General features: G+C 40.7%; 2 protein-coding genes across 5 annotated transcripts in view; one reads left to right on the top strand and one right to left on the bottom strand.

The window, feature by feature from the left end:
- The window catches only part of CNIH4 (cornichon family member 4), a 12869-nt gene extending 9273 nt beyond the window's left edge, over positions 1-3596 (bottom strand). Inside the window, exon 1 of one of the 2 annotated variants that reach the window (XM_004439545.3) lies at positions 3442-3596. In XM_004439545.3, coding sequence (XP_004439602.1) covers positions 3442-3510 — 69 coding nt within the window. In that variant the 5' untranslated portion in view covers positions 3511-3596. The remainder of the gene's footprint in view (positions 1-3441) is intronic. The other variant, XM_004439544.3, reaches the window with a different exon arrangement.
- A 28258-nt stretch (positions 3597-31854) lies between these two features.
- Positions 31855-139873, top strand: NVL (nuclear VCP like). 3 transcript variants are annotated; one of them, XR_015550023.1, is made up of 24 exons: positions 31856-32110; positions 36856-36929; positions 38903-38955; positions 39042-39141; positions 44460-44517; positions 45508-45780; positions 48432-48564; positions 48785-48861; positions 49928-50062; positions 52006-52107; positions 56284-56401; positions 62927-63071; positions 72175-72424; positions 74071-74289; positions 75001-75105; positions 80729-80791; positions 86855-86974; positions 90184-90283; positions 105629-105735; positions 116468-116544; positions 118873-118961; positions 122791-122861; positions 125382-125469; positions 132412-132712. XR_015550023.1 is itself a non-coding variant. In XM_087424398.1 (23 exons), the coding sequence occupies exons 1-23, from the start codon at positions 32054-32056 to the stop codon at positions 139071-139073; spliced, it is 2625 nt and encodes an 874-aa protein (XP_087280524.1). In that variant the 5' UTR covers positions 31855-32053; the 3' UTR covers positions 139074-139873. The 3 variants fall into 3 exon arrangements, 2 of the variants coding, with proteins under 2 accessions (XP_087280524.1, XP_004439653.1); XM_087424398.1 differs by lacking the exons at positions 125382-125469; positions 132412-132712 and adding an exon at positions 138975-139873 and having other exon boundaries at positions 31855-32110; XM_004439596.3 differs by lacking the exon at positions 125382-125469 and having other exon boundaries at positions 31857-32110.
- The last annotated feature ends 4306 nt before the right edge of the window (positions 139874-144179 follow it).

The following is a 144179-nucleotide window of genomic DNA, read 5'->3' as shown; positions in this document are numbered from 1 at the left end:
CTTTCTCATTTATGTTCCTTCAACAAATGATTTGCACAAAATAATGCTCTTATTACGCTCAATTCTAATGTGATGCACACCAGAACATTCAATCTGAATTCCTCAAATGTCAACCAGTGGCTATAAGAAACGGAAAATAAGACCTATAAAAGCAGTTTAAATGTTAAAAATCTGAATCCCCAATAGTAGAAAAATAGTGTTTATTTATGATATATCCATAAAATGTGTTTGAAGACTTAAGATATGAATAAAGAAAACAGCATACGAAACTATAAATACAGCATGGTCATATGTTAGCAGTGGTTATATCTCAAAAGTTGGATTACAGATGATTTGTTTTCCTAATCCTTTCTCTATTTCCCAAACTTTCCACAGTAAACATATATTATACTGGAATTAAGCAAAAAATGGTTTTTAGTACAAAATATAAACTCACGAATAAAAATCTGAGGGACAGATAGCCATAATTAGAAAAGTCCTCAACTGAATGACACAGTGCCTGGGATTTACTTTAAAATGCTCTACGACCCCCCACAATAGTTGGGAAGGAGATAAAAAGAAAGGCAATATGTTGAAAACCACTGAAGGTGAGTGAAAGAAACATAGGGTTTATCACACTACCTCTCTACTTTTATGTTTGAAAATGTGCAATAAAACAAATAAAAAGAAATGTTCTCAACTAAATTCTAAACATTTTCATATGGATACTCCCCCTGTCACCTCAACATAGCTCAAGTCAAACTCACCACTCTCTCCACAGATTGTTTCACCTCCCATTTGTTTTTTCTTTCTGTCAGTGACACAAGCATCATTTACCAAGGCTCAAAATATGGAAAGTTATTTCTGCTTTCTGCTCAAATCCCATAATCATTCATTACCAGATCCTATCAATCATTTCTTCCTAATATCACTCACATTAATCTCTCCTTTCACCCTAGCACTATATTTCAAACCCAGATGAACCTATTCCCTAATGCTTTCTTACTTTCCAATCTTTCCTGTTTCCAACCCACTCTGCAGATTCATCTTCCTAACATATCACTTTCTTGATGCCAAAAATGTTCTTTTTGGGGGCCCGTCTGGTGGTGTAATGGTTAAGTTCTCACGCTCCGCTTTGGCAGCCTGGGGTTGGGATCCTGGGCGCTGACCTACACCACTCATCAAGCCATGCTGTGGTGGCGTCCCACATACAAAATAGAGGAAGACTGGCACAGATGTTAGCTCAGGCCCAATCTTCCACAACCAAAAAGAGGAAGATTGGCAGCGGATGTTAGCTCAGGGCCAAATCTTTTTTTTTCTATGAGGAAGATTTGGCCCTGAGCTAACATCCGCTGCCAATCTTCCTCTTTCTTGTATGTGAGCCGCCACTACAGCATGGCCACTGACAGACGAGCGGTGTAGGTCCATGCCGGGAACCAAAGCAGGGCGCGCTGAACTTAACCACTAAGCCACTGGGGCTGGCCCTATGTCAAAAACTTTCGACGGCTCCCTATTGCTTAGGATAAAAGTGAGAGCCCTCCCCCTCACTTAACATTCAAACTCTCCAAAATCTGATCTAATCCAGCCTTTTCAACCTGACCTTCCAATACCCCCCAAATCAACCATGTGCTCCAGAGGATCTATTCCTCAACCTCATCACCTAGAAATGCTGTGAACATACCCAACTCTGCACCTTTGCTCTTGTCTGTGTCTGATTTTGAATATCCACCCCTTTCCTTCTCTGCAGGTTTTCCTCACAGTTCAAAGTCCAGGAAAACTCCTATTTCTACAGAACGTCTACCCCGACCATTTTCCATCTTTTGACTCAAGCTAGTGCAACTATCCAAAAACACAGTAACACAATACACCCAACCTCATCAAAACACATCCTGAATGTACCTTCAGGTCTACCTACGTCAAATATTGCACCTAACATTTTTCTATGCACATAAATTGGTTTATATAAACCAGGCTATTTCAAATTATCCAGCCTAGTTTTCCAAACTGCAAAAAGAGAAATCCAAGTTTCATTTCTCTAAGCATAAACCCCAGTTCCTTACACCACAAGAGGGACACAGGTCACCAAAACTTAGTGATGCTACCCTTGCAGTCAGTTCACCAAACCTAATAAAACTCAGAGTTCTCCTCATTAGAAACCATCAGTTAGGTAAAAACTGCTGCTCAATGCGGGGGTAGGGGGCAGAGCAATATTTACTTAACATTTGCCATGGGGCAGGCTCTGTGCTAGCCACTTAATATGCCTTCTCACTGTACACACACACATCTGGGAAGTAAACATTTTCCCCCCATTTTAAAAAATAAGAAAACTGAGGCTTAGAAAGGTGATGTAAAGTGCATACCAAAAAGCAAAGCAAGGAATCCTGATTCCAGATTCTGTCCCCTTCCACGATAACAGGCTGCCCGCCCATAATAAAGTAAGAAGGCACACTGAAGACATACTCTGTACAACCATCCTAAAGCCAGGATGCTCTGGCAACCAAAAAGTTTAATTCGGTCAGACACTGGCACATGTTATTTCCAAGGAAAGACGAAAAAAGGCAGTGCTTCTCATGCGTTTTTTCCCAGCTTCTGTTTAACTACTTAAAACTGCATTGTGTATTACAACACCGGCGACACTAAAACTGGACGCTCCCTCAAATGTTGGGGAAATTCTAGTTTCAACAACCACTGATGGGCCTGGAAAATACCGTTGCATACCGTAACATGAACAGCTCTATAAAGTACTGACATTTCAAACGTGCACCGACCCAGGAAAGAAAGTTTTGAAACGACTGAGAACTAAATCACGTGGAGAGTTCCTGCATGCACGGATCCGCGACCGCCAGAAGCAACCCCAATAAGCACTTGCAGATGGTTTTGAAAATACAGCCCTCCCGACGCTCCCTCCAAAGCGGCCTCGTGAAGGAAGCTCTTCCCCCGTTTGTGCAATGAGTCAACTCCGGGAGGCAAAAGGTCCCCCCAAGTTCCAACACCCGCGAGAACAAAGGGGCGGCGGGGTTGTCGCCCGGGGAATGACAAGAGGCGGCAAGTCGCCTCCGCTCGTCCCAGCGCCCGACTGTCCGCCCCCGGACCCCCGACCCCCGCGGGAGCGCCTAGAAAAACGGCCACCCTTGTCTCCCGAGGGCAAAGGGGGGGGAATCGGCGACCCCTGGCCACAAGGGAGGCCGAGAGCCTGCGCGCTCGGGGCAGGGCTGGCCGGGCCGGGCGCGCCAGGGGAAAGGCCCGCTCGGCCCCCGGTAAGGGGCGGCCAGCAGCCCGGGCGGGGCAGCGGGCTCTCCTCCCGCCCCTCGCCGACCCGACCAGCGCCCGGGGACCGCGCCGGCCCCCCGCCGCCTCCCTCGCTCCCCCGCACCTGCCCTGGGCCCCACCCGGGCCCACCCTCAGCCCCGGCCCTCGGGCGGCGGGCCCCAGGCCGGCCTCCGCCCGCCTCAGCAAGGATACGAAGTACACCGAGAGGAAGATGAGCGCGCAACAGTCGAGGAGCGAGAAGACGAACACCACCACCTCCATCCTTCTCCGCCTCCTCCTCCTCCTTCCCCGCCGCCGCTCCTTCCGTCAAACCGGCTCCGCGGCCACGACCCGCCCCTGATAGGCCCTTGCCCCCGCTTGCTGGGGCGCCTTGTCCACTCCGCCCGCGCGCGGCATGCCGGGAGTTGTAGTCCACTTTTAAAAACAAAAATCTACTGCCGTAATTCTGATGCATGCTGGGAAATGTAGTTCATTAGTACGAATACCTATGAAAGAGGTGGACGGGGCCTCTAACCTAAATCGGACTGATTATTTCCAGAAATTGTGACCAGCAGTTAGTCAATGAGTATTTACTGAACTCTTGTAATCTGTAGGAAAAAAGTAAAATCTTTGCCATGTGCGAAATTTTTAGATTCCGCAGTGGAGCCACTGGATCCCCTGACTTAGGAATGGTAAGAGGTTTTCATCTCAAAACACAAATGTAACCTCAACATACCTGGCTTGACAGTTGAGACTTGCCCTTCCTACTCTCAGTTTCTCCAGAGATTTCACAATCTCTTGCTTATCCTCTGTTACAGCAGTGTTTCTCTCCACTCTAGATTTTGAGATCTTTGAAAAATTGAATACGTTGTCTTACTCATCCGTTAATTTAACAAATATTTACTGACTCCACCCCCACTATGTGCCAAGAACTGCTCTAGAGTCCAGAGATACAGAAGTGAACAAGGCAGACAAAATGCTGTTCTCGTCGGGTGGGGAGGAACAGGAAAAAAAGAAGCAACTCAACACAAGAAAAAGATGATTTCAGAGGGTTATAAGCTCTATGAGCAAATTATGTCAAAGCCATACATTCATTCAACCAATATTTTCTGAACACCTAGTATATGCCAGGTACTGGACCTTAGAGATACATGATGAACAAGAGAGAAAAGGTCCCCACATTCTAGTAGCTTACATTACAGTAGAGGAGACAGACACCAAAAAAAATCTATGCAGGACAGGCAGTTAGAAGTACCTTAAAGAGGTTAGGGGAGGGGAGGACACTTGAAGACTGCGTGATCAGAGAAGGCCAGGCTGACTGACAGTTAAGTTGAAATCTGAACAAAAGCTACCAGAAGATCTGCAGGCAGAGTGTTTCAGACAGTGGGAACAGTGATTGCAAAGGCCCAACTGCGCATAGCAACTTGGTGTGTTTAAGGAACAGAAAAACAGGCCAATTGGCTGAAGCACAATGAGTAAGGGTGAGAGACTTTTGAGAGGAGGTCAGAAGTGGGCAGGGCAAGGTCATGTGGGCCTTGCGGACCCTTGGCAAGTAGTTTAACTTTTACTCTAATATTATGAAAAAACCACTGGAGAGTTTTAAGTATGAAAGCACCTTGATCTGATATACACTTTTAAAATATTTACATTTTAAAATAGAATGAAACTGGACCACTATTTTACACTATACACAAAAAGTAACTCGAAATGGATTAAAAACTTGAACATAAGACATGAAACCATAAAACTCCTAGAAGAAAATATAGGCAGTAAGCTCCCTGACATAGGTCTTGGTCATGATTTTTCAAATCTGACACCAAAAGCAAAAGCAAAAATAAACAAGTGGGACTACATCAAACTAAAAAGCTTCTGCACAGCAAAGGAAACCATCAACAGAATGAAAAGACAACCTAACTGCAAAATAAGCAAATAATTGCAAATCATATATCTGATAAGGGGCTAATATCCAAAATATATAAAGAAATCATATAACTCAGTAGCAAAAAACAAACAATCTAATTAAAAAATGGGCAGAAGATCTGAATAGATATTTTTCCAAAGAAGACATACAGATGGCCAACAGGTACATGAAAATATGCTCAACATAATTATTCATCAGGGAGATGCAAACCAAAACCACAATGAGATATCACTTCAGACCTATTAGAATGGCTATCATCAAAAAAACAAGTGTTGGAGAGGATATGGAGAAAAGGAAACCCCTGTGCACCGTTGGTGGGAATGTAAATTGGTGCAGCCACTATGGAAAACAGTGCAGAGATTCCTCAAAAAATTAAAAATAGAACTACCATATGATCAAGTCCACTTCTGGGTATTTATCTGAAGAAAACGAAAACATTAACTCAAAAAGATATATGCACCCCCATGTTCATTGCAGCATTATTTACAATAGCCAAGATATGGAAACAACCTAAGTGTCCATTGATGGGTGAATGGATAAAGAAATTGTGGTATATACAGTCAGCCTTCCATATCTGTGGTTTCCACATCCATGGATTCAACCGACCACATATCGAAAGGCCTATGATGGTTGTGCCTGTACTGAACATGTGCAGACTTCTTTTTCTTATCATTATTCCCTAAACAATATAGTATAACAACTATTTACATAGCATTTACATTGTACTAGATATTATAAGTAATCTAGAGATGATTTAAAGTACACGGGAGGATGTTTGTAGGTTATATGCAAATATTACACCATTTTATATAAGGGACATGAGCATTCGCAGATTTTGGTATCCACAGGGGACCCTGGAACCAATCCCTCTTGGATACCAAGGGATGACTGTACATGCATTGCTTAATGAGGTTATGTTCTGAGAAATGCATCTTAGGGGATTTCATTGTTGTGCAAACATCATAGAGTGTACTTACACAAACTTAGATAATATAGCCTACACACACATAGGTTATATGGTACTAATCTTATGGAACCACTCTCGTATATGTGGTCCATCATTGACTGAAACGTCATTATGTGTGCATGACTGTATATACGATAGAATATTATTCAGCCATAAAAAAGAATGAAATCTTGCCATTTGCGACAACATGGATGGATCCTGAGGGCATTATGCTAAGTGAAATGTCAGACAGAGAAAGATAAATACCAGATGATCTCTCTCATATGTTGAATCTTAAAAAAAACCCAAGCTCAGGGCCGGCACCATGGCTTAGCGCTTAAGTGCGCACGCTCCGCTACTGGCGGCCTGGGTTCGCATCCCCGGCACACACTGATGCACCGCTTCTCCCGCCATGCTGAGGCCATGTCCCACATACAGCAACTAGAAGGCTGTGCAACTATGACATACAACTACCTACTGGGGCTTTTGGGGGAGAAAAAAAAAAGGAGGAGGATTGGCAATAGATGTTAGCTCAGGGCCAGTCCTCCTCAGCAAAAAGAGGAGGATTAGCATGGATGTTAGCTCAGGGCTGATCTTCCTCAAAAAAATAAATAAATAAATAAATAAAATGGCTCCACTGTAGTGGAAAAAAAAAAAAAAACCCAAGCTCATAGATTCAGAAAACAGATTGGTGGTTGTAAGAGGTAGGGACTGGGGATGGGAGAAATGGGTGAACTGTTTTTGTTTTTTGTTTTTTGTTTTGGTTTAAATAAATTGAATTAAAAAATAAATAAACCCAGAAAAGAAATAAAAATGAAAATATCCTTCTGTTTGGTACACTGAATGTATGAGGGGGGAAGAGTTTGTCTTCATGGAGACCACTTAGGAGAGGAGAGGATGAACAGGGGAATTAGTATGAAGGCGAAACCAACTGGGTTTGCCTCACATGGCGTAGGTTCACAGGATCGTAAAGGGTTCATAGGTTAAAGCTAGAGAGTTAACAGATTATTTATAAACCAGCCATCATTACACTCCCTCTGCACCTTGTACATACCTCTATCGGAGCTCTCATAACATCAACTGTCCTTCCTTACAGGCCTAGCCAGCCACACCTTAGATTATAATAAAAGTAACAGATTTTATTAGTTTTCTATCCCCAGTATCTTCTATTCTGTAAATCACAGGAGTTTAATGTTTGCCAAATGAATGACCCATGCTGAATACAAGGAGAGATTTTATTAAAATTAGTCCAGATTTTATTAACAACATAAACCTCGGGGCCAGCCCGGTGGTGTAGTGGTTAAATTCGTGCACTCTGGGCCGGCCCCATGGCTTAGCGGTTGGGTGCGCGCGCTCCGCTGCTGGCGGCCCGGGTTCGGATCCTGGGCGCGCACCAACGCACCGCTTCTCCGGCCATGCTGGGGCCGCGTCCCACATGCAGCGACTGGAAGGATGTGCACCTATGGCATACAGCTATCTACTGGGGCTTTGGGGGAAAAATAAATAAATAAATAAAATCTTAAAAAAAAAAAATGCATGCACTCTGCTTTGGTGGCCTTGGGTTCACAGGTTCAGATCCCAGGTGTGGACCTACGCACCACTTATCAAGCCATGCTGTGGCAGGCGTCCCAAATATAAAGTAGAGGAAGATGGGCACGGATGTTTGCGCAGGGCTAGTCTTCCTCAGCAAAAAGAGGAGGATTGGCATGGATGTTAGCTCAGGGCTGATCTTCCTCACCAAAAAAAAAAAAAAAATCCTCTGGTTCTTCCAGTAGAGAGAGGAGAAAAACAGCCATCTGAAAAATGCCAGAGCATTCTGTTCTTCTTAACAAGGCCTGCCCTCAGGAGAAACTATTTTATCAGAGCTTGAGGTTTGTCAGAGTCCAAATGACAAGGGAAGGGAAATACTCAACTCTAGCCCTCTCCAGTCATCTGTCCCACTGTAGTGGGGGGGGGGGTGGATTCAGAGGTACTTGTGAAGTTTATAGTCAGGTACAGCCTTGCTAAAAGTCTAAGACTTAATCATAAGACTATAGAACGCTATCCTTCTCTTCACATCTTACCACCACATCACTAAAAGCCTATTTACTGGAGTTCCTTTCACCCAGTACATAATGTTTGGCTTTCAAAAGAATCACAGGGCTGGCCCGGTGGCGTAGCAGTTGAGCTCACGCTCTGTGCTTCAGGGCTCGGGGTTCACTGGTTCGGCTCTTGGGCGTGGACCTAAGCACTGCTCATCAAGCCATGCTGTGGCAGCATCCCATATATAAAATAGAGGAAGATTGGCAACAGATGTTAGCTCAGGGTCAATCTTCCTCACCAAAAAAATAATAAATAAAAAAAAAAAAAGAATTACAGGGCATACTTAAGGGCAGAAACACACAGTTTGAAGAGACAGAGCAAGCACCAGATTCAGACTCAGATATGGCAGGGATGTTAGAATTATCAGATCATGAATTTAAAACAAACTATGATTAATATGCTAAGGGCTCTACTGGAAAAAGTAGGCAACATGCAAGAACAGATGAATAATGTAAGCAAAGAGATGGAAATTCTAAGAAACAATCAAAAAGAAATGCTAGGGGCCGGCCCCATGGCCTAGCGGTTAAGTGCGTGTGCTCTGCTGCTGGTGGCCCGGGTTCGGATCCCGGGCGTGCACCGACGTACCGCTTCTCCAGCCATGCTGAGGCCGCATCCCACATACAGCAACTAGAAGGATGTGCAACTATGACATACAACTATCTACTGGGGCTTTGGGGGAAAAAATAAAAAAATAAAAAAGCTTTAAAAAAAAAGAAAAAGAAATTCTAGAGATCAAAAACACTGCAAGAGAAATGAAGAATGCCTTTCAGGCTCATTAGTAGATTGGACATAGCTGAGGAAAGAATCTCTGAGCTTAAGAATATGTCAATAGAATCTTCCAACACAAAAACAAAGAGAAAAAAGACTGAAAAACCAATGGAACAGAATATTCAAGAATTGTGGGGGGCCAGCCCCGTGGCTTAGCAGTTAAGTGCGCGCGCTCCACTGCTGGCGGCCCGGGTTCGGATCTCGAGCACGCATCGACGCACCACTTCTCTGGCCATGCTGAGGCCGCGTCCCACATACAGCAACTAGAAGGACGTGCAGCTATAACATACAACTATCTACTGGGGCTTTGGGGGGGAAAATAAATAAATAAAATCTTTTTAAAAATTAAAAAAAAAAAAGAATTGTGGGACAACTACAAAAGGTGTAACATATGCATAATGGGAATAGCAGAAGGGGAAGAAAGAGAGAAAAAGACAAGACATATTTAAAGCAATAATGACTGAGAATTTCCCCCAAATTAATATCAGACATCAAACCCCAAATCCAGGAAGCTCAGAGAACACCAGGTAGGATAAATGCCAAAAAACTACACGTAGGTATAACATATTCAAACTTCATAAAATCAAACGTAAAAAACAAAATTACTGAAAGAAGCCAGAGGAAAACAATACCTTATCTACAAAGGAAAAAAGATAAGAATTACATCTGACTTCTCCTCAGAAACCACGCAAACAAGAAGAGAGTGGAACGAAATAGTTAAAGTCTTGAGAGGAAAAAAAAAAAACCACCAACCTAGAATTCTGTGTCCTCCAAAATTATCCTTCAAAAGTGAAGGAGAAATAAGTACAAAGAAAAACAGAGACTTTGTTGCCAGTAGACCTGCTTTGCAAGAAATGTTAAAAGAAATGCTTCAGAGAGAAGGAAATTGATAGAAGTCAGAAACTTGGATCTATATCAAAAAGAAAAAGCTTTAGAGAAGGAATAAGTGAAGGTAAATCAAAACTTTTATTTTTCTTATTCTTAATTGATCTAACAGATCAATTTATACACACACACACACACACACACGCTTATGTATAAGCGAAATGAATGACAGCAATGTTACAAAGGATAGGAAGGAGGAATTAGGAATATTTTGTTATTATAAGGTACTTGCCTTAGCCACAAAGTGGTATAGTGTTATTTGAAAGTGGATTTGGATTAATTGTAAATGTATATTGCAAACTCTAGGGCAATTGCTAAAAAAAAAAGTAAAGAAAAGAAATATAATTGATATGCTAAGAAAGAAGAGAAAATGGAATCATATGAAATGCTCAATTAAAACCCCAAATGGTAGAAAAAGAGTGGAAGACAAAACTAGGAACAAAGAATAAGGCAACAAATAGGAAACAGTACAAATATGATAGATGTTAATACAACTATATCAATAATTACTTTAAGTGTCAATGATCTAAATACATAAATTAAAAGACAGGGACTATCATATCAGATTAAAAAATAAGACCCAACTATATGTTGTCTACAAGAAACCCACTTTAAATATAAAGACATATATAGATTAAAAGTAAAGAGATGGTTGCTATGAGAGTAGAACTTTAATGTTCTCACCATAATAACAACAACAAAATGGTAATGATGTAAGGTAAAGGATGTGTTAACTAACTGTATTGTGGTAAACATTTTGCATCAAATCATCACATTGTACACTGTAAACTTACACAGTGTTCTATGTCAATTATATCTCAATAAAGCTAGAGGAAAAAAAGTTAAGAGATAGAGATGAAGAAAGATATAGCATGCTAATACTAATCAAAAAAAAGCAGGAGAAGCTATATTAATTTCAGACAGATCAGACTTCAGAGCAAGAAAAATTATCAGAGTTAAGGAGGAGCATTGCATAACGATAAAAAGTCAATTCTCCAAGAAGACACAACAATCCTTAATGTGTATCTGCCTAACAACAGAGCATCAAAATACATAAGGCAAAAATTGACAGAACAGCAAGGAGAAATAAATGAATCCACTATTATAGTTGGAGACCTCAACAACTCTCTAACAGAAATGGACAGATACAGCAGGCAGAAAAGCAGTAAGGACATAGCTGAACTAAACAACACCATCAGTCAACTGGATATGATTGACATCGATAGACTACTTCATCCAACAGCAGAATACACATTCTTCTCAAATTGAACTGTTTCCTCACTTGCTGGGTGACTTCCTTTAGTAGATTCCAGAGAAGGGATACATGGATGTAAATTTTTGAGACCTAGAATGTCTGAGATTAGCTTTGTTCTACTCCTACCTTGATTGATAGTTTGAATTGGTATAGAATTATAGGTTGAAAGTTATTTTCCAGAATAATTTTGACAGCATTGCACCACTCTCTTCTAGCTTGTATTAGTGCACAAGTTGAAAATGTTGTGCCATTCTGAAATTCTTGATCCTATGGATGTATCCTGTTTGTTTTCCCTGGAAGATTTAGGATCTTCCCTTACCCTGACATTCTGAAATTTCATGACATGTCTTCATTGTGCTAGGCACCCAGTGGTCTCCTTCAATATGGAAACTCATGCCTTCCAGTTCTGATAAATTTTCAAGGGTTGCTTCTTTGATTACTTGTTTATTTCTGTTTTCTCCCTTCTTCCTTCATAATATTTCTTTTAGTTGTACATTAGGACCTCTAGATTGAGACTATTTCCTCTCCTGTTGTGATCCCTGTGTATTTTTTTTTTACCTTCTATGGGAATTTCTCAACTTTACCTTACAAACCTTCTAAAGAAGATTATTTACTATTAACTTTTTAATTTATGAGATCCTTTTTGTCCTCTGATTGTTCTTTTATAGCATCTTCTTGTTTCAGGGATATAGTATCTTCTCATTTCTATGAGGATATAAATTTTGGTATACTTGAAATATTCTTCTGCTCTGTGCATTGTCTCTGTTTCTGCTAATTTCATTTTCTCCCTTTTCTTTGTTTTGGTCTGTATTTCATGTTGGAGATTACCTGCAAACAAACTATGATCCTTGATAGTCTGTTCATATGTTAAATAAAATAACACTGAAAAGGTAGTTGGGAGCTCGGTATAAACAGGCAGGGAAGGTTGATTAGTGGGTTTCATTATGTGTTGATCAGTAGTGACCTAGTTGATCAGTCATTGACCTTCGCCTCCTCAAATGTGGATCTTTTCTCTGGGACCCTTCGGTTACTCCAGAAAAGAACCCAAGCTCTTATCTGGAAGAGTATAAACCAGGCTGCTAGTGTTCTGAGAGACAAAAGGGGAAGTGGAACTGGGGTTTCATGTTTGAAGACTTTCACTTAATCTTCCTGTTTTCAGCATTGTGCCTCCTTTCTGTTCTCTGCTATGTTTTTTTTTTTTTTTTTAAAGATTTTATTTATTCAGTTTTTCCCCCCAAAGCCCCAGTAGATAGTTGTACGTCATAGGTTCACATCCTTCTAGTTGCTGTACGTGGGACTCGGCCCCGCGTTGGACGGAGAGGTGGTGCCTCGGGGCGCTCCCGGGATCCGAACCCGGGCCGCCAGCATCAGAGCGCGCGCACTTAACCGCTAAGCCACGGGGCCGGCCCTGTTCTCTGCTATGTTTAGTCGGTAAAATAAGACAAGAAAAAACATACAGACTGGAAAGGAGAAGATAAATTTTGTCTATGTAGTTTCTCTTAATTAAAAAGTTGGAGGACACGAAGTCAATACACAAAAATCAATTACATTTTTATATACTACCAATTAACAGTTAAAAATCAAAATGTTAAAACAACAGTACCACTTACAATATCATCAAAAAGCATAAAATATTTAGAGATAAATCTAATACACTATTTCTAGGATCTGTACGTGATAACTAAAAAACACTGATGAAATAAATCAAAGAAGACCTAAATTATAGAGAGATATACCATGTTCATGGATTAGAAGACTCAATATCGTTAAAATGTCACTTCTTCCTAGGTTCAATACAATCGCAATCAAAATCATAGCAGGATTTATTCTATAGAAATATCAAGCTTATTCTAAAATTTATATGAAAAGGCAAAGGAATTATAATAGCCAAGATAATCTTGAAAAAGAAAAACAAAGTTGAAGGACTCATACTACCTGATTTCAAGATATACTAAAAGTTACAGCAATCAAGACACTGTGATATTAGTTAAAGTAGAGACACGTAGATAAATGGAACAAAATAGAAAGTCCAGAAATAGGGCCGGCCCCGTGGCTTGGTGGTTAAGTGAGCGCGCTCCACTGCTGGCGACCCAGGTTCGGATCCCGGGCTCGCACCGACGCGCTGCTTCTCTGGCCATGCTGAGGCCGCGTCCCACATACAGCAACTAGAAGGATGTGCAGCTATGACACACAACTATCTTCTGGGGCTTTGGGGGGAAAAAATAAATAAATAAAATCTTTAAAAAAAAAAAAAAAAAAGAAAGTCCAGAAATAGACCCACACATATATGGTCAATTTATTTTTTTTTATAAAATTGCAAAGGCAATTCAATAATCTTTTATTTTTGGAGGGAGATTGGTCCTGCACTAATGTCTGTTGCCAGTCTCCCTCTTTTTCTTTTTTTTCTCCCCAAAGCCCCAGCACATAGTTGTGTATTATAGTTGTAAAGTTGTGGCTCTTCTATATGTGATGCCACCTCAGCATGGCTTGATGAGTGGTGAGTAAGTCCATGCCCAGGATCTGAACTGATGAACCCTGGGCCGCCAAAGCAGAACACGCAAACTTAACTGCTATGCCACTCTGCCAGCCCCTCAATAATCTTTCCCAGAACAAATTATTCTGTAACTATTGGACATCCCTATGTAAATAAATGAACCATGACCCACAATCCTAACCTTATTCACAAATTAACTCAAAACAGAATCATATCTAAATGTAAAACCTAAAAGTACACAAGGAAAAGACTGTGATCAAACTTTTCATTGGTGACTGTATATGCAGTAAAGCAGGAAAGCAATATCCTCAATATTCTAAGGGAGAAATTCAATCAATATTGATTGAATATTGTGTAAATGAACCAAACAGACACGTAAATTACCTGTCCTCTATCTAGTGCCAAACACAAAGATATGCCACATAAAATGTAGCATTAAAAAATAAACACTAAGCTCATTAATTAAAAGGTGGGGTTACCTTAGTTTCATAAACCCAAATCAGAGTAGGACAGTGAAACAGGGCAAAAAATCTCGTGAGGGAATTGTAACTATGGATGGATCTCAACCATTGCAAGCTGCGACCTTATTGTCCAAGTAGCAATGTGAACCCATGACCACAACTTCATATGCAGGAGTGGTATGGCATAAATTACAGGAATTCTATGGAGCCTCTCAAATTTACATCAGAGTTTAAGATTAGTAGAGAGATATAATAAGCACATGGAAGTATCAAGGAAGCTTAACTTTGGGTAGAAAAAGAGTCACTCAAAGGAAATCAGAATCCCAAGTCAGAGCCATGCTTACATACATGATCTCACTCACACTCACATTTACACGACACATGTGGAATGGGCTTCTAAGGTCTGAAATTAATGGGAAAAAAACATGTTCTTGAGCAAGGGAAACACTTACGGAAGCAAACTATCAATTGAACAAAATAAAGCATAAAGAAAAGAGACTCAGATATCTAAGGTAACATGAAAAAAGGTGCACTTAAAAATAACGGAGGACTGGCCCCATGGCTTAGTGGTTAAGTGCACGAGCTCTGCCACTGGTGGCCTGGGTTCAGATCCCGGGCGCGCACCGACACACCGCTTGTCCGGCCATGCTGAGGCCATGTCCCACATACAGCAACTAGAAGGATGTGCAACTATGACATACAACTATCTCCTGGGGCTTTGGGGAAAAAAAAGGAGGAGGACTGGCAATAGATGTTAGCTCAGAGCCGGTCTTCCTCAGCAAAAAGAGGAGGATTAGCATGGATGTTAGCTCAGGGCTGATCTTCCTCACAAAAAAAAAAAAAATAAATAAAATAATGGAGAGAGCCCAAAACTAGAAATCACTCAACAATTCTGAATAGGCAAATGGGTAAAAAACAGTGTGGTATAACCATTCAATGGAATATGACACAGCAATAAAAACAATGAACTAGTGGTATATGCAAAACATGGATAAATTTCAAAGACATTACATTGAACAAAAGTCAGAAACAAAAGAGTACATAGTATATGATTCTATTATATAAAACTTGACTAATTAAAATCTAATATATAGTAGCAAAAAGCATATCAGTGGTGGCCCTTATCTAAGGAATGGTGGATTTACTGGAAAGTGGCATAAGACAATATTTCAGGCTTGATGGGAATTATCTTTACCTTCGTATTGCTGACATGAGTCCATGTATTATCAAAAACAATTGAATTGGAGTGACATCAGTGAAGCTGTTGGAGTAGAAACTCCAAAAGTCTCTCCCTCCACAAAAGTGGCAAATAAACTGGCAAAAACTGTCAGAATCAACTTTATCAGAACTTCGGAAACTAATCAAAAGTTTACAGCTCCCAGACATAGGATTAATCAAGAAAAAAAACAGCTGAATCTTGACATTTAAGGAAATCTCTGTTGAATCACTAGCTGATGACTAGGTAAAGGAACAGAGACTTCAGTGGCCACACACAACAAAGAATACAGACTTTATAAAATTAGTTTAGAAAAGTACTAAACAAGCAAATGACCACACAATAAGCAGCAACAATAAAACCAGTGAGGGAGTTGTCATATTACAACATTCAAAATGTCCAGTTTTCAACAAGAACAACAGCAAAAATGAGGCATGCAAAGAAACAAGAAAGTATGGCCCATGCACAGGACGAAAAGAAATTAATAGAAACTGTCTCTGAGGAAGCCCAGACATTGGATTTACTAAACAAAGACTTTAAATCAACTGTTTAAAATATGCTCAAAAACTATGTATAAAGAACTAAAGAGGGGCCGACCTGGTGGCACAAGTGGTTAAGTGCACACACTCCACTGCAGCAGCCCGGGGTTCGCTGGTTTGGATCCCGGGCGCACAATGACGCACCACTTGGCAAGCCATACTGTGGTGGCATCCCATATAAGGCGAGGGCCAGTCTTCCTCAGCATAAAAAGAGGAGGATTGGCAGATTTTAGCACAGAGCTGATCTTCCTCACACACACAAAAAAGAACTAAAGAACACTGTGAGAATGATGTCTCACCAAATAGAGAAATTAACAAAGAGATAGAAATTATGAAAAGGAACCAAATAGAAATTAAGGCATTGAAAAGTAAAATCACTGAAATCAAAAAATCACTAGAAGGTTTCAACAGCAGATTTGAGCAGACAGAAAAAGAATCAGCAAACTTGAAGAAAGGTCAATCGAAATTACCTAGTCTGAGAAGCAGAAAGAAAAAAGAATGAAGAAAAATGGTCAGACTACATGAAACCTGTGAGACACTATCAAAGGTAGCAACATATGTATAATGGGAGTTCCAGAAGAGGAGCAAGAGAAAGGAACAGGAAGAATATTTGCAAAAATAATGACGAATAACTTTCCAAATTTGATGAAGACGTGAATCTACACATCCAACAGGCTCAACGAATCCCAAGTAGAATAAACTCAAAGAGATCTACACCAAAACATATTATAATCAAACCATTTGAAGCCAAAGATGGAATTCTGAAAGCAGCAAGAGAGAAGTGACTGGTCATGTACGGGGATCCTCAATAAGACTAACAGCTGATTTCTTATTAGAAACTCTGGAGGGCCGGCCCTGTGGCTTAGCGGTTAAGTGCGCGCGCTCTGCTGCTGGCGGCCCGGGTTCGGATCCCGGGTGTGCACCGACGCACTGCTTCTCCAGGCATGCTGAGGCAGCGTCCCACATACAGCAACTAGAAGGATGTGCAGCTATGACATAAAACTATCTACTGGGGCTTTGGGGGGAAAATAAATAAATAAATAAATAAAATCTTTAAAAAAAAAAAAAAAGAAACTCTGGAGACCAGAAGACACTGGGATAACATAATCAAAGTGCTGAGAGAAGAAAAAAAAAACAAAACAAAACTCTAAACTAAGAATTCTATATCCAGCAAAACTATTCTTTAAAAGTAAAGGAAAACATAAGACCTAAAATTATAAAACTCCTAGAAGAAAACACACAGGAAATTTTCATGACACTGGATTCAGCGATGATTTCTTGGATATGACACCAAAAGCACAGGCAACAAAAGCAAAAATAGACAAATGGAACTACATCACACTTAAAAACTTTTGTGCCTCAAAGGAAACAATCAACAGAGTGAAAAGGCAACCTATGGAATAGGAGAAAATATTTGAAATTATATATCTGATAAGGGATTAACACCAAGAATATATAAAGAACTACTACAACTCAACAACAACAAAAAATCCAATTACAAAATTGGCAAGGACCGAATAGACATTTCTCCAAAGAAGATATACAAATAGCCAACAAGCATATGAAAGGATGCTCAACATCATTAATCATCAGAGAAAGGCAAATCAAAACCATAATGAGATATTGCCTCACACCCATTGGGTTGCCAACTATCAAAAGAATAGAAAATAATAAGTGTTGGTGAGGATGTGGAGAAACTGAAACTCTTGTGCACTGTTGGTGGGAACGTAAAATGGTGCAGCCACTATGGAAGACGGCATAGAGGTTCCTCAAAAAATTAAAAATAGAGGGGCCGGCCCTGTGGCGTAGCAGTTAAGGGCCCGTGCTCTGCTTCAGCGGCCCGGGGTTCACAGGTTCGGATCCCAGGCGTGTACTGACGCACCACTTGTCAAGCCATGCTGTGGCGGCGTCCCACATAACGTAGAGGAAGATGGGCATGGATGTTAGCCCAATCTTCCTTGGCAAAAAGAGGAGGATGGGCATCAGGTGTTAGCTCAGGACTGATCTTCCTCACACAGACACAAAAATAAAAATAAAAAAATAGAATTATCATATGATCCAACAATCCCACTCCTGGATATATAACCAAAAGAATTGAAAGCAAGATCTCAAAGAGATTTTGTACACCTATGTTCACTGCAGTCTTATTTACAGTAGCAAAGCGGTGGTAGCAACCCAAATGTCCAATGATGGATAAATGGACAAAGAAAATGTGGTGTATAAATACAATGGAGATTCTGGAAATCAAGATGGCGGAGTAGGCAGACTCTGAACTCACCTCCTCCCGTGGACACAGCCAATTTACAACTACTCGTAGAAAAATTACCCCTGAGACAGAACTGAAAACTGGATAAGAGGAACTTCTGCAACAACGGACAATCATAACTGAGGTAGAAGAGGCAGAAACTCCCTTCTGAAGAGGAAAAACGCTGCCTTCACAAGCTGCAGTGCCTCACGGCCCCCCAGGAGCAGCCCACAGGTACGCAGCCCTCCCTGGAGGCGCAGGGCCCTGAGCCGGGGAGCACCCCCGCTGTGGGCACTTTGTGGACCCAGCACAATCGAGACTAGTGGCTTAATATCTGACTTTGCCTGCTACTAAAACATTGGGGAGTACCCCCAGAAAATCTGGTTCACAAAGACATTAAAACCGGCTCTTAAAGGGCCCACACGCAAACTCACCCATTTCAGAAAGCAACCTAAAATCACCAGAAAGAAAGGTGCACAGTGCTTTGGTGAAAAGAGACTCACCTAATAGGCCCTGTGTGCATCTCGGTGAGAGGTGAGACCTCTCCAGGGACTAGGACATTGGCGGCGGCCATTGTTGTGGCCTGGTGTGGGCGTGCTGACACAGACACCATTGGAGTTCTCCCTGGGGCCTGCTAGCCCAGGTCTGCCCCACCCACTAGAGCACCCATTTAATCCAGCTCGGCCAGGGCCAGCAGCCCACCCTAGAGACTGGCCCCACCCAACAACAAGCCCTCAGGCAATGTGTGGGCCTGCATAGATTGGTGACTGGATTCTCTGCAGCCTGGCAACTGAGCCGACTTCACTGGGGCAGGGCGTGCACAAGGAGCAGGTGGAGAGTGTGGGGCGGTGGTGGAGTGTGTGGGGCTCCCGCCATGGAGAGACTGGGTCCGCTTCAGGAGGTTGGGGCATGCACACAGGGCAGGACTGTGTTGACTGTGTGTGTGGACCTGTGGGCGGCAGGGCTTGTCAGCTGCAGAAGACTTGTGCTTCTCAAAGACCCACATAAGGGGTTTGCCCCACCTTCCAAAGCCTGAAACAATTGGGTGCTCCTGTGCCTGAGGCCAGCCCCACCCAGCTGCAGTCCTCAGAGAGCTGACAAGAGACTTAAAGTCTGGAGGCTTATAGCAATTGTAAGGCCCTGAGCCTAACAACCTGCCATGCTGGGAGCCTACTAACTTAAAAGAAATACTGCAACACAAATGTGGTATTAGAACTTGCAGCCAACTGTGCTGGGGCTCCCCACACTTGATAAAGAGACTGAAGGGCCCACAACAACTACAAGCAGCTGAGCATTACAACAGCTGGCCAGGAGCATAACTAGGCCTCCCTGGGCGCCTGCAGGGAGAGCAAACAGGCCACAACAGAAGGACACACATAGCCCACATAGGGGTCACCCCTGGAACATTGAGAACAGAGGGAAGCACACGGCAGGTCTCCTAAGCCACCACTTACTTAAGGTCACCTATCCAAGAGCAGGAGACATAGCTGACCTACCTAATACGTAGTCAGAAGCACTGGGTAAGAGGCAAAATGAGGAGGCAAAGGAATATATTCCAAGTAAGAGAACAGGACAAAACCCCAGAAAAGGAACTAAGTGAAACAGAAATGAGCAACCTACTCCACAGGGAGTTCAAAGAGTGTTAAGGATGCTCACTGATGTGGGGAGAAGAATAGATGAACTCAGTGAGAATGTCAACAAAGAATGGAAGATATAAAAAAGAACCAATCAGAAATGAAGAATACAATACTGGAAATGAAAAATTCACTAGAGGGACTCAAAAGCAGAGTAGAGGATACAGAAGAACGGATCTGTGAGCTGGAAGAAAGACTAGAAGAAATTACACAAGCTGAACAGGTAAAAGAGAAAAGAATTAAAAAGAGTGAGGACAGTCTAAGGGACCTCTGGGACAACATCAAGCGCACTAACATCCATGTTATAGGTGTCCCGGAAGGAGAAGAGCAAGACAAAGGGGCAAAGAATCTATTTCAAGAAATAATAGATGAAAACTTCCCTAACCTAAGGAAGGAAACAGACATCCAGGTACAGGAAGCACAGAGACCCCAAACAAGATAAACCCAAAGAGGCCCACACCAAGACACATCATAATCAAAATGTCCAGAATTAAAGATAAAGAGAGAATCCTAAAAGCCGCAAGAGAAAGTCAAGTTACATACAAAGGAAACCCCATAAGGCTATCAGCTGACTTCTCAGCAGAAACCTTATAGGCTAGAAGAGAATGGCATGATATATTTAAAGTGCTAAAAGGAAAAAACTTACAGCCAAGAATACTCTACCCAGCAAGGTTATCATTCAAAATGGAAGGAGAGATCAAAAATTTCTCAGACAAGCAAAAATTAAAGGAGTTTGTCACCAAGAAACCAGTGCTACAAGAAATGTTAAAGGGACTGATTTAAGGGGAAAAGAGAACACCACAAATAGGAAAAATTACCTATTTCCATGATAAGAGGGTAATGGATACAAATGCACAAAAAAGAGGTTAGATATGATATCAAAAACATAAAAGGAGGGAGGAGGGGAGTTAAAGAGTGGAGCTTTCAGACAGAGGTCAAACTAAAGAGACCATCAATTTTGTACAGAAGAATAAAGGAACAGAGAAGGACTACTAAAACACTGAGGAAAAAAAAGTTTAAAAATGGCAATAAGTACATACTTATCAATAGCTACTTTAAACGTCAATGGACTAAATGCTCCAATTAAAAGGCATAGGGTGGCTGATTGGATTAAAAAACAAGACCTATATATATGCTGCATACAAGAGACACACTTCAGACCTAAAGACACTCACAAACTGAAAGTGAAGGGATGGAAAAAGATACTCCATGCAAATGGCAATGAAAAGAAAGCTGGGGTAGCAGTACTCATATCAGATGAAATAGACTTTAAAACAAAAACTGTAAAAAGAGACAAAGAAGGGCATTACATAATGATCAAGGGAACAATCCAACAAGAGGATATAACACTTGTAAATATCTATGTACCCAATGTAGGTGCACCTAAATATATAAAGCAATTATTAACAGACATAAAAACGGAGATAGACAGTAACACAATAATAGTAGGGGACTTTAACACTCCACTTACACCAACGGATAGATCATCCAAACAGAAGATCAATAAGGAAACATTGGCCTTAAATGATACACTAGAACAGATGGACCTAGTAGATATATACAGAGCATTCCATTCAAAAACCGAAGAATACACGTTCTTTTCAAATACACATGGAACATTCTCCAGGATTGATCACATATTAGGCCACAAAACAAGTCTCCATAAATTTAAGAAGATTGAAATAATACCAAGCATCTTTTCTGACCACAACGGTATGAAACTAGAAATCAACTATAGGAAGAAAATCAGAAAAGCCACAAATACGTGGAGATTAAACATAATGCTACTGAACAACGACTGGGTCAACGAAGAAATCAAAGAAGAAATCAAAAAATATCTGGAGACAAATGAAAATGAAAATACGACGTGCCAGAGTTTATGGGATACAGCAAAAGCGGTTCTAAGAGGGAAGTTTATAGCAATACAGGCCTATCTCAACAAACAAGAAAAATCTCAAATAAACAATCTAACAATGCACCTAAAGGAACTGGAAAAAGAAGAACAAATCAAGCCCAAAATCAGTAGAAGAAGGGAAATAATAAAAATCAGAGCAGAAATAAATGAAATAGAGACCAAAAAACAATAGAAAAAATTAATAAAACCAAGAGCTGGTTCTTTGAAAAGATAAAATTGACAAACCTTTAGCTAGACTCACCAAGAAAAAAAGAGAGAAGGCACAAATAAGTAAAATCAGAAATGGAAGAGGAGAAATTACAACAGACACCTCAGAAATACAAAAGATTATAAGAGAATACTATGAAAAGCTATATGCCAACCAATTCGACAATCTGGAAGAAATGGATAAATTCTTAGAAACATACAACCTTCCGAAACTGGATCAAGAAGAAGTACAGAATTTGAATAGACGAATCACCAGTAAGGAGATTGAAACAGTAATCACAAACCTCCCCAAAAATAAAAGTCCAGGACCAGACGGCTTCCCTGGTGAATTCTACCAAACATTCAAAGAAGACTTAATACCTATCCTTCTCAAACTCTTCCAAAAAATTGAGGAGGGGGGGAAGCTCCCTAACTCATTCTTTGAAGCAGACATTACCCTGATACCAAAACCAGACAAGGACAACACAAAAAAAGAAAACTACAGGCCAATATCACTGATGAACATCGATGCAAAAATCCTCAACAAAATACTAGCAAATCGCATACAACAATACGTTAAAAAGATTATAAACCGTGATCAAGTGGGATTTATTCCAGGTATGCAGGGATGGTTTAACATTCACAAATCAATCAATGTGATACACCACATTAATAAAATGAAGGATAAAAATCACATGATCATCTCAAAAGATGCAGAGAAAGCATTTGACAAGATACAGCATCCATTTATGATAAAAACTCTGAATGAAATGGGTATAGAAGGAAAGTACCTCAACATAATAAAGACCATATATGAGAAACCCACAGCTAATATCATCCTCAATGGTGAAAAACTGAAAGCTATCCCTCTAAGAACAGGAACCAGACAAGGATGCCCACTGTCACCACTCCTATTTAACATAGTACTGGAAGTCCTAGCCAGAGCAATCAGGCAAGAGAAAGAAATAAAAGGGATCCAAATTGGAAAGGAAGAAGTGAAATTGTCACTATTTGCAGATGACATGATTTTATATATAGAAAACCCTAAAGAATCCACCAGAAAACTTTTAGAAGTAATAAACGAATATGATAAAGTTGCAGGATACAAAATCAACATACAAAAATCAGTTGCATTTCTATACACTAACAACGACGTAGCAGAAAGAGAAATTAAGAATATCATCCCATTTACAATTGCAACAAAAAGAATAAAATATCTAGGAATAAACTTAACCAAAGAGGTGAAATATCTGTACAGCGAAAACTATAAAACATTGCTGAAAGAAATTGAAGAAGACACAAAGAAATGGAAAGATATTCCGTGCTCTTGGATTGGAAGAATTAACATAGTTAAGATGTCCATACTTCCTAAAGCCATCTATAGATTCAATGCAATCCCTATCAAAGTTCCAACAACACTTTTCACAGAATAGAACAAAGAATCCTAAAATTTATATGGAAAAGCAAAAGACCCCGAATAGCTAAAGGAATCCTGAGAAAAAAGAACAAAGCTGGAGATATCGCACTCCCTGATCAAGAAGAAGTACAGAATTTGAATAGACGAATCACCAGTAAGGAGATTGAAACAGTAATCCAAAAAAAACAAACAAAAAAACAAATGGTGTTGGGAAAACTGGAAAGCCACATGCAAAAAAATGAACGTAGACCCTTACCTTACACCATACACAAAAATTAACTCCAAATGGATTAAAGACTTGAATGTAAGACCTGAAACTATGAAACTTCTAGAAGAAAACATAGGCAGTACGCTCTTCGACATCGGTCTTAGCAACATATTTTCAAGCACCATGTCTGACCAGGCAAGAGAAACAATAGAAAAAATAAACAAATGGGACTACATCAAACTAAAAAGCTTCTGCAGAGCAAAGGAAACCATCAACAAAACGAAAAGACAACCTAACAATTGGGAGAAGACATTTGCAAACCATACATCTGATAAGGGCTTAATCTCCAAAATATACAAAGAACTGATGCATCTCAACAACAAAAAAACTAACAACCCAATTAAAAAATGGGCAAAAGACCTGAACAGACATGTCTCCAAAGAAGATATACAGATGGCCAACAGGCACATGAAAAGATGTTCAAAATCATTAACTATCAGGGAAATGCAAATCAAAACTACAATGAGATATCACCTCACGCCCGTCAGAATGGCTATAATTAACAAGACAGGAAACAACATGTGTTGGAGAGGATGTGGAGAGAAGGGAACTCTCACACACTGCTGGTGGGAGTGCAAACTGGTGCAGCCACTATGGAAAACAGTATGGAGATTCCTCAAAAAATCAAGGATAGAACTACCATGTGATCCAGCTATCCCACTGCTGGGTATTTATCCAAAGAACTTGAAAACACCAATGCGTAAAGATACATGCACCCCTGTGTTCATTGCAGCGTTATTCACAATAGCCAAGACTTGGAAGCAACCTAAGTGCCCATCAGGGGACGAATGGATAAAGAAGATGTGGTATATATACACAATGGAATACTACTCTGCCATAAGAAACGACGAAATCCAGCCATTTGTGACAACATGGATGGACATTGAGGGTATTATGCAAAGTGAAATAAGTCAGAGGGAGAATGTCAAATACCGTATGATTTCCTTCATTAAGTAGTAGATAATAACAACAATAAACAAACACATAGAGACAGAGATTGGATTGGTGGTTACCAGAGGGAAAGGGGGGAGGGAGGAGGACGAAAGGGATAATTTGGCACATGTGTGTGGTGATGGGTTGTAATTAGTATTTGGGTGGTGAACATGATGTAATCTATGCAGAAATAGAAGTATAATGATGTACACCTGAAGTTTATACAATGTTATAAACCAATGTTACTGCAATAAACAAAAAATTAAAAAAAAATACAATGAAATATTATTAAGCCTTTAAAAAGGCTGTTTTGTCACATGCTACAACATAGACGAACCTTGAAGACATTATGCTAAATTGAAATAAGCCAGCCACAGGAGGCCAGCCCGGTGGCATAGCAGTTAAGGGTGCGCGCTCTGCTTCAGCAGCCGAGGGTTCACAGGTTCGGGTCCTGGGTGTGCACCGACGCACCACTTGTCAAGCCATGCTGTGGTAGTGTCCCATATAAATTAGAGGAAGATGGGCACAGGTGTTAGCCCAGGGCCAATCTTCCTCAGCAAAAAGAGGATTGGCAACAGTTGTTAGCTCAGGGCTAATCTTCCTCACACACACACAAAAAAAGAAGCCAGCCACAAAAAGACAAATACTGTATGATTCCACTTATATGAGGTATCTAGAGTAGTCAAATTCACAGAAACAGAAAGTAGAATGGTGGTTTCCAGGGGTTGAAGGGAGGGGGAACTGGGGACTTTTTCTTCAAAGGGTACAGGGTTTCAGTTTTGCAAGATGAAAAAGTTCTAGAGATCTGTTGCCCAACAGTGTTAACATGGTTAACACCCCTGAACTGTACACTTAGAAATGGTTAAGATGGTAAACTCTGTTACACGTTTTTTTACCACAATTAAAACAATTTTTTAATGAAGACGTTCATACATAAAGAAAAATTGAGAGATTTCTTTGCCAGTAGACCTGCCCTACAAGAAAAGGTAAAGAGTGTCAGTCCTTTAGGCAGAAATGAAGGACATTAACTTGAAACCAAATGAGGAAATAAAGAATTCCAGTAAAAGTAACTACATAAGTAATATAAAAGTTAGCATTAATGTAATCTTGGTTTGTAATTCTTCTTTCTTTCCTATATGATTTAAAACACAATTACCTAAAACTATAATTATAAATCTGATGATGGGCACACAATATATAAAGATGTAATATGTGCCAATAACAATATAGGGATGGAACAAAGCTATATATATAGTAGCAAAGTTTGTATACTATTGAGACTAAGTTGATATTAATTCAAACTAGATCGTTATAAATTAAGATGTTAATTGTACTTCCCAGGGAAACCATTAAGAAATTAACTTTAGGGAAATACAACTCAAAATCAGGAGATACCACTTCACATCCATTAGGATGGCTGTAATTACAAAACAAAAAGACAGAAAATAAGTCTTGGGGAGGATATGGAGAAATCTGAAACTTCATACATTGCTGGTGGGAATGTAAAACAGTGCAGCTGCTGTGGAATACAGTTTGGTTGTTCTTCAAAAAGTAAACACTGAGGGCCGGGCCCGTGGCTTAGCTGTTAAGTGCGCGCGCTCTGCTGCCGGTGGCTCGGGTTCGGATCCCGAGCGTGCACCGACGCACCGCTTCTCCGGCCATGCTGAGGCCGCATCCCACGTACAGCAACTAGAAGGATGTGCAGCTATGACATACAACTATCTACTGGGACTTTGGGGGAAAAATAAATAAATAAAATTATTTAAAAAAAAAAAGTAAACACTGAATTACCATAGGACCCAGCAAGCTTGCTCATAGGTGTATACTCAAAAGAACTGAAATCAAGTATTCATAGAAAAACGTGTACACAGATGTTCATAGCAGTGTTATTCTTAAGAGCTAAAAAGAGGAAATAATCCTAATGTCAATCAACTGATGAACTGATAAATAAAAGGTGATATATCTATACAATGGAATATTGTTCAACCATAAAAAGGAATGAAGTACCAATACTTGCTACAACCTGGATAAACCTTGGAAACTATGCTAAGTGAGAGAAGCCAGAAACAAAAGGTTACATATCGGATGATTCCACTTATATGAGATACCCATAATAGGCAAATCGAAAGAAACAAAAAGGTAGCTTAGAGGTTTCCAGAGGCTGGCGAGAGGGAGGAATTGGGAGTGATTGCTTGATGGGTGTGAGGTTTCGTTTTGGGTTGATGAAAATGTTCTCGAACTATATAGTGGTGATACTTGCACAACACAGTAAATGTACTAAAAGCCACTGAATTTTATACTGCTAAATAGTTAAAATGGTGAATTTTATGTTATGTGAATTTTGCCTCAATTTAAAAAAATAATTGAATTGTACTCTTAAAATGGATGCATTTTATTACAGATAAAAATGATACCTCAATAGATTTTTTTAAAAAAAGAATAATGATACTGAGTTCTTATTCACTAATCTTTTGGCTTTTCTTGACCATTTGCTCTATCTCATTTATCTTAGACTCAACATCTGAAATTCCTCCAAATAACCTATATTCACTCAAGTTAATGTTGGATGTGAATGACAGAATACTCAAATAATGGTGATTTAAACAAGAAACAAGTTATTCTTCTCTCTTTCTGTCCCTAGAACAGGTCAACTTTTCTGCTTTGGAACCTTTGCATACTCTTTCTACCTGAAACTCTTTTCCTTAGGATCCTTATAGGTCACATTCTCAGAAAGTCTTCCCCTGATCGCTCAGACTGAGGTAGGCTCCCTTTGTTATTCTCCATCATAGTATCCTGATTATTTTCTTCACAATTTTCATTCATTTACTAACAATTATTCACTGAAAACCTTCTATATGAAAGGTACTGTTCCAAGGACTATGAAATCTGCATTATTTCTCATTATTGTAATTATATGTTTATGGTTTTGCCAGTCCCTCTCACTAGAACATAAGTTCCAAGACCACATCTGTTTGATCATCACTGTATCCTCTGACTTCAGCATAGTAACTAGCATATAGTCAACAACAAACATTTGTAGACTGAATGCAGAAAATGCTAGCTCAAAATAGTATATTCATTCTCTTCAAGATAAGGGACATGAATGAGGCGATCATTTCTAAGGAGGACAAACTTGATTAGAAAACTGAATTATTAGCCTTCACCAAATTAAACAAATATATCAAAGAGTTTTTTAATTTTTCCTTTTTTTTTTTTTGTGAGGAAGTTTAGCCCTGAGCTAACATCCGTGCCCATCTTCCTCTGCTGTATATGGGATGCCGCCACAGCATGGCTTGACAAGCAGTGCGTCAGTGTGTGCCGAGAATCTGAACCTGGGAACCCTGGGCCGCACAGCGGAGCGTGCACACTTAACCGCTACGCATGGGGCCAGCCCCAAAGAGTTTTTTTCCTTAACCTCAGAAAACATGGATACAGACTCAGTCTGCAGCTCCCAGCAAGCAGACAACCTCCCTTTTGAACCTCCTTGGTAAGGAACCTCTGCCATGCACACTCTCACCTTTTTCTCCATGTTCCTACTATACATAGGGTGACCATACAATTTATTGTGCAAACTAAAACCCCTTTGAGAGAAAAAGGTGAGAAATTGACCATATGAAGGAACAACGGCCAGACCATATATAAAAACAGAACTTTGGCTACCATCTGCAGCAACCAGCTCAGAAAGCCAGCCTACCATCTGCAGCCACCAACCCAGGAAGCCAGCCTGATATCTAGAAGTCCGACTTGTACAAAGTTAGATCACTGTCTCTAGCAAACAATCCAGGAAGCCAAACAATAAATCCTGTAACAACTGGCCCCAAGTGGCCAAGACTCCATTAATAACTGACAGCTTCTCTGATTTTTGTCACGGTTTCCAACTTAGGACCAACTAGAGAAAGACAAATATGCTCCCTTAACTAGTCACAAAGGATGCCCTGTTTCTAGTTAGCCCACCTACAGCTTCCCCATGCTCATAGTCTTCAGTCAGGGCACATTTGAAGGCTTCCCTTTTTCAGCTATAAACTTTCCCATTCCTCTGCCTGCCTTTGAGTCTCTGCCAAAATGCCAGTGATGGTGACTGACTCCCTTTCTATTAGAAGTTCTGAATAGTCTTTGCCTGCTCTCATTTGGGTGATTTTCACTTATTTCCACAAAGGGAATACTATTAATAATTATGCTGGATCAACAGGCAAAAATCAGGGCTGTTCTGAGTAAATCAGGACATAGGTCACCTGATTATAAAGCACAATTAGACAAGGGGCTGTTTGCTAATGAGATACAAAGTTTGGGAGGGTGAAGGTGTGAACAATAGAAGGTGAAATGTGCCACTACCGCTAGGGGGGGTTGCACCACTAAAGAACGGAGGACGGTTCAATTACCGCAGGAAGTTCTTGAGATGTTTATGCACTGAAGTTACTAGTATTCAGTAATCTTTTTGGTTTAGATGTATGCTACTGTGAAATTGTCTTCAGGGCAATAATTGTCGGATATAATCCCGAGGGAAAAGGTTCAAGCACACCATTATTGGTATCTATATTAACTGACTTTCATTTATTGACTACTGCACCTGATGCAGTAAAGAGGTAAAAAACACACTCCTTGCCTTTAAGAAGCTAGCATTCTAGAGTTCTTCAGGTCCATATGGGTCACCTAATTTGCAGGGCCCAGTGCAAAATTAAAATAAGGGGCCACTTGTTCAATAAGTATTAACAATTTCAAGATGGCAGCAGCAAGAGCATTAAACCATGTGTGGGGCCCTCCTGAGCACAAAGCCCTTCGTGACTGCACAGGTCACACATCCATGAAGCCAACCCTAAACGCAGAATACTACTCTGTGACAAATTATAGACCAATAAACTATGCTGCTTGGTATGTGTTGTGATGCTGCTGAGCCCTTCAGCCTGTTTTTATTCTCTGTGGTACATTTGGCACGCACAGAATTAAATTACTTTAAAAAGTTACTGGGCATTGACTATATTTGTCCTATTTGCTGTAGGGAATCTTTGCTAAAGTTTAATATAATCAAGCACATATTTTATATTTTTTTCTTTTTATTTTTTGTGAGGAAATCAGCCTTGTGCTAACATCTGCCAATCCTCCTCTTTTTTTGCTGAGGAAGACTGGCCCTGGGCTAACATCTGTGCCCATCTTCCTCCACTTTATATGGGATGCTGCCACAGCATGGCTTGCCAAGTAGTGCATCGGTGCATGCCCAGGATCCGAACTGGCAAACCCTGGGCCGCCACAGCGGAACGTGGGCACTTAACCACCTGCGCCACCAGGCCGGCCCCTAATCAAGCACATAAATACTTGATCTAATAAAAAGAGATGTTATAAAAAGTTACAATTAGCGGCCAGCCCAGTGGTGCAGTGGTTAAGTTCGGCACACTCCACTTCAGCAGCCCAGGATTTACAGGTTCAGATCTCAGGTGTGGACCTACACCACTCAATAAGCCATGCTGTGGTGGCATCCCACATATCAAATAGAGGAAGATAGGCACAGATGTTAGCTCAAGGCCACTCTTCCTCACCAAATAAAAAACAAAGTTAAAATTATAATTCTTTTGCTTTTCCCCACAAGAACTCAAGGGCAGGGCAGGGACTGAAACTGGTAGGCACTCAATAAACACTTGTTGAATGAATGAGAGGAAGGTTCAACGGGTGGAGCTTTTAACAAAGGGAAATATCAGGAAAGGTTGAAAGGGAGATTGTTACCTAGGATTCTGAAGGTCACAGGCTGGCCAGGAAGAGGGCATTGCAGACAGGAAAAAATGTCAAATAAGCAAAGTGCTATGTATAATTTATTAATTTGTTTATTATCATTATCTTCCAATAGAACTGTAAGCCCCACAGAAGCAGGAATCTTTTGTTTCTTCACAGCTGTACCCAGTGCCTTTGACATAGTAGGCCTTCAACAAACATTCACTGACAATAAATATAGGCAATGGTACTTAGCTAAAAGCAGAGAACATATACAGTGAAAAACTGAAATGAAGTTGCAGCCAAGTGGACCAATGTATTGAACATCAGAGCGAGAATCTATATTTTATTCAGTGTACAGAAAAGAACCATTGAAAAGAGCAGTGATATGATCTGAACTCTTAACGGAAAATAAGTCAGCGGTATCCTGAGTAAGAAGATAAACGGAAAAGTCAGCGGTATCCTGAATAAGAAGAGAAAGTTATCTGTCAACATCTCACCATCTTATCTTAATTCCATCTCCTCTCCTCGCCTCTCCACACCTTCACACACTACTTAGGCTGCACTTAATATTGTCATAAACCAAATAAGACCTCAAATAAGAATACTGAAAACATTAAAACAAGCAAGCAAACAGAAACTAAAGCTGGCAACTTTCTTCTTTTTCGTCTTCTTTTTGGATTAATAATAATTGTCCCTTGATTTGTGTTTCCTTAACTGCACGATCAACTTCTTGGGGCAAATACATACATTTAATAAAATCCCGGGCAGTTTCCAGACCAAGATGAAGTCTTACACTGGATGTGCTCAACAAATTTTCTGGCGAAAATGGCATAAGATCAAAGGATTCCCAAATGGAGCTGATGGTTTAGTTATAGGGGTAAACCAGTCCTTCCTCTTCTGACACCCAGCCCCTTTCTCCCGCCTGATAATGTGGGTAATTAGGTGGAAAACCAAGTATCAGGGTGGCAGTGTGTTTTTATCCTGATTTAATCGTCCTGAAGTGGGGCCGCTGAGTCGCGAGCAGAATAAGAATTTTCAGACACAAGCCGCTCATTCGTTTGTGCACTTTTATTTTGTGTTCAGCATGGGGACAGGACCCGTGGGCAGTAAGGAGCTGCAGCAAGTGTTCCAGCATGGGGACGGGACCCACGGGCAGTAAGGAGCTGCAGTGCAAGACTCTGTGCAGGGCCTTTATATACCATTTTTACCTATTTTACTATTGTGGAGAAATGTCAAAAGAGAAAGTATTAGGTGGTCTGGTTAGCCTCAAAGATTAGGGCATGGGGACGGATGAATAAGATGTGTCCTCGCATTCCAAAGTAAAGTTTGCCTCAAGGGGCACGTAGGCAGGTGATTAAAGTCACTGATCACCTCCTAAAGGAAATTTCTTCGCTCCTAGCCAGAGGCGATTCAGTAATGCAAGACTGAATGAAGTCTCAGGGAAAGAACTGGAAAGTGTAAAACGAGTCATAAACAAGGTTTCCACAACGTCAGTCCCAAATATCTAGCTTTTAGTTTTGTTAGGATTCCAGGCCAAGACTAACTTTGTAACCCAACAGGGTGTGGCTATTACAGCTGGAACACGACGAAGGAAACAAGTTTACCAACTGACACCGGCGACAGAGCCCAGGCGGGAACCTCCCGGCGGCCACCGCGCGCACGTGTCCGCACAGCCGGGAACAATAAAGTTGAGCTTGTTCACACGGGGCCTTGTCATCCAGGGCCTGTCGGACAAGCCTGCAAAATAAGACTCCTAGAAACTCCCTGATGTTTTCAAGACTTCTCCTCCTTCTCGGGTTTTTTTTTTCCTCACTCGCGGGACAAAAGTCCTGAGGGGAGCGGCGTGGGCTAGGCCGGGCGGGGCGCGTTTCGGGTGCAGCGGGCCCGGCGATCGCCGCGGGCAGCCCCGGGAAGGTCCCCGGTTCACGTGGAGCCGGCCGCGGGGACAGTGTCCGCGATGAAGCCCAGACCTGCAAGGTTCGTGGATAATAAGCTGAAGCAGCGAGTCATCCAGGTGGGTATTCTGCACGGCCGGGGCTCACAGTGCTCCCTCTTCGTGCCCAAGGGCACCGCTGGCCCTTTCCCGGGCTGCTCCCAGGCCGAACTCCGCTAGCCCCTTGCCCCAGTCTGGGCTCGGGCGTGGGTCTGTTGACAATTCCACTCCTCCGTCAGGCCTGCGCTCTTCACCGTGGGGCGGGGTTGCAAGGAGGAGCCCCGGACCGTGGGAGGGTGCAGCCTGGTGGGCTTGCTCGGCTCTGATCGATCTCAGCCCAGATCCGTAAGGAGGGTGGAGCTAGCCTTGGAGTTAAAATCTTCCTGTCTTGTGAAGTTAGGTCAGAAACGTTTTTCAGACGCCCACATTGTACGAGGCGCTTTGGGGGCCACAAAGAATACATTAATTTCTGTTTTCAGGAAACTTGGGGTCAGGTTGCGACACAGTAAAAGTAACATGGATCTGACGTTATAATAGGCACTTTACCTGTGGCTTTTTCGTTTTCTTAATTATCAGTAGAAAGCAATGTGTGTTAAATGTTTTGGAATGCTACAGTCAGCAGGCAGGCTTAGAGGGAGGGTGCGATTTTTCTTCACAATAGACTTTGGGAGCTATATACTCTCCTCCTTTTTTTTTTTTTTTCCCCACCTCACTATACAATCTCCTTTTTGCATCCGTCTCTTCCTGCCAGTCTCTAAATGTTGGAAGTGCACGGAGCCCCTGTGCTCTTACCTCCTCTTTCTTCATCCTCATAGCTCTCTCTTATCTATCCACACTTCCAGGTGATCTCATCCAGTCTAATACTTTTAAATACTATCTATATATTCATGACTCCTAAATTTATATCTCCAGTGCAGATTTTATCTTGAATTCCAGATTGATATATCCAAGTGCCTTCTCAACATCTCCTCTTCAATGTCTGACAGATAATCTTCAACATAACCTATCAAAAGTGAACTTGTGATATTTTCCTCCAAACCTGTCCTTTTGCAGTGTTTTCTATTTCAGTAAATGAGACTACCATCCATCCAGTTGTTAAGGCCAAAAATCTTAAGAATCGTTCTGACTCCTTTCTTTTGCTTCCTATAACCAATTAATCAACAGTTATTTGGCTTTACCTTCAAAATATACTCCAAACCCAACCACTTTTTACCATCTCCTCCTCCAACCATCCTACTTCAAACTACCGTCTCTTTTTTTTGTTTGTTTTTTGTGAGGAAGATTAGCCCTGAGCTAACATCCACGCTAATCCTCCCCTTTTTGCTGAGAAAGACCGGCTCTGAGCTAACATCTATTGCCAATCCTCCTCCTTTTTTTTCCCCAAAGCCCCAGTAGATAGTTCTGTGTCATAGTTGCACATCCTCCTAGTTGCTGTATGTGGGATGTGGCCTCAGCATGGCCGCACAAGCGGTGCGTTGGTGCGTCCCCGGGATCCGAACCCAGGCCGCCAGTAGCAGAGCGCGCGCACTTAACCCGCTAAGCCACGGGGCCGGCCCACTACCATCTCTTTATTAGACTATTGCACTAACCTCCTAGCTGAGCTCTCTGGTTCTAGTTTTACCTAAAGTCTGTTCCCCAGAAAGTAGCCAGGGAGATCCTTTTATTTATTTATATATTTATTTATTTTAGAGCTGTAGAAAATATTTTTATTTATTTTTGTTAAATTGTTTTTTTATTGAGGTCATATTGGCTTTGAATGTTGTGTATTTTTCAGTGTACATTATTATATTTCAGTTTCTGTATAGAGTGCATCATGTTCACCACCCATAGTCTAGTTTTTGTCTGTCACCATACACATGTGCCCCTTTATGCCGTTTGCCCTCCCCCCACCCCCTTTTCCTCTGGTGACCACTAATCTTCTCCTTATCTATGTGTGTCTGTTTATCTTCCACATATGAGTGAAATCATACAGTATTTGTCTTTCTCTGTCTGACTTATTTCACTTGTTGCAAATGGCACAATTTTGTCTTTTTATGGCTGAGTAGTATTCCATTGTATGTATATACCACATCTTTATCCATTCATCTGTTGATGGGTACTTGGATTGCTACCTCATCTTGGCCATTGTGAATAATGCTGCAGTGAACATAGGGGTACATATATCTTTTTGAATTGTTGATTTCATGTTCTTTGGGTAAATACCCAGTAGTGGAATAGCTGGATCATGTGGTGTTTCTATTTTAAGTTTTTTGAGAAATCTCCATACTGTTTTCCATAGTGGCTGCACCAGTTTGCATTCCCACCAGCAGTGTATGAGAGTTCCCTTCTCTCCACATCCTCTCCAACACTTGTTATTTCTTGTCTTGGTAATTATAGCCTTTCTGATGGGTGTGAGATGATATCTCATTGTAGTTTTGATTTGCATTTCCCTAATAATTAGCGATGTTGAACATCTTTTCATGTGTCTGTTGGCCATCTGTGTATCTTCTTTGGAAAAATGTCTGTTCATATCCTCTGCCCATTTTTTGATCAGGTTGTTCATCTTTTTGTTGTTGAGTTGTATGATTTCTTTATATATTTTGGAAATAAACCCCTTGTTGGATGTATGATTGGCAGATATTTCAGGAAGATGCTTTTAAAGGGAAAATTGGAGTTTGCCAGGGCCCTGCTCAGCACCCTTCAGTGGACTCGCAGACATCTGGAGTAAAACCCACCCTACAAAGCCCTACATATTCTGGCCCTGTCTACTTTTTTGTCCTTTTGCTCTCTCACTTGCTTACGCTGTCCCAACCACGTGGACCTTCTGAAACATGCCAAGCGCAGGGCTTGTGCTCTTGCATTTCCCTCACTGAATTACTCTTCCTCTGGATGTTCCCACAGCTTGCTGCTTCACTTTATTCAGGTGTCTGAGCAGTGACTCCTCGTGGCTGAATCCAGCGGCCTCTTCTCAGTCCTGTCCGCACTTGACGGCACTTCAGTGTTTGAGATTATCAGTTTCCCTCTATTGCTTTTACTCTGGGTCATTATAAAAGCAGTAGTGCTTATGGTTTAAAATAAAAGGGACAGAAGGGCATAAAATGAAAAGAAAGATTTCCTTTCATCTTTACTACACTTCTCCAGAGGTAACCGAGGGGTTTCTCTTGTATCTTTTTAAAAATTTTGTATGCATATAGGCACTTACCTATGTAATCATTTTTTAAAAAATCACACAGATGGCTCCTCTGCGTCTGTTCTACTGCTTGCTTTTTTCACTTAGCTGTACACTTTAGACATCTTCCCACAGTAGTACATTTGCCTACTTTTAACTAGCATATTAGCTATCTGTTGCTGCACAACAAATTACCCCAAAACTTAGCAGATTAAAGAGGTTTTATTTCTCTTGCCGTCAAGGAGGTTTTTGACTTGTAGTGGGTATGAGATGTACACACCATGTGTAATTCCAGATTAACTGTAGTAAACGACAGCATGCTCTGGGAGTCCAGAGAAGGGGAGATTAACTAGAACAGTCCAGCTTTGCATACCTAGTCTCTTCTCATTGCAGGCGCTTATGCAGAGACTGTTATCATGTGTTAGGGAGTCTTGAGAAGAATTGCTGTATAAGTGGGGGACCTGGACTGGATAACTAGCAAGTATTGAAACATGGAAGTTAATAGTCCAGGTTTGAAATCTGGCCCTGTAACTTAATGTGTTGCCCAGTAAGTATAGTCATGCACTGCGTAACGATGTTTCGGTCAATAACGGACTGCATATATGACAGCGGTCCCATAAGATTAGTACCATATAGTCTAGGTGTATAGTGGGCTATCACATCTAGGTTTGTGTAAGTACACTCTACAACGTTCACACAACAACGAAATCGCCTAACAACGCCTTTCTCAGATGTATCCCCATCGTCAAGCAATGCATGACTGTAATTAACCTTTTAAAGCCTCATTTAAACTTCCTTCTTATAAAATGGGGAAGACTAACATCTCCCTCATAGGATTGTGAGAACCAAAGGAGATAATGCATAAAAGTCCCCTAGAACAGGTGCATAGGGCCCTAGTTTCTGAATAGTGTTTTCATGGTGATCCTAGGCCAAAAGTAATATTTAATAGGTCTGCTTATTAAGTAGTTAGTTTCAAACAACTTAATAACTATTTAGTCCAAATAACTTAGTAGCTTTTTGAAAAAAATAATATATAAAATTGAAGGAAAATTAATATATTTGTATTTCATTCTTAAATAACCACAATCACTTAAAAGCCACAGTCACTGAGTGGTGGGGTTTGTGTGTCTGTTGGTCATGGTGCACCTTCTCACACCTTGCAGTCAGATTGACACTGCCGCTGTTGCTTCCTGTTCCACCTTGATGTTTGCATGGTGTTTGTTTTTTATTACAGCAGCTGCTGAAAACCCAGTTTTGCAAAGATATGACGTCATCAGAAAGTGATTTAATATTGAAACCATGAATTGTCTCAGGCTAGTGGTTCCCGCAGTATGGGACACGTATCAAATATGGCTGTGTTCCCTCAAATTTAAAATAGCCTCGGTGCCCTTTTGAGTTTAATGCTTTGTTCTGGGGTGTTTGGGAACCTAGGATATAGGAAGCCTTCACTTACTACCTTAGTTATTGTTATTGCATTGTCTTAGTGATTAATAATGTCAATTAAATTCTCCGATTCCAGATTTGACTGTTATTTTGTGATTTTTATTTATGTTTCTGATATGCTTTATTAATGAAGCGTTTACATTATAGTATGTTTGAATAGCTCAATCTCTTATTCATCGATTAAAATCACTGAGTTTGAAACATTGTTTCATATTTATCCTATTTTCTGTTTTAGTACCTCACCAGTAACAGATGTGGCAAATATGTGGACACTGGCGTCTTAGCATCTGATTTACAAAGAATGTACAGGTAAAGAAATGTAGTCTTCAGATGCGTGCTTTTCTTTTCTGCCGCTTTTTAAAGTTTCCACCCTGCCTAAATTTCCAATTGATGTTAATAACTGGCCTTAGTTCACCAGCCCATAAGCTTGGAATTCAATTCAGTTATACAACCATTTATCAATCACCTGTGATATGCAGGGAGCTATTCTTGTTACCAAGGGGAAGTACTGCTTCTTATCTTTCAGCACTTGACAGTCTGGTCAGGAGACAGAGATGTTATTATATTACTTCCTTTACTGTTATATTAAAAAATTAAACCCAGGGGGCTGGCCCCATGGCCGAGTGGTTTAAAGTTCCACGCACTCCACTTTGGTGGTCTGGGTTTGCGGGTTCGGATCCCAGGCACAGACCTACTTCACTCATCAGTTATGTTGTGGAGGCATCCCACGTGCAAAACAGAGGAAGATCGGCAAAATTGCTTCCTCAAGCAAAAAAAAGAGGAGGATTGGCAATGGATGTTAGCTCAGGGCGAATCTTCCTCACCAAAAAAAAACCAACAACATTAAAACCATCAAGCATGATCTCTCTCAGCTTCCTGACTCTATCTAGAAATGTGTCCCTCATTTAGTCTTCCCACTAAACATTAAGTCCTTCTCTTGTGTCTCTAATCCCACCTCTTCTGGTGTCTTGTTCGTTAATTATCCCTGCTTTGTATGTTTCAGCGTCTCTCTTTTCTTCTCCTTGGTCTGTGTATTAGTTTGCTGGGGCTGCCATAATCACAGACTGAGTGGCTTAACCAACAAAAATTTAATTCCTCACAGTTGTGGAGTCTAGAAGTCCAAGATCAAGGCATTGGCAGGGTTAGTTTCTGGTGAGGTCTGTCTCCTTGGCTTTCAGATGGCTGTCTTCTTCCTGTGTCTGCATGTAGTCTTTCCTCTGTGGGTATGTCTGTATCCTAATCTGTTCCATAAAGACACCAGTCATACTGGATTAGGGCCCACCTATATCACCTTATTTACCTTAGTTACCTGTTTAAAGGCCCTATCTTCAAATGCACTCACATTCTGAGGTACTGAGAGTTAGGGCTTCAGCCTATGAATTTTGGAGGAAGACAGTTCAGCTTATAATACTCTGCCCTCTTAACCCTCCAAAATTCAGATCTTTCTCACTTGAAAATACAAATACAGTCATTCCATCCCAGCAGCCCCAGGAGTCTTAACCCGTTTCAGTATCAACTCTAAATCCAAAATCGCATCTAAATGTCATCTAAGTCAGGTATGGGTGTGACTGGAGGCATGATTGATCTCGAAGCAAAATTCCTCTCCAGCGGTGAGCCTGTGAAACCAGACAACAAGCTGTCTGCTTCCAAAATACAGTGGTAGGACAGGCATGGGGGATAGACAGTCTCATTCCAAAAGGGAGAAATAGAGAAGAAGAAAGGGATCATGGTCTCAAGAAGTCCGAAACCTAGCAGGGCAAATTCTACTCGATCTTAAGGATAATCCTCTTTGGCTCAGTTCTCCGTCCTGTGGGCTCATTAGGATGGCTCCCTGCCTTTGGAACCGAAGAGGAGACAGTGCTGCTCCCCAGGCCTGTGTCACCTGGGCCGGCTGAGGCAGTGACAGCCCTGCCAACCTCAAGGCCTCCTTCAGAGTCATTCTTTGCCTTTCTTGAAGGATAACGCATATTCACAGCTGGATAGCTCCTTTGGCCTGTCCTGTAGATTCCCAGAAGTCCAACAGCCTTCCTTCATTTCGTCCCTTCTCTGTCCTTTTCAGTATAAGTTGGCAGTATTCCTGATGCTATACACCATCTCTAATCAAGAAAAATTATAGTAGTAAAAATATAAACTAGAAGTTCTTTGAAAATAGGTTTATGACCAGTGTGAGTACAGTGACATAATTATATATTAGTGCAAATTTAGGTGATTGATTTAGATTGGGCTTAATGGAATAATACTGATAGAGAACACTGCACTAAACAACTTCTTATGTTTTTCAGTATAGACTATGGTCGAAGAAAAAGAAATGCTTTTAGGATACAGGTAGAAAAAGGTGAGTCTTTTAGTGTTAGAGCTGAATTATTAATAAAGTTATAGAAAGAAGTGTTTTAGCTCATGACATTTTTCTTTTTGTTTCAGTGTTTAGCATAATTAGTAGTGAGAAAGAACTTAAGGATATAACAGAATTAGAAGATGAACATCTGGCAAAAAGAGCAAGACAAGGGGAAGACGATAATGAGTAAGGATTGCAAAACGAAGAGTTTTTTCCTAAAACACGGACTTGATTACATTACATTGCTACTTGTAAAACTTTCCATAGCTATTCATTGCCAGTGAGGCAATGCATAATACTTACCTAACCTCTCCAGGCCTTTACCTCAGACGTACTGAGTGCTCACCATTCCCCAAAGAGGTCAAATTCTTTCTTTGACCGTGCCTTTGTATGGGTGGTTTTCTGTAACTGGAATGTTCGTCTCTCCTTCACGAACTCCCACTCAGCCTTCAGGAGTCAGCCTTCACAAGCCTATGTTACTGCCTTTGTCCGGCCTTCTTAGATTCCTTTCTTAGTGTTTCCTTAACTCCTCCTTGTAGATATTTGTTATGACACTTTGAGCATATAGCGTTGAGATTATTTGTTTACTTGTTTGCATTACCAGCAGAACTGTCTCATTAGCTTTGTTTTTCTCTGCCCTAATACAATGCCAGATACATCAAAAGGTGCACATTAATTTTGTTAAGAAATAATATTACTGAGGTTTTTTTTATAGCTTATTACAGTATAATTGATATACAATAAGCTGTACATTTTTAAAGTGTACATTTTATTGTTTTGACATGAATTTAGTCATTAAACCATCACCATAGGGGCTGGCCCTGGGGCGTAGTGTTTAAGTTTGGTGTGCTCCGCTTCAGTGGCCCAGGTTCATGGGTTCGGATCCCGGGCATGGACATACACCACTCCTCAAGCCATGCTGTGGTGGCGACCCACATAGAAAACATAGAGGAAGATTGGCACAGATGTTAGCTCAGGGCCAATCTTCCTCAAGCAAAAAGAGAGGAAGATTGGCAATGGATGTTAGCTTAAGACCAATCTTCCTCACAAAAAAACAAACAAACAAACAAACAAAAACCCTGACAAAACAAATGAACTTTTAAAAAAAACCATCACCATAAGCAAGATACTGAACATTTGCGTCAACCCCGCAAGTTTTCTTGTGCGTCTTGGCAATTTATTTCTCCCTCCATCCCCATTCCCAGACAGCCATTGATTTGCTTTCTGTCACTACCTGCATTTTCTAGAATTTTATTTTATTTTATTTTTTTTATAATTTTATTTATTTATTTTTTCCCCCAAAGCCCCAGCAGATAGTTGTAGGTCATAGCTGCACATCCTTCTAGTTGCTGTATGTGGGACGCGGCCTCAGCATGGCCGGAGAAGCGGTGCGGCGGTGCCCGCCCAGGATCGAACCCGGGCCGCCAGCAGCGGAGCGCACGCACTTAACCGCTAAGCCACGGGGCCGGCCCTAGAATTTTATATAAATGGAATCATACAGTATATACTTTGTAAATCTGGATTCTTTCACTCAGCATAATGATTTTGAGATTTATCAGTGCTGTGTGTGTCAATAGTTCATTGCTTTTTATTGCTGAGTACGTAGGATATGCCAGGATTTTTTTATCTATCTATTGATGGACAGTTGGGTTGTTCCCCCTTTTTGGCTATTGAAAATAAAGCTCTATGAACACTTATGTCGAAGACTCTACGTGGAGAGTGTTTTCATTTCCCTTGGTAAATGCCGAGGAGTGGCATAGCTGAGTCAGATGGTAGCTGCATATTTACCTTGATAAGAAACTGCCAGACTGTTTGTATCGTTTTACCTTTGCATTAGCAGTATGTGAGAGTTCCACCCTTTCCATATTACCAACGCTTGGTATAGTCAGTCTTGAATTTTAAATAATCTCTTACCATAAGTGTGGTGTTAGCTATAGGTTTTTTTATAGATGCCCTTTATCAGATTGAGGAAGTTTCCTAATGTTCCTAGTTTGCTGAGAGTTTTTATCATGAATAGGTATTACATTTGTCAAATGCTTTTTATGCCCTTATTGGAAGATTTTATTATGGCTTTCTCCTTTATTCTATTAATTTGGTGAATTACATTGATTTTTGAGTGTTAAGCCAGTCTTGCATTCCTGGGATAAACCCCATTTGGTCCTGATATATTACCCTTTTTATGTATTGTTGAATCTTTTTCTATAGATATTTGCATCTATATTCATATTGGTCTGAATTTTAATATTAGTTGGAAGTTGTTTTTTTGTGTCTATTTTATGAAAAAGTTTGTGTAATGTTACTATTATTTCTTTCTTGAATATTAATTAGAATTCACCCAGAATTCATCTAGGCCTCGAATATTCTTTTTGGAAGGATTTTGGTAACATTTAATTTTGCCAGATATAGGGATCTTCCCATTTTCTTTTTCTTCTTATGTCAGTGTTGGTAAATTGTACTTTTAAAGAAATTTGTAAATTTCATCTAAGGTGTGGAATTTGTTGGCATAAAGTTTCAAAATATTCTGTTTTCCTTCTAATGTTTATAGGATCTGTAGTGATAGTTCCTTTTCATTCATTATAGCTGCTGCTTTTTCATTTGGATTTACCATAATTTTCTTAACTAGTTACATATTTGTAGACGTTTGGTTGTTTCCAGTTTTACACTATTTTGTGTGTAATAAATAATCCTTTAGTGCATATCTCTGTACTTATTACTTTGGGGTATTTTTTATGTTAAATTCCTGAAGTGGTATTTCTGGGGTCAAAGAGATTTATATTTTTAAGATTTCTGGTACATTTGGAGTTTCCATCCAAAAAAAGTTGCCTCAGTTTATACTCCCAACAGCTTTGTGTGAAGAGTGCATTTCTCTGCACCCTTGCAATCCTAGTTATACTGTTATTTAATCTTTGCCAGTTTTATAGGAAAAAAGTGATCATATTGCTTTTACTTATAATTTTTTTAATAACCAATGAGGTTAAATGTTTTTTTGACTGTTTCTTTTTTTTTTTTTTGCTGAGCAAGACCAGCCCTGAGCTAACAGCTATTGCCAATCCTCCTCCTTTTTTTTTCCCCCTTTCTCCCCAAAGCCCCAGTAGATAGTTATATGTCATAGTTGCACATCCTTCTAGTTGCTGTATGTGGGATGCTGCCTCAGCATGGCCGGATAAGCAGTGCGTTGGTGCGCGCCCGGGATCTGAACCCCGGCCGCCAGTAGTGGAGTGCGCGCACTTAACCACTAAGCCACAGGGCTGGCCCCTTTTTTGTTTCTTTTTTTTTGTGAGGAGATCAGCCCTCTGCTAACATCTGCCAATCCCCCTTTTTTTTTTTTGCTGAGGAAGACTGGCCCTGGGCTAACATCCGTGCCCATCTTCCTCCACTTTATGTGGGACGCCGCCACAGCATGGCTTGCCAAGCAGTGCGTCGGTGCGCGCCCGGGATCCAAACTGGCCAGCCCTGTGCTGCTGCAGCGGAGCGTGCGCACTTAACCGCTTGCACTACTGGGCCGGCCCCTTTTTGACTGTTCCGCGTTTCCTTTGTGATTTGCTTGCTTATGGGTTTTGTCTTTCATTTGAGAGGTATTTGAACTTTCCTTAATAGTTGTCAGAGCTCTTTGTATAAAATAGCACTTCTTTTTATATGTTTTACAAATGCTTATCCCGTTTTGCCATTTGCCTTTTTATTTTTGTTTATCGTGTCTTTTGATTAGAGAAGTTCAACATCTTTACCTAGTCAGATCTATTAGTCTTTTCCTTTATGGTTTATGCTGATATGCTTAGAAAGACCTCTATCACAAAAGCATATAGAATAATTACCTATACTTCTTACTTGTTCCTTTATGGCATCACACTTAACTCTTTAATCCATTTGTAAGTAATTTTGTTTGTAGGGCATGAATTGTAGGGCAAAACAGTATTTTTCCAGATAGTTAAAATAATCCACCTTCTTCACATTGATTAGAAACGTCCTGCTATAATTAACAAGACAAGAAATAGCATGTGTTGGAGAGGATGTGGAGAGAAGGGAACTCTCATACACTGCTGGTGGGAATGCAAACTGGTGCAGCCGCTATGGAAAACAGTATGGAGATTCCTCAAAAAATTAAGGATAGAACTACCATATGATCCAGCTATTATTGCACTTCTGGGTATTTATCCAAAGAACATGAAAACACGAATGTGAAAAGATTTGTGCACCCCTGTGTTCACTGGAGCATTATTCACAACAGCCAAGACTTGGAAACAACCTAAATGCCCATCAATGGATAAATGGATAAAGAAGATGTGGTATATACACAGAATGGAATACTACTCAGCCATAAAAAAGGTGAAATCTTGCCATTTGCAACAACATGGATGAACCTTGAGGGTATTAGGCTAAGCGAAATAAGTCAGACAGAGAAAGTCAAATACTGTATGATCTCACTCATAAATGGAAGATAAAAACAACAATAACAACAACAACAAACAAACAGATAAAGAGACTTGTGGTTACCAGAGGGGAAGGCTGGGGGGAAGGAGGAGGGCAAAAGGAGTGATAGGGCACATGTGTATGGTGACGGATGGTAATTAGTCTTTGGGTGGTAAACGTGATGTAATCCACACGGAAATCAAAACACAATGATGTAGACTTGAAATTTGTGTAATATTATAAACCAGTATTACCTCAAGATAAAAAAAAATTTCTAAAAAGAAATGCCCCAAATTCTATTAATTGAATTTAATGAATAACAAAGGAATTCATGTCTTAATTATGAAGGCCGGTTATAGTATTCATGTAAACCTTTTTACTTAGGAACAGTCCTTTTCTCATCTAATTATTTTCTAAAGAAATTATATTATATAGTAGCAGAGTCCTGTAGTTACTTGATGCTATTAGGTATCAACTCAGTTATAATGAACTGAGACTACATTTTCAGTTTGTCCTTGTTAGGATTTATGCTTGTTTTTTTCTGTATTGTATGAAAAGTTCTTTTTACCTTCATTCCTCATGAACAGACTTGGAAAAGTTACATTTGGTCTCATGGCTTGGTCATATTAAATTTGTGAATTTGTTACTCGAAGTGCTTAATTATGGCTTGCTGGAATATTTCTTCTACTGGCATCTGATGTTCCTAAGTGAGACTCTTGGATCTGATGGAAATTTTGTCACTTTTTATTTATTGTCACTTTTATTTATTGCTAGGATAAAGATAACCACAATTTATTAAGCATTTACTGTGTGCTAAGGACTTTGCAGGCTTTCATTTAATCTTCTAATAACCTGGTGAGGTAGACATTATTTGTTATCTCCATTTTATAGATAAGAAAGATGAGGCTCAGAGAGGTTAAGTGAACTGGTAACTGGTAAAGCTGGGTTTTAAATCCAGATTTCTCTGATTCCAAAGCCTGGGCTCTTAATTAACCACCGTAATATTTTGCCTCACTATATTTTTTTGTTTTGCGTATAGTTTTTTTATGTTGTGGGATAAAAGCCTTTAAAATATTTCTTTTCCTCTTTTCCCTGAGATATACTGAAAGCTATTCTGATGATGATTCAAATATGGAAGATTACCCAGATCTACAGGTAAGCCACATGTTTATTGGACCCGCTTTGATTTTTTTTTTAAATCATTATGAACACTTCTTAGAAAAAAATAAAGAATAGAGTAAGAGACTTTGAACATCTTCATCAATAAATAATTGAATAATTCCTGTCTTAATGAACTCTTGGATTAACCATCTGCCCAGTATTTGTCTGTATAGCCTGTTATACAGGCAAAAGGAAGGGGAGAGAATAGCCAGAAATAAGGGCAGACAGGATTAGAAAGGGGAATTAATAGTAAAAGTGGAGAAAAGGATACATTTTCTTCCAGAGAGCTGGCATTGCCAATAAATAGGCTTGGATTAAAGGGAAGTGTGGGACTAATATGTCAAATTATTTATACATTACTCTCTATTTTTTTTCCCATCAGTAATTCAGTTCTTGAATTTAATAACAAAGTCATGATGATACTCAGTTATGTTTGACCCGGTTTTGAATTAATGGGATGGTAATGACTCTCATTGACTACCAGCTAATTTTCATAATTACTTCTGTTATATGTTTTTATTTAAAGATTTTTATTTATTTATTTTTTTCCCCCAAAGCCCCAATAGATAGTTGTATGTCATAGTTGCACATCCTTCTAGTTGCTGTATGTGGGACGCGGCCTCAGCATGGCCGGAGAAGCGGTGCGTTGATGTGCGCCCAGGATCCGAACTCTGCCAGCAGCAGAGGGCGTGCACTTAACCGCTAAGCCACAGGGCGGGCCCTGTTATATGTTTTTAAAGTGACCATACTCATTTGGTTTTATTTGACTGCCAATTATGAATTAGTCCGTTAAGTTGGAGTGGAGGGGGGATACATCGTTTTGAATAGTAAATGTTTGTGAGTCATCTTAGAGTGGATGCCTATATTTTCTGACTGTAAATGTGAGAGAAGTTGTTGAAAGGAGAATATAGAAAATGCATGACTATAGGTAATCAAACTTCCGTGAGTACCTATTAATTTATGCTAAAATCATGTTTCTGCCAGTCAGCAAATCATATGAACAGTTCCCTGCTCTCCTTATATCGGAAAGGAAATCCTGCTTCTGTTTCAAGTGCTCCTGAGGTGGAGCAAAGAGAAACCACTGTTTCAACACCACGGATAACTTCCAAAACAGGCTCCGTTCCTTCGAAGACCCCTGCCAGTGGTTCTGAAGGAGAATGGTTTATCGACAAAACCCCAAGTGGAGAGAAAGACAGTTTTTTCCTGGACCTGTCAGATGAGAAAAGTAATCGTAAGAAGCCAATATTTGAGATAGAGGTATTTTTATAGTGAGATTTTAGTCCCATGTCGTTGGAGTACATTACAACCTTGTCGTATATCATATCATTTATAATATACCTTGAATATAATATCAAGCAGATTCTTGTGTTTTATGAAAGACAGGAACTTGGAAATACGTCTGGAATTTGATCACTTCCCACTGTTGCCATCATTTCTGTCCTAGTCCAAGCCTCTGCTCTTTCTTGCCTTATCTATTGAAAGAACCTTCCAACTGGAGTCTGCTTCCATTCTTGTTCCCCTAGTTTATTCTTCACACAGAGTTGTCTTTTTCACAAGTCAAGTCAGATCATTGTCATTCTTGTATTAAAAACCCTAAAATGGTCCAAAATCAAAGATCTTGGCAATGGCGGATAAAGCCCCATATGATGTGGCTGTCCTGCTGCGTCTTTCATCTCACTTGCTCCTACCCTCGTCCCCCGTCTGCCGGCTTTGCTTCAGCCAATGCTGAGTTTCTTGCTGTCTCTAGAACACACAAAGCCCTCTCTCACTCGAGGCATTTGCACTTGGACTTTCTCTGGAACACTCTTTCCCCAGGTTTCTGTGGTTCACTCTGTCGTCTCTCTTCACATCTCTTTTCACATGTAATCCTCGCAGAGAGGCCCTTCCTGACGTGTGACACAGTACATCGTTGGTAGCTCTGTTTTCTAACCCTGCTTTATTTCTTTAAGTACTTACAATCACCTGACTTGTGTAATTGTTGAGTTGGGTTTTTTCTTTGTCTCCATCCACTAGAATGTCAGCTCCAGGAGAGCACGGACTTTGTTTTATTTAACAGTGTGTCCCTGGCTACAATATATCTAGCACGAGGTAGTCAGTTTGTTGAGTTAGTGCTTAATGAACTTCCGGAGATGCACTTACTAGTGAGCATTAAAGAATATCTGCTTTGGGTATGTGTTATAGAAAGTTGGTACTTGTGGGAAGAAGGGAGGAGAGTTGCTAGAACAGCAGTGTGGTTTATTTTCAGTTTGGGATAATACCTTGAAGGATCTTACATAAGTGGATACACTATGAAAATGGATAGAATGAGTAGACACCCCCTTCTTTTTTCACCTTTTTAAAATGAAGCATACCATACATAAAGGAAAGTAAAGCTTGATGAATTATCACAAAGTGAACATATTGGGCATCATTTTTAGCTGATTCTTTTAATGCCTGCCAGAGGGGAGTTTAAAGTAATTTATCCCATGAACGAGTGGCTGAATGCGCTCCAGGGCTGTCCAGTGTGGTAAGTGCTAGCCACCCGGGGCTGTTGAGCACTTGAAATGTGGCTAGTGCGAATGAGGAACTGAATTTTTAATGTTTTTTTTGTTGTTTTTTTGTTATGAGGAAGATCAGCCCTGAGCTAACATCCATGCCAATCCTCTTCTTTTTTTTTTTTTTTTTTTGTGCTGAGGAAGACTGGCCCTGGGCTAACATCTGTGCCTATCTTCTTCCACTTTATATGGAACACCACCACAGCGTGGCCTGACAAGTGGTGCATCAGTGCGCGCCCGGGATCCGAACCCAGGCTACCAGCAGCGGAGCGCGTGCACTTAACTGCTACGCCACGGGGCTGGCCCCTGAATTTTTAATTTAAATTTATGTTTAAAAACTAATAGTCAATTCATTTATTAGAAAATTTCTAAGTATGTTTGGAACAACTTGGGTATGTGAATCTCCTTTTTCAACTGTAAATTTTATGAAATCTAAATACAAATCAAATATTTCCCATGAGAATTTAGTGTTCAAATTGAGATGTGCTGTAAGCATAAAGTACATGTTGGACTTTGAAGACTTACTACAAAACAATATAAAACATCTCAATAATAATTTTTTATACTGACTATATGTTGAAATGATAATGTTTTGAATATATCTGGTTAAATAAAATAGATTATTAAATTAATTTCACTTGTTTCTTTTTTCCTTTTTTAAACGCGGCTACTAGAAAAATAAAATAAGTGGCTCACATTACATTTTTCTTGGACATTGCTGCCCTAAGTGGTTTCCAAGAACTAAGCCTTTCTATTTGGCAAAACCCTTCCCCTTTTGAATTGTTAATGGGTCTTTTCTAAATCTCTTTAGTTTAATCATTTGTCATTAGAAAACATTATTATGGTTGGCAAGGAAGGAAAGAACTTGACTCTTGTGTTGAAGTATACTTTTTTGTGGCTGTCAGAGCAGCTCTGTAGTCATAGTTAATTTAGTGATTCATCAGACATCAAATGAACACCAACTAGGAGGCTCAGTGAGAAATAGAAGACGAACGTTAGTGTCCTAACTCTAGAAGTTCACAATTCAGTGAGAGAGACATTGACAAATAAATCATTCAAATACAAGGCAGACTATGGTAGGCTATAATCCAGTTGCAAATTCAGTATTCTGGGAATGTGAGGAAGAGATTAATTCTAACTAGAAGAATCTGAGGAGGAAGTTTTCAAATGTTAGGCTATAAACTGAGCCTTAAGGCTATGGGGAAGAAGGACATGCCCAGCAGAGGCCATCCTTGAGCAGAGAGGTTGGGAATAGCTAACAGGGCTGAAAGTGCTAGGGCAGGAGTGGATTTTTTTAATAGTGCCCATCTTTAGAAAAACATTAATGGCATTATAATTTCAAGCATGGCATATTTAAATTGCCTTTCTTTCCAGGATTCAAAAGATTCTTCTCTTCTGGAGAGTAATAAAAAAAAGAAAGGCAGGCTAAAGAGCAAAGGAAGCAAAAGGAAGCAGGAAGATCTTCAGGAAGTAGATGGACAAATAGAAGCTGTCCTGCAAAAGAAAGGTGAGACTCGAGTCTCGTGGGGGGCGCTGGTTGTGTTTGTGTTGAGAGAGGCTTCACTGTTCCAGGCTGTTAGGCTTGGGGGACCTTCCGTGTGCAGAGATGTTTATGAGAAAATATTCCAGTATCTAATGGACCTTTGTTTACTTAAAGATTATTAAGTATAATTCTGAGTTACTACTAAGTCACTAATCTTTTCATCTCCTCCTTTTTTGTTTACCAGCTAATACCAGGGGGCTAGACTTGCAGATCTCCAGCGTGAAGTTTGAAGATGTTGGAGGCAATGATACAACATTAAAAGTTAGTTCAAATTCAGAATTTGACCTCAAATGGGTATATTGCTGATCAGTTATACAAGCAAAGCCCACCTATTTGTTTCCACTAGGAACTGGGTGTAGAAAAGGAGACTGGGAAGGTGAGACGGGCAGACCTGACTTGTACCCTTCAGGGTATTGAGGAATAAAAGATGCACCCTCTCTTCAGCTTTGTCGCTGTTTTAATTATAGTGTACATGTGTAAGATACATGCTTGATAGGTAATTTTTTTTTTTTTCAGGTGAGGAGTATTGGCACTGAGCTAACATCTGTTGCCAATCTTCCTCTTTTCGCTTGAGGAAGATTGGCCCTGGGCTAACATCCGTGCCCATCTTCCTCTACTTTATATGTGGGAGGCCACAGCATGGCTTGATGAGCCGGGCGTAGGTCCACACCTGGGATCCGAACCCATGAACCCTGGGCTGCGGAAGTGGAGCACATGAACTTAACCACTACGCCACTGGGCCAGCCCCTATAAGTAATCATTTTTGTTTTTTTTGTGAGGAAGATCGGCTCTGAGCTAACATCTGCCAGTCCTCCTCTTTTTTTTGCTGAGGAAGACCGGCCGTGGGCTAACATCCATTCCCATCTTCCTCCACTTTATATGGGACGCCGCCACAGCATGACTTAACAAGTGGTGTGTCGGTGTGCGCCAGGGATCCGAACCGGCGAACCCCGGACCGCCGCAGCGGAGTGCGCGCACTTAACCGCTTTCGCCACCAGGCCGGTCCCATAAGTAATATTTTAACTGTAGTAATAATAATGGTTACTATTTATTTTTTAGTATCTGCTCAGTTCCAGTTACCACACTAGTTACTTGTTGTTATATCTGCAGGGTAGATGTTATTGCAGCTTAGGAAATGGAAGCTCAGAGAGATTATTCTGAAGTCACACAATAGATACCTGAGCTGGGATTCAAACTCAGGTGTAACTCTAAAGCCTGTACTCTATCTACTGTATTTTGCTGCTCCAAAGAATAGGATGTTTCATTCCACATTGATTCTTTCTCTCTTGGGCTATGAAAGACGTCTTTCCTGTTTATTCTCTGCCAGGAAGTCTGCAAGATGCTCATACACATGCGTCACCCGGAGGTGTACCACCACCTGGGCGTTGTACCCCCCCGTGGAGTTCTCCTTCACGGACCGCCAGGCTGTGGGAAGACATTGCTGGCACAGGCAATTGCTGGGGTGAGGTTTGCTGACATTGTTTTTGCTTTTGTTATTTTTATTTGTTTGTTTTTGTTTTTTCTCTTTGGTCAACTTGAACCAGACTTGGCATATTCTCAGGAGGACTGATCCCTTCTTCATTGTTTACCTTTTTCATGCTGCTGTTTTATTTTTAATGTATCCAATTATTTACATGGCGAGGACTGGGTGGGAAGCAAAATAATGTAGCTGGAAACAACCCTTTTTTTAGCATGTGGTTTATAATTTAGTTACTTCTCTTTCCCTTTAAGCCAGTGGTTCTCAAGAGCAGTATAATAAGAAAACTAAGGATTGTGTTGTTTTTCATAGAGCTAAATTTATTCAAAATTTCCATTTCGTCATGTTCTTCTACTTTTTAGTGTTAAAATATGCTTTCTAAAGTCATGGAGATGTAATGTACAGCATGGTGACCACAGTTAACGCTGTACTGCGTATTTGAAAGTTGCTGAGAGGGCCGGCCCCATGGCTTAGCAGTTAAGTGTGCGTGCTCCGCTGCTGGCGGCCCGGGTTCGGATCCCGGGCACGCACCGATGCACCTCTTCTCTGGCCATGCTGAGGCCGCGTCCCACATACAGCAACTAGCATGATGTGCAACTATGACATACAACTATCTACTGGGGCTTTGGGGGAAAAATAAATAAATTAAAAAATAATAATAAAAAAAAGAAAGTTGCTGAGAGAGTAAATCTTAAAAGTTCTCATCACAAGTAAAAAAAATTCTGTAACTGTACGGCGACAGTTGTTAATTAGACTTAACTGTGTTGATCATTTTGCAATATATATAAATATCAAATCATTATGTAGTACACTTGAAACTAATACAGTGTTGTGTGTTGATTATAGTTCAATAAAAAAATAAATTAAAACAAACAAGCAAAAAATATATCCTTTCTAAAATTGTGATAATAGATACTTGGCAAAATAAAAAGTTAGCAATCTTATTTTAGTCCCATCAGATTTTTCAGAAACTGTAAAGTATTGGGAGGTAAAATGCAAAATGTCTGAGTAACTTTACTTTGAAGAATAGCATACTATACCAGTCACTAACAGATTAGTGCTCTATGAAAGAAAATCATTCTTATTGGAGAACTTGATTGATTTGCCTCATTTATTCATTTGTTGACTAAATCTGTTGTGTGACTGCCATATGATAGACATTGAAATATAGTGATAAATACAGCAAACCCAGTGTTTGTGTTTAAGGAGTTTTACATTCTAATATGAGAGACAGACAGTAAACAGTCATTCATACAAATAAATGTTGTACATAGTTTCAATTGTAATAAGTGGGAGACAGAAGAAGTACAAAATACTGTGTGGTATGTTGTTGGGATACCCAAGTTAAGAGCTGGAGTCAAAGAAAATGTGGTTGAGGAAGTGAACTTTCAAGATAGCTGGAAGAGTGAGTAGGACCTAGGCAGGCTTGTTGCCATTCGCATCGGTGGGACGGCCGTGGTTTCTTTTCCTGGCCTTAAAGAGCCTGCCTCCTCTGATAGTAACTGGCTACTTCTCTGGGTTTAGGGGTGGAGAAGTGCTAGTGGGGTGTGTGGGAGACAACTAACTATTTCACAACCCCTGCTATTTTCTTTCCCACAGATAAATAACAGATAAAATGGTTTTGGCTCAGCTCTAAGTGGGGGGAAACATATCTCTTGAGATTCAAGACCCTTTATCACAAGAGATAATAACAGAGTCTTATAGTGATATCCGTAAAGTAAAAACAAGTAGAAGGTATCCAGTCGATGTGTTTGAATAAAAGCGTAGATTTTTAAAAAATCTTTTTCATTGGACCAACACAAAAAGATGACGTTCCTCAGAAAATGAGTCGTTTAAAAAATGTAATTTTGAGAGAGGGACTGAATAAGGAAAAAGTAGGGAAGTTAGAATGTGAAAATTTGGTCATTCTTTTATGTATTTGTGCATAGGAACTCGAGATGCCGATTCTGAAAGTAGCTGCTACGGAGATTGTATCGGGAGTATCTGGAGAATCTGAACAGAAGCTGAGAGAACTATTCGATCAAGCTGTGGTGGGTTGGCTAATAACTAATGTCAGGTGGTCAGATTGTATAAGGCTGTTTTGAAGATCCTATTTTCTCTAATGCTAGTATTTGTGTAACCGAGCGAAAAGGGGCTCATTCTGCTCACCGCAGTCTGGTGCCAATCAATTGCAAAGAAGCCAGTGGTTGAGAAAGGAAAGTTTATATGATTAGCTAGCATAATCAGAAGATGGCGGACTAGTGTCCTAAAGAACCGTCTTAAAAACATACAGAATCTTGAGGCAGTTATATAGGGAAGGAGGGGGTTTAGTAATGTCAGCCATCTGGTGTGATAGACTACAAGGCTCCTCATTTTCTTTTTCTTCTGTCATTTGTGATGGATACCAACGCAGAGTTTTTCTTTCTGGAGGTCATCATGTTCCTGGGGGACTCAGAGAACAAAGATATCATCTTATCACAGCTGGGAGATATATGTAAGCAAGAGTCATAGAACTAGCAGATCATGTATTTTGCAAAAGTGATAAGTGCCTAATCATCTAGGCTAGGTGCAGGCTAGAGTGCATTCTCAGAGACTAGTGAGTCAGGACCACAGTTACAGTATTGCCTCCTTTCCCAAAGATGGCTTCCCTCAGGCTAACCTAAGATCTAGCTGTTACATTTGTCAGCCCATTCACTGGACATTCTGTTGTAAACTTGGTAATTTGCTGCCCTTGATGGCTAAATATTTAAAGTAGATTTACTGATGTGGACTGTTGGCTGAAATAATCTGTTTAATCTGAAATCAAACATAAATATAATTGGTGAGAAGTTCTGGGCTGTCATCCCCAGTAGTCATATGTTGAAAATAGATTATCCTTGTGATATTTTCTTTGACTTTTACTTTCCTCCTTTTAGGTTTGACCAAGCAACTTGTAGGCAGTGTGAAAATTTTTAGCATTTAGGATTATCACATTATAAAAACAACCATAGGAATGCCAGGATAAACTCTTCCCTATTTGCATAATTGAAGCTGTGCAAAGAAAATTCTGCCACCAGAGAAATTACAGATTGGATTTTATCCTAATTGTAATTCATGTTGTTAAAATTTGGGTGTTTAAGAACTGAGGAAGATGACATCTGTGTCCAATTAAATTTTTATCTTCATTATAGTGTAATGGTTAAATGCCTGTACTTTCAAGTCAGAAACACAGGTTCAAATCCCTGAACCACCACGTACTGATTATTACTAATTGTTACTAATTGTGTAATCTTGGACAAGAAATTTAACCACTCTAACCCTTAGTTTCCTTACTAGTAAACTGGGTTAATACTACTACTCAAATCTCATGGGGTTGTTGAAAGTATTACATGAGAGGATTCTTTTTTTTTCTGGTGAGGAGATCAGCCCTGTGCTAACATCTGCCAATCCTCCTCTTTTTTTGCTGAGGAAGACTGGCCCTGGGCTAACATCCGTGCCCGTCTTCCTCCACTTTGTATGGGACGCTGCCACAGCATGGCCTGCCAAGCAGTGGATCAGTGTGCGCCTGGGATCTGAACCGGCAAACCCCAGGCCGCCTCCGTGGAGTGCGCACACTTAACTGCTTGCGCCACCGGGCCAGCCCCGAGGATTCTTATAAAACCTTTAATGCGGTGCCCAGCGCACAGCAAAAGCCCTGTAAATATTAGCTGTGACATTATGCACATTTGAGCAGTTGCTAGTCATCACTGTGGTTGAAAACTAAAAAGTGGTGAAAAGTTTAATTTTATGTTATTATTTGCACCCAGAATATATTGGGACTGGTGAACATGGCCAATGCCACTGCTAGAAGCCGATGTGAAATTAGAAGAGAAATTGTATTTTAGCAGTAATTGAGACAATATTCTTAAAAATAGCAAGAATGTAGAAGGCATCTACTTGATTTGATGTATAGACTGACATTGAAAAAGGTGTGGATGGTACAGGCAGATGCAGAGAAAGGATGCGAAGGGTACTGTGCAGAGCGAAGCTGAACTGTTTCGGGTGTTACCCGTCTTCCAAAATGAGCTCGAGTTAATTGTTAAATTGGCATGCACAGCCAGAGGACAAGTCGTAAATTTTGTGTTTATGGGAAGCACAATGATGAATGAGGGTAAAAGAGATGAAGGGCATCTTCAGATTGTTACTTCTGTGTTTCTGTCTCTCTCTGGACCAGTTCTGAGCTGGTACGATGCCCGACAGCAGATGCTCAATGAATATATGGTCCAGCACCCCTCTTTCCCAGACCTCCTGTTCCCTAATGAAATTGAGTACAATAAGTATATGGATCAGAGAACAAAAAGGTCAAACCAAGTCAAGTGGTTCTTTGTTGAAAACTGTATGCTTTCTTTAGGCCGAATTCTGATGACCACCACTTAATCTTTCTTCCCTCCCTTGTTTTTGTGAGGAAGGTTAGCCCTGAGCTAACATCTGCCAACCCTCCTCTTTTTTGCTGAGGAAGACTGGCCCTGGGCTAACATCCGTGCCCATCTTCCTCTATTTTTTTATGTGGGACGCCGCCACAGCATGCCTCGACAAGCGGTGCATCTGTGCGCACCCGGGATCCGAACCTGCAAACCCCGAGCCGCCAAAGCAGAGCACGCGCACTTAACCGCTACGCCACCGGGCCGCCCCCCACCTTTTTCTTACTCAGTTTTCTGGGTCAGTGACAAATACTGTTGTGCTTGCTTTCTGAGACCTTCGCTCTCTGTGACTTGACTCTTTTGTAACTGGGTGATGTGTCCAGCAGTCACAGGTGCTCCTTTGTGAACATTGTCATGAGAAGGATTGAGAAGAGAGCCAGCTAGTGATGGGCCAATTTTCTTTGCCTTCAAAATGCAATGGTCCCCATGGTTTTGAGATGTCTTGGCCAGGCTCAGAGTCTCTTAGCATAATCAGTGTCACTCCTAACCGCTGAATAATTAAGAATGAGCTGTGCTTTAGATTGTATATTTAGATGTTTTTATTTAAATTTTTCATTTTAACTGATCCGTATCTCATTTTGTTTGTTTTTATTGTGATGTTTAACTTAAGTTTACTATTTTAAACATTTTTAAGTGTACAGTTCTGTGGCATTAAGTACGCTCATATTGTTCTGTAACCATCACCCCCATCCATCTCCAAAATTGTTCATCTTCCCAAACTGAAGCTCTGTACCCATTAACAACTAACTCCCCTTTTTCCCCTCCCTCCAGCCCCTACCAACCACTATTCTGCTGTCTGCCTCTGTGAATTTGACTATTCCAGGTAGTTGATGCTTATATTATATCTTAATTTATTCTGTCTTAACTCTGATCTAGTTTATGTTTAAAAACAGACTGAAGATGATCATTATCCACACTGATGTAGTCGAACTTTACCATCTTCCCTTATTCAGTGTAGTCTTCAAAATAAGCCTCTGGTTGTTTCACTATGGGCTGATGAAAAAGTTCTGGAGATGGATAGTGGTGATGGTTGCACAACAATGTGAACATACTTAATACCGCCAAACTGTCCACTTAAAATGGTTAAAATGGTAAATTTTATATATATTTTATCACAATAAAAAAAGCAAAGCCTCTGGTGCTGTTGCTTTTTTTTTTGGTGAGGAAGATTGGCCCTGAGCTGACATCTGTTGCCAGTCTTCCTCTTTTTGCTTGAGGAAGATTGACCCTGAGCTAACATCTGTGCCAGTCTTCCTCTATTTTGTATGTGGGACGCTGCCACAGCATGGCTTGATGAGTGGTGCGTAGGTCTGTGCCCACGAACCTCGAGCTGCTAAAGTGGAGCGTGCGAACTTAACCACTACGCCACTGGGCCTGCCCCTCTGGTGCTTCTTCAGTTCCTCTTATAGCAGATTCTAGGGAAAAGCTTAGATGTTTTTATGTCACTAGGAAAACTAGTACAACATTTGTAGTAAACTTAGGTTTTCTAGTTTAATATGCCTAATTTACAAAAGAATTTCACTAGATGTATCATCACAAAACATGGATGGATGAGAAGACTGTGAATGTGTTATCCTCTGTGCAGTCTCTTACTGTCCTCTTAAGCATCTGGCTTCTCTTAAGTCAAGTAAAAATCAGAAGTAGTCCGCTGTGAACTGCTTTCTTTAGGGTTATTCTTTTGGTGAATGATCCTTGAACTTTAAGATTTTTAAAAATGTATATGCTTAACTATGCTGCGATATAGGGAATATCTTTATGATTGTCTTTTTGTGTTATTCTTATTTCTAGTCAAATGCACCCTGTATCCTTTTTATTGATGAAATAGATGCTATTACCCCCAAAAGAGAAGTTGCTTCAAAAGATATGGAACGAAGAATTGTAGCCCAGCTCCTAACCTGCATGGATGGTCAGTTTAAAATAATGAATTCACTTTAAGATAATAAATTGTTTTTTTTTTAATAGTATAAGTAATATGTGAAGATATGAAACATTCAAATAAAATAAAACTCAGAGTAAAAAAACAAATATTTTTCATTTCATAAAAGATTACATCATTAATTTTTTTGAGTATATCTTACAGTTATCTTTAATGCCTTTGCACACGCGAACATATATATATGTACACATTGTTCTGTGACTTGCTGTTTCTTTTTTTTTTTTTTTAATTTTATTAATTTATTTTTTCCCCCAAAGCCCCAGTAGATAGTTGTATGTCATAGCTACACATCCTTCTAGTTGCTGTATGTGGGACGCGGCCTCAGCATGGCCGGAGAAGCGGTGCGTCGGTGCGCACCCGGTATCCGAACCCGGGCCGCCAGCAGCGGAGCGCACACACCTAACCGCTAAGCCACGGGGCCGGCCCAGACTTGCTGTTTCTATCTTAACAATATGTCTTGGAAATGTTGCCATTTTAATCTGTTTATATTTACCTCTTTATAACTGCTACATAGTATTCTTTAGGATAGATTTATCATATTGTACTTAAGCATTCCCATTTTGATGGATATTTAAGTTTTGTTTTTTGCTTTACAACAAGCTGTAGAGAATATCCTTGAATGAGCCTTTTTGGTGCACACGTATTTTTCTAGGATAAATACTAAAAATTGAAGTGATGTTTGTTAAAGATCATACATTTTAAATTTTCATAGGAAATGGCAAATTGCCTTCCAGGAAGACTTTGCAGTTTACATTTCCACCAATACTATATGAGTCACCCTTTTTCCAGATCCTTCACTACACTGAATGTTATCAGTTATTTTAATTTTTGCCAGTCTGATGGGTGAAAATTGATATCTCAGTTTGTTTTATTTATTTATTTTTTGTGTGAGGAAGATCAACCCTGAGCGAACATCCATGCCAACCCTCATCTTTTGGCTGAGGAAGACTGGCCCTGAGCTAACATTCGTGCCGATCCGATCTTCCTCCACTTTACGTGGGCCGCGGCCACACCATGGCCTGACAAGCGGTGTATCAGTGCGTGCCTGGCGTCTGGGCCCGGGCCGCCAGCACTGGAGCTCACACACTGAACCGCTACGCCATGGGGCTGCCCTCTCTCGGTTTGTTTTTTTTTTTTTTTTTTTTTAAAGATTTTATTTATTCATTTTTTTCCCCCCAAAGCCCCAGTAGACAGTTGTATGTCATAGGTTCACATCCTTCCAGTTGCCATACGTGGGACTCGGCCCCAGGGTGGACGGAGAAGTGGTGCCTTGGGGCGTGCCCGGGATCCGAACCCGGGCCGCCAGCACCAGAGCGCACGCACTTAACCGTCAAGCCACGGAGCCGGCCCTCTCGGTTTGTTTTAATTTGCATTTCCCTGCTTACCATTGAGAATGATCTTCTTTCCATATGTTTTTGGCTATTTGTATCATTTCCAAAGTCCCTTTTCTCATCCTTTGCCCATTGTTCTATTGGTTTATTTTTCAAGAATTGATTTGAAGGAATAATATACTTGAATATATTATGGAAACAAACTCTGTGTTAAATATATTGCAGTTATTTCCTCCTGATCTGTAACTTGTTTTTCCATTTTGTTTAATGGTCTTTAGATACAAATTTGGAGGGAAGGATCAGCACAAGTAGAACTTTTGGAATTGGATCTACTTAATGTGAAATAGCATGTATTTTGTGTTCCTTGTGGTGCTAGGTTGTAGGTTGCTTATTCTGCTGTTTTATTTTATTGTTTTTGTGTGAGGAAGATCAGCCCTGAGCTAATATCCTTGCCAATCCTCCTCTTTTCGCTGAGGAAGACCGGCTCTGAGCTAACATCTATTGCCAATCCTCCTTTTTTTTTCCCCAAAGCCCCAGTAGATCGTTGTATGTCATAGTTGCACATCCTTCTAGTTGCTGTATGTGGGACGCAGCCTCAGCATGGCCCGAGAAGCAGTGCATTGGTGCGCGCCCGGGATCCAAACCCGGCCAGCCAGTAGTGGAGCGCGCGCACTTAACCGCTAAGCCACGGGGCCGGGCCCTGCTGTTTTATTTTTATGTAAAATTTTCTTGCTGTGTTTTGAGGCCTATGTTCTGAATTAACATATTTTATTGAACCTAAATTGTTATCAGTTATAAGACACCATTATTTTATGTACCGCTAAGAAGGAAAATGACACCAGCAATCAAACTATGACACAGTGCTTTCTGATCACACTGATAGTAGAAGCATTCTGATTTCAGAGGTATTAAAATATGGAAAAAATGAACAAGCACAAGGATTAAGCAGATTACCCATTCATAGAACGTTACTGAAAGCCCTATTAGTTGGGGTTTTTGATATGTATCTCTGTGTTGTGGTTTAAGGTTCCCCTTTATAAACCAGACTAGGGAAAACAGTCCCACTTGCACAGTTATCCTGCCAAATAGTCTGTGCCGTGTGGTTGTTTTTCCCCACAGTTTGAGAATTTTGTAAAACCTTATTAATTCAGAGTTTACAGATTTGAAATTTTAATAATATGAGACTTTTTAAGTAAATGAATATGAACAAGATAATGAGATCACTTAACAGAACTGATTGTACCTAATTTTCCTAATTTCAAAAACTTAAACTCAGATATAATTCTAATTATTAAGAGCTGGAAAGTATCTTAAAATATCATCATCTTGTATATGAGGAAACTGATACGCAGAGAGCTAAGGGCCAAGTTCATTAGGTGAGTCATTGGCAGAGCGTAGGCTGGACTGCAGATGTTTATTTACATGTACACAATTAATGAGCTATCCACAAATGCGTTCATTCTTTATGAGAGCTTTATGCCAGAAACACGTTAACTGTTTCCTTTTACTCTGTGTAGAAAGAAATAAAACTCATTCCTTTTATGATGTTCTGAGATTGAAATGTTGGCTAACGTAACTTCAATTTAACATGATCAAATCATACTCTAGAAGAGGGAGAGAAAGAGTGGCATTTGTCTTTTTTTTAAATAATTTTATTTATGTATTTATTTTCCCCCCAAAGCCCCAGTAAATAGTTGTATGTCATAGCTGCACATCCTTCTAGTTGCTGTATGTGGGATGCGGCCTCAGCATGGCCCGAGAAGCAGTGCGTCGGTGCGCGCCCGGGATCCGAACCCGGGCCGCCAGCAGCGGAGCGCATGCACTTAACCGCTAAGCCACAGGGCTGGCCCGAGTGGTATTTGTCTTGAAGTTACTGGTAGTAGTGAGTGGGTTGCCAATCCTAGCCGAGGTCTGATTTTTATCTTTCAAATGACTCCGTTTAGAACAAAGAAGGAAAAAAACAGCATTTGAAATGGCACCCATGTTGCTAGGTATTGATTTCCTGTGGAAGGATTTTTTCGTTACTGAAGATCTAACAGATTTCTATGATAGTTCTTGTTCAGTTCTGCGTATCAACCCTTGATATGCTCAGAGCATATCGCCAAGACTGTAGTGTCTGAGCGACACGAACTAGAAAAAAGAAGCAATCCCTACCCTTGGTCATTCTTTTAGCTGTGGAAATTAAAACATACATGAATCAGCAGTAGAACAACTTGGGCTCTACACCAGCTTTAGTGCAGAGAGGATTCAGAGGAAGAACATCTTCATGTGAATGCAAGTTTGTAGTTCATCATGCTCCCTAAATTATGAGATGTGACCTCGTTTCTTTTTTTTTATTATTTTATTTTATTTATTTTATTTTCTATTATATTTAATTTAATTTTGATTTAATTTAATTTAATGTAATTTAGTTTAATTTTTTGAGGAAGATCAGCCCTGAGCTACCATCCATTGTCAATCCTCCTCTTTTTGCTGAGGAAGGTTGACCCTGGGCTAATATCCGTGCCCATCTTTCCCTACTTTATATGTGGGATGCCTGCCACAGCATGGCTTGACAAGTGGTGCATAGGTCTGCACCCTGGATCTGAACCTGCGAACCTCAGGCCACCAAAGCGGAGTGTGCGAACCCAACCACCACGCCACTGGGCGGGCCCCAGGTGTCACCTCATTTCCTGTAGTTTCTTTTGCTTATTCAGTGATCTCCTCGTAGAGTAAGTCTCTTCCTTGGGCTGATTTCTTTTATTCAGTTTTCAAAAAGTATTAAAGAGCTTTCCTGTCTCCCTCAAACCTGCCACCTTACGCCTCTCTTCAGTCCAAAGTTTATCAGAAGAATAGTTGCTGTCAACTAAGGATGTTTCTATTTCCATTCTGTTCTGTACCCTCACCCCCTTAGTTGTATACCTGCCTCTACCATTTTACTGAAAATGGCCACAGAAAAGTCGTTGATGATCATCTGTTTGCCACCTCTTTTGGCGCGCTTTTGCCCCTCGTCCCTCTGAACCTCTGTTCTTCAGTGTCTCATCTCAAAACCCGTTTGTCACAGTTGCTGTGAGGGCTGACTGAGGTAGAGGCTGTGACCCAGCGCGGGTGGAGCCTGGCACGTAGTGAGCACTCCCTGCTGGTTGTTGTTGAGGGCCTTCCATAACGTTGACCCCTTGTCCTTGTCCTCGTCAGCACTTTTGTGGAGTCACACGCCCTCTTTCTGTCCTTCTCCTGGGTCTTGGGCAGCTCTTCACCAAGGTCCTTCACTTACTTGCCACCTTTTACCCATCCCTTAAGGCTTTGCACTGGGTCTGCTTTTCTTCTTGCCTCTTACCCATTTCCCAGCCATTCCTGTTCAACTCCTCATTGAACACTCTCCAGTTACATCTCTAACCTGGACCTCTGATGAGCTTCAAACCCACATTCCCAACTGCCTGTCACATACTTGCGTGTGACCGTCACACAGACGCCTCACACTCTGTGTCCAGAGCTAACCTTGCTTTCCCGTTCAGCCTTCTCTGCCTCTGTCGAACCTCCCTCCTGTATTCCTTATTTGAATTAAAAACATCACCTCCCACCTTATCAGGCAAACCTAAGTCGTCTTTGTCTCTTCCTTTTTCCTCACCCTTTACATGGAATCACTTGTTTAGTGCTTTTGATTCTATCTACAACATTGTACTTAAATTGGGCTTTTCCTTTTGTTCTTTTTTTGGAGGAAGATTGGCCCTGTGCTGACATCTGTTGCCAGTCTTCAGGTTATTTGTTCCTTTTTTCTCCCCAGAGCCCCAGTACATAGTTGTGTATCATAGTTGTAGAGTTGTAGCTCTTCTATATGGGACGCCACCTCAGCATGGCTTGATGAGCAGTGAGCACGTCCCCACCTAGGATCCGAACCAGCGAACCAAGGGGCCCCAAAGCAAAATGTACGAACTTACCCACTGTGCCACTGGGCCGGCCCCAGGCTTTTCCTTTTTATTTAGTATGTTCCTGCCTTATTTCACCCATCTCTCACCTGCTTATTGTAATCAAATCACCACAAACTCTTTTCACTTTTATTCCTCTTTACTCTCTTCAAAATTATTATTAGAATTCCCTTTCCAAAACACAAATCTCGTCAGAAAAACCTTTCATGGCTTTCCGTTGGCTAAAGAACATATTATAAATTCCTCATGACTTGGCTGTCAGAGTACTTCATTAGCATCTTACTCTCTTCTTATTCCCTGTGAGGGAGTGTAACTCAGATTTGCTGTTTGTTCAACCCTGGTTTTGGTGAGAGAAATTGTACTTATGAGAGATATGCTTTAGGCCCTGCCTTCCATCCATTCCTAAAAATCTGTCTCTAGATGAAGCCAGAGCAACTGAAGACTGTATTGTATCCCCCATCTCACATTAATGCCGTGAGTCTGTTTCAACACATACGTACTCTGTCTTGCCCAGGCTCCCTGCTGTTGGACTGCTCGCCTTGTCTAAACATGTCACACTATTTGTACCTGTCTGCTCTCACTCATACCATTTCTTCCCTGTAGAATTTCATGAACCTATATCTCTGCTTATTAACGTCCTCTTCACAGGGCTTTCCCGGAATGTTACGTCCTCCCTGAACTCTCCCTCATTCCTCAATCGGAGTTCATAATACCTTCCATTGTATTGCTGTGGTGCTTTCTTTACACTTATTATTATGCTGCACGAAATTTGTCTTATTTGTTTCTTGGGGCCAGCTCAGTGGCGTTGTGGTTAAGTTCGCACGCTCCGCTTTGGCGGCCTGGGGTTCACAGGTTCGGATCCTGGGCTCGAACCTACGTATCACTTATCAAGCCATGCTGTGGCAGGAAGTCACATACAGTGGAGGAAGATGGGCGCGGATGTTAGCCCAGGGCCAGTCCTCCTCAGCAAAAAGAGGAGGATTGGCAATGGATGTTAGCTCAGGGCTGATCTTCCTCACACACAAAAAATTGTCTTATCTGTTTCTCAATAGGTTGCAGGCTGCCTGAGGACAAAGTTTGTATTTATCTTCCTGACATCTTTCATATATTAGACATTTAGTAATTGTAGTTTTATATATATATTGCTGTCAAAATGTGTAATACTTTCCCTCTAACCACTGAAATGACTTGTGTAAGCATTATTGTCCTCGATGTCACATGTCTTGTTCACCACTCATCCTGTGTCTGGTTCTTACTAGATCTGAATAATGTGGCAGCTACAGCTCGGGTCCTAGTCATTGGAGCTACTAACCGACCAGACTCGTTAGACCCTGCTCTGAGACGTGCAGGAAGGTTCGACCGAGAAATATGCTTGGGTATCCCAGATGAAGCATCCAGAGAAAGGTATCCTCTTATAGAATGAAATTTATGTGCCACCGCGTCATCTGAACTGAGTGCTTTGGAAATGAGGGGTGAGAGTACGTGTAGCCTTTTCTTTCTCTCGTTCGTTCTTCTTCAGCTGTTGTATTCATAGTGATCTATAGTATGCTAATTGCAATTCCACATATATAGTCTTTATTTTATTTCTTTATTTTTTTATTTTTTGTGAGGACGATTAGCCCTGAGCTAACACCTGTTCCCAATCCTCCTCTTTTTGCTGAGGAAGACTGGCCCTGAGCTAACATCCATGCCCATCTTCCTCTACTTTATATGTGGGACGCCTGTTACAGCATGGCTTGATTAGTGGTGTGTAGGTCCTCGCATCTGGAATCCAAGCCTGTGAACCCGGGGCTGCCAAAGCAGAGTGCGAAAACTTAACCACTGTGCCACTGGGCCGGCCCTTGCATTTCCACATGTGTAGTCTTTAAGTAGTTACTCAGCCATTCAGGTTTGTTTACTAACGTGTTTATGCCTGCAGCAAAATAATATTATTTAATATTTAAGTTGTTTGTGTTTATTCAGCAAATATGTATTGAGCATATAGTATGTGTCTATACCACTGTGGTAGGTAATATGAGGAATACAAAGAATTATAAGTCCTTGCTTTGAAGATGCTTGCAATATAGGTAAAGAGAAATAAGGCATGTATCCTTTATCAAGCCTTGTTTTGATTAAGTGCCAAAGCTGATGGTAGAGACATGGACACAGTAGAGCCCATCATCCCTACTGGATGAAATCCTGCGTCCATACATCCAGTATTCCATCATCAACAAAGTCCTTAAAGGGCTTTGTAGGTGGCCATATGTTTTTTTTTTTTTTTCTTTTTTTTTGTGAGGTAGATCAGCCCTGAGCTAACATCCATGCCAAGCCTCCTCTTTTTGCTGAGGAAGACTAGCCCTGAGCTAACATCTATTGCCAATCCTCCTCCTTTTTTTCCGTTTTTTCTCCCCAAAGCCCCAGGAGATAGTTGTATGTCGTAGTTGCACATCATGCTAGTTGCTGTATGTGGGACGCGGCCTCAGCATGGCCGGACAAGTGGTGCGTCGGTGCGCGCCTGGGATCCGAACCCAGGCCGCCAGTAGCGGAGTGTGTGCACTCAACCGCTAAGCCACCGGGCCGGCCCCTGTAGTTGGCCATATTTTGAAAAATTTCATGCCTGCAGAAAAGTTGAAAGAATAGCACAATAAATACCTGTATTTAGCCCTGCAGTTAAATTTACCACTTGTTAACATTTTGCCATGTTTACTTTCTTTTTTTTTTTATAATTTTTTTTTTTTAAACTCATTTATTTATTTTTTTTTTTGTGAGCAAGATCAGCCCTGAGCTAACATCCATGCTAATCCTCCTCTTTTTGCTGAGGAAGACCGGCTCTGAGCTAACATCTATTGCCAATCCTCCTCTTTTTTTTTCCCCCCAAAGCCCCAGTAGATAGTTGTATATCATAGTTGCACATCCTTCTAGTTGCTGTATGGGGGATGTGGCCTCAGCATGGCCTGACAAGCGGTGCGTCGGTGCGCGCCAGGGATCCAAACCCAGGCTGCCAGTAGTGGAGCACACGCACTTAACCACTAAGCCATGGGGCCAGCCCGACATGGACATTTTTGAAGTGTCTGGGTAAGTCTTTTGTAGAATACTGCACAATTTAAATTTATCTGATTGTTTCCTCATGATTAGGTTCAGGTTAAACATTTTGGGCAAGAATACTACATAGGTGGTGAGGCGTCCTTCTCAGAACATCATTTCAAGAGGTTCGTAGTGTCAGTGTGTATCATTATTGGTGATGTTAAGTTTGATCACTTGGTTAAGAAATTTGTCCGAGTTCTCTCCTTTCAAGGTACCCTTCTGGGCCTGGCCCAGTGGTGCAGCGGTTAAGTGCACACGCTCTGCTTTGGCAGCCCGGGATTCACAGGTTTGGATCCCGGGCACGCACCAACGCACCGCTTGTCAAGCCATGCTGTGGCGGCATCCCATATAAAGTGGAGGAAGATGGGCACAGATGTTAGCCCCAGGCCGATCTTCCTCGGCAGAAAGAGGAGGATTGGCGTTGGATGTTAGCTCAGGGCTGATCTTCCTGATTAAAAAAAAAAAAAAAAAAAGGCACCTTTCTCTTTTGTACTTAATAAATACAATCTAGATATTTCTGTGTCTACAGTTATTTATGACTGCTTTTTGTCAGTTTGTTCAAACTCTATTTTAGATTCAGAGAGTAAGTTCTATAGGCATTCACGTTGGTGTTTTTATGTAGGCCGTGATGGTTAGCTAAGCCAAGGATAGCTAGGGCCAGAATTCCGTCTGAGGCTAAAGAGGGGTATTAAATGTTAACTGTGTTAGGGCCGGCCCCGTGGCTTAGTGGTTAAGTGCTTGCACTCCGCTACTGGCGGCCCCGGTTCAGATCCCGGGCGCACACCGACGCACCGCTTCTCCGGCCATGCTGAGGCCGCATCCCACATACAACAACTAGAAGGATGTGTAACTATGACATACAGCTATCTACTGGGGCTTTGGGGGAAAAAAAGGAGGAGGATTGGCAATAGATGTTAGCTAGAGCTGGTCTTCCTCAGCAAAAAGAGGAGGATTAGCATGGATGTTAGCTCAGGGCTGATCTTCCTCACAAAAAAAAATAAATAAAATAAATTATAAAAAAGAAAAATGTTAACTATGTTTAAGGCCAGTTGAGAATAGCAGAATCAAAGCCTGAAAGAAGATAGTTCTTGAAGATAATTGAGTGAGAATTTTTTAAGGAAGAGTATTTGTGTTTTTTTTAATCATGGTAAAAAACACGTATAAAATTTACCATCTTAACCATTTTTAAGAGCACAGTTCAGTAGTGTTAAGTATGTTCACATTGCAGCAAATCTCTAGAACGTTTTCATCTTACAAAACTGAAACTCTATACCTATTAAACACTAATTCCCCCTCCTGAGGAAGAGTGTTTGTGATCAAGTCTATGACAAAGGCAGGACGCAGTTTTCTTATTTTTATACTTTTGTCTAGCTCTGAATGCAGAAGCAAAATAGTTATATTATTGTATGCAAATGTTAATGAGTTAAATTCTAAGATGGGGAAATTATATAAATAGATTTAAGGTACATTGATGTTTGTTCCAGATCAGTAATTCTTAGAAAGTCATGCATTAACTGAGGAAACACTTATATAAGCAGCTGTTGTACACCAAGGAGACACAGTGACTGGCACTTCAGTCACTACCTTGAGTCATCAGAAGTGCGATGAGTAGACCGAGATGGAGTCTTAGGGAGGATATATCAGCTATGGGGGTTCTTAAAAGCCTCTCTGAGAAAGCTGAGACTTGAAGAATAAATAGCAATTAACTGATCACATGATGGTGAGAGTATTCCAGGTAGGAATGGCGTGTGTGAGGGCCCTGAGGTGAGTGAGCGCTCAGTGTGTCCAGGGAATCTGGAAGAACAGCGTGGTTATTGAAGAAGAGATGGGACGTGGAAAGGCTGGGGAGGTGTGAGAAGCCAGTTCATATCCACCTTGTTAAGGATTTTGGACTTCTTGTGTGAGTGGTGGGAAGGAATTAAAGCAATTAAGTTCAGCAGGACGGTGATGGAAACCTTTTTTGAAAAGATCAGTGTAGCTGCCCTTGAAGAGTGAATGACAGGAGAGCAGGGAAGGGTTCTGTTATCCCGGTGAGGGGGCTCTGTGATGGGCAGAGGTGATGGCAGCTGGGTTGAAGGAGGTGGGAGTGTGGATAGAAATAACTGGAGTAGCTGGAGACATTTAGGAAGTAGAATCAATAAGCTGTGCTTATCCGTAGAATGTGTGTGTGGAGAGGTGGGGGCTGTGAGCAAGAAGCAACTATTCCCAGGTTTCTGACGTCAGCATCTGTGCAGATGGTTTTCTGTTGAGGGGATGGGAAATACTGGAGGATAAGCAGATGTTTAGAGGAGGACTTGGGGATAGATGGGAAGATAAGGTCAGTGGAGTTAGGGGGACTTGCAGGAGGTCCAGGTGGAGAGGTCACGTTGGTTATTGGACAAGTGAGTCTGGAGCTCTGAGGAAGTAAAAATTTGAGAATCATCAATCTATTGATGGCAGTTGAAGTTATGAAGATAGATGCGATTGTCCAGAGAGAGTATGAAGAGCGAATGACAGGTCCTGGGACAGGCCCAAAGAGGTTAACAGGCTAAGGATAGGAAAAGAGCAGCCAGAAGTATTGGGAAAATGAAAAGAATGTTGTGTAGTGGAAGCCAAGGGAAGTGGATGTTTCCAGAAGGAGGAATGAGAGGTCATGCAAGGGAGGGCTGAAAATTTGTTTTTTGAATTGAGCAACCTAGAGGTCACTAGTGAACGTAACCAAAAGCTGTTTGAGTTGAACGATAGGGGCAAAATCCAGGTTGGAATGGCTGGGGAGCAAATGGAAAGTGAAGACATGGGAGCAGCAGACTTCCACAGTCCGTTTAGGGGAAGTTTGGCTGTGCAGGAGAAGAAGGAAGGTGGTAGCTACGTGAGGCGGATAATGGGGTGTCAAAAGAGAAGGTTTTTTCAGCATGGGAGAAACTTGAGTGTCTTTAAATGCTGATGGGAAGGAGCAAATGGGAGGAATGGGGGATCAGAGCTTATGTGTAGGTATTGGCCTTAGAATGAGGGATGCTTCCATGGAAACGACAGTAAACAGGAAGAAAGAGTATGAAGGCGAGGAGGCCCATCTGTGGGGTGCTGGCAAATTGAGGGCGTTTCCTCTGTGAATTCAAAGTGAGATCATCTGATGAAAGTGAGGCACACGCTGGATAGGTTAGAGGACTGAGGAGGATGAAAGCCTGAAATTGCTTTCTTGGATAACCTTAGTTGAGCTGGCTGGGATAACAGGAGGATTTTCAGGCAATGTTTAAGATTGGGATATAGAGCCAGTAGGCTGGTTTTATGATTTTTTCCCCCTAGTTTAAAGGCTTCCTGTAAGGATTGAATTAATGTACCCAGCACGATGTCTGACACATAGGAAGAAACATTTTTTTCGAGGTAGCTCTTGCTGTTTTTCTGAGCTTTAAAAGCATTTTATAATGGAAAATCCCAGTGTACACAAAAGGAGTCTAATATAATTTTTCCAGTTTCTATTGCTGCAGAACAAACCACCCCAAATTTAGTGGCTCACAACAACAACAATCGTTGTATTGTCTCTCACGGTTTCTGTGGGTCAAGAGTCCAGAAAGGCCTTCGCTAGCTGGTGCCGTCTCAGGCTCTCGTATGGTTGCCAGGATGGTGGTTGGAGCTGGAACCTTGTGGGGGCTTAGAGCAGCCCGGATGTCTTATCTGTCTGCCTGCCTGTCGATCTGATCTGGCTTATCTGTCTCTCTTCTATCTGTCATCTGATCTGGTCTGTCCCCTCCTCCTTTTTTGTCTTGTCACCTAAAGGCCTCTCCACGTGGCACCCCTTACGGGATAGTCTGGGCGTCCTCAGAGCTGGGCAGCCCTGGGGTGGTAGGATTCAGACATGGCAGCCTGGGGCTGCAGCATGAGGATTGCAGGGAATGGGCTGAAGTGGCCTTGCCTTTTTGACCTAGCCTTGGAAGTCACATGGTTCCAATTCCACTGTACTGTATCAGTTGATGGGTCACTAGGCTCAGGCCAGATTTAAGGGGAGGAGTCATAGACCCTACCTTCCAGTGAGAGGAGTGTCAGGAATTTGTAGATGTGCTCTAAAACTGTCAAAATAATGAACTCCATGTCTTATCACCCAGTTTCAACAGTTATCAACATTTTCAGTCTTGTTTTATTTACCCTTTACTTTTTTTTCCTGGAGTGTTTGAAAGCAAATCCCAGGCATTATATCATTTCAACTATAAGTACTTCAGTATCTAATGGATAAAGACTTTATTAAACATATATGCAATGCCATTATATAGCTAACAAATAATCTTTAATATATCTAATATCGAACCATATTCATATATGTAGTATATAGTTGTGTTATGAATTTTGACTATATCCATATTTAGCATTTTCATTTCTCATCTAGATAAATATTGTTCACTGCTGACCCAAGTCATATATTATGATCGCATTTCCTTTCTTCACCTTTTTAACTTTTCTGGAATACACAGTTGCCATATTTTTTTCATTTGCTAACCCTCTCACAACTTTTTCTGCGTTCTCTGTTTTCTCCACGTCTTTTTTTTCCTATGTGTGCCTATTTGTGTTTGTTTGGGCCTGTCTTATACCTTACATTACAGTGAGAGGCAGTGAGAAATAATATGTAAAGTCAGAACAACAGTACCTGGTCTGCAGTAAGTCTTGATAATTGACAACTGTTATTATTATTTCATGTTGACGGCTTTCCTCAAGCAGCAGTCCTTGGCTGTCCATTCATCTTTTACGAGTGAGACTGGTTAGCCGTCTGCAGTACAGGCTACTTTGTTGAAACATGAGTGCCATGATGAAGCAGGCAGATGACCAGCTAACTTTTTAGCTAGAAAACTCCCAATGTCGCTTTGTGTAGATTGTTTTTGTTGAGTCAGTTCAGATTATTCAGCAGATCTTCAGACAACGCCATGGGGCTCTGTGTGTAGCTGCTGGTCTTCTGACCTGGGCGGAGAAAGGAGCTGAGGGATTGCACATGCTGTACACAGACTTTGGCCCATTTTTCTGACGGAGTTGATCTTAACAGTTGTCCACAAACAGGAGCTTCCCTCCCCTGGTTCTGTTTCACCAGAGAGCACATTCCTGGCATCCTGCTGGTTGAGAGGGTGGAGAATACGTGGGGTCTTAAGACTTCTGAGACAGAGTTTCAGATAATTTCTGTGTTTTCGGCTCCCTGCCGTGGCCCTGATTTCTGTAGTCAGACACTTTGATGCCTCTGGTTCCTGGTGTGTGGAGTTCCACCAGACAAATGTACTTCCTTCTCATTAGTACGCCTCTCTGCAAAGGTTAATTTTGACTTTGTCCCCTCTGCTAGATCATTTACCATTCTCCATCCACTTTCCTCATGAATTGTGGTTTAAGATTACAGATAATCAAATATCTATTAGTATATACTGATATAAATGATGGAAGAAATAAATAAACGGGTGGGAATAGGTGTAGCAGAATTCCAAATAATTTATGTAGATACACTGCGCTTAAGGAGGTGGCGTATCACTCCCTGCTCCTTAAGTGAGAGCTGGGCATAGCAACTTATTTCCAAAGAGTACAGTATGGGAAGGGAGGGAAGAGTAACTTCAAGCACAAGCCCTTTCAAACACTGTCTCAAACCTGGTGATACATCTACAGTGATAAGTTATGTCGATAGTAGGTATCTTTGATGTGATGTGAAGAGAATGACACTTGACCTCTTTGATCTTCTTCCCAAAAACACGTTACCCTAGTCTAATCGTGGTAACAATATCAGACCAATCCCAGATGAGGGATATTCTACAAAATATTGGGCCAGTAATCCTCCAAATTGTCTTTAATAATAGGAGAGGGGTGTGGGGTATATAGAACTCTGTACTGTCTTTGTAATAATTCTGTAAATCTAAAACTGTTCTAAAATAAAAGTTTTATTTTTTAAAAATGAGTTAACTCATCCTCTTTATAGTCAAATATATCATTAAACCTGGATCGTTTATTCTGGGAACCCCATAATATTTGAATCTTTGTAGGGACTTACAGCCCTTAGGGCGCCAGCTAGAGCTGACGCAGAGAGACCCATGTTGGGTAGCCTTACTCTTCTTTGGTAGTACAATATGCATCCATCATAACCCTCAGCTATCTGTTTCCTTCAATATCCCCTATCAGCATGAATACCTCTCTTTATATAGAGCCACCCTAAAGCCTATAGCCTAAGCCTGTTCTGTTCACTTACATGACCCCAAATGAATTTTCTATAACTTATTCTCCATCAGCTTGACATTTGAAAATATTAGTCTCCCTTACAAATTTGGAAATTTCAAAATATATTTCCTTGTCCAAGTTAATTAATATGTCACAATCTGTAAATAATAACAGCTAACACTTCTTGGGCGCTTATGATGGATCAACCACTGTTCTAAGGGCTTTGCATGTATCCATTTACAACAACGTCCCTGTGAGTAAGTGCTATACTTACTATACTATATTTTTAACAGATGAGAAAACTGAAGCCCAGAGGAGAAGTAACTGGTCCGGGTTACTCAAAGAGTAGAAGAGCTGGTACCAGACTCAAGGGGTCTAGCTTCAGACCTTCTGTCCTGAATATCTTTACAGCTTTTAAGTTTTATTCAATAGGTCTTTACAGAAATTGTTGAAGGTGTGCCGTTAATAATAATAATCTAGGTAGTGTAGTGGTTAAGTTCGCACGCTCTGCTTCAGCAGCCTGGGGTTTGCGGGTTCAGATTCCAGGCGTGGACCTACACACCGCTCATCAAGCCATGCTGTGGTGGCGTCCCATGTACAAAATAGAGGAAGACTGGCACAGGTGTTAGCTCAGTGACAATCTTCCTCAAGCAAAAAGAGGAAGATTGGCAACAGATGTTAGCTCAGGGCCAATCTTCCTCACACGAAAAAAATTATCTAGAAATCCACATTTCATTGACACGTACCACGTTGCCAGTTTAGCTGAGCAGAATTTGTCACACATGCGATATAGGGATGAACAATAGGTAGAGATGAAGTTGGGGAAGTAACTGTCCTTATATAAAATTGGATATGAAAGTGTGTATCACCATTACTTTTTGCGATGAATAGAATTAATGTTTTATTTGAGTTTGGAGGCTTTTATTTCTGGTACCTGTCCATTTAGTCTACACTAAAAGTAGAACTTACCTTATATCCTCATAAATTATTCGTCTTATTTCCTCTCTGATATTGTAAAATTCTTAAAGACAGATTATTTTTAAAAAATCTATTTTGTATTCTTCACAGCATTTAATATAGTTCCTAACAAAGCAGATATTTGTACCTTTATCGTTAATGGGATAAGGTGGGTTATGCAATAGTGATTCAGCATTTGTTGAATGAATGAACGATTTGCTCTTATATTGTACCCATTATAATACCATTGACAGAGAAGAATCAAATAAATATATTTAGTGACTTATTTTTACTGGTAGGTTAGGAACCTGAATTTTTTTCCCTGTCTTTTCTGCAGAATACTTCAAACTTTGTGCAGAAAACTACGACTTCCCGACAGTTTTCATTTTCGCCATTTAGCACACCTAACGCCAGGCTTTGTTGGCGCTGACCTGATGGCACTCTGCCGTGAGGCAGCCGTGTGTGCAGTCAACAGGGTCTTAAGGAAGCTGGAGGAGTGGCAGAAGAAAGATCCTGAGGTTGGAGGATTGCCGTCTGAGGGAGGCCGGGAAGAAAGGATTGGAACTGAGCCCACCTCCAAAACACAGGTGCTTTCTGTACAGGGGCGTTAAACTGTCCTCTGAATGTTTTTAGTTTGTGTTACCTTAATGCAAGCAAGTGTTGATATAGTTGAGGTTTATGATTTTCTTTTTTATTGGCATTTTATCTTCAGAATAATTATCAGTTACACGCAGAATGTCTATAATTTCAAGAGTACAATTGTTTTACTTTTTTAGTTGATTCTGAGTAAATTCATTTTATAGTAGTGATTGTGAAATTCTAGAGCAGGAGTTGGCAAACTATGGCCCATCTGCCCACTGTCTGTTTTTGTAAATTAAAGTTATATTGGAACACAGCTGTGCTCATTTATTACATATTGTCTATTTCTGCTTTTGCTCTTCACAGCAGAATTCACACAGGAATCCTTATAGCAGAGACCATATGGTCCACAAAGCCTGGAGTGTTTACTGTCTAGCCCTTTACGGAAGAAGTTTGCCAACTCCTGTTAGAGCATTGGACGTTTAGTTATATTTCCTGGTTATTTGATTACGGGGACTCAGATAGTCTGCTGACGTAATAACCACGTCCTTGTCCCTAGCTACAGATGGCTCTGGAGGATAGTCCTGTGAATGTGAAAGGGATGTTTATCCATCTAAGATCAGGGTTAAAAATTTAAGTTTTGTGAGTTATGAAAACTCAATATAAATTTATACAGCATTTTATAGTTTGCACAGGGAGCTTCTATAATATAATTTGATCTATATAACTTTGTTAAGTAAATATCATTACCTTCCCCATTTTATAATCAAAGAAGCTAAGCTTAAGAGATTGTGACTTGACCGAGGCCACACAGCCCCTGCTTTCCAGAGCAGGGACTTAGATCCAAGTCTGTTTTCAAATGATTTCTTTTATAATATTGCATATAAATTAGGATTTTATAAATTGAGTTATAACGTTACTTTTTACACCTGTCCTCTCATATTCTTCACAAAGCAAGAAACCTGCCTTTGAAGTTCCAGATTTCAGTAGGACTAAGGAAAATTGCCTGTGTTCTATTTAGGTGGAGAAACCATCAAGGAACCATATAACTTTGGTTTTTTTGTTTTTTTTTTTTAAATTTTATTTATTTAATTTTTTCCCCCAAAGCCCCAGTAGATAGTTGTATGTCATAGCTGCACATCCTTCTAGTTGCTGTATGTGGGACGCGGCCTCAGCATGGACAGAGAAGTGGTGTGTCGGTGCGCGCCCGGGATCTGAACCCGGGCCACCAGCAGCGGAGCTCGCGATCTTAACTGCTAAGCCACGGGCCTGGCCCAGAGTAACTTTGTTTTAATTTCATGAAAATTCAGCTGCTTCTTGAATATCTATAAATGAAAAATGGAAATATGTGGTTGTTGAAATGGATATTTGCCAACTGCTTTGTTTGCTATGGCTAGCCCTCATATAGCATACAGAAACCAAAATCAGTCCTCTGTGCCTGATTGTAGTCAGTGTATGTTTCCTTGACCAAATCAAATGATCCATTTAGAGTAAAATAAATGACTTAACGTTAATGGAGAAAATTATTAAAATACTTAGAAGTTCACGATAGCTTACAGAAATATTGCAGTAATAATTTTTAAAAGTATAAAAAAGTAACGTTTTCAGCAAACTTTGTGGTTTTTCATTTTTTCCCTCAACTGCTTCCTTTAAGGATGAATTGCAGAGGCTGCTGGGGCTGCTAAGAAACCAAGATCCCCTCTCAGAGGAGCAGCTGCAAGGGCTGTGCATTGAATTGAATGATTTCATTGTTGCTCTCTCCTCGGTCCAACCCTCTGCCAAAAGGGAAGGCTTTGTCACTGTCCCTAACGTGACATGGGCAGATATTGGTGCCCTGGAAGATATTAGAGAGGAGCTCACCATGGCAATATTGGTAGGTGTCTTTGCTGCTAAATATTGTTGGCATATGTGATGGGTAAACAACCATGGGTGTGTACCAGGTTATGTGTCTAAATTGACTGTGTTTTCTTTTATATGTTCTGTTGTATTATTATTAAGCCCCCAACAATGGTTTTTCATTCTTTTGAGATCTGTTTTTGATTTATTCTTTTGGTTGTGCTTGATTCTATGAGTTAAAAAAAAAAAATGTAGGTTTCACCAAGACCAAATTGTTTGAGAAATACTTTCTGAACTCAGTCACGCTTGTAAGGGTCAAAGCAGTTTAAATGCCCATGAAACTTTGGATTAATTTTCATTTACTCTTACTTTTCCACTTTACTGATCATTCCATGGTTCATTAATGAAGTGTGATCCGTTTAGAGGTCTGGAACTACTGGAAGAGAAAATACATGGAGGTTACAGTGAACGGGTATCTCTGGCTTTGGACTGTGTAGACTACTGCTGCTTCTGATTTCTTAAAGGAGAGCATTGCCTAACATTTTTAAAGCCTAGAAATTTAGAGCAGGGATTTTAAATTTATTACCATACACCTCATGCTTGGAACAGAGGTAAGCACTCTGTGCCAGGCACTGTTCTCGTCTTCCGGCCTCAGGATTGGTGTTGCAAATATGCATCTGGGGGTAATTTGAATATGCAGTATAAGCTGGACATGTGTAATGGGCTGCTGCTGGGGTTGTTCTTCCAGGCACCTGTCCGTAACCCAGACCAGTTCAAAGCTCTTGGATTGGTGACGCCAGCTGGAGTCCTTCTCGCTGGTCCTCCTGGCTGTGGGAAAACTCTGCTGGCAAAGGTATGTATAAGTTCAGCTGCAGGTGTTTATTTCTTACTATCAGGTAGGATAATGTGAATTTAAATTTTACAGTGAGGGGCCGGCCCCGTGGCTTAGCGGTTAAGTGCGCGCGCTCCACTACTGGCGGCCCGGGTTTGGATCCCGGGGACGCACCGATGCACCGCTTCTCTGGCTATGCTGAGGCCGCGTCCCACATACAGCAACTAGAAGGATGTGCAGCTATGACATACAACTGTCTACTGGGGCTTTGGGGAGAAAAAGGAGGAGGGTTGGCAATAGATGTTAGCTCAGAGCCCGTCTCCCTCAGCAAAAAAAAAGAAGAGGATTAGCATGGATGTTACCTCAGGGTTGATCTTCCTCAGAAAAAAAAAAAAATTTACAGTGAGGGATTTTTGCATAATTTCTGTTAGAAGTTCATTTTAGCAAGACTGACAGTTTTCTTTAGGAAAGTTTCCCCCTTTTATTTTAATGACAAAAAAGTACCTCATTGAACATTTGGAAAAGAAAAAAGTTTTAAATCAGCCGTAACCTCGTCAGTTTCAACACAGCAGTTACCATATTTTCTGTTTATCATGTTTTGGCTTTTTAATGAGTGTTACTGCATAGTTGTGGTTTGTAGCTGACCTTATTTCCTGCTGTGGTTTAGTTATTATTTATAACGTAAGTATTTTCCTCTATGTTCCTTACAGTTGTTATTTTAAAAAATTGTTTTTTGGGTTTTTTTGTTGCTGTTGAGGAAGATCGGCCCTGAGCTAACATCTGTTGCCAGTCCTCCTCTATCTTGTATGTGGGACGCTGCCACCAGGTGTAGGTCCGCACCTGTGAGCCGAACCCGCGAACCCCGGGCCGCCGAGAGCGGAGTGCACAAGCTTAACCACTACGCCACCAGGCCGGCCCCCCAAAAATTGTTTTTTCGCATTAGAAAATATAGATAAGTGAAAGAGAAAAGCATTATTTATAATCCCCTGACTACTACCTACTACTAATCACTGTTTCATTTTGTTGTCAGTCCTTCCGGATATTCTTTTGTACATAGATATCAAGATGATATATATAACTTTTACACATAGCTTTACAAATGGAAGGTTTTTAAACATGCTTTTCTCACTTAGCAATATTTCTTGAACATCTTCACGTCAATATTGTGTATATACATGTCAATATTTTTAATGCCTCCATAGTATTATACCATAAAGATGTTCTATAATTTAGGGAAATGATCCCCTATTAAAACGGCACTGCATTAAATAATCCTGTACTTACATTTTTGTGTTTCAACTGATCATTTTATTAGACTGCATTCCTAAATAATTTTTCAATAAAAGGAATACATGTTTTTAAAGCTTTTGGTCCATTACCATTTGATCAAAATGATCCATTACCAAATTACATTTGATCTGCTACCAAAGTAACAAGGAAGTGGCAAGTTACCAAGTAACAAGGAAGGCACCAAAGTGCCTTCCAAAAAGTTTGTACCGATTTTGAACCCTATCAATAGGGTACAAGTATCCATTTCTTCACACCCTAAATTAGCAGTAGCCCATTAACCTGGTTTTTAATATTTGACAATCTGATAGGTAAAAGTGGTATCTTATAGTTTTTAAGTTGCATTTTAAAAATTACTAGTGGACTTTTTTTCATATGTATATGTTTATTGGCTATTTTTCTTTACGAATTGTCTGTTCCTATCCTTTGCCTGTTTTTCTATTGACATGCGTGTGATTTTCTTTTTTATTTATAATCACTATTCATATGTTAAGCTGTTATATTTGTAAATATGTTTATCAGTTTATTTGGGCCATTTTAATTTTATTGATCATATTTTTGACACATTGCTTTTTGTGTTTTTTTCATATTTATGTGGGCACATTTCCCAGTCTTTTTTGTTTTCCTTTGGAGTCATGGTTATTAGAATGATCTTTGCTATCTGTAAGTTATTAGTCATCATTTTTAATGTCTTTATAATATCCCATATATAATTAATCCTTACCAACTTTTTAAAATATTTAAATTACCTGTAAATAAGAAATTAAAATTAGTAGCATTTTTAGTAAGTACCACAGCAGCCAAATAATTTGTGACTCCTCGCTAAGTATCAGATATCCATGTCATTTGTTCATGTATATATACATATGTACCTGTATATATATACTATATATGTAAATTTTTTAAAACTTATTTTTGCATATATTACTAAATTTGCTTGCTTAACGCTTCCAGTACTCTTACGAGGCATTGCTGTAAAGGAGTTTGGAAACAAAGGAGAGAGAGGAGAACACCACAGTCATTGGTCTACATTTTCCATAACAGTTTTAGAAAGACATAGCCAGAAAGAAGGTCCTGCATGCTAATATGTGAATTCACCAGGTGGATGCAGTTCCCTCAGCTGGGTGCCTTGTAATATTTGTTCTTAATTAGTTATATCTGTTTTTGATTAGTCCTGTTCACAGCACCAAGGAAGTAGTTTGGATAATTTGAAATTCACAGATAATGTTAAAACATCATAGATCAAATTTTTCCTCTTCTCCTCCCACCCTCCAAATTGCCAACAATTTGGTGCCTCTCTGTTCAGTCAGATTTCTGGTATCTGACCATTTGGAGCAGGGAATCTTGCCTAGGACCCCATGGATGACTTCACAGCTCACTGGACCCATGAGCCTAGGCAATATATTATGTATACAGTTACGCATTGCTTACGACAGGGATGCATTCTGAGAAATGGATCACTAGGTGATTTCGTCATTGTGCGAACATCATAGAGTGTACTTACACAAACCTAGATGATATAGCCTACTACACACCTAGGCTGTGTAGTACTAATCCTATGAGACCACCGTCGTGTATGCTGTCCGTCGTTGACCAAAACATCATTATGCAGCGCATGACTGAATATGTATTTTTTCCAGGGAGAATGTTCACCACTTTCATTAGATTCTCCAAGAGGTGCATGACTACATGCCCAAGAATCTAGAAATAATAGAAAACATCTTTGAATGGCAGAAGCAAAGTGTTCCTGTAGTAAAGTCATGGAACCACTTGTCAGTCAGAACCTGGCAACCTAGAACTGGATATAAAATTAAGATTTTGGCTGATCTTGGTTGTTTTGTTTACTCATGGTAACGATAAAATAATACAATTTTCCTAAACACTAGCACATAGTATGTAAATAGCATAAAGTAAAAGCACGCGATTACTGGAACCAACACACTGAAAATTGACGCCTAATAGGAAGGAAACTGAAAAGAGAATAGTAAAATTCATTTAGTTGTCCAAAACTGTATAACATGGAAGCACACAGCTCCTGATACTGAGTACAAGATTCATGGTGATATTGGTGATATCCATGAAAAAAATTAAATTATCTTCACCGTATTTCATTTAGAAGTCAAGACTTGCAACAATTTCAGAAACTATCCGGGGTTTTAATGGGTTAAATCTAATTTATCTGGCATATGGATGTTGAAAACCTAATGTGGATGGGTCATACTTTATTAGATGTGTATCCTGACTCTCCTTTACTTATCATGTTGAGTGAGAGGTAGGAAATTATGAAAGTGGCGGCAGGAAAGACAGATTGAGAGATTTGGATAATCCACATTTTGAGCAATTTTTGCATCGCAAAGCATGCGTGTTTCCATTTGTTCAGCACGTATTTACTGAGCTACTTATTTCTTGCCAGATTTTGTTTGAGGTGCTGGGGATAAACTAGTGAACAGGGTACCTGCTCTAATGGAATTTATTGTCTGTTTGGAAGAGGCAGGCAGTGAAGAAGTAAAACAATAAAATTGCAGATCCAGCCAAGTTATGATGGAAATAAACAGATTGTTGTGATAGACTGATTGGGAGGTGGCTATTTTAGATATGGTGTTTGAGGGATAGTGACATTTAACAGAGTCACATTTAGCTAGCTATGTGAAGAATCTTCCAGACAGTGAACAGCAAGCAGATGCAGAACCCCTGAAGTGGGAAGGGGCTTGGTGAGTTTGAGAAGCAGAGCCAGAGCCAGTGGCTGGCCTAAGGAGAAACTGTCATGTCCAATTGTCCTTTTTTTTTTTTTTTTTTTTTTAAGATTTTATTTATTTATTTTTTCCCCCCAAAGCCCCAGTAGATAGTTGTGTGTCACAGCTGCACATCCTTCTAGTCGCTGTATGTGGGACGCGGCCTCAGCATGGCCGGAGAAGCAGCGCGTCGGTGCGAGCCCGGGATCCGAACCCGGGTCGCCAGCAGTGGAGCGCGCGCACTTAACCACCAAGCCACGGGGCTGGCCCCTCCAATTGTCCTTGAAGATAAATAGGAAACCTAGTAAAATGATATGATCCGATTTACATTTTTAAATGAGTGCTCTGACTGCTGCATGGAGAATGAAACGGAGCGGGGCCGGCCCAGTGGCACAAGTGGTTAAGTGCATGCGCTCTGCTTTGGCGGCCCTGGCTTCGCAGGCCCCAATCCCAGGTACACGCTGATGCACCGCTTGTCAAGCCATGCTGTGGTGGCCTCCCATATAAAGTAGGGGAAGATGGGCACAGATGTTAGCCCAGGGCCAGTCTTCCTCAGCAAAAAGAGGAGGATTGGCATGGATGTTAGCTCAGGGCTGATCTTCCTCACAAAAAAAAAAAAAAAAGAATGGAATAGAGCAAAGCAGGAGTGAAAGGAAACCAGTTAGGGTTTTTTTCTTTTGGTTTGCTTTGGTTTTTTTGCCTGTCCAGGCAGGAGATGATGGTGGTGTGGACGAGGGTGGTGGTATAGTGGAGAAGTAGCATGACACACTCACCTGTATTTCAGCATTAGAGCTGATAGGACTCGTGCATGGACTGGATGACAAGACAAGGGGTCAAGGGAGACACCAAGGGTTTCCCCTAGAAACTCAAAGAGTTTGGGGCATGGGGTTTGCAGGGAGTTGGGAGAGAATCAGGAGTCCTGCTTTGGAAACGATAGATTTGAAATACCTATAAGATGCAAATGGAGATGCTGAGGAGTATGTTGAATATGGATCTGGAGCTCAGACATCAGATCCTAAGGATAGGAGCAAACTATCTCTGATCATTTTGAAGTTCTGAGTGATTTTATTCAGGTTTATCTTTGCACTTAGATTCTAATTCTTGGACTCTTCTACACATATAACCGTATGTTTCTCCTTTGTTATTCTCTTTGGCTTTGAACCATGCTGTTTAATCTTTATTTATTAAAAATAATCTGTAAACACTGACCCTTGGTAAAGACTGATACTGATGTTTTTGAATTTTGGTTTATGAAAGAATGATTGCTTTCATTGGGCAAGGCAATTTTTGATAAGAGATGATTTCACTAGAATTCCAAGCTAGGGCTACATAAATAAGCATGTTTATGTAAACAAAACATTTTCCTTAATGATTTGTGCTCTTTCCATCTGATTTCAGTCTGAGTAATTCTTAGAAAGTTTTAGGTTAACATTTACTTCCTTTGATTTTTTTTTTTAATCCATTTCCCTTTTCCCGTTTGTCTCCTCTCCTTCTAATAGGAAAGAAGCAACTGTAAAAGGGGAAATAGAATATAAACCACAAAAAGTCCTTGTGTTGTCACAAATTATTGTTATTATTTCACTGTATGTTCATCTTATTTGTATCTTTTTGTTTCCTCTTACTAGGCTGTTGCAAATGAGTCTGGACTAAATTTTATATCGGTCAAGGGCCCCGAATTACTAAATATGGTAAGTTCTTGTGGCATTTGCCATTATTTTAGATTAGGAAAAGTAATGATCGTTCAAATCACAGGGTACCTGTCCTCAGATCTGTAAAACAGGCCTGCTACTTTGGTCGGATCACTGCCGTAGGAGTGAAGAGGTTGGGCTCTGCTCTGCTGGACTACTCAGTGTGTGTAAATGCTGCCTTAATGACATCTCTTAACCTCCGAGCCTCAGCTTTCTCACCTGCAAAATGGAAATAATCACAATAGTTAATGTTTTAAAGTATTTACTCCCTGCCATGTGTTTGTCAAGCACTTTACATATCTTATTCTTCACCAACCCTGTGAGATACGAAGTATTGTTTCCTCTGATTTCACAGAGGAGAACACTTCAGTTTGAAGGGGTCTTAGAACGTGGCCAGTCTGGACGGCTAGGAAGTCATATAGCTGGGATTTGAATGTGGGTTGTCTGACTTCTTATCTGCTTTCCTTGTCTTGTTGCTCTGTAGCTCAAATGAGTTAAGTATTAGTAAACAATAATGCTGTGGGGTAAAGAAATCCCTGAAGTACTATATAATAACTTCTTTCAGCACTTACGCAGTTTCTGTCTCACATTTAAGAAACTTTGAATTTCTTTTTTTTGGTTTCGTTTTATTGGTTTGGTTTTATTAGATTGGTTTTTTTGGTGAGGAAGATTGGCCCTGAGCTAACAACTGTTGCCAATCTTCCTCTTTTTGCTTGAGGAAGATTGTTGCTGAGCTAATGTCTATGCCAGTCCTCCTCCATTTTGTATGCGGGGTGCCACCACAGCCTGGCGTGATGAGTGGTGGGTAGGTCTGCACCCGGCATCCGCATCTGCAAACGAAAGCGAAGCATGCGAACTTAACCACTGTGCCACCAGGCCAGCCCCGAGACGTCGAATTTCTTGTTTCCTGTCCATCCCTGTGGAAAGTAAAAATGCCATTCTGTAATATAAGAGAAGAAATGAAAGCAGTATCATTCGTCCCTTCTCCCATTTTTTATATATTACTTTCCTCCTAAAATAAGAATTTATACGTACTTCCTGTGGCCTTTCTGTGTACCTCTTTACTTTTTCTTGTACTTTGTTTTGGCTTTTTCGTGGAGGGGGAATTAAAAGTGAGCCTTGAAGGGGTGGAGGTTGATGGGGGATGAGGCTGGAGAAGGAGATTATAGCCGGACAGAGAAGGGCCTTCATACCAAGCTAGAGTTGGAAGGTTATCTTCAGAATATCATAGAGCTAACGAGGCTTTTAAAGCAAGAATGTACCACTTTTTTAAGACTGTAATATTTTTTATTAACTCATCGGGAAGGTTCCTGAAATCCCATCCTCCTGGCCTCTCACCCTAATGACTAGAGTAGCAGAGGATGGTCCTAGCCACATTTCCATCTATCTTATCGTTATCTCTAATGTCTTGAATAAGGTAGGAGAATCTAACCAACTGTGTGCATTTATTGTGCTCTAACATCATATTGAAAACAAGAAACTATTGTTTTTTTTTTTGTGTGAGAAAGATCAGCACTGAGCTAACATCCGTGCTAATCCTCCTCTTTTTGCTGAGGAAGACCGGCTCTGAGCTAACATCTATTGCCAATCCTCCTCCTTTTTTCCCCTTTTTCTCCCCAAAGCCCCAGTAGATAGTTGTATGTCATAGTTGCGCATCCTTCTAGTTGCCGTACGTGGGATGCGGCCTCAGCATGGCTGGAGAAGCCGTGCGTCGGTGCGCGCCCGGGATCCAAACCCAGGCCACCAGTAGCGGAGCGCACACACTTAACCACTAAGCCATGGGGCCAGCCCAAGAAACTATTTTCTTACACAGAAGTTCTCTCTAGAGGAAGGGAAAATGGAGGACTGACTTGTTGAACATCTGCTGAGAGCAAGTGCTTTTCATATCTAATCTCATGTAATTGTCACAAACACGCTGCGAATTGCAGCTCACGAGCCTCCTTTCACAGATGAGGAAACCGAGGAGGTTAAGCAAGGGCACACAGCCGGTATTGGAGAAGTGGCGTGTGACCCACTGTGAGCCAGTATACTGCCCCAGCCACCAGCTTACCTCTGATGATATGCCCCAGATCTGACATGACGTTTGTTCAGAAATAAAACAGTATTGTGGCAAAAAAAAGAGTGTGATATTTTTAAAATTTTTATTATGAAATATTTCAAGCATATAAGAAGTTATGAATGGGCCGGCCCCGTGGCTTAGCGGTTAAGTGCGCGGGCTCTGCTCCTGGCAGCCCGGGTTCAGATCCCGGGTGTGCACTAACGCACCACTTGTCCGGCCATGCTGAGGCCGTGTCCCACATACAGCAACTAGAAAGATGTGCAACTATGACATACAACTATCTACTGGGGCTTTGGGGGGAAAAAAAAGGAGGAGGATTGGCAATAGATGTTAGCTCAGAGCCGGTCTTCCTCAGCAAAAAAAGAGGAGGATTAGCACAGATGTTAGCTTAGGGCTGATCTTCCCCACACACACACAAAAAAAAGAAGTTATGAAGAGTAATGTAATGAACCCCATATATCTGTCACCTAGCTTTAAAAAAAAAAAAAAAATATACTTAAGGCCCCTGGCAGACCTTCCCTAATCCCGGCCTCCGTTCTTCTCTCTCTCATAGAATTTGCCATAATCCTGAATTTCGTGTTTATTAATTCTGTGTACTTCTTTCTACATTTACTATGTATTTATCCCTAAACAACATATAGTATTATTTTACGTGTCTCAAATATGTTTATGAGACATTTGGAAATTTGAACAGTTACTGGATATTTGATATTAAGAAAATAACTTTTAAGTGTGATAATGATGTAGTTATGTTAAAATCATTATCTTTTAGAGGTAGTGAAATATTTACAAATAAAATACGATGTCTGGGCTTTCCTTCAAAATAACAAGGAGAAAGAAAAGTGGATGGGGTAAAGATGCAAAGTTGGTCATGAATTGAGTCAATAATAATTGAAGCTGGGTGATGGGTCTATTTGGGGTTCAGTATACTATTATGTCTACTTTCATTATATGTTTGGAACTCTTTATAAACAGTAAAGCAAAACCAGAAAATATATATATATAAATGATATGTGTGTTTTGGTAACGTGGTTTTGTTGTTATTTTTGTTCAACATTATGTTTATAATATTTATCTTTGTTAATATGTTTACCTCTAGCTCATTATTTTTTGTGTGGTATTCCATTGAATGAATACAACCACATGTTTAAAAATCAGTTTTTTTCTTGGTGGATGTTTAGGTGGAACATATATATACACATATATCTTTATGCCTATTGGTTATATATATTCCCCCAAGGGTATACACTCAGAAGTAGAATTGCTGTGTCTTACGTAGTATGTGCACTTTCAAAAATATTAAGTATTGCCAACTTTTTTTCCAAAGTGGTTGTTATGGAGTTATACTTTCACCAGCAGTGAATGAAGGTTCCCACTGTTCCCTGTCCTTCCCAGCACAGGTGGTATCAGATTGTTACGTTTTTTGCCAGTCTAATGAGGATGAGGTTTTATCTCATTCTGGTCTGATTTATTTTTTTAGGGATAGATGTGGAAAGAGAATGACTCTGAGGGATTAGGTAATCTAACAAGGAAGATAGACATCTTGAGATAAGAAAATGAGTTTGCTCCAGGACATTTAGATTGAAAGAACCATTTGGAGATACCGAGCAGACAGGAAGAAATGTGAGTCTGGAGCTCTGAAGAGATTTGAGAGTCAGTGGCACCTCAAACCTCGAGAATGGACGAGGTCTGCTAGTAGGAGTATATTAAGTGAGGGCCACTCACGGAACCTTGGAAGACACCAGCAATTACAAGGGCAAGGAAGGAAATGCTGGCAAAGGAGACTGGTCCAAAGGTGGAGGACGCCCAGGACTTCCTAACCCTGAAAACCAAGGGAAGATAATTTCTTCAACCTTGTCAGCGTAACCAAACAATATAAAAGAAACCAAAAATAGGACTTTGGATTTGGCAATCAGAAGGTCATTAGTGACTTTAGGGAGAGTGTTTTCAATCATTTCGTCTGAAAACCGAAATTTTAGTGATTGAAAACTGAATAGCAAGTAAGGAATTAGAAATAATAAGTATATTGGGGCCGGCCCCGTGGCTTAGCGCTTAAGTGCGCGCGCTCTGCTGCTGGCGGCCCAGGTTCGGATCCCGGGCACGCACAGATGCACCGCTTCTCCCGCCGTGCTGAGGCCACGTCCCACATACAGCAACTAGAAGGATGTGCAGCTATGACATACAACTATCTACTGGGGCTTTGGGGGAAAAAATAAATAAATAAAATTTAAAAAAAAAAAAAAAAGAAATAATAAGTATAGGATCCTTATTTGAACTATTTCGTAAAGGGCAAGATAGTGGGATTTTCTTTTGTTTGCTTATTTTGAATCATTGTAGCCTTTGTTAAGATTAAGGGATTTTAATCTGTCCTTTTGAAACTTTAGATTTACCTTCTCCTAAATCAAATTTCCTTTTACGTAGTCATTTTGGTTTGCGATATCCCAAGTCCCTTTGCCAGCTAGATTGGTTGTTTTCTTCCCTCCCTGTTTGAAACTTTCTCTCTCCCAACCCACCGATATCTTTTCTATTAAAATATCCACTGAAGATTTTGGTTCAGCACCCCAAATACAATTTTTGCTGAGTTGGATTTTTCAGGAAACTACATCAGTCTACTATATTTGTACACAGGCAGGATGTTATGATCAAAGAAAAACTTGAAATGGTCATGACTTCTGCTTTCCAAGGACTTTATGATATAATATAGTTAAGGTAGAATAGCTCAAAAGTTACAATAGTTGGGCCGGCCCCGTGGCTTAGCGGTTAAGTGCGCGTGCTCCGCTGCTGGCAGCCCGGGTTCGGATCCCTGGCGTGCACCAATGCACCGCCTCTCCGGCCGTGCTGAGGCCTCATCCCACATACAGCAACTAGAAGGATGTGCAACTATGACATACAACTATCTACTGGGGCTTTGGGGGGAAAAAATAAATAATAAACTTAAAAAAAAAGGTTATAATAGTAGAAAGTGCTATAAAAGCAAAGAAGAGAGAGTAATGGGAAGAAAGATGAATGGGGATCATTTAGGATGCAAGAGAACTGTCTGGAGGTAGGTTTGAAAAGCAGTTCAAGTGAGGAAAGCAGGATGAGCAAAAGTACAGGACAGGTGTGAGGGAAAGAACGTTCTATTCAAATGAGAAAATAAAAATACTGTCATTGCTGTCATCTGTGATGTATTCTATGCCTTAATTACTTTATTATGGCCATTTAGTCATAAAGTAACATAAAAAGTATCTTATGATATAATCAGCACTGGAAAGATGTTTTCGGATTCTGTCTTATTTAGTAGTTTTATTACAAAAAAACTGCTTTTCTTAGTTAACTAGTTTGAAATTTTACGAGAACAGTTTCTTAGGCCGAGGTGAAAAGTGAAACCATATTCTTACATACAACTTTTTATATTAATTAGTCCTAATGTTATAGCTGCTTGTGAGTTGCTGTATTTCTGAACTGATCTTAATGTTTTATATTTTGGTTTGGATTTTGACATACAGTGTGCTGTTAGGAAACCTGTTAGATGCCGAGCTGGCTCAGTTTGCCCCTTCTGATGCTATATGACAAAATAGCTCTTCCTTTTTAGCAAGATGACCTGTGTAGAAATGACAGTAGAACAGTAAATTGTTTGCATTTAAAATACTGTTAAATTAATGAAAATTACTGCTGAGTATTTTATAGGCATAAAGCTTAGGAAATCAGTTCTAAAATGCAATAGAATTATGGGATTTTTTTTTTTATGTAGAGAAGACCTTACATTCCATTTAAGTCTTCATTTCATAAATGAGGAAATTGATAAGCTTAAATAATAGCTAATTTTTTTAAGTTGAACCACATACAGTTGGCTGTTTTTACAGGTCAAAAATGGTTACATATCAGCGATTGCATATGGTTCAACCTAATACTTTTTGGATTCTGACATATAAATGTCATTTAAAGCTATTTTTACTATAATTTGGCCCAAACCCCGAAGCTGAACTGTGTCTACACTTTATTTCCTTTCTGTGTATGTTTAGTACGTTGGTGAGAGTGAGCGTGCTGTGCGGCAGGTTTTTCAGCGAGCCAAGAACTCAGCCCCCTGTGTGATATTCTTTGATGAAGTGGATGCCTTATGCCCTCGAAGATCAGATCGAGAGGTAGGTATCATAGATTAGTAATATATAGATTTTTTTAAGCAACATAAACCTTTTGTAAGTTCTTATAAAATTGTATAAAGTTCAAGTTATTCTTATAAAGTCATTCCTTGAGAGCATTGAGACTCTTTAAGTGAAGAAACCTAGTAATTTGAAGTAAGCACCTAGGGATAACAGTTGTATTTTTATTAGCCTCTGTATCCATTTTTTATTTTATGTGTTATTTTGGTTGCACGTATCTGATTCACGCAAACGAATACTTGGGAATGGAAATGATATTAGTTTTGAATAGCCCACCTTGTTATCTTATGATTCTTTTCGGTTACATGGGTTCTTGAGACAAGAAAAAAGGTAATTTAAGACCTCATGCACTCAAAATAGGGTCAGGTATTATGCTTTAAGACTTGGCACCATTACTACCTAGGGAAGATATAAAATTGGTCTGCACTAAATACCACTTGCATTGCTACACTGAGTCACAGTTCTTAGAAATTTCAGCACAATGAGTGCCTGGAAAGTTGTTATCAGGAGTACCGTTATGTAAGAGTTTGAAGCATAGTTATCGCATAATACTATAAAGAATACCTAACTTTTTTGAAGTAGATAGCAAAGACTATTTAATAAGTACATTTATCACAAGATGACTAAGGAAGTGAGTCTTTTGTGAGTTTTTTTCAAATAGTTATTCTGTGTGTGTGCTGTTAGGTTGTGAAACATTTATTAAATGCTTCATTTCGCTTAAAATCTCCAGAAACATTCAAAAGTTGCAAAAACAAAACCTGACTAATATAAGTGTGCTTCACACCATAGCACTGTTGTTTCCTCATCCAGTAGTCACCAAGAAAGTCATTCTTACAGTCTTGTCTCTGATAGTGATGTCGTGGCCAGGGCAAAGATCCTTCCCAGGTCCCCCTGCTGGCTGTCATATTCCAAATTCTAATGTGGGATCCAGAGCGAAACACTCCACTTTATATTCAGCTGGCTGGGCCGTGGGATGCTCTGGATTGCTCGTTTTTATTCCCTTCTCTTTTGCTGTGAATAAACCCTTCATTTGTCCACAGCCCCTTTCATTGGTTTGCAGCTCTCTGTTATCAACGGGTAATTTAAATGTGGGGGGCTTCCTTGAGATATATCCAGTCGACTACTTGCCCTCAGAGAAGTTTACAGCCGTATGAACTACATTTCCAGCTTCTAGATTCTTTCTCTCTTGGATATCTACTACCACACATTTCTGTATTCCGATGTATGTGTTTACTGAAGGGGATTCTGAAAATATTTTAAATTTGAATGTATTCTTTTTTTTTATTATACAAGTTACACATGAATATGTACTTGTGAAAAATTCAAATAAATACAAGTTTAAAGAGAGTGAAAGTCTTTCTTCCCACTCTCCCTGTTACTCTTCTTGGAGGTTGCTGCTACTAACAGTTTAGTGTTTAGTATTTGTCATTCTAGAACATTTTCCATAAACTTAAAACATGTGTGATGTAGACTTTTTAAATATATAAATGTGGTCATTCTATCTTGATGATTTTTCCATGTACTTAATACTTCTTTTTTTTTGCTTGAGGAAGGTTAGCCCTGAGCTCACATCTGTGCCAGTCTTCCTCTATTTTGAGTGTGGGTCGCCACCACAGCATGCCCGCCAGTGAGTGGTAGGTCCACGCCCAGGATCCAAACCCACAAACCTGGGCCGCCGAAGCAGCATGCACGGAACCCAACCACTACTCCACAGGGCCCGCCCCAATAACTTTATTTTTTTAACTGTTGCATAAGTATTCCACAGTCTGGACACAGAAGAATTTATTTAATAATTCCTGGGTTTTGCACATTTACAGTGTTTCCGGTTGTTTCTCTTACAAATAGAACTGTAGTAAACATTCTTACCACATATTTTTGTGCACATGTGAGAGTTTTAGAAGTAGAATTTGAGGGTAGAAGATGTATGCCTATTATACTTTGGAAGATAATACTAAATCATGCTTCATAAAACTACAAGTTACATACACCCACCAACAGCATGTAAAAATAACCATTTCCTACACCTTTGTCAACAATGGACATCTTTTTATTTTTGTCAATTTTATTGGCAAAACATACTAAATGTTAATATTCATGTCCCTGATTATCAGTGAAGTTAATCGTCTTCGATGAATTTGTATATCATCTGTAAATTGCCTGATCATGTACTTTGACCCTTTTGCTATTGAAATGTTTTTCTTTTTTTTTTTATTGATGTATAGGAGCTTTTTATATGTGATGGAAACTAGTCCATTCTCCAGTTACGTGTGTTGGTACTATTTTTCCCAGTCTTATCACTTATCTTTAATTTTTTTAATTATATACAATGTTATAACTTTAATATAGTAAAATCTGTTAATCTTTTCGTATATTGATTCTGAGGTTTTTGTCTTACTTAGGTAAGACAATGTTTGTTTGTTTTTTACCCAATACTTCTTTATTTTTTTGAGTCTGGGTTATAATTCTGTTAGTCTACTAGTGTTATGTCTCCAAGGAATGATAATAAGGTATACTAGATTTTTTTTCTGGAGAAATCAGCAGGTTAAAAGCATTACCACATAAAATTTATGTTGAAGAATGGCAATTAATAACAAAAAGAAACACAGCACCACTTTTCTCATTTACCCCATTATGCATTTTAAAAATTTCGATATCTAAGTGATTTATCCTTCTATTCACCTACTGCCTGAACCTTTCTCTTGGGTATTGCCCTCAGGTAGCTATACTTTGTACTATATTCTTCAGGGAAAAGAGAAAAAGCATCCCAGCTGAAAGATCTGGAACATCTGATCTCCCAGGGACTCTGAGCTGACATTTAAAAGCCGAGTCTAGATGTGCCCAAAGGGAAATTTATTGTGGCTGTTAGATCTTTGAATAACTTGGAGGCATAAGAGTTAGGAATCATCTGGGCCTGAGATTGAGTGTCATCTCTACCCTGTCTTGCTGTGAGGCCTTGGACAAATAACCTCTCTCAGCCCCAGTTTCCTCATCTGAACTTCGGATAATAACAGGATTGTGGGGAAGCACGCTAGGCCGGGATGTAGTGACTCCTCAGAAAATGATAATTGTTATCCCTTTTGACAAAAGCTTTCATTCATGTTACCAAATGTATTATTTTGTATGGAAAGAAAATTGGTGATGTATGTTCCTTTTTATTGGGAGCTAATGGCACCGTCTGTCTTTCTTTTTAGACAGGGGCAAGTGTCCGGGTGGTGAATCAGCTACTTACAGAGATGGATGGTCTAGAAACACGTCAGCAGGTTTTTATCATGGCAGCCACTAACAGGCCAGGTAAGGAGGAAGAATATAAACCAGATGAGTCTAAAAACTTGCAGCATTTAAAAAAATAATATAATTTACATACATCCTAGTAAAGGAAGATTAAGTTTGGGTAATCCCTTTTTGGTTCATAAGTTGAAATAAACCTTAGAAAGCTTGTATGTCAGCTATAGTAAAAAATGTAGTGTTATTGCCTGGATTCCATGAGATTTTTTTCTGTGTCGCTTCTCAGGAAGTTGTCTTGTTGGCAGAGAACACTTGCCACGTACACTTTTGACCACAAAAGTATTATCAGAATTTATGTCCTGTGGTTTCTTCAAGCTTATAGGAAACAAGAACCAGACTCTTTTCACTGTATCTGAAAGTTGAAGATCAGTTTTTAAGGATTTATACTGGAACCGTGTCCCTAGACCTGCACTTAACTATTATCTAAAGTTGTTTAGAAGCTCAAGCGCTCTGTGAGGGATTGAGAAAAAGGCCGAAAACTTCACAAGTGCTGACCATGGCATTTGCTTTGGATCCTAAACTCTCTTCATGCTGTTTCATACTTTGCCGTCCGTCTGAGCCACTCTAGCTTAGCTGGTCCTGCATCAGTATTTGTGTTAACTGTGTCTGCTGGCAATGATACGCTCCTTTATTTTTTTTATTTTTTTATTTTTTTGGGAGAAAATAAAGAATTTTTTATTTATTTATTTTTTTGTTTATTGCAGTAACATTGGTTTATAACATTGTAAAAATTTCAGGTGTACATCATTATACTTCTATTTCTGCATAGATTACATCATGTTCACCACCAAAATACTAATTACAACCCATCACCACACACATGTACCGAATTATTCCTTTCACCCTCCTCCCTCCCCCCTTCCCCTCTGGTAACCACCAATCCAATCTCTGTCCCTATGTGTTTGTTTATTGTTGTTATCTACTACTACTTAATGAAGGAAATCATACGGTATTTGACCTTCTCCCTCTGACTTATTTCACTTTGCATTATACCCTCAATGTCCATCCATGTTGTCACAAATGGCTGGATTTCATCGTTTCTTATGGCTGAGTAGTATTCCATTGTGTATATATAGCACAGCTTCTTTATCCATTCGTCCCTTGATGGGCACTTAGGTTGCTTCCAAGTCTTGGCTATTGTGAATAACGCTGCAATGAACACAGGGGTGCATGTACCTTTGCAAATTGGTGTTTTCAAGTTCTTTGGATAAATACCCAACAGTGGAATAGCTGGATCATATGGTAGTTCTATCCTTGCTTTTTTGAGGAATCTCCATACTGTTTTCCATAGTGGCTGCACCAGTTTGCACTCCCACCAGCAGTGTATGAGAGTTCCCTTCTCTCCACATCCTCTCCAACACATGTTGTTTCCTGTCTTGTTAATTATAGCCATTCTGACGGGCGTGAGGTGATATCTCATTGTAGTTTTGATTTGCATTTCCCTGATAGTTAGTGATTTTGAACATCTTTTCATGTGTCTGTTGGCCATCTGTATATCTTCTTTGGGGAAATGTCTGTTCAGGTCTTTTGCCCATTTTTTAATTGGGTTGTTAGTTTTTTTGTTGTTGAGATGCATGAGTTCTTTATATATTTTGGAGATTAAGCCCTTATCAGATGTATGGTTTGCAAATATCTTCTCCCAATTGTTAGGTTGTCTTTTCGTTTTGTTGATGGTTTCCTTTGCTGTGCAAAAGCTTTTAGTTTGATGTAGTCCCATTTGTGGATGTTTTCTATTGTTTCTCTTGCCTGGTCAGATGTGGTGTTTGAAAAGATGTTGCTAAGACCGATGTCGAAGAGTGTACTGCCTATGTTTTCTTCTAGAAGTTTCATAGTTTCAGGTCTTACATTCAAGTCTTTAATCCATTTGGAGTTAATTTTTGTGTATGGTGTAAGGTAAGGGTCTACTTTCATTTTTTTGCATGTGGGTATCCAGTGTTCTCAACACCATTTGTTGAAGAGACTTTCTTTTCCCCATTGTATGTTCTTGGCTCTTTTGTCAAAGATTAGCTGTCCATAGATGTGTGGGTTTATTTCTGGGCTTTCGATTCTATTCCATTGATCTGTGTGTCTGTTTTTGTGCCAGTACCATGCTGTTTTGGTTACTATAGCTTTGTAGTATATTTTGAAATCAGGGAGTGTGATACCTCCAGCTTTGTTCTTTTTTCTCAGGATTCCTTTAGCTATTCGGGGTCTTTTGTTGTTCCATATAAATTTTAGGATTCTTTGTTCTGTTTCTGTGAAAAATGTTGTTGGAACTTTGATAGGGATTGCATTGAATCTATAGATTGCTTTAGGAAGTATGGACATCTTAACTATGTTAATTCTTCCAATCCAAGAGCACGGAATATCTTTCCATTTCTTTGTGTCTTCTTCAATTTCTTTCAGAAATGTTTTATAGTTTTCAGTGTACAGATCTTTCACCTCTTTGGTTAAGTTTATTCCTAGGTATTTTATTCTTTTTGTTGCAATTGTAAATGGGATGGTATTCTTAATTTCTCTTTCTGCTACTTCGTTGTTAGTGTACAGAAATGCAACTGATTTTTGTATGTTGATTTTGTATCCTGCAACTTTACCATATTCGTTTCTTACTTCTAAAAGTTTTCTGGTTGATTCTTTAGGGTTTTCTATATATAGAATCATGTCATCTGCAAATAGTGACAGTTTCACTTCTTCCTTTCCAATTTGGATCCCTTTTATTTCTTTCTCTTGCCTGATTGCTCTGGCTAGGACTTCCAAAACTATGTTAAATAGGAGTGGTGACAGTGGGCATCCTTGTCTGGTTCCTGTTCTTAGAGGGATAGCTTTCAGTTTTTCACCATTGAGGATGATATTAGCTGTGTGTTTCTCATATATGGTCTTTATTATGTTGAGGTACTTTCCTTCTATACCCATTTTATTCAGAGTTTTTATCATAAATGGATGCTGTATCTTGTCAAATACTTTCTCTGCATCTATTGAAATGATCATGTGATTTTTGTTCTTCATTTTATTAATGTGGTGTATTACGTTGATTGATTTGCGAATGTTAAACCATCCCTACATACCTGGAATAAATCCCACTTGATCATGGTGTATAATCTTTTTAATGTATTGTTGTATGCGATTTGCTAGTATTTTGTTGAGGATTTTTGCATCGATGTTAATCAGTGATATTGGCCTGTAATTTTCTTTTTTGGTGTTGTCCTTGTCTGGTTTTGGTATCAGGGTAATGTCAGCTTCGTAGAATGAGTTAGGGAGCTTCCCCCCCTCCTCAATTTTTTGGAAGAGTTTGAGAAGGATAGGTATTAAGTCTTCTTTGAATGTTTGGTAGAATTCACCAGGGAAGCCGTCTGGTCCTGGACTTTTATTTTTGGGGAGGTTTTTGATTACTGTTTCGATCTCCTTACTGGTGATTGGTCTATTCAAATTCTCTACTTCTTCTTGATCCAGTTTTGGAAGGTTGTATGATTCTAAGAATTTATCCATTTCTTCCAGATTGTCGAATTGGTTGGCATATAGCTTTTCATAGTATTCTCTTATAATCTTTTGTATTTCTGAGGTGTCTGTTGTAACCTCTCCTCTTTCATTTCTGATTTTACTTATTTGTGCCTTCTCTTTTTTTCTTGGTGAGTCTAGCTAAAGGTTTGTCAATTTTGTTGATCTTTTCAAAGAACCAGCTCTTGGTTTTATTAATTTTTCTATTGTTTTTGGTCTCTATTTCATTAATTTCTGCTCTGATTTTTATTATTTCCCTTCTTCTACTGATTTTGGGCTTTGTTTGTTCTTCTTTTTCCAGTTCCTTTAGCTGCGTTGTTAGATTGTTTATTTGAGATTTTTCTTGTTTGTTGAGATAGGCCTGTATCGCTATAAACTTCCCTCTTAGAACTGCTTTTGCTGTATCCCATAAATTCTGGCATGTCGTATTTTCATTTTCCTTTGTCTCCAGGTATTTTTTGATTTCTTCTTTGATTTCTTCGTTAACCCAGTCGTTGTTCAGTAGCATTTTGTTTAATCTCCATGTATTTGTGGCTTTTCTGATTTTCTTCCTATAGCTGATTTCTAGTTTCATACCGTTGTGGTCAGAAAAGATGCTTGGTATTATTTCAATCTTCTTAAATTTATGGAGACTTGTTTTGTGGCCTAATATGTGATCAATCCTGGAGAATGTTCCATGTGCATTTGAGAAGAACGTGTATTCTTCGGTTTTTGGATGGAATGCTGTGTATATATCTACTAGGTCCATCTGTTCTAGTGTGTCGTTTAAGGCCAATGTTTCCTTATTGATCTTCTGTGTGGTTGATCTATCCGTTGGTGTAAGTGGAGTGTTTTAGTCCCCTACTATTATTGTGTTACTGTCTATTTCTCTTTTTATGTCTGTTAATAATTGCTTTATATATTTAGGTGCACCTACATTGGGTGCGTAGATATTTACAAGTGTTATATCCTCTTGTTGGATTGTTCCCTTGATCATTATGTAATGCCCTTCTTTGTCTCTTTTTACAGTTTTTGTTTTAAAGTCTATTTTGTCTGATATGAGTACTGCTACCCCAGCTTTATTTTCATTGCCATTTGCATGGAGTATCTTTTTCCATCCCTTCACTTTCAGTTTGTGAGTGTCTTTAGGTCTGAAGTGTGTCTCTTGTATGCAGCATATATATGGGTCTTGTTTTTTTATCCAATCAACCACCCTATGCCTTTTAATTGGAGCATTTAGTCCATTGACATTTAAAGTAGCTATTGATAAGTATATACTTACTGCCGTTTTTTAACTTTTTTTTTTTTTCCTCAGTGTTGTAGTAGTCCTTCTCTGTTCCTTGCTTCTTCTATACAGAATTGATGGTCACTTTAGTTTGACCTCTGTCTGAAAGCTGTACTCTTAACTCCCCTCCTCCTTCCTTTTATGTTTTTGATATCATATCTAACCTCTTTTTTGTGCATTTGTATCCATTACGTTCTAATCATGGAAATAGATATTTTCCTATTTGTGGTGTTCTCTTTTCGCCTTAAATCAGTCCCTTTAACATTTCTTGTAGCACTGGTTTCTTGGTGACAAACTCCTTTAATTTTTGCTTATCTGGGAAAATTTTGATCTCTCCTTCCATTTTGAATGATAACCTTGCTGGGTAGAGTATTCTTGGCTGTAAGTTTTTTCCTTTTAGCACTTTAAATATATCATGCCATTCTCTTCTAGCCTGTGAGGTTTCTGCTGAGAAGTCAGCTGATAGCCTTATGGGGTTTCCTTTGTATGTAACTTGACTTTCTCTTGCGGCTTTTAGGATTCTCTCTTTATCTTTAATTCTGGACATTTTGATTATGATGTGTCTTGGTGTGGGCCTCTTTGGGTTTATCTTGTTTGGGGCTCTCTGTGCTTCCTGTACCTGGATGTCTGTTTCCTTCCTTAGGTTAGGGAAGTTTTCATCTATTATTTCTTGAAATAGATTCTCTGCCCCCTTGTCTCGCTCTTCTCCTTCCGGGACACCTATAACACGGATGTTAGTGCACTTGATGTTGTCCCAGAGGTCCCTTAGACTGTCCTCACTCTTTTTAATTCTTTTCTCTTTTACCTGTTCACCTTGGGTAATTTCTTCTAGTCTTTCGTCCAGCTCACAGATCCGTTCTTCTGTATCCTCTACTCTGCTTTTGAGTCCCTCTAATGAATTTTTCATTTCCAGTATTGTATTCTTCATTTCTGATTGGTTCTTTTTTATATCTTCCATTTCTTTGTTGACATTCTCACTGAGTTCATCTATTCTTCTCCCCAGATCAGTGAGCATCCTTAACACTCTTAGTTTGAACTCTCTGTCAGGTAGGTTGCTCATTTCTGTTTCACTTAGTTCCTTTTCTGGGGTTTTGTCCTGTTCTCTTACTTGGAATGTATTCTTTTGCCTCCTCATTTTGCCTCTTTCCCTGTGCTTGTGTCTGCGTATTAGGTAGGTCAGCTATGTCTCCTGCTCTTGGATAGGTGACCTTATGTAAGTGATGCCTTAGGAGGTTTCCAGTGTGCTTCCCTCAGTTCTCAATGTTCCAGGGGTGACCCCTATGTGGGCTATGTGTGTCCTTCTATTGTGGCCTGTTAGCTCTCCCTATAGGCGCCCAGGGAGGCTGAGTTATGCTCCTGGCCAGCTGTTGTAATGCTCAGCTGTTTGTAGTTGTTGTGGGCCCTTCAGTCTCTTTATCAGGTGTGGGGAGCCCCAGCACAGTTGGCTGCAAGTTCTAATACCACATTTGTGTTGCAGTATTTCTTTTAACTGAGTAGGCCCCCAGTGGCAGGTTGTTAGGCTCAGGGCCTTACAATTGCTATAAGCCTCTAGCCTATTAGGTCTCTTGTCAGCTCTCTGAGGACTGCAGCTGGGTGGGGCTGGCCTCAGGCACAGGAGCACCCAATTGTTTCAGGCTTTGGAAGGTCGGGCAAACCTCCTATGTGGGTCTTTGAGAAGCACAAGTCTTCTGCAGCTGACAAGCCCTGTTGCCCACAGGTCCACACACATAGTCAACACAGTTCAGCCCCGTGTGAGCGCCCCGACCCCCAGGCGGACCCAGTCTCTCCACAGCGGGAGCCCCACACACTCCGCCATTGCCCCACACTCTCCACCCGCTCCTTGTGCACACCCTGCCCCAATCAAGTCGGCTCAGTTGCCAGGCTGCAGAGAATCCAGTCACCAATCTATGCAGGCCCACACGTTGCCTGAGGGCTTGTTGTTGGGTGGGGCCAGTCTCTAGGGTGGGCTGCCTGTCCTGGCTGAGCTGGATTAAATCGGTGCTCTAGCTGGTGGAGCAGACCCTGGGCTAGCAGGCCTCAGGGAGAACTCCATGGCTTCTGTGTCAGCACGCCCACACCAGGCCACAACAATGGCCGCCGCCAATGTCCCAGTCCCTGGAGAGGTCTCACCCCTCACCGAGATGCACTCAGGGCCTATTAGGTGAGTCTCTTGTCACCAAAGCACTGTGCACCTTTCTTTCTGGTGATTTTAGGATGCTTTCTGGAACGGGTGAGTTTGTGCACGGGCCCTTTAAGAGCCAGTTTTAGTTTCTTTGTGAACCGGGTTTTCTGGGGGTGCTCCCCAATGCTTTAGTAGCAGGCAAAGTCAGATATTATGCCACTCATCTCGATTGTGCTGGGTCCACAAAATGCCCACAGCGGGGGCGCTCCTGGCTCAGGGCCCCGCGCCTCCAGGGAGGGCTGCGTACCTGTGAGCTGCTCCCGGCGGCCGTGAAGCTGGCGGCTTGTGAAGGCGGCGTTTTTCCTCTCCGGAAGGGAGTCTCTGCCTCTTCCACCTCAGTTAGGATTGTCCGTTGTTGCAGGAGTTCCTCTCATCCAGTTTTCAGTTCTGTCTCAGGGGTAATTTTTCCACGAGTAGTTGTAAATTGGCTGTGTCCACGGGAGGAGGTGAGTTCAGGGTCTGCTTACGCCGCCATCTTGACTCCGCCTCGATATGCTCCTTTAATTGCTTAGGTGGATTTGTGAGCTGTCAAGCTGATCTCAGTTTTCATTTCTTGTAAGTTCCTATGGACACTAAAACCCTCATGAACTATATACCATTTCATTTTTTTTTTTAATTAATTAATTTATTTATTTATTTTTCCCCTAAAGCCCCAGGCGATAGTTGTATGTCATAGTTGCACATTCTTCTAGTTGCTGTATGTGGGACGCGGCCTCAGCATGGCCGGAGAAGCAGTGCTTCTGTGCGCGCCCGGGATCCGAACCCGGGCAGCCTGCATCGGAGCGCACGCACTTAACCACTAAGCCACGGGGCCGGCCCTACCATTTCATTTTAAAATGAAAAACTGAAGGTTGTTACGGTTTATACTTTGACTCTGGTGATAATGAAATACTGTCTTTGGAATTAGACAGAACTGGGTTTGAGTCCTGGCTACAGCACTTCCTATCTTAGTAACTGTTCTGTTTCAACCCCAGCTGTTCTCGCACCAACTGAGTAGATTGTAATTCACTTCTGACACCAGCCACCTGGAGTTAGTGTTGGGTCTTGCAAGTTAAGGGGTCAGTCCTCTGCAAGACTGCCCCCACTTCAGAGGCCAGCTGCAAGTGGTATCTCCAGGACACCCCCACTTCTGACCAGCTTGCTACAAATGGGGGATTCCCATGACCCCCTCAGGTTCAGTAATTCACTAGAACAACTAGTAGAATGCAGGAAAGCACTATACTTACAATTACAGTTCAAAGGATACCCATAGGGCAGGTCTCGGAGGGGTGCAGAGCTTCCATGCCCTCTCCCCATGGAGTCAGGGCACATCGCCCTCCTGGCCGTTCAGGGTGTTCATCTACCAGGAAGTTCCCTTGGGCTTTGAGTTTTTATTGGAGTTTTGTTATCTAGCCATGATTGATTGAGTCATTAGCCATGGTATTGAACTCAATCCCCAGCCTCCCTCCCCTCCCCAGAGGTCTGGCTCCAAATTCCAACCCTCTAATCACGTGGTTGGTCTTTCTGGTAACCAGTCTTGTCCTGAAGTTATCTTGGGGCCAACCATGAGTCATCTCATCAGCATAACAAACATACTGTATCTTGTCACTCAGACGAGGATGTTTAAAGCTCTAAGTCAGGAACCAGGGGCAAAGACCAAATGTATTCCTTTTTTTGTTTTTAATAAGTTTCAGGAGTACAACACTATAATTTGACATCTGTATACACTATAAGGTGATCACCCTCAAAAGTCTAGTTACCATCAATCACCGTACAACTGACTCGCTTCCCCCACCCCCCACCCCTTCCCTCTGGTAACCATGATCTATTCTCTGTATCTATGAGTTTGTTTTTTTATTTCAAGTCCACGTATGAGTGAAATCATGTGGTATTTGTCGTTCTCTTTCTGATTTATTTCACTTGGTATAATACCCGCAAGGTCCATCCATGTTGTTGTGAATGGCAAGATGTCATTCTTTTTCATGGCGGAGTAGTATTCTGTTGTATGTATGTGTCACATTTTCTTCATCCATTCATCTGTTGATGGACACTTAGGTTTTTTCCATGTCTTGCCTGTTGTAAATAATGCTGTAATGAACATGAGGGTGCAGAAATCTTTCAAGTTACTGTTTTCATTTATTCGGGTAAATACCCAGAAGTGGGAATCCTGGATCATATGGTAGTTCTATTTTTAATTTTTTGAGGAATCTGCATATTGTTTTCCATAGTGGCTGCACCAGCTTATAGTTCCACCAGCAGTGTACAGGGTTCCCTTTTCTCCACATCCTTGCCAACACTTGTTATTTCTTGTCTTTTTTATGATAGCCATTCTAAAAGATGTGAGGTGATATCTCATTGTGGTTTTGATTTGCATTTCCCTGATGATTAGTGATGTTGAGCATCTTTTCATCTGCCTGTTGGCCATCTGTATGTCTTCTTTGGAAAAATTCTATTCAGATCCTCTGCCCTTTTTTTTTGTTTTTTTTTTTTTTTGTGAGGAAGATCAGCCCTGAGCTAACATCTGCCAATCCTCCTCTTTTTGCTGAGGAAGACTGGCCCTGAGCTAACATCCATGCCTATCTTCCTCCACTTTATATGGGATGCCGCCACAGCATGGTTTGCCAAGTGGTGCGTCGGTGTGCGCCCGGGATCCGAACCCAGGCCGCCAGCAGCGGAGCGTGTGCACTTAACCACCAAGCCACGGGGCCGGCCCTAGGTTGCCTTTTTGTTTTGATGATTGTTTCCTTTGCTGTGCAGAAGCTTTTCAGTTTGATGTAGTCCTGTTTGTTTATTTTTGCTTTTGTTTCCCTTGCCTTTGGAGTCAGCCAGATATATTCTTTATTATAGCACATTAACCTTGGGTGTATATTACTTCATCTTACTAACCATCATTACTTCATCTGTAAAATGAGGATACTAATGCCTTGTTGGCAGGGTTGTCACAAAGGTTAAGTCATGTTGCCATTATTATCTACCGTAGTGTGTGGAAAGTAACTGTTTAGTAAATATCACCGTCAGGAGCACTTTTTTGGTAATAGCAGTCGGAGCAGTTGTTAGGTCATAAAATCACAGAGTCATCCTAGAAGAAACCTGAGAAGTGTCTCAAATTTGGACAGAATTACACCCTACCTTTCCTAAGCAGATACAGATCTTTTCTAACAGATTTCAAGAAGACAGTCCTTGGTCTACTATAGTAACCTCTTCTATCCTTTAACCGCAGTCACCATTTTTCATGTTTGTTTATTGTAAACACTCTTATCTTTTTGTTTAATCTCTTTAGATTAGAAAATAATAGGTCCTTCAAGTGTCACTAGGTTTGACTTAAATTCTCTGCGTCAGCAACAGTCCAGACGTCTTTCTTTGTGGGATTTTTATTTCCCTGATCTCTTTATTCATCTTTGAATTCTTTGGATTCTCCAGATTCTCCTTAGCTATAAAACCCAGAACTGAACGTAATGGTCTGTGTTGAGTTTAGCCAGCGACAAGGACGACAGGTGCATCCTCACAGGGTACCTGGGTTTTGCCTTCTCCAGTGTACTTTGGTATTGTTTTCCTCTCACTGCACCCCAGCCGTCTCCTCCCGCCATTACAAACCCCATGGCATTAATGGTTACGTAAATTTAAAAATAGATGTTCTTGAGGCCAGCCCAGTGGCATAGCAGTTAATTTTTTGTGCTCCACTTCAGTGGCCCAGGGTTTGCAGGTTCGGAACCCTGGGCTCGGACCTACTCACTGCTTACCAAGCTGTGCTGTGGCAGCGTCCCACATACAAAATAGAGGGAGATGGGCATGGATTTAGCTCAGGGCCAGTCTTCCTCAGCGAAAAGAGGAGGATTGGCAACAGATGTTAGCTCAGGGCTAGTCTTCCTCACCAAAAAAAGGAAAAAAAAATAGATGTTCTAGATCTTTGTCTCTTGTACTCTTGCTTATTTGGCAGTTCTGTTCTGTTGATACTTTGCTGTGACCTTCTGGTTTGATTGTTTATACCTTGTTTATAATTTCTTTCCTGTTCCGCTTTAAGAAATCCCTTCCTGCCTGATGTTCTGGTTAGCCGTTGTTACATAACAAACTACTGCAATACTTCCTGTCTTAAAATCACCATTTTTGCTTTGCTTGCAATTTTGTAGGTCAGGAATGCAGGAAGGGCTTGTCTGGGTGGTTCATCTCTGATCCACAGGCCATCAGCTGGAGTGGCTGGGCCAGAGGACCCCATTGCAAGGCGGCTTTCCTCACATGTCTGGAGCCTCGGTGCTCCCTGGCGTCTCTCTCTCTCCCACGCTAGCTGTCATTTTCTAAGGCCTCTCCATGTGGCTTGGGCTTCCATTAGTGTGGTTCTCTGAGCCCTCACGGTTCTTACATGACAGCTGGATGTCAAGAGACGAAGGTGGAAGCCTCTGAAAGGCAAGGCCCAGAACAGGCAAACTGTGGATCAGGGCAGTGACAGGAAGGGCCAGATTCAAAAGGAGAGGAAGTAGGAATGTAAAAAAATTTGTGGTTATCTTTAGTAACATATTTTTCTTTCGTCACGTTCTCTGTTTTATTGTGCAAGCTGTACATTTACCTTATGGTTTGGTGTTGTGGATCAGTCACATCAATATAATTTTCTTTAATCTCTCAGAAGATTTACTCCTTCATTCATCAAATATTCGTGGAGTTTTTACTATATGCCTGGTCCTGTTGAGCTTTGGGAATGCAAAGGTTGACAATTCAGAAAAATTCTTTGCCTGCATATATTCTGATTTGGGGCTGGGGCACAGGGAGTAAATAATAGACAAACAAATAAATAAAACGGGGTAAGAGAATAGAGACGGACTGGTGGTTGGGATGCTAATTTAGATATCGTGATCCAGGAAGGCTCCTTCAGAAGAAGTGACATGTGAGCGTGAACCCAAAGGATGTGAAGTGTCAAGCCATGCAGAAATCTGGGAGAAGGGCATTCCAGGTAGGGAGCAAAGAGTAAGTGTACAGGCCCTGAGGGGAGAACAAGTTTGGCATGTTGGAGAGCTACAAAGCTATAGTAATCAAAACAACATGGTACTGACACAAAAACAGACACACAGATCAATGGCACAGAATTGAGAGCCCAAAAACAAACTTTCACATCTGTGGACAGCTAATCTTTGACAAAGGAGCCAAGAACATGCAATGGAAAAAGGAAAGTCTCTTCAATAAATGTGTTGGGAAAACTGGACAGCCACATGCAAAAGAATGAAAGTAGACCCTTACCTTACACCATACACAGAAATTAACTCAAAATGGATTAAAGACTTGAATGTAAGACCTGAAACCATAAAACTCCTAGAAGAAAATATAGGCAGGACAGTCGTTCACGTCGGTCTTAGCAGCATCTTTTCGAATACCATGTCTACTCAGGCAAGGGAAACAAGAAAAAATAAACAAATGGGACTACATCAGAATAAAAAGCGTCTGCAAGGCAGAGGAAATCATGAACAAACAAAAAGACAACCCACCAACTGGGATAAAATATTTGCAAATCTTATATCCGACAAGGCGTTTAATTTCCAAAATGTATAAAGAACTCATACAACTCAACAACAAAAAGACAAACAACTTGGTCAAAAAATGGGCAGAGGATATGAACAGACACTTTTCCAAAGAAGATATACAGATGGCCAACAGGCACATGAAAAGATGTTCAACATCGCTAATCATCAGGAAAAGGCAAAACTATAATGAGGTATCACCTCACACCCGTCAGAATGACTATAATTAACAAGACAAGAAATAATAAGTATTGCAAAGGATGTGGAGAAAAAGGACCCCTCATACACTGCTGGTGGGAATGCAAACTGGTGCAGCCACTATGGAAAACAGTATGGGGATTTCTCAAAAAATTAAAAATAGAAATACCATGTGATCCAGCTATCCCTCTACTGGGTATTTATCCAAAGAATGTGAAATCAACAATACAAAAAGGTCTGTGCACCTCTATGTTCATTGCAGCGTTATTCACAATAGCCAAAATTTAGAAGTAACCTAAGTGCCCGTCAATGGATGAATGGATAAAGAGGATGTGGTATATATACACAATGGAATACTACTCAGGCATAAAAAAGAGAAAATCTTGCTATTTGCAACAACATGGATGGTCCTTGGGGGTATTATGCTAAGGGCGGTAAGTCAGATGGAGAAAGACAATTACTGTATAACTTCACTCATGTGAAAGGTCAACAAACAAACACATAGATACAGAGAACAGATTGGTGGTTACCAGAGGGAAAGGAGTGGTGGGAGGGTGAAAGAGGTAAAGGAGCACATGTGTATGGTGACAGATGTCAACGAGACTTTGGTGGTGAACATGGTGCAGTCTGTACAGAAATCAAAATATAATATGTTATAAACCAATGAGTCCTCGATTAAAAAATTAACTCAGAATAGATCAAAGACCAATGAAGACTCAAAGCTATAAAACAACTAGAAGAAAACAGGATAAAATTTTTTCTGCCTTGGATTCAGCAAAGATCTTAGATATGACACCAAAAGTACAGTCTTTTAGAGCCAGTGGATAATTTGAACTGTGCTTCAAAAGATACCACTAAGAGAATACAAAGACAAACCACAGACTGGGAGAAGATATTGGCAAAGTATATATCTGATAAAGGATTTATATCCAGAATATGTAATGAACTCTCAAAGCTCAACAATAACAACAAAAAACATTAAAAACAGGCAAAAGAATGGTGCAGACACTTCACCATAGAAGGTATACAGGTGGCAAATAAACACATGAAAAGGAGCTCAGCATCATTAGTCACTGGGGAAATGCAAATTAAAGCCACAGTGAGATATTACTACAAACCTTGGAGTGAGTGACTAAAATTTAAAAGGCTAACTGTACCAAATATTGGCAGGGATATAGAGGAACTGGAACTCTCTTACACTGCTGATGGGAATGTACAACTAGTTTGGAAAACAATTTGTCGATTTTTTAATGAGAGAGGTTTTTGCTGAGAAAGATTGGCCCTGAGCTAACATCTGTTGCCAATCTTCCTCCTTTTTTCCCTTTTCCTCCCCAGAGCCCCAGTAGATAGTTGTGTGTCATAATTGCACATCCTTCTGGTTGCTCCATGTGGGACGCCGCCTCAGCATGGCTTGATGAACGGTGCATAGGTCTGCGCCCAGGATCTGAAGCAGCAAACTCCGGGCCGCTGAAGTGGAGCATGCAGACTTAACCACTATGCCAAATTTTTGAAAGTTAAGCATATACCTGCCATGTGATACAGCCATACTGCTTTGCATCCCACACTTAGGTATTTACCAAAGCAAACGAAAGCATATACAAAGACTTTTCTTCATGAGTGTTCATAGCAGCTTTATTTGTAGTAGTCCAAAATTGGAAACAAACCAAATGTTTATCCACAGAAGAATGGAGAAACAAATTGCGGCATATCCATACAGTGTAATACTACTCAGCAATAAGAATGGATTAAGTACTAATACACGTAACAACTCAGATGAATCTCAAAATAATTATGTTGAGTAAAAGTAAGCAGAGTATATATTGTATGGTTCCACTTACATAAAATTCTAGAAAATACAAAGTAATCTATATTGACAGAACAGATCAGTGGCAGCCTAGGGATAAAGCGGGTCAGGAAAGGGCAAGAAAGGTTACAAAGGGCTCCTCCAGAATTTTTTAAAGTGCAAAGGTTTCCTGAGAGCAGAATGTTTGAGAACATTCGCCCTGTGGAGTCAGAAGATCCTCAGACGGGCTTGTCAGACAATGCTCTAGCATGATGTTGCAAAGTGTTACACTTCCTTCTGCAGTGCGGAACGGGAGTTGGGAGAACTGGATGTGTACTTTAGGAAGATAACCCTGGCAGCATTGTAAGGGGTCCCAGAGAGGGGATGTCTAGAAGCAGGCGCGGTTAGGAGGACATTTTTGGCCTTGACTGAGGCTCCAGGTAATGGGAGACAGACTTGATAGAATTGGTAGGACGTGTCTCTGGTTAGAGGGAAGGGAGAAACCTGCCTGGTATTTGAGGGGCTGCAGGGGTCATTATCTGAGATAGAGAATCCTGGAGGAAAGCAGGTTTGGGGCAGGAAGATAGGGGTGGACTTTCACTTTCTTAAGGACATATTTTGGTGATAAGAAGCTTTTAATTTTAATAAAGTCTAATTTATCAACTTTTTTCTTTAAGAAAAAGTACTCTTCCCATCTCTCATGTTAATTATATTTTTTAAAAGATTCTATTTTAAGGGGATGGGGGAGAGGGTGAAAGGGGTAAAGGGGCACATATGTATGGTGATAGGGATAAAAACTAGACTATTGGTGGTGAACACAATGCAGTCTATACAGAAATTGGTATATAATAATGTACACCTGAAATTAAACAATATTTTAGCCCATATGACCTCAATAAAATAATTAAGTAAATAAATGAAGATTCTGTTTTATTTATTTAAGACTTTTTCCTCCCTTCTTCTCTAGATATCATTGACCCTGCAATCCTGCGCCCAGGCCGCTTGGACAAAACACTCTTTGTGGGTTTGCCACCCCCATCAGATCGTCTTGCCATCTTAAAAACTATCACAAGGGTGAGTAAAGGAAATGGTACATTTTTTTGTATGTTTCTCTCATTTTAAATACAGACAAGTATTCATTTAGGATGCCTAATCACTGTTTTCTGTAACTTTAAATATTTGCCACGCCTATATCCCCAAAGAAGAAGGTGAACTGTTTTTTATAATTGAAGAGACCATCCATTCTTTTTTGTTTGCTTAAAAATAGAAGGGATATTTAGAGTTAAATGCTCAACTGATATATTTGAGATGTCACTCTGATCACATTTTCTGTTCTGTTAGATCTTTGATTCTTACTTTAGAGGAATGGTCTTCAGAGCATATTTGAAATGGAGTAGAAACTTTTAGAGATGAAAAGTAAATAGATATAGGCTCATTATAAATATCCAAAGAAAAATTGAGTTTTGAAACCACAGTGTTGAATTCTATCCTCCACGTTGGTGTATGCCAACTTCTAAGACGCCTGTACAGTATTGACTTGGCTATTTTTATAAAAATAATAAGCAGTGTATACAGAATACAAAGAAGGAGGCATATCACCCTGAATTGTACCAGCGCAGAATAATCTGCATTGGTGCGGACATCATTCCAAACATCTTTGTGCAGCTTGGGGAGGTGGATGGGTGGATGGTTGAGTGGATGAGAAGGAGGAGGGGGAATAAACTTAACACATTATTTAAATAAAGTTAAATTTGTTTGAAATTTAAAAGAAAACAAAGCTAAAGGAATTATTAAACTTCCAGTAAATGTTTCTTTTCCATAAAAGATATTATTTTCTAAAGTATCACTGTAAGAGTTGAAAAAAAAAAGATTGGGAAAGCCAGTAAGTAGCCTGGTCATTATTTTTTTAAAGTACACATTTTGTTTTAGACGGCATCAGTTTAGTTTCTGCTCTGAAGGTTAGATAATTAGCATCCTTGTCTTCCCCTCCTCCCACTTCCCAGTTTTTGTTCCCTGTATATTTTCTCTTTGTCCAGTGTCATCACATTTACATTCTGCTCTAGAGTCACATTCTTAGTTTCATATTTAAATAGATACAATACTCACAACCGGCACGTTGCCACAGCTTTTATATGTTTTCTAGTTTCTTTATTTTAATTCGTCTTTTGGTTAACCATATTTCATCCTCAGGTTTATTCCATTTATTAACAGTTTGCTTATTCAGCTCTATTTCTTGAGTTCTTTTCATGATTAAGAATGTCTGCCTGTTGTCTTTATACTTGAATGACATATTAGCTGGGAATAACTTTTCCTTGGTTGCACAGTCTTTCTTTCTGGTCTTTGTAGAAATTACAACATGATTTTTGGACACTGAATGTGCTGTAAAGATGTGTGAGGCCCGTCTGGTCTTTGTTTTCCCTTTGGTGGGTGACTTGCTTTTTCTGCTTGGATCCCTGAAAAATTCTTTATCTGTGAAGTTTAATAACTGAACTAAGATACATCATTGTCTGTTACTTTTTGTTGTTGTTGCTGCTGCTGGTGGTAATGGGGGTTTGTTTTGAGTGGAGAGGAACTAAAATCTGGTGTACCTTTTTATTCTGTGGGTGCAATTCTTCCTTCATTCCAGGGAAATTTTTCTGTGTTGTATGTCTGAATACTTTTTCTGATTCATTTATTGGATGTACTTCTCCAAGGTCACCAATTATTCTTATATTAGATCCTCTTTTGTCTTCCATATCTTTTGTCTAATTCCTTTAATTTTTGCATTCGCTGTGATTAACTTAAAGTTTTTTTTTTTTTTTTTTCTTTTCCCCTTTTCTTTCTTCTTTCCATCCTTCCTTCCTTCCTTCCTTCCTTCTATTTGCCATGCTTCTTTCTCCGCATCTTGATGGTTACTCCATCAGCCCCTCCTCTTGGTCCTAATGTAGAGTGGATGCACTCTCTCATCTGCCTCTCACTCTGCCTGGACCAGTCTTCCTGCCCCTCACACGTTAGAATTTGAGGTCTAGTTAATTGCTTTGTATCTCCATTTTTACAGACTACAGGGAGGAAAGGGAGCTAAGCTTGTACTAAGTTAACCCCTATGGGGAAGCCTGAGCTTATCCTCTTCTGAAAGATGCCCTACGAAGTGTCTTATACCCGGACCTGCTCTGTCCGTGCAGAGCACATCTCATTCCCGTGGGGTTGTGCCCCAGTGCTGCACACCCTGGAGACTGGCATACTGGGCAGGTCTTCCTGATGCTGCTCAAATCCCTTGATGGTATATCTGAGGGTTTTTCTTTAACTTTTCCTAGGGATATCTTCTCCTTAGGCTGCTTCCCTCCAGATTAGAATATTAATGGACATTTACAAGATTTTGTCAACTTCTTTCCTCAGTGCTGCTTCCAAGGAATGGAGGCCTAATTACTAGCTACTCCAGAATTTTCTTTCCTTGGCACCTGCTTTTCAATGTTTACAATGTGAGAGTTTACCCTTTTCTTTATTTGATTGCCACTGGTAAATTTTTAAACTTTACATTTTTTTAGTATTTTCTTTCTATGTTGGCAAAGGAAGATTCTGTGATCCTACTTCACTGGGCCATCATTACTTAAAACTGCATATAGTGGTGTTCATAACTATCTCCCAAAGAGGGAAGAACAGAATGATGATCAGCTTTGTGGGTTAAAAAGACCCCTGACAGCAGTATGGACGATAGCTTGGAGGAAGGTGAAACAAAAGGGGAAAAATTAAGCATGCCAGAACAAAGGCAGTATTAGGGCACTAGCAAAGAGGACATAGATATGGGAACTGTTTTAAGGTTTTAATTAACAGGACATTGGATTAACTATAGAGTTGAGGGGTGAAGAAAAAGGAAGATGAATTCTCAGCTTGGGCAGCTGAATAGAGAGTGGTATACACCAAGGTAAGGGGTTTGGGAATGAGGAAATGGTGTTATCTGAGTTTCAGGTCCCTGGGCATTATCCAAGCAGAGACGTCCAGCAGGAAGTTGGTTCTGTGGTTCAGAGTTCAGAAGAGTCCTCTAGCTAGGTTATAGTTTTGCCTGTCATCAGCACATAGCTGGTGGTCAAAGCCATGAAAACACATTGCTGTAGTTCAGTGGCTCTTAACTTAGGGCCATTTTACCAACAACAACAACCTACCCCACCCCCACCGCCCAGGGCAGTGTCTGGGACATTTGTTTATCACGAGGCAGGGGAGTAATGGTGTTACTAAACATCCTGCGATGCACGAAACAGCCCCACAATAAAGAATTCTCCGACCCAAAATACCAGTAATGCCGAAGTTAAGAAACTCTCCTTTAGTAGTATGTACTTGCTTCTTTGTATCAAGCAAGTTTGATGATGAATTAAACACCGTAGCATTTTTGTTGGCTTTGTCATTAGGAACTATGACAGTGAGACTTTGTTTGCTTTGGTTAATGTATGTGTGTATGTAGGTGTACACAACACAAGCACATACTCATACGTGCAACCCTAATTTGTGTCTTTAAATTTCTTGTAGTCTTGATGACAATGATAATACTTTTACACTTGCCCCTGGGATATCACTGATTAAAGGCAAAGATCAGAGCGATATTCGTTTCTAGACATACATGCCTGACATGAGGTATGTGGTGTTCAGGGCCTTGCAGATCTGGACCCAGAAGAATGATGGGCTCATTCTTCAGACATGTTTCCTCCACTTACGGTACTCAACACCATGGAACAACTTGAGACTTCCTTCATCTAGAATTTCAGCACTATTTGCCAGAATTATTAGCCCTCAGACTAAGGGGCAAATGCTTGAAGTACCCCACTTCAAAGATAAAATTATTAAGAAAATAAGATAATAGAATATTAACCTAAATGAATGATCTTTTTGTCAGTCAACCAGTATTTATTGTAAACTAAATATATCTCTGATTGTGTGTATACGGTGGGGAAACTAAGAAACGTAAGACATAGTCCTCACCTGTGAGGAGCTTGTCTTCCAGATGAAAAGATAATATGCGTGTTTATAAAACAACAACAAGCATGTTAATTATCCCTGAGGAGGAGAGAAAAATGAGGGCAACTGAATAGCCTAGAGATTTCAACTGCGTAAAGAAACAGAGAAAAAAAGTCAAGAAGTATACTAAGATATTAATAGTGCTTGCCTCTGGGGGATGGAATTATAGGTTATTTCTTCTGCTTTGTCAATGCCCCCCAGTTGGAGACCACCAGGAACACACGTGTAGTTGAACAAGTTGGGTTATTACTCTTGCGAGGAGGAACCAACAGAATGGAGATCTGTGGGCATCTCAGTAAGTGGGTGTTAGAAGGACTTCAGTGATTTGTGTTCGTGTTCGATTTGGAAAGAGTTTAAGAGGCTTTGCTCTAAATTGCTTTCCAAAAGCCGCTGTAATTTTGTGCTCGGGTTTCAATAAATCTCATCTGGAAGGAAGGAAATGAGACGCGGGCTACAGCCATGACTGCTGAAGAAGCAGCAGCCACTCGCGTTAGCCAGGATGGGGGATGTTTGATCGTTTCTGTGGCGTAGACAGTGTTCACATTTTGTCCGTGTTCGGACGTGGTTATGCGGAGGTCTTGTTTTGGTCTTGATCCATCTGCTCCGAGAGTGGCCTTGTCTGATGTCGATGTTCTGTGAAATTGTTGGTGTGCCGGCAGGGAACACCACCGCCCGGCTGTGTGTCCAGACATCCTGGCCACACCGAGGCCCGCCTGGTAGGTATCAGGCCAGTTCCTGCATGCCAGGGGCTGCTTTTCTCTGTCTCAGTTGCCTTATCTTTCCAGATTTTCTGTCGTGAGCATATATGTATATATTTGGGGGGTTTTGTTTTGTTTTTTTAAAGAATAATTATCTGGCATAAATGCGGAGATTTGGGAGGAAGAATTAGATAGAAAGGCCCTAGAATTAGATAGAAAGGCCCTTTGGGCAGCCTCCATGCACAAAGTTGTGAATATGGAAAGAAGGAAAAAACAGAAAAAGACGTTTTGATGGAAAAATCAATTTGACTTTAAAAGCAACTTTGTGTAGGATTGTGGTGTAGACTGTTACATAGTCAGTTCTCAGCATCTGTCCGTGCCAAAGGCAAAGAAGGTCTTTGGGTGGTTTATTCTCTTTGACCTTGGGGTGTTTTTGCTCCGGTTTTGGGTGTGTGGTGTTCTCCGGCGTGGGGTCTCAGGGGCAGAGGCCGCACGGGCCTGGTGGCAGGCGCACTTCTTGGTGCCCCGTGAGGAGAGAGCTGCTTGTGCTGCATCTCACCTCCTCATCTTCCCTCTCCCCTCCCAAGGCCTTGACTGTTGTTGTCTCAAGATCTTTGTTGACGGCTAAGGCTAAAGCTGGACAGAGGGAGAGGAAGCAGAATCTCTAATTTCAGGGGAGAGTCCGCTAGTCAGACCTCCTGCCCCATACATTCTCTGTAAATCAGCCCAAACTGAGAACAGTTGGCATTTTAACGTTGACCCTTTCTGTTTCAAAGTTTGCTGGCTTTTTCCTTTAATTCCCCACATTGTTTTATCTACAATTTCCTCTTTTTCCTATTAACACCTGAAATATTATGGGGCGATTACAGTAAAATTCTTTAGTCCTGATCCTAAAAGTCTGAAAAGATTTGTGGGTCAGAGCAACGTCTCAGTATCTTTGGAGTCTAAGTTTCTTCAAAGAAGAATGAGCGATGACAAACTGCTTTTTTATATATCCTATTTGGTATTTCTGGTAATGATGTGGTAACAAGAGGCTTAACACCAAAAAGATCCTTGGACAAGTGGAATTTTTTTTTTCTTCACTTCATTTTCTTCTCTATAAACGTCATTAAAACTTACCCTTGTCTCAGAAAGCCAGAAAGACTGTTTGATGTCTGCCACGTGCTTTGAGATAGTATATAGTCTTTAAAATAGCGACAAAAATCCCACTAAAAGACCCAAACTTCCAATTTGTTTTTTAAATGTGTCCCATAAGACTAAAACCTATATTAACTTCTCACCTAGAAATGTTATCTGTTAAAGTTTCATAGACTAAGAATATTGGACCTAATAATAGGTAATATTTATTAAGCATTTACTGTGTTCCGGGTACTTTACATGTATGAATATGCTTCATCCGTGCAACTGCCTTTAGAAATGTTTGAAATTAAATATTTAAATATTCAAATGAATATTACTTCCATTTTACTGATGAGCAAACCTGTATCTCATAAAAGCAGGATACAGAGATGTGTGTTTCTCTGTATATGTTCAAAGACTGGCAAGAAATTGCCAAATAACAATTGCCGTGTTACGGTGGTATCATTATGTTAATTTTCCTTTCTTTATTTTTTCCAATCAGCTATGAATAAAAATCATTGTTGATTCCAGACTCTGTTCTATGACAAATAGATTTCTGTGACTAAATATAGATATAATTATTGAAATTTTAAAAAGTAATGGTACATCTTAAATTACTTTTTGAACCTGAGTATTCTATAACATATAATGCTTAATCAGAATTATAGGAAGTAATGGCGTATATGGGTCATAACTTCCTTTTTAAAAAATTGTCTGTTATTTCAGTCATATGCGGAAGATAAACAGATAAGGAGAATAGATTGGTGGTTACCAGAGGGGAAGGGGGCAGAGGGAGGGAAAAACCGTTAAAGGGGCACATGTGCACAGTGACAGATCGCAACTAGACTTTTGGTGGTGAACACGACACAATCTATACAGAAGCTAAAATATAATAATGTCCACCTGAAATTTACACAATGTTATAAACCAATGTGACCTCGATAAAATAATTTTTAAAAAATTGTCACACTATTGAGTTTAAAACTAACTAACTAAAAACAGTAGCTGCAAAGATAGTTAAGCCAATAACCAAATGTTCTTGTTGCTTTGAAGTTTAATTTGTTTAAATGAATTTTAATTTTTTTTTTCCGTGAGGAAGATCACCCCTGAGCTAACATCCATGCTAATCCTCCTCTTTTTGCTGAGGAAGACTGGCTCTAAGCTAACATCTATTGCCAATCCTCCTCCTTTTTTTCCCCCAAAGCCCCAGTAGATAGTTGTATGTCCTAGTTGCACATCCTTCTAGTTGCTGTATGTGGGACACGGCCTCAGCATGGCCAGAGAAGCGGTGCATCGGTGTGTGCCCGGGATCCGAACCTGGGCCGCCAGTAGCGGAGCGCACGCGCACTTAACCGCTAAACCACGGGGCCAGCCCTGAATTTTAATTTTCTAAATCCACAACTCAGTAAAAAAGTCTTTAAAAAATAAAACGCTGACACTTAGTTGTTTTATGCGCAGCTTTGAAGAACCAAAAGTGTCATAAAAACAATTTTTATATTTTGCTTAACTGTATTTTCTAATTTTTTTACAATGTGGTATTACTTGAGGAACTTAAAAAGTTCTAAAATAAAAACAAAAGCAAGTAAAAAAAAATTATGGTAAAACATGTTTAACTTAAATTTACCGTTTTACCCATTTGTAAGTGTACAGTTCTTTGGCATTAGTATGTTCACGTTGTTGTGCAGCCATCACCACTGCCCATCCCCAGAACTCTTTCATTTTGCAACCTGAAAATCTGTACCTGTTAAACAAGAGCTCCCCATGCTACCCTCCTTCCCGCCCCTGGCAACCACCATTCTACTCTCTATCTCCATGAATTGGACTGCTCTAGGGACCTCATAAAAGTAGGATCACATAATACTTGTGGGCCGTAACTTCTTAGTCACCAAATTACTTGAGATTTCCCTTAGAGCTAATATATTGAGAGAAAACCAGTAGTGAAGAAAAACCAAGTTAGTATAACAAGTTCTAAATATTTTCTATATTAGTATCATTTCAGTAACTGATTCTCTAAAATATGTATAAATTTTGTTTTATAAGGTTTCTTTTTTTTGTTTTGTTTTGTTTTGTTTGTGAGGAAGACCAGCCCTGAGTTAACATCCGACGCCAATCCTCCTCTTTTTTTTGCTGAAGAAGACTGGCCCTGGGCTAACATCCGTGCCCATCTTCCTCTACATTATATGCGACACCGCCACAGCATGGCTTAACAAGCGGTGCGTCGGTGCGCGCCCAGGATCCGAACTGGCGAACGCTGGGCCGCCGCAGCGGAGCACATGCACTTAACCGCTTGCACCACTGGGCCGGACCCAATAAGCTGTCTAATGTGCCAGTAAAAAGTTTCTAATTGCTCCCGCTTGAGAGTACATAGAATTCACCTTTCATTTTACTTCTTACTATGGGTCAGAAACATTGCTGCATTTCAGTTAAGAATAGTTAGATTGTAATGATCCAAAGATTCTTCAGGCCTTTTTTCTAATTGGGAAGTACTGTTGCTGTTGACATTTTTGGAGATAGCCTGTGTAGACCACACCCCACGCTCTCAAAAAAAGGCAGTTTGTTACTTTCTTTCAGGTGAGGATATTTGGGGGATGATTTATTTTTTCTAAAAAATTAATTTCCTAAGAATTAGAAAATTTCTGAGAATCTAAATTTCTAAGAATTAATTATTTTTCTAAAATATTATTTTCAGATAATTATTTATTGTGTTCCTGTATATACTCAGCTTTCACAAGAGATCTCACCTAAACAAAGGGTGCCCTACATGTAGAAAGCCGACAGTTTCTCCTGGGATGCACATGTGAGAAAACTTTCTCCTCTGGGTCCTCATAAAGAGAATGCTAAGATGTGACGGATCATGTTTTTAACGATATCCATGTCATAAACACAATAATGAGCCTTTCAGGACTGAGGCTGATGGTCTCTTAATGTAAGCCGAGGATGTCACTCAAAGCCAGTGCATTAAAAACAACTTCATAGTTGATAGTTTCTTATAAACATTAAAGAAACTAATAAGGGTTCAGGCCTAATGAGGAGCCCTCCCTCTCCCCTCCCCTCCCTCCTCTAATGATGGGTTGAGAGCCTCAACAAGGCTGTGCTACCAGAGGTATGAGGTGCCCCCGCTTCCCCTCCCAAATATAGCACAAAATTATATCTCCTCATCTGGAGACACAATGATGATTTTTTTTTATTATTGTTATTACCAAAATAAATAATGAAGATTTAGGAACTTCCCAAAGGTCCATTCAGTTGCAGATTTGAATGTTAGAGCTCAGGTTTTCTAATTCCTGGAGGTTTTTTCCACATTTTAGACCTTTTTATTGAAGTATAATGCACGTACAGAAAAATGGACATATCATTAAATGTCCAGCTTCATGAGTTTTTATAAACAAAACCCAAAACCTCCAGATCAAACTCCATTACCAGTTAAATTCACAGAGACAGAAAGTAGAATGGTGGTTGCCAGGGGCTAGGGGCAGGAGGGAATGGGAGGGTTAATGGTTAATGCAGATAAAGTTTCATTTTGGGAAGATGAAAAAGGTTCTAGAGATGGATGGTTGCATAATAGTGTGAATGTGCTTAATGCCACTAAAATATACACTGAAAAAGGGTTAAAATGATAAATTTTGTTAAGTAAATTGTACTACAATGAAAGAGAGCGAGAGAACTTCCAGAACCACAGAGGCTGCTCTCCTGCTGCCTTCCATCACTACCCACCCCTACCCCGCAAGGTTAACTGACTAAATTGAAAACCTTAACATTAAAAGGATCCTTAGGGATCATGCAGTCTGACCATCTAGGTTTACACACAGCTGGAGGGAAAAAAGAAAACAAGTGCAAAGATTGTTTGCTTGAAGTCACACAGCGTTTATTTTCCCATGATTATGTCCCAGGTCAAAGTGGATTGAATGGGAAACACAACTGCTTCTTGAACCTGTGTTAGATGAACACTTGCACCTTATCAAATAATAGCAGCTAGCAGATGTACAGTTTATTAAGTTTTTGAACATGCCCAGCTGGGAGGAAATGAGAGGACACTGTCTGAGTGTGGGCCAAGAGGCGGGTGACTATGCAGGTGCCAGCTCTTCTGACCCAGCTCTGCTTGGAGCACTTGCTGTGCTAATATTTACACTTACCTTGAAGCTTAATGGCATATGCTTATTCACTTTTGTCTGTGTATTTCTTCTTAAACTATTTCCTAATGTAATATTTGCTACAAAAGAAAGACTATATGCAATGTATATGTAAGTTATGAGTCAGAATAAGAAAGCAAATACTCACGAACCTACCATCTAACTGTCAGACATTTTAAATCACTAAAACTGTTTTGTTTGCCTCTGCAGTTTAAATCACTGAAAATGTCATTAAATACGTAGTGTATGCATGCAAGGTACTGTGTTAAGTGTTATTGGGATTCTAAGACTGTTCTGTCACTTGTCCTTTCTCGCATCTCTTGGCATGAGCTGAAGGGGAATTGGCTCCAGAGTCAGGGTCGAGTTTTAGATAAAGGGTTAAGAAAGAAGGCAATGAGCCCGGGGGGCTTTTGGCTTTTATTGTAGAGGAGTTTACTGCTCTTCTCTCCTGGCCAGGCTCAATATTATTTCTCCCTTCTTAGCCAAGCTCACGTCAACACTGAGCACATATGCACAGCAGAACTAAGCACTGCGTATGTATTTGCCATATTTAATCAGGCAAAGGAAATAGGTTTCTTCCACTTTTGGGTTGCAGTGGTGATTTTTCTTGTTGGTGGTATTTTTGCTGCAGTGCACACAAATTCTTCAAACTTCGCCAGCATATATTGTTTGCCTTTAGCTTTGCCGAGTTTGGAATCTGCTTATTAACCTCAGTTCTCAAAATCGAAATTTGTAAAAATCTTATAACACTGGTCTGGGAGTCAATTATATTCATTTAGTCAAGCAGCCATTACTATATATTAAGAACCTATTATGTGGAAGAGTGTTGGTCGTTAAAGCCTCGGTGAAAAATAGTTTTTCTCTCTTATTTAGAATGGCACCAAACCCCCACTGGATACAGATGTAAATTTGGAAGCAATTGCTGGTGACCTTCGCTGTGATTGCTATTCGTAAGTATCTCAATCTCAAGTCAGTTAATTCTCTGAGGCTCAGTTCCTCACGTGTAAAATGAGGGAGAATGAGGGGTTGGCCCCGTGGCATAGTTCCACTTTGGCAGCCCGGGGATCGTGGGTTCAGATCCTGGGCGCGGCCTACACACTGTTCATCGAGCCATGCTGTGGCAGCAGCCCACACACAAAATAGAGGAAGCTGGGCACAGATGTTAGCTCAGGGCCAATCGTCCTCACCAAAAAAAAAATGAGGGAGAATGATTTCTGACAGGTTGTTGTGAGGATTAGGTATCTGTAAAGCATCTAAATGTTTGGTTCTTCCTTCTTAGAGAAGGGACTACCCACTTTGAGGCTCTGAGGAGCTCCTGGGAACGGGAGGGATCCTCGCACGTGTTGACTCTTGGTGCTGAGCTACCCTGACCACCACTGCTGCCCTTCACAAACCGTCTCTGCTCTTCCAGACATTTGAGCAGAAGTTTCATCACTGGCTGCACAATTATCCAGGAGCTTCAGCATTTAAAAGACAATATTTTCCACATTTTCCAAGCCTCAGAAGGCATTTTTCACAACACACCTATTAACACCCACACAGCCTATAGTGAAATCAGACATTTCTGTCTTCAGCTTTCATATGTTTGTAGTGGTTGTAGTTTTTGTTGTTTTCTTCCTATGTTTTTAAGTAAATTTGTTTGTTAACTTTCCCAATTTTGGTGCACAGAGAAGAAAATGAGACTCGTTTACCAAGAGGGGACATCTTCCCTCTGGCTCATTTTAAAGCCCTCTTGATTGTGCACAATGTACTTGGTGCTCATGATACTCCTCTAGGGCGAGGCCACATAGTGTGCTTTCTGAAGCTAAGTCAGTCCAGTGAGGCGATGTTTCACCTCTGGGGTCTTCAGGAGTCTATTATTCAGCAGTGTGAACTTATATCCAAAGAACACAGCCACGGGTAGTAACGCAGGCACTTAGTTATTTGCAGTTCTGGTTGAAGAATTTCACGTAACCATCCCTTATCAAGACGATTCTGCTTGAAACCACGTGGATCATTTTTAGGGAATGTAGTGAGGATGCAGTTTTATCTCCCGTTTTTTCTTATATGGACATCTAGGGTGGTGACTCTCCATCTCTCTTCTGCCACCCCTATGTACCTAGTCACACTTTGGTCAGTAATCTTGGCTCACTTAAGAAAGCAGTGGGGCCGGCCCTGTGGCTTGGTGGTTAAGTGCCCGCGCTGCGATGCTGGTGGCCTGGGTTCGGATCCCGGGTGCGCATCGAGGCACCACTTCTCCGTTCATCCTGAGGCCGAGTCCCGCATACAGCAACTAGAAGGATGTGCAGCTACGACATACAACTATCCACTGGGGCTTTGGGGGGAAAAAATAAAATAAATAAAATCTTTAAAAAAAAAAAAAAGAAAGCAGTGGATGGGCCGGCCTGGTGACGTAGTGGCTGAGTCTACGCACTCTGCTTCGGTGGCCCGCGGTTCTCGGGTTCAGATCCCGGGTGTGGACCTACACACCACTCATCAAGCCATACTGTGGCGGCATCCCACATACAAAATAGAGGAAGATTGGCACAGCTCTTAGCTCAGGGCCAATCTTCCTCACCAAAAGGAAAAAAAGCAGTGGTTGTCTCAATGAAGAGGAAGTGATCAGAGTCCCAGACAGTGGTGGTGCGGGGCTTAAGTAAAAGCCCCTCCTTCCATTTAAGGAGAATGTCTCTCTCACCCTAGTTCAAAATCAAATCCATACCATTCTGTAAGTAAGTAAACTTATTACTAAGGAAAAGGAGAAAGACTGAAGTGAGTAGTTTACAGCTTTGAGTGCTCAAATCTGAAAAAATTTTCAGTGAGTAACAGAGATGGTTTTGATGGACCGAATTTACCCTGGGCCAAACCTTTTGGATTACCACGTAGGGTGTCAGTTCATAAAGGGGTTAGGGTTAAAGTTGAATGCTGTGCATTTTGGGTTTTAATGCCACTGTCGTAGAGACACTATAATACTGTGGTCTTCCACTATCTGTTTACCGTAGTTAATGGTGTCTCCATGTCAGTGTTAGATTTAACCTTAAGGGAAGGAATGAACACCCCAGCATGTACGTGATTATTAAATAGTGTTATAAACCTAACACTTTACCAACAGAAACATTAGATTCAGTTATTAGTTTAAGCTTTGTGTCTTTATATGTTATATGGATTGTAAGCATTATATATTAAATAAGTTTAATTTCTAGAAATGAGATTTTTATCCCCCAATTCCCCATCAGACTTCTTTCTGGGCTTTTGCAGCATCTAAGAATAAATACATAAGAACACTTCTTGTATCATAGGGGCGCAGATCTCTCTGCCTTGGTACGGGAAGCTTCTCTCTGTGCCCTGAGACAGGAAATGGCAAGACAGAAGAGTGGAAGTGAAAAAGGTATGATCTCTCCAGAATCTCTCAGTTCTAATTAATTATCACTCTGGATACCTAAAACCACTGTGGACCTGGGAAATGACCATTTTCTAACATCTATTATCTGTGATAGTAAAACTGACGTTTTTCTCGTAAGACCTTTAGAAACTGTTCTGGAATATTATGTAACCTCTATGGCCAACAACTGTAATAATAGGAAAGTTATTTGGTGCCTGTCTAACAGGAAGTATTATACCTTTCCTTATCTTTATATCCAAATGCTGAGATTTAAGCAAGTGAGTCCATTCACTGTTTTCATCATGAGTTTGGTCTATTTATCCGTTCTGAGAAACCTTCTCATTCTTTTGCTAAGGTGATATCTACTTTTCTGTTAAAACAGAAAAAAAAGTTGAAGTTATTTCTTCATTGGAGAGCTTAGAATGCGCACACACATGAGAAGTGAAAATTGAAGTAACTTTCCATGTACTTAGACTTCCCTTTCAAAATACTACAAAATCATATGTTATTATGTGATGATTTGGGGCCATCTCGGCAGCTTTGCACCATTCTTCACATTTGATAATGTCTTTGATTGTACTATTTGAGTGTGTGTGGCCAGAAAAGATTCATTTGTGACCTGCTTTCCAACCAAGCCAAGTACAGAAATAGCCTTTACTTTGCTTGGATCCTGTGATGATTGTGTGATCAGTTACAGTTCATGGCCATCCTCTCCAGTACTGTAGAAAACCTTCTCCAAAAAGAACTGCCTTGGCCCCTAAACTTGTACTTTCATCTGAAGTTCAAGTCTGTATTGATCTTTTATTCACTAGATTTCCAAAAGCGGTCTTTTTTTATTTGTCTTGGTTTTCTTTTTTCCTTTTTTAGTTACCAAGAATCTTAGAGCTAAATTTTGTTTACAGTTACAGCAGCATATGCTCAGCTTAGATTTGTCAACACACATACATATCTTCACTATGAAGTCCCTGGGTTTTTTTTGTTGTTTAATTTTAGGATTCAGTTATCTGAACTTCTTTTATGGTAAGCTATTTTAAATTCCTTTGCAAGTAAGTGGGATATAATTAGCAAAATTAGAATATCTTGTAAAAAACATCAGGTGGTAGATAGTATGCCACCTGAGAGGTGAATCTGATGACTATCTTGGGATTTGTTTTGTCACTAAAAATTAGCAGGCCTCTGTACATGCACTGGCTGCTACTGATAATTTTATTTGGATGTTATCTTCTGAACATGTATGAAAAATTCTGACATCCCTGCTTTGCTGCAGTTTGCATTTCTAGCTATCTGTCCTTTAGGGATTTTGCATTGATGTGAAACTGAAGTCAGTAATGCCATTCCACTTGCAGTTGATAGATTCAGCTACACGTTATAGTTAATTTTTAGGTATATATGCTATCCTAATATCTGTCTAGAAAGTTGACTATTTTAAGTATAAATTGTCATCATGTAAGTCATATTAACATTCTAAACCAAGCTTTGTTTAACATTTAGTTACTTGATTTCTCTTGCTTATGTAATGGCAAAACCTCATAAAGAATCAGAACCCCCTTTTTAATATAAAAAGTCTAATCCAGTATTGTCCTATTATCTATATATGTTGTATTATGCTATTATAACTCCATAACATCTAGTTATATGTATGCACACTTAACTACTGTGGAATTCTACTCTCCATTCTCAAATATATTTGAGTCATCTTAAAAGAGAAGAATTCTGGTTCTTCTTCATAAACATCACCATTAAGTTAAGGTAAACAGGCAAAGAGGGCTTTGGGTTTTTCTGGATTAAAATCTGATGAGCAGAGAGTAGGGGAAATGGGGAGATGTTGGTCAAAGAGTACAAACTTCCAGCCAAAAGATGAATAAGGTGTGGGGATCTAATGTACAGCATGGTGACTATAATTAACAGTGTTATATTATATACTTGAAAGCTGTTAACAGAGTAGATCTTAAAAGTTATCACCACACACACGAAAAAGGTACTTAGGTGAGGGGATGGAGATGTTAACTAACCTTATTGTGGTATTCATTTAGCAATATATACATGCATCAAATCATCACATTGTACACCTTAAACTTGCATACGTTATGTGTCAATAATGTCTCAATAAAATGGGAGGCGGGAATAAATAAATAAAACATGGACTGGTTTAAAAAAAGATAAGAATTTCTCTATAATTAAAGACAAAGTACCTTTTTTTAAATTGAGATATAATTGATGTATATACCATTATACTGGTTTCAGATGTACAACATATTGATTTGATATGTGTATATATTGCAAAATGATCACCACAGTAAGTCCAGTTAACATCCATCACCACACAGTTACAAAAAATTTTTTTCTTATGATGCAAACTTTTAAGATCTACTCTCTTAGTAACTTTCAAGTATACAATACAGTATTATTAACTGTAGTCACCATACTGCACATTACATCCCCAGGACTTATGTATTTTATAGCTGGAAGTTTGTACCTTTTGACCCCCTTCATCCTTTCCACCCACCCACCCCTAACCCCTGACCTCTGGCAACAAGCAGTCTGTTCTCAATCTATGAGTTGGGTTTTTTGTTTTGTTTAGATTCCACATATAAGTGAGACCATACAGTATGTGTCCTTCTCTATCTGACTTATTTCGCTCAGCATAATGCCCTGAAGATCCATCCATTTTGTCACAAATGGCAGGATTTCCTTCTTTTTTATGGCTGAATAATATTCCATTGTACTTTTTTTTTACCGCATTTTCTTTATCCATTCATCCATCCATGGACACTTAGGTTGTTTCCATATCTTGGCTATTGTAAATAATGCTGCAATGAACATAGGGGTGCAGATATCTTTTCAAGTTAGTGATTTCATTTCCTTCAGATAAATACCCAGAAGTGGGACTGCTGGATTGTATGGTAGTTCTGTTTTTAATTTTTTGAGGAACTTGCATACTGTTTTCCATAGTGGCTGCACCAATTTATGTTCCTACCAACAGTGCACAAGAGTTCCCTTTTCTCCACATCCTTGCTGACACTTATCATTTCTTGTCTTTTTGATAATAGCCATTCTGACAGGTGTGAGGTGATACCTCATTGTGGTTTTGGTTTGCATTTTCCTGATGATTAGTGATGTTGATTGTCTTTTCTTGTACCTGTTGGCCATCTGTATGTCATCTTGGGAAAAATGTCTGTTCAGACCCTCTGCACATTTTTTAATCAGATAGTTTGGTGTTTTTGCTATTGAGTTGTATGAGTTCTTTATACATTTTGGATATTATATCAGATAGATGATTTGCAAATATTTTCTCCCATTCTGTAGGTTGCTTTTCATTTTGTTGATGGTTTCCTTTGCTGTGCAGAAGCTTTTTAGTTCTATGTAGTCCCACTTGTTTATTTTTTGCTTTTGTTGCCTTGCTTTTGGTGTCAAATCCAAAAAATCATTGCCAACACCAATGTCAAGGAGCTTACCGCCTATGTTTTCTTCTAGGAGTTTTATGGTTTTAGGAAAAAGTACTTTTTTATATAAGTTGTCCCAAAATAAACTGTTTTGATTGCTGAAAAAAAAATGTGCTAAAATGTGTGATATTATAAAACTTAAGCATTTATGTAGAATTAAATATGGTCAGATACATGTAAATTAAATAAAAATGTAAAATTGTCTAAGAAAAATGTGATGAGGAGAATATATCTGGCATGAACACTGTTCTGAAAAAGAATAGAACCGGTGTCATTGCTAATTTTCTTATTGTTCCCCTTGAAGGCTTGGCAGTCTCTTAAGAGAAACGAAGTTATAAATCACAATTAGTCTACTGTACTGAAATATGTGTATTTATGCATTTGCTCCACAGGTGAACTCAAGATTAGTCAGAAGCACTTTGAAGAAGCTTTCAAGAAAGTAAAATCATCTATATCAAAAAAGGTAAGAAATGCTCTTAACGGTTAGAGAAAAGAAACTAGAATTGAGACCAGTAGATATGAATTCATGAAAACAAGCAAAATAATTGCCTTTGTAAGAGTATTCTTGAGAGAGATTAATTTTGCCTGTTCCTAAGAGACAGAAGCACAGTTACTCCTAACTAGATTCTTGAGTAACTCTTATTCAGAGAGAGTATGACCTCTTGTGCCTGTTTCCACAATCTCAGAATTTTTCATCAGTCTCATTTGAGCGTTTGACCTGCTCAGCCCTTTTCAACAAATGGTTTCTCATCTTCTTGGAGCTAGACTGCCCAAACTCAGCCCTAGGGACTCAGTCATACGTTTCAGGAAAGTGAAAATGTCTTCCCCATAAGGTTGGAGAAGCGTTAGAAAAATCACTACGGCTTTTCAGATGTTACACGTTTATTTCTTACTATTTAGAGGTTTTTTTTGTTTGTAATAAGTTAAAATGGTTGCTATTAAGTGAAGTTGGGTTATTGTGACACAGAGAGGGTTGGTGGGGAAATATCCAACCCTAAGAAATGTCTGAATTGGGCCGGCCCCGTGGCTTAGCGGTTAAGTGCACGCGCTCCGCTGCTGGTGGCCCGGGTTCGGATCCTGGGCGCACACCGACGCATCACTTCTCCAGCCATGCTGAGTCCGCGTCCCACATACAGCCACTAGAAGGATGTGCAGCTATGACATACAACTATCTACTGGGGCTTTGGGGGAAAATAAATGAATGAATGAATGAATGTCTGAATTGGATACTACTGTAATAAGTTTTGTTCACTTGGATATCTTTTGTTTCCAGACTTGTAGAAGTATAATATGCCTTAGTCACGAGGACCTGTTTATTGACAATACTTAAACTTCCTTTAAATCATTAGCCAGTTATCACCCCAGGCTCAGCCTTTCTCACTATGATTACTGATTGAAAACTCTTAAGTCAGAATCCAAACAGTTATATGTTCTAAGTTTGTTGACCATCTTATCACTTTTACCTAAAATAACCAGTTAAGGGATTTGGGCTGGCGGTGTATCTTTTAGGCACATGACTGACTTCTTGTTCAGCTAGGGTTATAAAGTAAGAGTCCACTGAACCTGGACTGTCTTTTACCATATTTGGAGAAACAATAGTCTGCCTTGACCTCTCAGGCATTTTTGTGTACTAGAGAAAATGTTCTTATTTTATTGAACATGTTTGAATAAAACACAGTCTTATCAATTAAAATCAGAAACAATTTTGCAGTTAATATTACTGGCGTTTTTCATTCTGATCAACAAGAGCCTGTGATATAAGTGTCCTCGAAAGACTTAGTCATTAAAAAAATGTTTTAACTGAAATTGTTTCTGACCTACAGTCCGAGTTTGGAGGCTTTGCAAGAATCAGGACATGTTGGCATAGCTCCACATTTGCCACTCTCCTTCTCTAATCTTACTTTTTTTAATAGAAATTTAGTTTACATGCAGTAATGCACAAGCTTACGTGTGCAGTTCCATGGGTTTTGACAGCTGTAACCAGCACTGCGGTCAAGATGGAGAATGTGTTCATCAGTTCAGAAAGGTCCTATGTCCTTTGTAGTCAGTCCCTTTCCAAACCCCGTCTGCCTTCTGCCACCGTGCTCTAACGTTGCCTGTTTTAGAAGTTGCTGTAAATAGAAACATATGATATATAATCATCTGGGTCTGGCTTCTTTTGCTCAGCATGGTGTTTTTGAGATTCATCTGTGTTGTGTGTTTCAGTGGTTTGGTCCTTTCTCTTGCTGAGTAGTTTTCATTATATGAGTATACCACAATTTGCTTGTCTTTTCACCTGTTGGTGGACACTTGGGTTGTTTCCAGTTTGGGGCTTTTATGAATAAAGGTGCTCTGAACACAGGTGTGAACATGCGTTTTGATTTGTGTGAACATGTGTTTTGATTTCTCTTGAGTAAATAACCAAAAGAGGAATTGCCGGGTCATATAGTAAGTGTATGTTTAACTTGATGGGAAACTGCCGGCCTTTTTTCCACGGTGGCTGTACCATTTTGCATTTGCACCAACACTTGGGTATTGTCAGTCTTTTAATTTTAGCTGTTCTGCTGGATGAGTATTGTGGTTTAAATTTGCATTTCCCTTATGACTAAAATGTCAAGCATAGTTCATATGCTTATTGGTCATTTGGATATCTTGTTTTGTGTCATCTTTTGCTCTTAAAAAATTGAGTTGTTTCTCTCATTATTAAGTTGTACAGATTCTTAGTTTATCTTGGATTGAAGTTTTTTATCAGATATACATATTGAGGATATTTTCTCGTAATCCGTTTGTAGATTTTTTTTTTTTAATTTTGTTTTCTAATTGTTACTAGTATATAGAAGTTCAGTTGGTTTTTACATATTGACCTCGGGTAGCTTCTCACTTGTTACTCTTTTACTTTCTTTATCTCTAAAAAGATCAATTTTCTAGAAACTTGTTTGTTTATATTTGCTTGCTGTAATTTTTAAAAGCTTCTGTGTTTATTGCTGCACTCATTTTATTACAGATAGCTACAAATGTGATGTGCTAAGTTTGAAAATTGCTTAACCTGATTCTTAAATTTGGCCATGTTGTCATCCTCGTAGTTATGATAAGTAAGGATTAAATCTTTATTTTATCACCTTTGCTTCCTTTTTGCATGTAAATTTGAAACGAATGTATGTTATGTTTATGTGGGACTCAGTTCCTTCTTTCTGGTTCTGGTTCTATTTTGGGGCCTTCACAGTTCAAGACTGCGCTAAAGAACCTCTTCCTTCTGATTTAGGAGAATTCAGTTGAAATTAGAGGAGTTGGCATAGTCAAACAGAATCCATTTCAGAAGTCAAACCAAAAGAAGAAAATATCTAACCAAAAGAAAAGTGTAGCATTTGTTGAGATGCTTTCCTGAATGTAAAATTGACAAGCTCATTTACAAGCCACCTCTTTCTACTTTTACTGTTAGGGTTCTTTTAGTTCTAAATGACAGAAACTCAACTCAAACTAATGTAAGTGGGAAAAAGGAGGCATTCATCGGTCCATGTAACAAGGATGTTGAGGGCACGGCTGGCACTAGGCATCGAGATCCAGAAACATTATTGCTTCCTCTCTTGTGGGGAGATGGCTGCCTGCAAGGCCCAGATATACAGGCTGCTTGTTAACCCCCATGGCAAGAGACCCTCTGATAGCCCTGGCAGGAGAGTCTCAGGGAAGCCTGTGATTGGTCCAGATCAGGTTAGGAGCCCATCCAGAAATCAATCACTGTGGCCGACTAGGAAATGAGATACTCTGGCCAGGCTGGGTCTCGGCGGGCAGCATAGTTTTATATAGATGATGACTTCAAGCCATAGAATGAAAACCTGTATCTAAGATGTTGGTACTCAAGTTAATTGACTTGTCAGTGTCAGGGTTGGGATTTTGAGTCTTCTTTTTACGCTAAAAGAGAATCACTAGATTTTGTTAAATGTGAAAGGAATACTTATTACATTTTAGCCTTTCACACATTCTTACAGAAATAGCTATCACTTTGAAGTGAGTTAACAGTAAATAAATGATCAGGAGATGCCTAAAAAAGAAAAAGAAAGAAGAAGGGTGTTGTGCTAGTTCTGTCCCAGGGTCTGCAGAGCTGGTCTTGATAGTTGTGAAATGTTCAGCATGTTCTTAAGCCACGTAAATCTGTCACACTAGCTGGTACCTTCTCTTTCCTGGGAGCGGTTGCCTCCCTGGTGCCACATGATCCTTAATTTGGGGTTGGACAGTTAGAGCGTGTAAAGTGGATTCAGTGTCCAGCAATTGGTTGACATAACTAAAGAGTTTAGTTTAGGAGCCTAATGCAGAAATTTGTCATCTGACCCAGTAAATCCTCCGTCACTAGTGGAGGGTGGGAAGTGGGGACAATGAGCAAACGTCCCTTCTCTGGGTCTCTGCCTGTACTCCTCATTCACTGCCACTCTGCTGGTACCAAGCTGTTCGTTGGGCTCCACCTGAAGATTCCGGACCCCTCCTAATTTCCAGCGAGAGGCTATGTCCTATGGTGGTTCCAAGAAGACTTAATAGGCTGGCAATTGTTATGACAGATATGCCAGCAATAAGATTGGACTCTTTTTGCCAGTTGCTTCTCAGAATTCAGAGATGTTCATCTCAGCTGTGTCATCCTTTTATTTTATCCCCACAAAGAAGCCAGATTTTCTTGCCCAGTATGTGTCGCTTCACAGGCCACTAAAGCGTACCTTACTTTGCTGGTCTGGTTTTTTCAGTATTAACTGCTCACCAGGGACCTGAGGCTAGGTTAGCTATTAATGAATGTTGAGACCCTGAGGTTATGATCTCAAGTTCTAGTCTTTTCACTCTGCGTACTGTGGCATTGTTCCACTGTCAGGAAGGAAACCTCACATAAACATAAATTATAACTTTTTTTTCTTTCTTCCTCTGTTAAAGCCACGCCATAGAAACTTCTGTTTTAGTAACTTGTTGGTTTCGTGTTTTTCACGCCCTCTGGCCGTAGCACTTTGATTCTCTTCTTCACACTCCGGATTATGCAGTTCATCCATTTGTCTGTTTCTGTCACACTGACATTTATGAGAGAAGAACTTCCTAAGTCAGAGTGCCCCTACCCCTGCTGTGTATTAACGGGTTACCTAAGACCTCATCCTTCCATCCCTGCAGAAACATGGATTGTGTACCTGCTGTGCGTATGCCAGGCACCGTGCTAGACCACAAGATGCAAAAGCACACAAGACAGCGTTCCTAATCTTTGTGAGCAATTAAGAGTTGTGCACCATGGATGCACGCACAGGCTGTGTATTAACCTGGTCCCTCACGTCCATCGATGTGAGAAAATGGTTTGCGGGTATCTTTTGCTTAGACAGTATCAACTACATGACAAAGGCACTGTGACTGATTTTAGTAAAAACATATCTGAACCTGTAATTCCAGACACCGTAGAATTTTTTTATCCTCTTAGGAACATCCCTTGGAAGGCTACGTGTATGTCCTAGTGATGCTCTTTGATTCTAGTATATTCATTTTAATATCTTTGGTGGTCATAATCTTTCAACTCTAAATATTTGATTTCTGGAAACTACCCTAGTGAATAAGAAGCTACAACTTCTCTTTTGGAAATAGGCTTAGTATGAATTTTGAATAAATAAAGCCATTGACCAAGCTGATTATTACTTTGATCTTTTAAAAAATAAGACATCTGGGCTGGCCCGGTGGTGTAGCGGTTAAGTGCGTGCGTTCCGCTTCAGTGGCCGGGGGTTCGCAGGTTCGGATCCTGGGCGCAGACCTACGCACCGCTTGTCAGGCCATGCTGTGGCAGCGTCCCATATAAAGTAGAGGAAAATGGGCATGGATGTTAGCTCAGGGCCAGTCTTCCTCAGCAAAGAGAGGAGGATTGGCCACAGATGTTAGCTCAGGCTGGTCTTCCTCGCCAAAAAAAAAAAAAGGGCATAACATCAAGGTAAAGAGACTACTTTCCTTGTCTGGCATGTTAACTGGCCCTTAGGAAATAATTACATATGAAACTAATAACATTCATGTGTGGGGAGAGAAGCTGGGTGACCAGAGGACAGAGATGTGACTGGAGAATCTTTTATTCCATTTGAGATTTGAATTGTGAATTATTACCTATTCAAAAAACTTAAATATTTAAAAAATAGTAATTTAAAAGGTCCTGGAAGACCAAAATAGTAACAATAGTTATCCCTGGAAATTAAGGATTAATTTTTATTTTTTTCTGCTGATTTGTATTTTCTAATATTTCTACAATAAATGTTGTTTTATAATTTTAAAAGTTATTTTATTGTAAAAAAGGAATTGCTTTAATCTGGTAATAAACTGAGCATGCTTAAAATGTCTTTATTTAGTAGTGATGTCAAGATACAGAGACCCTTCTATCCTGTTTCAGAGTGAATTCAGTATTTCACTAATACCTACTTTATGTTTAGCTTTGAAACCATTTGAGAGGTACTTGAAAAATCACTGAAATAAGTATATAGAGTTTTTTTTTTAATCCATCTTCCAAATCAGAGGTAAACATTAAATGCAGTCCAGGAAATGGTTTTCCCTGTTGAATGGTGTATTTGCCCTTCCTCTCTGTTTCAGTGTTCTGATTTGTTAGAGATAACATCTCTTCTGCCTTTATCTGTCCCTGGATTATCGTCAGAGTAAAATACCATGGTGGTAAACTCATTTTTTGAAAGTCAAAAACATTATACATACACTGGTTTTAAACAGTCCACTTCTCCGTACCTTCCATCGAGTCTTACTTCCATCATGCTAGAAGCTGAGAACTCTGTGGTCCGGCTTGTTGGCTGTTCCTTTTGGCAGTACAAGGCAATCTTGTTTATTTGACTTTCCCCAGTCCAGTAGGCAAAGAACTTTCAGTGCTAAGGCCACTTGGTATTGTTCAGAATTGTTATAATGGCTCTCTACTCTTTGGGTGTTTTTTGTTTTTTTTTTTTTGTTTTTTTTGGTGAGGAAGATCAGCCCTGAGCTAACATCTGTTGCCAATCCTCCTCTTTTTGCTGAGGAAGATTGGCCCTGGGCTAACATCCGTGCCCATCTTCCTCCACTTTATATGGGACGCCGCCGCAGCATGGCTTGACGAGCAGTACTTAGGTCCACGCCGGGGATCCGAACCTGCGAAACCAGGGCCGTGAAGCGGCGCGCGTGAACTTGACCGCTACGCCACCAGGCCAGCCTCTACTCTTTGGTTTCTTATTTTAATTTTTGCTTGTTTTTGGGACCAGACAGGGGTGATCCAAAGTTTATATTGAAAAATAAGCAAACCGGAAGAGCCAGGAAAACGGCAAGAAGCAGGTCAAGCTAGGGGTGGGGCCTAAAACCCAGAAATTAGCCTCGATAGTTAAAGGATTGTGGTAGTGGCACATGAACTGACTGACAGACAAATGGAACAGAAGAGAAAGTTCAGGAATGGACCCTAATAGAATATGTAATTTATAGGAACAATGTTGTAATATATCATTTTCCCCACACCAGTGACAGAAATGGACTATTCACTGATTAATATTGGGACAACTGGGAACCATCTCAGAAAATTAAAGTCAGACTCATATTTCATACTGTACACCAGGATAAATTCCAAATGATTCAAAGATTTAAATGTAAAAACTAGGGGCCGGCTCGGTAACATAGTGGTTAAGTTCACGCACTCTGCTTTGGCAGCCAGGGGTTCATGGGTTCAGATCCTGGGCACGGACCCGCACAGCGCTTGTCAGGCCATGCTGTGGCAGGCGTCCCACATGTAAAGTAGAGGAAGATGGGCACGGGTGTTAGCCCAGGGCCAATCTTCCTCAGCAAAAAGAGGAGGATTAGCAGCAGATGTTAGCTCAGGGCTGATCTTCCTCACCAAAAAAAATAATAATAAAATAAAATTTAAATAAGTAAATGTAAAAACTAAAGCCATAAAAGTACTGGAAGAAAATAGGGAGATCTTTCTATAACCTCAAATAGGGAGTGCCTTTTTTACTTTAACACAAAACCCAGCAACCATAAATGAAAAGACTGAAGAATCTAATACATAAGAATGAAAATTTCTGCATTAACAAAAGTTGTCAAAGGACAAATGACCAAGTAGGAAAAATATTTGCAGTTCATATCACAAAGGACCAATCTACTGCACACATAACGAATGACTAGAAATTGCTAAGAAAAAGACCAAAATCCTAGTAGAATGGACAAAGAATATGAACCGACCCTTCACAGAAAGGAAATTAGCTTGTTAAACATATAGAAAAATTCTCAACTTACTGATAATAAACGAAAAGCAGCAAAATACTACTTTTTATCTATCGGTTGGCAAAAATCTCAAAACTTGATCACACGGCTCTGGCCAGGCTCTGAGGAAACAGTTGCTCTCATACACAGCTGCTGGGCTGTCCATCAGTAGAGCCCCTGTCCTGTGATGGGCTACATCATAATCACAATAAAAGTTGACCCAGCAACTCTTGTCTATGAATTTATCCTCAGAAATACACGTGTCAGTATAAAGTTATGTATTCTTTTGTGTGTGTGTGTATGTGTGAGGAAGATCAGCCCTGAGCTAACATCCATGCCAATCCTCCTCTTTTTTTTTTTTTTTCCTGAGGAAGACTGGCCCTGGGCTAACATCTGTGCCCGTCTTCCTCCACTTTATGTGGGACGCCGCCACAGCATGGCTTTGACAAGTGGTGCGCCAGTGCGCACCCAGGATCCGAACCCGGGCCGCCAACAGCAGAGCGAGCGTGCTTAACCACTACACTACGGGGCCGGCCTCTAAAGTTATTTATTCTTTGGGACATTGTGTATAATAATAGCTAAAGATTGAAATTCTAAATGATCATATAATGAATTCTGATGTAACCACTCTAAAAAGACTGAAGAATATTTCCTAAATATATAGTTAAATAAAAGAGTAGGAATCATGCATAGGATATGCCATCACTTATATAAAAAGAGGGAAAAATAATGAATATTAGTATTTGCTTGTATATGCAGAAGGAAATCCAAAAGGATATGTTGACATGGGGGCAGGGTAGGAGAGAGCCTTTTTTCACCTTATAACTCTTTGTATATTTTTGAACCTTGTGAGCATTTTACCTATCCAAAAGAGTAATTTAACAAAATCAGATTTTAAAAAAGATTTTAAAGGACTAGAAAAATAAAAACATGCTTCAAGTATTTCTTTTGGATTTCATTGGAGTGGAATTGCCTCCCAACACTTAAAATGTTAGTGTGACCCCAGTGAGATTCCACTACACTTCTGCCAGAATGACTCGCATTTAAAAGACGGACAGCACCAAATGGTGGCAAGGATGTGAAGCAGGTATAACTCGGATACGCTGTTGAGATGTAAACAGATAGAAATGTAAGGTGATAGAACCGCACTGGAAAGCACCTGGCAGTTTCTCACAAGCGTTGGTGTAGTGCTGGAAGCCTCTGCTTTTGCCTCCCCCTCCCACCTGGACTCAGAATAGTTTAGAATTTTGCTTTCTTCGCTGATTAGATATAGACATAAGGATCTTTGACCCGATTTTTAGGGAGTCAACAAGTATGAGAGTCGTGGGCATTCCCTGTAGAAAGGAGTGTGGCTGGAATTCAGATGGAATCTAGGGGTGAGGTCAGCTCTCTGTGTATTGGTTTGCTAGGGCGGCCGTAACAGTAGCACAGGCTGGGTGGGTGGCTAAACAGCAGAAATGTACTTTCTCACAGTTCTGGAAATTAGAAGTCCAAGATCAGGGTGTTGGCAGGGTTGGTTTCTTCCGAGGCCTCTCTCCTTACAGATGACTGTCTTCTCCCGTGTCTTCACACGGTCTTCCCTCTGTGTATGTCTGTGTCTTGATCTCCTCTTCTTGTAAGAACACCAGTCATATTGGACTAGAGCCCACCCCAGCGACCTCGTTTTAACCTAATTGCCTCTTTAAAGGCCCCATTTCCAAATACAGGCGCTCACTGAGGTACTGGGGATTAGGACTTGAACAGACGAGTTTTAGGGGGACACCATTCAGCCTGTAACAAACGGTGATCAGCTCTGGGTGCTGTCTTCTCCCTCCTCCCAGGATCGAATGATGTATGAAGCTCTGCAGCGGTCGCTCAGCCCGTGACCCCTGCAGCCGCGGCCGTGGAGCTGCCCGAGAAGCCCAGGCGCTCTGAGTGCCCACTCTCAGCCTGACGCGGACATGGTCTCTGGAAGCCTTTTATTCTCAAGTGAAGGAGGCCAAGTCGGAGCTGAAGAATCTTCCCATCTGGCCAACCTTGTGCGGAAACACCCTACCTCCTCTTTAAGAAAAAGAAAAATTTCTACCTGCCAAAATAAAATAACTGATACTTTTTTAAAATAAAGTGGTTATTTTGAAACAATCTCGACTGTACTATGGAAAGGTTGCAATTACAGTAAAAAGAAATTCTTTTCCCCTTATCATCTGAGAGTAAGCTGCCAACCTGAATCCCCGTCACCCCCCAAATTTTAGTGTGTATTTCCTCCACACCAGGATCTTCCCCTACATAACCAACCCTCAGAATCAGGAAGTTAACATGGGTCCGTTGCTACTATCCATTCCTCAGGTTCCGTTCAGGTTTCTCCAGGTGTCCCAATGATGTCCTTTAGAGCAAAAAAGGAACCCGGAGCCCAGGAAGGGCCATGAAGAGGAAGGTGCTATAGGACCCTGGAGGAAGAAACAAGCACACACACAAGCAAACAGGTTAGAACTAGCTGTTGCCATTCGTTGTTGTGTCTTGAGCTTCGTTCAAGTCGAGAACAGCTCCTCCGTCTTCACTTGGGGCACGTCTGAGGTTACAGCCAGTCGCTGTAGAATGCCCTCTGGATTCGTCTGTGTTTCCTCCTGGTTTGCTGTAGGTTCTGGATTGTCCCAGATCTGGCCAGTTGGGAACCCTTCTCGCCGGCCTCTGTGTACCTTTGACACGTCCCCAACTGATCCTTTCTGAAGGGTTTAATGTAAGTCATGTTTCATCTCATTCCTCATTTACAGCGATGCTCACAGTGTTTTCTGAGGCTGTATATAGGTGGGTTTCATTACCTACTTTTTTTTTTCTTCCAAAACTTCTACTCCACCTCACTCTACAAAAATTTTTATGCTTCTTTTAAGAATGTAATTGATACAATGGAGAAAATATTAATAGATAAAAGCAGTAAATAAGGTAAATAAAAAAGGTAAAAAAGACACAGTCCGTTTTTTTCGAGGAGTTCACAGAAGGGTACAGACATCTAAACAGAGTCTCGCGGAGCCCAGGAAGGGCCATGAAGAGGAAGGTGCTATAGGACCCTGGAGGAAGAAACAAGCACACACACAAGCAAATCAGGGTCATGTCCTGAGACAGATGGTTAAGGGTGAAGGGAAAAATAAATTAGAAGTGTGGGCCAGAAGGTCTTAAACAGTCGTTAAATTTGAGTAGTAGATTTGACTGTGCTTAAAACAGCCAAATCAAAAGAGAATCACCATCTGGTTTATCATATACGTAGGTTATGAGAAAAAGCAAAGATTTTCTTGACAATCGAATGTTAGGTGAAGTCCCCAGCTTTCTGGCAGTTTAGCTTAGCCTAAACATAAAATGTAGAGCGCGTGAGAGACAGACAGAGCTGTGTGTCCATCAGCTTTGCAAATGAGCTCTGATAGAGGTTGGACACCAGGCAGTTATGGGACAGAAAACTAACCAACCAGTGTCATGGCAGATGTTGCCAGGACTTGTCCAAAAGGAGGGACGTGTTCTGAGCACAATCTCTGTGCTGAACACTGTCATACATGCTCTTGAATCCTCCCAACGGGTGCTGGGAGCAGACGGCATCCCCATTTTATCAAAAAGAATAAGGGTCAGAGCTTGTTCAGAGTCATCTGCTAATAGAGAACAGTGAATTCTAGTCTACAGCTGTCTAACTTTTCCTTCTGTTGTGGAAAAGATCCAGTCCTGTGTTCAGAAACATCTGGAATTAATGTCCTCTGTCCTAGCACTTTGGAGGATTCAGCAATTTCATTAAACACTTTGTGCTGAGCACTGATAACATAGTGGTGAACCAACTCAGAACTTACTGCCTAATTTGGTATATACGGCAGAAATAGCTAGCTGTCCCACAGTATCCATTCCCCCCTTCTTCCCTTTAGTAAGAAGGGCTCTTGCTGCTGGGACAGTGACTAAGTTCTGGCTGGTGTCACACGAACAAAAGTGAAGAGAGCAGCTTCTGGTCACGTCCTTCAAAGGAAGCCACGTGGACTGCATGACCACCGTCACCTCTAAGAACTCGTGCATCTTAGCCCACAAGCGAAGACGGGGAGTGTCCTCAAAAAACCACAGCTGGGTTAAAACAGAAGGAAATGCTGCTTGCCCTCTTAACTCCACTTTTCCCTTCCCAGGGCTAGAATCTGATGAGGTGACGATGAAGCGACTTTGACCGTGTCGATGGAGACAGCATTCTAGCGGGTGACAGAGCAATAAGACCTAAGAAACCAAGGTCCCTGGGCACCTCAGACCCAGTCAGCCTGGACTTTTCTATGTGGCCTTTATGTTGCTTAAGCCATTTATATTTTGGTCTCTGTTAAAGCAGCCAAACTAATATCCTAATTAACACAGCATTCAGGTAAGTAAAGAGGCAGTTACAAAACAGCATGAGAAGGGCTATGACAGGATAAGAACAGACGCCGTGCGAGGAGCACAGGGGAGGGGCGGCTAGTCCATAATGGGGTCAGGAAAGTTCTCCAGAGAAAACGATGTCTCAGCTGAGTCCTGAAGGTGAGAAGGGAATGAACGATCTGAGCAGAGAACAGAGCCCTGGAGATGAGAGGGGCTGGTGGCTCTGTTCTAACTAACAACAGGTGGCCTCTCACTTGTATACGTAGGTTATTGCTGAAAACACGTCCAAGTAGTGTTTACAGGAGCATCTTCCTTCTGAAAGCTAAAGTAGTTTAGAAAGCACCTCATTACCCTGTACATTCTAGATAAAATCTTGACCATTTACAGGTCTCTCTCTGTTCTCATTGCCTGAACTCAGGAACTGAGTAGATTTGGAATCATTTTTGGGGATGAATCCCTCTCTATTTGAAATTGCACTGCTCACCGTCCAAAGCTGAGAAGCTAAATAGACTTGGGATAAAATGGTTTCCCTCATTATTCAAACTCTATCCTTAACCCCACTGCTTTAGATCTATGAGACCTATGCTTATCACTAGTATCAGCGTTTGTTTTTTTATTTTCAACTTATTTTTACAAAATAAGGACAAACAAAAATATCCATTAAATATGCAAGCATCGCAGTTGTCTGACTTCTACTTGGGGTCTCCTGCCATGTTTCGTGAGGACAGGGATCCTGTCATTCTTGTCTCCATAGGCACCTAGCCCAGTGCCTGGCACACAGAAAGCATTAGATAAACGTGAAATGAATTTTCTACTCTGAGACAACAAGGCTGTCGAAAGGAGACTGCTGAGAACTTAAAAAGTGTTGATTCATTCGATAATAGAAATCTGACTTTGTCGTGTGAAAAATGATAAAGGGACAGGTGAACAGCTTTTTAACCCAACAGTTCCACTCCTACATATCTGTCCAAAGGAAATGCATACGTATGTTCACCAGAATAGCAGCAAAATTCAGAACAGACCAAAACTGGAAACAACCCAAATATCCATCAAGAGCAGAGTGGATAAATGTGGTGTTTTCACACACTAGAATACTGCACAGCAGTGGCTAACTATATGCAACCACACAGGTGGCTCTCACAAATACTGAGTGAAAGCAGCCAGACCCGAAATCATCCATGATTCTACTTATTAAAATATAAAGTTCAAGAAGGCAACACTCATCGATGCCATTAGAAGTCGGGTTGGTGGTCAATATTGGAAGGTAGTGCTCGGAAGGAGCTCAAAGTGAGGCGGCCTTTGGGATGTAGCCACTCTCTCCTTGGTCTGGTGATGGCCACACGGGCGTGTTTTCTTGATGAAGAATCATCGTGCCATACGCTTCTCTGCTCTTTTCCGTAAGTATGTTCACTTCAGTTAAAAAGTTAAAAAGTGAAAATATTACCTATAATTCGCGATTCTTCATCTGATTTTATTTATAATAAACATTTTGAAAATCAAAAACAATAGGAGTATCAATATTGAAAATGTGGGTTACTTAAAAGTAAAGACCCACATATAGTTGAGTATGACGGAGGATGAGTTAGCCAGCTTTCCTCCCTCTTTTTCCCTGAAAACACCACCCTCTTTTTCCCTGAAAACACCAGGTACTTTGCTCATACTGTCCTCCCGTCTGGTTAGTGGTGAGATAAATGAGGTAGGAGAGGTGGGCAGGGGCTGAATTTGTTGATTCAATTAGCCCGGCACTAATGCCCTTCTCTGCTCCCGGGAGAATACAAGCTTCAAAGATGTACGCAACCGTCAAGGTTATCTGGATAACCGTTGCCTTCTGGAATGTTTCCATGGAGAGCATGTTGACAGTGCAATCTGGTTCCACTGCCAGGTGAGCCTTGCCCATGAGAGGAGGAGGGAGAGCCTCTACAACGATTGTTCCCAGGAACTCTTTCTTAGGTGTGGAGGTAAAAAGTCCACATTCTGTCACAGCCAGGGACATTCTGTCTTCCAAGACCACAATAAGTCTCAAGATGGAAAAAGTCAAAGCAGAATCATTAGCTTCCCTTCCCCCCTCCATCCTAACACCTGCTCCTCCTCCCTCAGTCCTCGTCACCCAAGCTAGGCGTCTTGAAGTCATCTTCAGTTCTTCTGATGGGTCATCAGTTATTATTACTTAGAAATGTTCCTGAAATCTGCCCCTTCCATTGTTCTCACCGACACTGACCTAGTTCTGGCCGTCATCACCACCCTTCCTAACATTTACTGTGGCCTCCTAATTAATCTCCTGTTCCAATCTCTTAGACACTAAAACCCGGTTGCCTTTCCAAAATACTAATTAATCGTGTCACTTCTCAGCGTAACATCCTTCCTCGGCCTAAACTCAGCAGTCTTAATTACACTTGGATCTTTGTCATCTGACGTGAACCCACCTTTGGCACCTGTTCCACACCCTTCCCCCAACTGGATTTATTGCCATTCCAGGAAAATGCCATGTTCTTTCACATCTCTCAGCCTTTGCTGACAATGTTCCCGCTACCCGGAAGGCCTCCCCCTACCTAACACAGGGCCCACTACAGGGCTTGGAATACTTTGAGAAGCTTTGCCCAATCCGTCCCTCCACCTTCTGCTCAAACCGCATTTTGTGCTGTCCTGGACTGCGGCTCTTATGTTAGATCACCTCTGTAAGTCCCAGATTGAGATCGTCAATGGCAGAGTCTCTACCCCTTTTTGCATCTATAGCACTTGGCACATAAGAGGCACAAAGTAACTTTTTTTTTTTTTTTACTGAGGAAGATTAGCCCTGAGCTAACATCTGGGCCAATCTTCCTCTACTTTATATGTGGGATGCTGCCACGGCATGGCTGAAGAGTGGTGTGTGGGTCCACGCCCAGGATCTGAACCTGAGAACCCCGGGCTGCCAAAGTGGAGCACTCTGAACTTAACCACTACGCCACTGGGCCAGCCCCCAAAGTAACTTTTCTTTTTTTACATTTTTTTTATTGATGTCATAATAGTTTATAACATTGTGAAATTTCAGTTGTACATTATTTGTCAGTCACCATATATATGCGCCCATTTACCCCTTATGCTTACCCCCCAACCCCCTCCCCCTCTAGTAACCACTAATCTGTTCTCTTTATCCATATATTTGTTTATCTTACACATATGAGTTAAATCATTACAGTGTTTGTCTTTCTCTGTCTGGCTTATATTACTTAACATAATACCCTCAAGTTCCATCCATGTTGTTGCAAATGGGATGATTTTGTCTTTTTTTATGGCTGAGTAGTATTCCATTGTATATATACCACATCTTCTTTTTCTATCGTCAGTCGATGGGCACTTGGGTTGCTTCCACATCTTGGCTGTTGTGAACAATGCTGCGGTGAACATAGGGGTGCATAAGTCTCCAAAAGTAACTTTTTGTGTGTGTGTGTGAGGAAGACCAGCCCTGAGCTAACATCCAATGCCAATCCTCCTCCTCCTCTTGCAGAAGAAGACCAGCCCCGGGCCAACATCCGTGCCCATCTTCCTCTACTTTATATGGGACGCCGCCACAGCATGGCTTGACAAGCGATGCGTTGGTGTGCCCCCGGCATCCGAACCTTTGAACCCCAGGCACCCACAGCGGAGCGCACGCACCCAATCGCCATGCTGCCAGGCCGGCCCCCTCCAAAAGTAGCTTTTTAATTGCACAATTGAATCACTTTATGACACAAAGCACAGTTAACCTTGGGGAGATTTGATGGAGATTTTTATGTGGTTTCCACCCCAGGTATCTACCACACTGGGACCTCATGGCTCTCCAAAGAGAAACCAGCAAAGCTTGGCGATGGGGCTCCCTCTGGGGTTTACTTACTGCTGGTCAGAAGCTCTTTAGCCACCCTTCTCTGGCCGAGGAGCCCCGAGTATGGTCGGGCATTCCAGAGAAACGGTTTCTAAGCGCCGGGCCTGTCCAAGCATTCTCTGAAACAGAAAGCTTTGAGGAGGAGATTATATATATTTGTTACAACCAAAATTCTACTTACCTTCTTCTTTTGCACAGACAGGGAAACCTGCTCTCCCACTCTGGCCGCCCACTGACGGAGCCTGCTCAGCGGACAGTGGCTCTTCTTTCAAACTCCAGGAAGTTTTGCTGGCTTGAACTTTCTCAAAATTAATATTGTGGAAAGCTAAATGAGTTTGACAATAACTGAGGACTTCAGAAGTGGAGATACTGGGTGAGGGCAATAGCTTAGTTTGGGGAGCTATTTGCAGCGTACAAGGAAATCCATTTTTCAAACAAAAAACCCTGTCTGAAAAGAGGATCAAAAGCAAGTTAATTAATTCAGCAGACACCTTTTGAGCACCTCCTTCATGTCTGCTTTTTTCTGTTGCCTCCTTTATTATTCTCAGCTCACTAAGAATTTGGCTTTTTTCTTTTCTTTTCTTTCTTTCTTTCTTTCTTTTTTTTTTTGCTGAGGAAGATTGGCCCTGAGCTAACATCTGTTGCCAATCTTCCTCTTTTTGCTCGAGGAAGATTTGCCTTGAGCTAACATCTGTGTCAGTCTTCCTCTATTCTGTATGTGAGTTGCCGTCACAGCATGGCCGCCGACGAGTAGGTCCATGCCCGGGAACTGAACCCAGGCCGCCAAAGCTGAATGTGCCAAACTTAACCATTAGGCTGCAGGGCCGGCCCAAGAACGTGGAAGTTGAAGTAACAGATTCTCCAACCACTTATTGCCAAACTCAATTTGTAGTCCAGCTTAGGTTCATTTCCTGAAAATGAAATTATTTGCACCTACTTTAATTTTACATCTTGCATGGCACAGGTTTGGAGCATCTGTGCTTTAACACGAAATGACAGAGTCTTTGTCATTATTGCCTGGTGGCATGAGATGGGGGAAGAAGAGGGAGGTGGGCTTATAAACATTATCTTACTAATGCATCAAAACTGAGACATATAGGGCAGGCCCCGTGGCTTAGCGGTTAAGTGCTTGCGCTCCGCTGCTGGCGGCCCGGGTTCGGATCCTGGGCGCGCACCGACGCACTGCTTCTCCGGCCATGCTGAGGCCGCGTCCCACATACAGCAACTAGAAGGATGTGCAGCTATGACATACAACTATCTACTGGGGCTTTGGGGGAAAAAATAAATAAATAAATAAAATTATTTAAAAAAAAAACTGAGACGTATAGTTTCTTCATTTTATATTTGAGGAAATGGAGGAGGCTCAGAGAGGTTAAGCAACTTGCCTTTGATCACACAGCTAATAAGTGGCATCTGGGAATTCTAATTCGAGACTTTCTTAACTCGAAAGCCTTTATACTTCTCCTACATCCTACTGGCTTCTTTGGCAGGAGGTCGACTTCTGTGTCACGTCTCCTGGGGAGCTACTAAAATGTTCTGCCTTCATTAACTAGCATGACTTGTAATAATAATAATCTTTGTTAAATAGTGGAGAACATTTCTTTGAACTCAAGCAACTATTATCAGAAACCTTTGCACAGTAACCACCCAGTAAACTCTCAAGTTGTGAAAAACAAACAAGCTTTTAAATGGCTCTAGGGTCTTTCTGAGGAGTTAATTGTTGGTCAAGCTCCATATTGTAAGATATAACCACAAAGATAAAAACAAGAACAGTGGGGACATAGCTAAATGCGTGATTTAACTATTTATTATGGAAATTTTCAAATGTATCTTAAAGAAAATAGCATTTGGTTAAACCATATGAAATTACCATTTTTGTAGGTCGAAAACATCAAATAGAGAATGTCATACAATTCAACCAAATGTAATGTGCCCCATCACCCAACTTCACCAATCTATTCCTCCCCTCCCTACTGCCCACCCCGGATTATTTTGAAGCAAATCCAAGACGAAGTATCATTTAATCCATATGTATTTTAAATAAGTGATTTTTAAATGGATTGGATAGAGGCGAAGGAATAGCTATCTTATTGTCCAGTCTTTGGAGTAAACGATTAAGAAAATGGGCAAATGTTTAACCGAGGGACGTTGAAGAATGCTCACATCTCTCCTGGGGCATAATCAGAAGCCAGAGCTTGCATTGTGTTTTTAAATCCTACTGGATTCTAGAGAACAATGGATATTTTCAACACCGCAGCACAGAAGGTCTGAGGTTACCCAACAGCATTGCCATTTGGATTTTATTTTGCAAATTATCACCTGCCATTTAGTCATCTCCTTTTCAGAACTATCGAATTGTGATGCTACAAAAGACCTTTGAATCATCCGTCAGTGTTTCTCAACTCTGGATGACACAAGAACCAATTGAAGCTTGTCAAAAATGTGCTAGCCGGGCCTCGCTGAGACTGTTGAATCAGAGTCCCCGGGTGGGGCTTGGGAGCTGCAGCTCGGTGAATCTCCCAGGTGATTCTGATGCCCCTTGAGCAGGCAGGGTCCTAAGAGCCCCACTCTTGCAGTTTAAGATGGGGAAGGCAGGGCCCGGTAATGAGCTGCCCAGGAGAACACACTAGAGGTGCCAGGGGTGGGCCCAGGTCCCTGCTCCAGGCCAGTGTACTTTTACTAAGACCGCCAAGGCTCGTCCGGGTTTGAGATGAGAGGGAGAATGGTGACCTGGACTCAATGGACGACTGCTTTCGCTTTGGTTTACTCCCAGCAGCAAATGGGCAGTGCCAGGGATGGAAACCAGACGCATCCGACGTGGCTCCCAACACCTCCCCTAAATCCCACAGAGAAACCAGAGCGCGGTGTCCTGTCAGCCCTGGAGAGGGAGAGGAAGAGGATGTGGGGGGTGCAGCGATGTGGACTCACTGCTTCTTGTGCCCCCAGCCTCCCCAGCACCTAGAAACAACTTACATCCCCTTTAAGGCTAAATGCTGCTGCCAGGGGAGCCCCTTCGCCCAGGCCTTATGTCCACGTCACAGGCCTTGAAGTTCTGGCTGCACCAGCACAGACACGCCCTCTCTTATCTGTGCCTGCGATGCAGGGCCTGCAAGTTTTCCCCTTACTTCTTCCTGGGGACTTTCCAAGGGCACTCCAGTGCTAGTCTTTCTTCCAGCCTCCATTTTTGACCCTCCTGGTTTTCTGCGACTCCATCCACTTTGATAGTTTCTACTGAGTCCAGATCAGAACATCCCAGCTGGTGGGCCATCTTCCAGAAGGCCCTCCGAGATGAGTGGTGGGTCTGGGCAAGCTGGACCTCCCAGCTGATTGGCTTCAAGCAGTCTTGTCTATTTCCAAGAGGATGCGCTCCACCAAAATGAGGGAGTAGACCAAGGAAAAAGGAAGACATGGATTGAGGGGCCCTGCACGGGAAGGGGGATGAGGGAGCCCTCAGGAGGATGGCTTTGCTGCAGACCGAGAGGGCAGATATCCAGACTGCAGCAGTGACTCAGAAGACAGACACATTAAGGGTAATGATCACAGAGCAGCCAACCACGCTTTTACAGTCTACTGAACACGAAAACAGAATGCCCAAGCTGGGTCTGCCCCGCTGCCTACTTGTACTTGACTAGCTCTGTCCGTTCGCTGAAGAAGTGAACACTTCGCTTCCCCGAGCTCCGGGGGACGCTGATCTCACCTCAGACATGTCTGCCTCAACCTCCTGCAGCCAGAGTGAGTCTGGAGGCAGAAGAGCCAGAGCAGCCCACTCCCTGCTGCCCATGTCTCTGCTGGACCAGTAGAACCTCATTCACACTGCACCTGCCACACGCCCTCGGAGGGGCCCCGGAGAAACCCAAGGGAAGCTGAATCCCTAATGGGCATTATTGTCCTTGCCCTACAAAGCAAGGTTTGGACTTGCTGCTCAGCGTCCAAAACGGAACAATAGGTTTTTTTAGAGATCCACACATAGGTAAGACAAAGAGCAATGCAACGGAGTGATTCACACAGGAGGCAGGAAAATGGGCACCACCAGAACGGGAGGGCGTGTGATGCAGAGGGCTGCCTGGGGGGTCCTCTGTGCTGCTTGTTCTGTTGCTTTTTTTTTTTTTAACCACTTTACTGAATATGATTGACATACAAAAAGCTGTATAATGTATACAACTTGATGCGTCTGGAGATACGTACACACCCGTGAGACGATCACACAATCTGTGCCATAAACTTATCCATCACCTCCAAAAGTTGCCCGCAGCCCTCTTAGTTAATTAATTTTTTATTCATGATAAGAACACTTGACATAGGATCTACCCTCTTAGCAGATTTCTAAGTTTACAGTGCAGTCGTATTGATGATGAGAGGGGAGCGGTAGGACTTACGCTGTACAACCAAGACTTCGCAGCCCTTGACTAAGACCTCCCGGTTCCCCTCCCCTGTTCTGTGTCTGCAATGATTCTTTCAACTGTACGTATACATTTTCTGTAGTTATGATATATTTCACACTAAAACATTTTTAAAGAGTCAAGGGCTACTTGGGAGAGAAACATCTTTCAGCTGAGATAATTGGCTGAGGTGGACATGACCGGGTTCTGAATGATCAAGATAATTTTATGACTGGGTAAAAAGCCTCAATTAAACAGAAGCAAAAGCATGATCTGTGCACTCTGGCGCCCTGCCACGCCCGGCTCACCGAGCAAGTGAATTCGCCGTCGAGAGTACGTGCGGTCCAGGCACGCGCTGGTGCCTACCGCGTTCTCAAGACAAAATCTGCGGCGAGAGTTGTTTCAGATAAACAGACAAAACGACGCGTTTTGTTTTCTACCTCTCCTTTTCCTTCCCCTGCGGCCAGGTCCAATCAGCTGGCTGTTTGGTGAGTTGACACATTAAAATTAAACTTTGCTCCAGCAGAACTTCCCGGGGTCTTTTTTTTGTTTTTCACCAGCAAGAAAGCTGGAGAGAGGCATTTTGAAGTCGAGAGGCAGTCCTGATTGGCCTGGGCAGGGAGCATTGTGTGATCAGTGCAAAGGGGCAAGGGACAGATACCAGGAACCCTTCTTCCCACTGCTTGGCATGGAAGAAGGCTGAAAAAGACAGGAGACTTTTGGAATGGCTTTAGGTCTCGAATCTTGAAGGATTCTAAATTTGTTTTCGCTTGGGACCTGTAACGGGTTCAGATGGCAGATTAAAATCAAGCCAAGTTCATTTCTGGTGAATCTAATGATTTTTTAAATTAGCCTGGGGCACAATAGATATGTAATCTGCAGTCCATAGTCCACTTGTAACTTGAAATTAGAAACTGAAGGGTGGGAATGTAAGTGGGAGGAGAGATTTCATTAATTCTCTTCAACAAATATTTAATGACTGGCAGCGGTGAGCCAGGTTCAGAGCTAGTTGCTGGCAACAGAG

Source organism: Ceratotherium simum, chromosome 36 (genome assembly GCF_057802395.1).
Source record: "Ceratotherium simum simum isolate JZ-2026a chromosome 36, ASM5780239v1, whole genome shotgun sequence".
NCBI lineage: Eukaryota > Metazoa > Chordata > Mammalia > Perissodactyla > Rhinocerotidae > Ceratotherium > Ceratotherium simum.
Note: the sequence above shows the minus strand (reverse complement) of the source record. Positions and strands in the feature narration are given on the sequence as shown.

What these genes read in the sequence shown, in the direction of transcription:
- NVL (XM_087424398.1), top strand. Translation starts at nt 32,054, where the DNA reads ATGAAGCCCAGACCTGCAAGGTTCGTGGATAATAAGCTGAAGCAGCGA. An exon ending in TAGGATACAGGTAGAAAAAG is followed by an intron (nt 38,956 to 39,041) that starts GTGAGTCTTTTA and finishes TTTTTGTTTCAG; the next exon opens with TGTTTAGCATAATTAGTAGT. An exon ending in GCTCCTAACCTGCATGGATG is followed by an intron (nt 56,402 to 62,926) that starts GTCAGTTTAAAA and finishes GGTTCTTACTAG; the next exon opens with ATCTGAATAATGTGGCAGCT.